General features: G+C 40.8%; 1 protein-coding gene across 3 annotated transcripts; it reads right to left on the bottom strand.

The window, feature by feature from the left end:
- Window positions 1-6,141: 6,141 nt before the first annotated feature.
- On the bottom strand, window positions 6,142-104,741 carry NR3C1 (nuclear receptor subfamily 3 group C member 1). 3 transcript variants are annotated; one of them, XM_061616978.1, is made up of 9 exons: window positions 104,575-104,741; window positions 100,925-102,112; window positions 59,085-59,248; window positions 41,978-42,094; window positions 31,179-31,457; window positions 26,122-26,266; window positions 12,149-12,279; window positions 11,016-11,173; window positions 6,142-8,939 (listed from the first exon to the last, which is right to left on the bottom strand). In XM_061616978.1, the coding sequence occupies exons 2-9, from the start codon at window positions 102,100-102,102 to the stop codon at window positions 8,787-8,789; spliced, it is 2,325 nt and encodes a 774-aa protein (XP_061472962.1). In that variant the 5' UTR covers window positions 102,103-102,112; window positions 104,575-104,741; the 3' UTR covers window positions 6,142-8,786. The 3 variants fall into 3 exon arrangements, with proteins under 3 accessions (XP_061472962.1, XP_061472961.1, XP_061472960.1); XM_061616977.1 differs by lacking the exon at window positions 104,575-104,741 and adding an exon at window positions 104,344-104,566; XM_061616976.1 differs by lacking the exon at window positions 104,575-104,741 and adding an exon at window positions 104,003-104,095.
- Window positions 104,742-121,896: the final 17,155 nt, after the last annotated feature.

Here is a 121,896-nt window from a genome sequence, read left to right as displayed (position 1 = left end):
ATACTAGGCAGGTGTTTGGAGGCCGTGATGGGCTGGATGAGGGCCAAGAAATTGAAACTGAATCCTGAAAAGTCAAACATGTTATCTGTTCCAAGTTCTCAAGTCTTTTTGGAGGGGTGGCCCAGGAGAGGGTATATTCTGTGGCAGCCCTGCATTTGTGGATCTACAGAGGTGCATCTGGCACCCTCACTATTAAGTTTTCAGCAACTGCTGAAGGCACACCTTTTCTCTGGCCTTTGACACCTGTGATGTGTTTTCAGAACCCACCCCATTCCCATGACTGTAATTTGTTTTAACTGTTTTAACACAACTTTAAATCATTGTAACCCATCCTGGGATCTGCTGGTGAAGGGTGGGCAAAAATAAATAAATAGATGAATGGCTAGTGGAGGCTTCAATGTAGGGCTTTGGCTCAGTGGCAGAGCATCTGCTTTGCGTGTTGAAGGACCCAGATTCAGTCCCTGGCATCTCCATACAGGACTGTTCAAAACCCTGCCTAACATTCTGGAGAGCCAGTGACACTCGGTATAGACAATTACTGAGCCAGATGGACTAATTGACTAGCTTTCTGACAGAGTTCTTACCTAAATAACATATTTTAATGTTATGAATAAAAATGATTAAAGGGTGGCTATGTTACTCAAAGAATGTATGACTAGACTCCTGAATAATTCTTACAGACATTTCCACAAATGTTTTAATGTCTGAGGTGCCAATCAAAATATTCTAAATACAAGACAATGCTCACAACCTGTATTCTAGTAAAGCTGCTGTTTTCAAAGCTAGCCCCAACAAAGTGCCCAAATTCAGTATATGAAATTTGTTTCAAACGGGGAGGACTGACACTACCTTTTTGCATTTGATATGTTTTTAGAGCACACATACAATCACTCCTTTAGGTGAGTGGATAGATCATCCTTCACAAATTTGCATTGAAGATGAATTGAAATCTTACATGCTGTCCAACTGCCTCTGAAAAATGCATTCAGCATTTTTCTTTTGATCATGGTGAATGGATTTTCAACAGCTTTATTTGTAAGTCTAAAATTTTGTTTTTTCCCCATTGACTATGTAGGTTAGATTCAGCACTGTGTCATAATCAACTGGTATAATTACCTTACCAAGCATTTGGAAAAATCACTTCACCAGAGGTGGAAGAATAAAACTCTGCATAAAATTTTACTTGAGCCTAGCTTGGAGCATATAAGAAGCTCAATTTGACTATACTAGCTTATAGATGCTTTGGCAATAGCCTGGCTTATATTGCATTCAAGTGGCGCCACTTTTATTTTATTTGGAATTCATCTCAATCTGATGCACATAGACCTGTGCTATACATCTCATTTGGGCTGACTGAAGCCTAAGTTTAGCTTTCACAGCAATCCTTCAAGCAAAGAACATACTATTCTCTCTCAAGCAGCTTTCAAATTCCTTCAATTTAATATAAATTTTGTCATTTCTAATTACACTTTTAATGGCACGTGCTGATCTAATTTAAGTACAGCACTAGCAACATTTAAGTCAACCATTTTAGAGATTTCATCAAGCTATTTTGTTAGAAGTTTAACTGTATTGGTCTGCTCAGTTTCATTTCTTTCTCAAACAAATTAAGTTGTGCCAACTCACTTAGGTCATTAGCACTGTCTTTCAGCAGCTGTGGTTGCCGTGGTGCCAATCCATTAAAACAGTGGCTTCAGTGAAATTCTCATTTGTGACTTAATGCTTTTATTTTATCCAAGAAAGTCCTTTGTCTCATTCTGCGGTGAACCCTGATGCTTTTACCCTGACTGGAGATTTCAGTTCAGTTAGCTGGCGATGGAGCCGTTAGTCATTCCCACACACATCTTTTAAAACCTTTGCATGTTCTGCATTTGGTGAATTACTATATACTCAAGAGGCTATTTCAGGAGCAATAAACCCTGTATTTGTGTTCAGTTTGAGGAACAAGCAGGATGATTTGCTTTTAGTTTTTGGTTTCTTCATTTGCACCCACTGGGAGAAGGTGTGTGTCAGATCACTACAGTCATGTAAAAAAAGGTTTCAACTACTGTGGGGACATATAAAGCTGCTCTGTTCATACTCTTTCCCACAACCCTGTTGGAAACTGCAAGATTCTGTTCCTACATTTGTAAGTCAAAGCTGATAGTGGAGAAGATGGTGGAAGGGTTGTGCATGTGTGTAAGGTAAAAATATCTTTTCAGTGAAGTTTTTGCATGTTTACGCTTGCAGTAGTTACACTGACTGGCAGTACTTACAATGTAATTATATACACATCTTACTCAATGGGACTTACTCTCTGAAAAGTGTGTATAGGAATGCAACCTTTTCTGTATGTTAATGAAGTGTAAGTAAATAAATGATTGAAATTCATCTTTAGCATTTTGTACAAGAGACAAAAAACCTACTTCGAAAGGTATTTGAACATGTAATGAAAAAGCAGATTTTTATTATGTCATTCTGTCCATTATTCAGCATTGCTGTAAATGGATTACATTTACTGCAACTTCTGTACAGACGTGTGGCTTTGAATTGAATAGAACAGTAAAATTTAAAATGAAAAATAAATGCTCAACAGTTCCACACAAGGTTTTACAGTCCAACATTTCACTGAGTAGGTGAAAAGACACTGTTACTACAGAGTTATTCGGCATGAATAAAAAACTACAACTTTTATTTTTTAACAGGAGTCACTTGTTTTAATTTTTTTTACAGTTTAAAATTACTGTGATAAAAATAATGAAAAAGCTTTTTAATAATGCCATACACCAGCATAATATAGGATTTGTCCCCATTATATATCATTTGTATAATATACAAAATAGAACGTTGACACACTATTGAATCCGTGCTATTAAGCCTGGGTTTGTATGGTTTTGGGGGGCAGGGGAGAAAGGAGGCTATTTTCACACATACAGCCTTTTACCAGCAAAGAAAAGCCTAAAAAAGAGTCTTTCAGTGTTTACTAATAATATGAGGCTGTTTCTTGCGTGAAAGTATTGTTCCTATATTAACAGCAGTAGCATAAAATATGTGTATATTTACGGTAATCCAGTTCTTTTCATTATGGATGAGGAAGTGGTAGATGAGGCTTAATTCTGGAAGAGGCTGAAGACTCTGGTCCCTTTCCACAAAGTACTTAAGCACATATTGTATCTTGCAGTTGTTCAAAACACCAGGGCCTTGCCACCCATTTCTCAGTTTTCTTAACCCTCCTACACTTGAGAGGTCAGAACTGGCCCCATTGGGCCATTCAAAATGCATAGAAGTTTATCTCCTGACTGTCTCTACTTCAACCTCCATGCATTCTCTCAAAATAATGGGAGCCTGTTGTTCTGTGATGTTTCAGCCCCACCCACATGTCCTTGCATGTGTTTTAAAAGGATTTCATTAAAGCAGCATGGAGAGCATACATTCATTCATTCAATTAGTATCCCGCCTTCTTCATGAAGGAGCCCAGAGCAGCAAATAACGCCATCATGATAAAAACTTATGTAAACCTATGCTGATGCAGCAGTAAAAATAAGGTGGTATTAACTACTCAAATGTTATTTTTACCCTATCTCAAAATTTTGGCTTGGATTTTAAGAACTGGGAGTAGCATGAAAATAGCCACTAATAAGAGTTCTGCAGAAGTTTCCACAAGCATGGGGGAAAGCATTTGTGCAACAGTAGGTCAAGTAGACCTTATACTAGTTATCAGGATTCTGCTTGACCAAGCGAAAGAACATCTTTGGATTTATTTTCACTTTATTTTGGCACAAAGTATGTAACATGGCCCACCTGTGTACAGAAGATACCTTCAGCAAACAAAATTAGAGCTTTGGACCCAACTTTTACGTTGGTGGGAAAAAATGCATCTTCCCTTCCAACTGCTAGTCTCAAGAGATATGTGAGATCTGTAGAAATTACAGTCCCCCAGCTACCATCATAATTCCTTTGTATAATAATCTTTGATACAATTTTGTATTTTTGTAAATACACTTATTTAGACTAATTAAAAGTGAGTCTATTTGACAACATTTAAGGGTTGGGAGTTTTTTTGCAAGTGTAGAAGGGTTAAGTTCTTGGCATGATCAGTATCAGAGTACACACCATGATGTAGAATTAAGGTCCCATCACCTTTCTGCATGCTGAACAAAATTATGTGATGGTCTCTCCTGTGATCCTGGTGCTTACTCCAAATTATGTCTGTATGTGAGTATGGTAAACAAGGCTAGCCTCAGTCCTCCACCATCTGCTTTGTTCCCTCTGTTCCTAAAATGTAGTTATTTTGTAAAGTGGTTATGTTTTTTAAGGTAGGCTGGCACTTGTTCCCACAGCCGTGTGCGCTTTCTATGTCTCTGTTGTTTTCAAGGTAATTCAATGTTATGTTTTTGGTTTAATCTGGCTGGCAAGATTGGCAAACCAATCCTAAGCACATTTACTTGGAAGCTAGTCCCTCAGATTTTAATAGGGTTTACTTCAAAATAAGTATGCTCAGGCTTAAGGCCTAAGGCTCTCTGTTACTTTAGTGGTGCAAGAGCGATAAAACTTCCTCTCCCCACTTGCATTCCCTAGCGTATCCTATGAAAAACCATTCCTATTAGTTTCCAAGTGCAATTCTAACATACAGCATGCATATCTGGGGCTACCCAAGTTACTTCCATGTCTGCATGTTGTGGCAAGGCACTGAAGAGACAGAAATTTTTTCCCCTGCTTTATTTGAAGTGCTGATTTTCTCCAGCATAAAAAACTAGCCAGACAAGAAACAACACATGTTTTGCTGATGCTTATGTACTTTAAATGGCTTATGTTCATATTCTTAACAGCACATTTAAATTGAAAGTTCTTTTCCAGAATCAGCATTTTAAAAAAGTTAAATCATAGTCCATAAATTGAACAAATACATGAAATCAAAAGAATTAGAGCCTCTTTCCCACCACTGGAGTACTTGTTTGCATGTAGTCATAGTACGGATTTCTGTATACCTCACTTGTATTGGTAAACCATCACACATACATTTGTCCATGAGTACACTGCTAGCTTTCTTAAACTTGGACTAAAGTGTTTAATATACATCAATTCTCAAGTTCAACTTTCTACAGTTTTCCTTTGAAATAAAGAGAGGATGTCCTATCTTTTCAGGAACCTTTTTGAAACCAAATACTCAAGTCTCTTAGCAATAACTACAATCAGGCAGAATACACATTTTCATACCAATGATGTGCAAACTACTGTTAAAATATTCTCTGAAGCTTAGATTAACTGTTGAACATAATACTTTAAAGAGCTTATTCAAGGAGAGAGACAGGTTTCTTACCTGATTCTGGTATCTTTTGAGTGGTCATCTGTGCATAACACAACTGTATTCTATGCTGAACATATTTAGAACCTTCTAGAACTCTAGTCAGGGAGTGGAAAAGCTGTGGAAAAGCTCACAGAAACACAGGCAGCACATTCTCAGTGATGTTGCTTGTCTAGCAAACAACAAGAGAACTGTGTGATCTGGTGCTTGTCCTATCCCTCATTCTCACCCCAAGCAAGATATATGGAAAAAGGCTTGCAGTGCAGGAGAATCTATTATTTGACAAAAGCTCTAGAAGGTTCTCAAGATCCTCTGCATAGGTGCAGCACCCAATTGTGGGACTGCACAGAGAACAAAAAGAATGTTATTAAATATAATATTTTACTTGCAAGTGCTGACTATGATAGTGGGGGATTTCCATTTATAAGCCTAACATTTAAAAAGAGGATTAATAAAAGATAGCTCAGGTAAAATTCCTATTCTACCTGGAACATTTTTGTTGAATAATTAGAAATGTATTTAGTAGACTATGAACAACCTATCTCTATTATTTACATATTGCTGGTACCTGTATGCATTTTATTGCCAAATTTGTCTCACTGTTTTGCGGTGCTCTGTGTGGCTATATGTGAAAGTAACCCCGGATATAGAGATGTGTGAACATATGAACACACTACTTGATTGTATTCTATTTTTTCGGGGGTGGGGAGGTCAAAGAAACCTGCACAGATGGTACAGGTTCAGTCCTGGAATGTGAGGGGACCAAGTGCATGGGCTGGATTATTACCTTCAACTTCCAACCCATGTTTTTCTTACAGCGGTCTAATGGATTTAGGTTTCAGCCCCAGGAACCCCCATGGGTAAGTAAGTGCCTTTAAAACAAAAAGGAAAGAAAAACAACAACAAAAACACACAAAATAAAACTAGAGTACCTGCTTAGATACTTCAGAACAATGCTGCCCCAGTTAATACTTCCAGACAAACCTCAATTTGTATGGGTTCCCATTTAACACATTTGTGACCCCTAGAAAAAATATATCACATGTCATGATAAAGCAATTTGTCATCTAAAAATCATTCTTATGATACACTATACAAGCTATTTTACAATAATTTGATAAATTGCTTTTCAAGCTGTAGTAGCCCTTCCTTTCTTTTCTTCAAATACTGCCAAACGCTTTGAAATAACTAAAAAAATTAGTATAGTAATATCAACCTCTTCATTGTTAGGTAATAAAACCCCATCAATTAATTTTTACAGAAATATTTAGGCCACTTAGAAGAAATTTTCTTCTTCCTCCTCCTTTAGAGTGGCAAAGCATTTAAAATTTTCTGAAAATTCCTAAGGTGCTCAGAGGATGGGCTACTACAGCTTACAAATTGTTTAAAATATAAAACAATGATGACAAGGAAATCACAAGACTTATATGGTTGTAAATTCACAAGACTTATATGGTTGTTTTTATGGCACACTAGTAGTTTGATGCAGAAGGTTTGGAAATGTAGAGACTAAGCCCTAGTCTAAACCACTAAAATCAGTAGCAGAATCTTTGTGTTCTCCAGGAAACAAAATAGAAAATGGGTGTGTAATAATATACAGGTTTAGGATTTTTATTTGTACAAGAGGTTTTCTCTTCTGTAGTTTGGTCTATTTTATTTTCTGCATAAAGGTAAAAATCTTATTTGAAGTAAAATCTTTTAAGAATCATTATAATAAATGTAATATAATGGGCATAATTATACCTATTTTTTTGTAAGCCAATGCTATTTATATATATATGTATGTATTTATGTAAAGTATATATACATGTGCATATACACACACACACATATAGTTCCAGACTACTAAAGTCAAGAGAAATTTAGCCATCAACTTAAAATGGAGTCAAGATTGTACAAGTTTTCCCCAATCCAGGGAGTGATTCACAAGCAGAAACTGATTTTTCTGCTTGTTGTTCTACTTTAATGAGAATACAAAAAGCTGAGGTGAGGTCAGGCTCTTATGTGTTCAGGATTCATGGTAGTACTGCACTGGTGATGCACGGCCCAATCAATGAACAGTACTATCATCTCTTAAGTCAGCCCTACCATCTCCCACCCTTCCCAATAATGATCAGAAGTGGCAGTGTCAATCACATCTTAGGTGGGAGGAAGCAGACTTCTCTGGAATGGGACAACTAGCTATAATCCAACAATAATGAGAAACAGAGGCAATTGCACAGTTTTGCACTTTGTTATGGAAAACAATTAACTGATAATCAATGTTGTTCTCCAAATTAAAAAAACACAGGTTTTGCTACTTCTCAGTTATGTTCAAGGAGAACAGCAGACATGCCAATTTCTGTGCACATCAATTTTGTTCTGCGTATTACAGCTGCTCTGGATTGTGCCCACTGTATATATAATATATACTGATATACACAGATGTATACACTCATATGGCAATAAAAGGAGTATGGAAAAAGTTAAATTTTCCATGTAGAAGTAAACTTTTAAACAATTATGCATATTTTCCTGAAGGTTTCCTGATGGGCAGTCAAGACTGATCTTTTTACTGTCAATCCAGCCCAAGATTTTTTATAATTATGGCTATCGCATTAAATGCAAGTATCGAGTTAAGTTTTTTTTAAAAAAGTTTGTGTTCACATACCTGTTTAAGACAGAGCTAGTTTTCTAGTTGCTCACAGAAGGTTTGACCGTTATCAAGAGTATTTCCAGTGTTCAGGTTAGATTTGGAATACATTTCAATCCTTCCCTGCCCATCTCCCCTGAAGAGGGCTGATTTCATAGGCCAAATTTAAAAGGTTTACTATGACAGTCTTGATCAGGTTAGAAAAGTCAACCTATATTCACATGAGTATACTAAAGATTAATATCTAGAGGTCATTAAGCTATGAGCTGCCCCATTTTTTAAAAAAACAGCTGTACAATAGGCATCTTGACGTTTTACAAAAATTATGTAAGGAAAAATGAGCAAGCTTAGTTCACTGTATATAAAGTTAAAGGAAATTGCTAAAACCAGACAGTAATAGCTATAAAAGGCACAACTTCCCTTTTCTGATATACAGTTGTAAACTTTCTTTATGTTACATGCATAAATCAAAATGCTACTGTAACTATACAAAAAACCTAAACCAAAACAAAAACCTAGAAAATTTTATCCAGCCAAAGGCAGAAACTCCTACCAGAATGTTGACAATGTAGATTGTGAACTTGACACTGCTGCTTTTGGTGTATCCTATCCTGTCAATATGATGGTGTATGTGGAGGAAAAACCCTACATTTCCTTCCTTTCCTTCTTCCTGTAATCATTCAGTTTGAGGCATTTGCTTCTGAAACCTAGGTCTTGGCCCTCTGTAAACCACATGTAGTGCATAATTACAAAACAAAAACAAGAACACCCAATATAGTTGCAAGGACAAAATTAAAAAGTCTTTTAGTTTATAAAAAAGAAGCTATAATTGACTTTTTTTCTTAAGGCATTCTTTCTGTATTAAGGCAGTCACTTCTGATGAAATAAGAGTTTCTTGATATTTCCATTTGAATATTTTGGTAACTGATTGCTGATGATTTCTGCCAACATTTCTGGAAATTCAATACTCATAGATTTATCCAAAAACGTTTGGAAGCAAAAGTTTAGAAGATTCTCAACCACCTGCAAATGACAAGAAAAGGGTGAAGCCAACTTTCCAATAAAAAACACACAGGTTATTGTATTGTGAAATATTTAGACCAAATTATCATTATCAATACTTATGTATCTACAACGTGGCATATAGTAAATGCTGAAAGGTAATATATTGCAGCACAAGTTACACTGACAAAAGAACACTAGCTCAATTCAGATTTCACATCAAATCATAGTATGCACTAACCATGATTTGAGCTTCCAAATGTATAGACAAACCATGGTTTATATTTGCTTGTCCACTTTCATTTTCTATCTGTTCAGCAGCCCATTCTCTCTAGGTACAGTAGCCTCTGGAGGCAAAACAATGGCTGCAACCATGACTGGTTAAATCAGCCATCATGCCAAAATAATAGTCAGCATACAACATGTTCAACTATAGTTCATGATTACTGTTTGCTGGCCAGTTGCATTGTTTGTCAGTTCAATCACCACACTAAGTCATAAGTTTCCTCAGTCATGGATATTATGTCTGAATTCAGCCAATGGGTTAATCCACTGGAGTATTCACACTGACGGAAGACTTTTTGATCCAGTAGAGCCTTCCACTACTGGAACAGGGAGAACAGAAGGAAAATCTTGATGATTGTTCCCCTTCCCCTTGTGCCCCCAAAATCAACTCCAGAGGATCAGCTGACCCTTTAGAACAGCGTGGGAGGTGGGATGGGGCATTGCAGGGTGGAAGAGAAAAATGGCAAAACTTGCCAGTCTATCCATTCAACTGACAGAAGGCTCTGGTAGACCAAAGAGCCTTCCATTTGCATGAGTAACACAAGTGGATACAGCCCATTGTTTCTTAGGCAGTGGAACTACTTCATACCAATCTTCAAGAGAAAATATGAGCAGGAACGAGCTTCTCTTTTAGAACAGTCATTTTACCTTTATATGTTTAATATTTCAGATAAAAGTAGCAATACTTTAGTTTTAACAAATAACTGTAGGCCTTGTTTTGAATTTCCGATGTTTTGGTGTTTAACAGGGGAAAGTACTGTTGCCAGACTGTAGCAAATACTGACTTGAAGTTACCGCTGCTAACACAAGAATGGGTTGTAATCCACTGTTGGATCATTATGTTCTGTCCTGTCCTCTGCCAAACTAGGTTACATTGTTTTAAAAACCAACCCATAAAGATAGCCCTAGACACAAAATGGGCACACCCAATAACACATAATGGAAGTCTCAATATTAAACAAATATGAAACCTTTCTGGTGAGGTGGTTTGCCCTGGACCAGTAAGTGAGAATGCGACTTGTCCCAGCGCCTATATATATCCCCAACTTAATTGAGGCTACCGAAAACAACCCAAAACTGTAAGATTTCCAATACTTCCAGGGGAAAAAACACAAGTATTGACTTGGGTGGACTGCCAAGGAGAGATCTTCATAACTGTGAGGCAGCCCCCTTGAGCTTAATATACCTTGCTTCATGCAATTATCTTGATTATATCACACAAACTGATATAATCAAGAAAGCACTTTTATTTCAAGTTAAAGATCATAACAAATAGGGATATAGATGGTCTTTCAGATATGCCAGACCCAACTAATTTAGGGGCATACAGATGAAGTCTACAGTCTTAGCAGAGGCCTCTAATTTGTACAAATATTTGAGCAATCCAAGCCTAGCCTCCAACCTCCCAGCAGGAAAATTGCTAGGCAACCCAGAAGAGATTTTTTTGACCTATCTACGCAAATGTATACAGAAGCAATTGTCTTGAAATAAAAGAAATAGCCATGCTACACTCATATACTCGAGTATTTTAACTTTTTGTTGTCTTTGCTGAGTTCACTTTTTAAAATACAAAAAAAATGTGGTCTTCCTGCTCTTCTTTCAAATGATTTTTAAAAAATCATTTCAGATACATTTTACCTGGCTTGGATTGTTCCAGTATTTGATTTAAATAAAAAACAAACTACAAAATTCTCCAGCTTCTTCCAGATTAAAGTATCACGGATCTTTTCATTGGCTAGGCTTCATCCACAGTGTTACCACCATCTGCACAGAATCAATGTATGAAAGCATATATCTTAAAAAAAAACTTACATCATGCATGGAGTCCAAAAGTTTTGTCAGTTGATAAAATCGCTGCCAGTTCTGGCTTGAGTTTCCTTCTCTTTTCACTATGGCTTTCCCCAGCTCTTTGATGTAAGTCATACGAATTTCATCAAACAGGGCCTGACTCCTCAAGCCCTCCTTAGGAACTGAAATATTGAGATTTAGTATTTGGAACACCTGAGTCTGTATACATCCTACAACAAAAGTTGCCTTTTCTGTTCATAGCAAACCAAGAAAAGTTAGAATCATGGTTTTAAACTGTGGAAACATATACAGACAACGCAGAGAGTGTGCAGAGTTTTTGTATAAAATAAGTACTAGAAACATCATTCAAAGCCCATATGGTTTTGTACTCCAAGACACTGCATAGCAAAAGAGAAACCAATTTCCAAGCAACCTTGTCCACAGATGTGATATGGTTGAAATATTTTGCAATATGGAGGTTAATTTCTCATTTTTGTTTATAGGATTCATTCATCTACCATGTCTCCAAATGGATGTATTTCCAGGAAGATATAAATTACTTTTTATTCTCTATTTTTATTATTCTGTCTTGTGCACCTAGACAAGTCAACTTTCCTTCTACTGCATTATAAAAAACCCCTGAAAATATATCCTTCATAGGGCACTACTGGGCATCAGTAACATCACAGACTAATACATATTAGCAGATTCACCTAAATCAGAATAGGACTTCCTTGTCCAAGTGTTTATTTACAAAATGCCACTTTCACCAGGAGATCACAGACTATCACAAAGCTTGAACCCATTTATTGAACACTTAAGTTATCTGTGGTGGCAAAATTATTGTAGACCAATAGATACTGTGACATTATGAACTGTTAATCACTTAGTAATTTTAACACACTCATTGCACTATCAATTATGCTGTATGGGTATTATCTTTATATACAAAACACACTGTATTCAACAAAAAAACCTTATTAATAAGATGTACACAAGCATTGACTGACTGATGAGATGTGGTAGTAACAGAACTGTCTGGCAAAGTGGATTTGAGATCTTTAAACCAGTGTTTCCCAGTTCAGTGACAAAGGAGGACTTCCATATTACAAAGCATACAAAACAAAAACTATAGCAAACACACCACATTCACCTACCTGTGGAGAGAAGCAGCAAGGTTTTCATGCACAGGTATTCCTCATATGAAACTTGAAGCCGTGCGAACTCATTAGTGACCATCAGCAAACGTTTGCATTGTTCGTACATACAGGGCAAATTCATTCTCTGCCTGAGGAAAGAGCACATACACATCTACATCAGTACAAAAGGAACCAATCAATTTCTGTATGAAATCATATTCAGTTAATAAATATTCACAATAAAAGAAAGAGATGTCAGCTAACTTTTTAAGAACAGGATTTTGTTATCTGGAAGCTTATTAATAAAAGGCCTGGATATATGAAAGTCATGAAGAAAGCTTGGAAAATATTTTATTTTTCTTCCCCCATTTTGTCCAACAGCAATATTGACATTTCTCCCATATCTGAATAGTTTTCTTCTGGGCTTTGCATCTCTATTTTATTTATTTATTACATGTCTATTCCTCTTTTCTTTCTTAAAGAGGACAGGGTGGCAAACACACAAGTGACAAAACAATACAATTAAAAATAAAATAAAACATATTTAAAACATTTAAAAACAATTTTAAAACATCTAAAAACATGTTACAGTAACACATTCTCTCACAGCTTATCATGTCAAGGGTGCCTGGAACAATAATTTCAGGCATCAAATGCCTAAGTAAACAAAAATGTTTTTAAATTCCTCCTGAAAGTTAATAAAGAGGGAGATTGACACACCTCACCAGGGAAGGCATTCCACAAATGGGGAACAGTAACCTGGAAGCCCCTGCCACGGGTCAAAATCAACTGTGCAGCACCCAGCAGCAGCCCCACTGACAGGGCGCCCTGCTGATCACAGGGCCCGAGATGGTTGATAGTGGGAAGGCTCTCTCTTAGATACTTGAGTATTGAGGAATGGCTACAAGTGGTGAATCAACCTAAGTTGGAAATAAGTACTCTTGGTCACAAAAGCCACCTGAAACTCCAGTGTCAAGTTGGAATCCAGGAGTACTCCAAGACTACAAACCTGTTCTTTCAATAGGAGCACAATACCTCCCACAACAGGTCATTTAACTAATTCCCAGACACAGGTCCTGTACACAAAAAAATCACAAACAACCTCAAACAACAAAGAATAAACTAATAATAATAATATAATAATATTTAATTTGTTTGTCGCCTATCTGGCAATTAGCCACTCTAGGCGACGTACATTAAAATGAGATAAAATATAAAAATTACAAATGCAATCACATAATAACAATAAATAAAATATTGGACAGTCATCGATACATATAAAAACAGTTATATTAGCAGCATATGATAGATGACAAAATCATGGAGATTTACCCGTCCCAAGGACCTCATAGGCCTGTTGGAATAGCCACGTCTTCAGGGCCTTGCGGAATACGTCTAGGGAAGGGGCATGCCAAAGATCACATGGGAGGGAGTTCCAGAGAGTGGGGGCCACCACAGAAAAGGCTCTCTCCCTAGTACCCACCAACCTAACTGTTTTGGTTGGCGGGATTGAGAGAAGGCCTTGTGTGGCTGATCTAGCTGGGCGGCATAGTTGGTGGCGGTGGAGGCGCTCTTTCAGGTAAGCAGGGCCAAAACCGTTTAGGGTTTTAAAGGTTAATACCAACACCTTGAATCGGGCCCGGAAGACAACCGGCAGCCAGTGTAGATCAAGTAATACTGGCATGATGTGGTCCCGGCGGCGGCTGTTGGTAAGTAAGCGCGCCGCTGCATTCTGTATAAGTTGTAATTTCCGGGTCGTTTTCAAGGGTAACCCCACGTAAAGCGCATTACAGTAGTCTAATCGAGAGGTGACCAGGGCATGTACCACGAGCGGGAGCTGTTGAACAGGGAGGTAGGGTTGCAGCTTACATATAAGATGTAATTGATACCAAGCTGCCCGGCTCACAGCCGAAATCTGAGCCTCCATGGACAGCCTGGAATCAAGAACAACTCCGAGGCTCCAGACCTGGTCCTGTAGGGGCAACTTCATCCCATCAAACACCAGGTCAACATCTCCTAACCCTCCCTTGTCTCCCACAAGTAGTACCTCGGTCTTATCAGGGTTCAACTTCAACCTGTTCCTGCCCATCCATCCACTCACAGATTCCAGGCACTTGGACAAGGTCTCCACAGCCCTCTCCGGTGAAGATTTAAATGAGAGATAGAGCTGAGTGTCATCCGCATATTGGTGACACTGCAGCCCAAATCTCCTGATGATCTCTCCCAACGGCTTTACATAGATGTTAAATAGCATGGGAGAGAGGATAGAGCCCTGTAGCACACCACAACTGAGAGGCCAAGGGTCTGAAACCTCCTCACCCAATGCTACCTGTTGGCGCCTATCAGAGAGAAAGGAGTGGAACCACTTTAAGACCGTGCCTCCCAATCCCAAACTCTCCAGGCGATCTAAAAGGATACCGTGGTCTACGGTATCAAAAGCCGCTGAGAGATCCAGGAGGACAAGGAAGGTGAATTCTCCCCTATCCAATGCCCTCCTCATATCATCAACCAGAGCGACCAAGGCTGTTTCAGTTCCATGTCCAGTCCTGAAACCCGATTTGTATGGATCAAGATAATCCGTTTCATCCAAGTGTGTCTGCAACTGATTTGCCACCACTCTCTCAATGACCTTGCCCAAGAATGGTAACTAGCAGCATACTAGATTAAAAAGTGAAGAAAACTATTTAAGATATGAGAAAAAGCACACCTAAAAAAACCAATTTTCACTTGCCACCTAACATGTGAAGTAAGAGGGTCTGCCAGACTTCCTGGGGCAGTAGTTTGGGTACTGCTACAGAAAAGCTTCAGTTCCATGTCCCTATCCTCCATACTTATGAAAGCAGTGGTACCCACAGTAGGACCTATCCCAGTGATCTCAGAGTGCAGATAGGCTCATGCGGAAGGAGACTGTCCTTCACATAATCTGGTCTCAGTCCATTTAGGCTTTAAAGGTAATAACCAGCACCATGAATTCAGCAAATAGGGAGCCAGTGCAGTTGTTATAAATGTAGTGTAATATTGTCAGCAGCCTCACTACAGCATTCAGTGTTTCAATGGAAAACATCCAGACACTTTTTAGGGGCAGCCCCATATAGATTTAGAGTTCTAATCATGGTCAAGGCATGTGTAACTATGGCAAGATTAGCTTTCTACAGAAGAGACGGCAGTTGGAAAATCAGATGAAGCTGGGCAAAAGAACTCCCAGCCATAGCCATTATTTGTTCATCCAAGTGCAAAGCTGAAGTCAAAAGCATTTCCAACCAGCATACTTGAGAGAGTACCATTCCATCCAGAATACACTGAACACTTCTATTTAGAATGGCCTTCACTCCTACCAACAATACTTCTACCTTGTCTGGATAAAGTGTCAGTTTCATGCCATATCTAAACCAGGAATCAGTGAAACAAATCATGACCCCTAGTTTGGATGTAAAGCAACGGATCATGACCTGTTTCCTCTGCACATAAGAGGGAGGTGCAAAAAAGGCCCTCTTAGATGCACTCACGGCAAACCATGAACTATGGTTTATCATTAAGTGTGAACAGAACCACTATATATACAGCCATAAGAGTGGCTGTATACTGTAGTCAGCATGGATTTTTTGTATTCCACAATGTTAAATGCCATTCTGCTGCTTCCCATAAGCTCATTTCAAAACAAAACCTTTATAAAACTTATAGTCCTGAACTCAGAAACGCTTGCTTAGCAACTCCTTACATTTTCATGACATTACACAAGACACTCAGAGAGAATCAAGAGTTCAGAGTGTAAAACGAGGGGGAAAATCCAGACAACTATTGGACTTTTTTTCTGTCAGTGATCTCATAATACGTTGAAATTAATTAAAAATCAGCCATGTTCACAGAGTACCTGCAGTCCTATTTCTGACCTTGCCCCATACTCTGACCTTCATCTTTTGCAGTTTAAGTTAAAAAAAATGCCTGGCTGATTTTTAATTAATTTAAGAAATTTAACATTGAAGGCAATGATAAGCACAGGCATGCTCAGTAAGAATCAACTGTCAGTGTTCTAAAACCAGACTCATAGCTGTTTGGCTTGGCTAATCGAGGCCACACCCACACCAGACCTTTATTTCACTTTAGACAGCCATGGCTTCCCTCAAAGAATCCTGGGAAGTGTAGTTTGTAATGGGAGCTGAGAGCTGTCAGGAGACTCCTATTGCCTTGACAGAGCTCCAATGGCCAGAGTGGTTTAACAGTCAGCCCCTCGTCTGGGGACTGTAGTTCTGTGAGGGGAATAGGGCCTCTCCTAGCAACTCTCAGCACCCTTCACAAACTACACTTCCCAGGATTCTTTGGGGGAAGCCATGACAGTCTAAAGTGAAATAAAGGTCTGGTGTGGATGTGGCCAGGGATAGCTTTGGTTTAAATTTGGGTGGGAGAATACGTGCGCATGCTTTAGAATAAAAAGGTGGGGGAAACCCTGAAAAGCAATGATACTGTTCACATTTGTCTTTTGGAAAGGAAAGGGGCTTCCTCTCTGCCCAGTGTCTGCCCGCCCAATCTTCTCCCCTCCCCCTCTTCCCTCCCCTCCCCTCTCCCTTCCCCCTCCCCTCCCCTGCTCTCTTCCTTCTTCCTCCTCCCCTGCCCAATTCAGCCCTCCCCCTTCTCTTCCTTCTCCATGATCAGTTTCATCTATCCTAAGCATGATTGCATGGGAGTAAATCCCACTGAACTCAATATGCATGCAAATGATCAAACCTGCCCTCCTCCTCCCCTCCGTCCTGTTCCCATCCCCCTCCTCCCCTTCCCATCCCCCTGTGGTCAGTTTTATCTATCCTAAGCATGATTAAAGGGGAGTAACTCCCATTGAACTCAATAAGCATGCAAATGATTGATCCATTCTCAGCAAAAGTGCATAGGATCTTATTTCTTACTTCCCGGATTAAAAAGCAGAGAAATTCATTAATAGGCAAAAAACCCTCACGGTTTAAGAACGTACCTATAGCCAACAGATATTGCTATCAAACTTTAAAAAGCAGGGGAATTGGGCAACTATAGTTAATGTACAGGGGAGCAGGAGACCTGATCTCCTCTGAGATATTGTACTGCCTTACAAATCTGTAACAATGCAAACACAATTTGGGTTGGTCTTTCACAGTCCAATCCACTTCCTGTGGAGCATGGAAAAATTTGCTAACATGTGCCTCTGAGCATATGGTGAATGGTGACAACACCTGCAACCAACCCAAATAACAGAAACAAGACATGTGCTGTAGCTGAGAGGAAATAACATTATTAAGACAGTTGATATAATTCAGGTAGTCACTATGTTTGATTTACTTAGTAGTTTTAGTGAAGTTTCCTATAGTAAATTTCTTTTGCTTCTGTTTCTGTGAATATGTGAAGTATAGCAACACTTTGCAAAATACATTAAAAACTCCAAAAATAATTGTGGAATAATATCACTGACTATTCTGCAGAATAGTCTCCATTGGACCTCAGGAGTGTCCCAGTTTGCACAAGATAAAACAGTGAGAGGTGAAATATATTCTAGCAAAATTGTAGGTGTGCTCTATGTTTTTAATTGACCGTGCCCACCTTCCCTTGAATGAAGTGGTTTAAGCACAGCAGATTGAAAACATGCATCTTGGGCAGGCCAAGTTTTTTTTTTTTCAACAGCTAGATTCATTGCTTAAGTGGCAACATATTGTAAGTCTGACTTTACATCAAACTGCAGTTTCAGATTCAACTGTTAACGCACCCAAAATAAAAATAGAACATTACCTCCAATTTGAAACACAAAAGGCTGTCTTTACCATCATATGACATTGACCAATAAAAAGGATTTGAAATTAATAAAAATAAATTTGACACAGATTTCTAGGATGAATAATGAGAAATATATAATTTTCTAGTTTAGATTCTACGTAGAAACATTAGTAAGACAGGAAAGAAGCAAAGTAAGAAGAACACCAACATACAAAAATATAATTCTGTCTTTGAACATGGCAGGTGTTGCCACCACTCCCCATACGCTCACAGGCACGTTATCAAATTCTTCCAAACTACACAGGAAGTGGATTGGACTGTGAAAGACCAACCCAAATTGTGTTTGCATTTTACAAATTTGTAGGGTAGTACAATATCTCAGAGAGGAGGTCTGGTCTCCTGCTCCCCTGGTGCATTCACTTTAGCTGCCCAATTTCCCTGTTTTTTAAAGTTTGATAGAAATATCTGTGGGCTACAGGTACGTTCTTAAACTGCAAGGTTTTTTGCCTATTAGTGAATTGTATCTGATTTAATGTTAATGTTGCTTATACTTCTGAATATACTTTGCAAATATACCTCATTTATGTAAAATTGGGGCATCCTTTTTTATTACTGGTAAGTTACAGTAATTGCGGGATGGCAAGATATGCATATAATTCCAGCGTACAGCTGCTGAATAATGGTTAGATACATATTATTTGAGCTAGTAACTACTGCACTTATCTTCAGATTTTGACAAATGGAGAAATCAAGAAGCATGAACAATAGTACACTTCTCCCCCACAAACGTTGAAAGTTACATATAGAACAGGAAACATCAGCTCCATGATGTTTCCTATTTCCTAGTTACAGCCACTTTTCAAAACTGGGTTGCTCGTGTACAGTATGGCAAACCAGGGATCATTGTACCATACCTCTCCTGCTAATAAAAGAAGGGGACCAAGAACAGCAAAAATCTGGTTTGTCTTGTTCAAGCCCTTTGTTTCTGCAGCTGTTCCTTGCAGCCTATTCAGGCATAAACGTAGGATGTATGCCTCAGCTCTGATAGGCACCCATGCCTGCATGGGTGACAGCACTTGAATGGATAAACTGTTCACTCCCTCAGTTACCACTCCTGTGTATGCGTCTGGTTGGGACGTGCATTCTAGTGCAGTATTCTATACAGTTACAGACCTTTCCTAAAGCAAGAGCCCTGATCTTCAGGTCAGCAAGGACAAGACTACTGGAAAAGTATCACTACAATACTCTTAGAATAAGCAACTCTATCCTACGTAAGGAAATATATAAAGCACATGCTGCATTTTTCACAATAAATGTTCAAAATTATTATTTTGCTAAACTATTCTTTAGCACATAGAAAACAGAAAAGGAGATCTTTTAAATGAACCTTTCCTTCTTCCCAGTTTAGCCTTTGAAAGCAAGCTCAATGTAGCTTTCACACTTGTATTTTAGTCACTGATAGTAAAATAGCATTTTATTAGGAAAGGTAAAATAGATGTTTACAGAATACTATGGTTGTAAAATATTTACAGAATTCCCTTTGGAACTTTCAGGTATGAGTGTACATCTTCCTTTTTAAAAAGTATTGTACTTATAGACTCCCTTATATTCCATTCTTTATAAACCATGCTGACATACCTTATTAACGAGGCACAGACGGAAATGTTATTTTATTTATTTATTACCATTATATACTGCCCCATAGCCAAAGCTCTCTGGGCGGTTTACAGCAATTAAAAACATTAAAAACAAATATACAAATTTTAAAACACAAAAAAATAATTTAAAAACACAATTTAAAATTTTTTTAAAACAATTTAAAAACACATGCTAAAATGCCTGGGAGAAGAGGAAAGTCTTGATCTGGCGCCAAAAAGATAACAGTGTTGGCGCCAGGCGCACCTCGTCACGCAAATCATTCCATAATTTGGGGGCCACGACTGAGAAGGTCCTCTCCCTTGTTGCCATCCTCCGAGCTTCTTTCTCTTGTTCCCTTGTATTTAACAACTAGCCCAATAGCCATAGGTGACTAGGAATTCCATGCTGATGGCTGAGTGAGCAGGTAGAGGAGGGACAGATTTCTCTACTCATTTTCTGACAATCTGCTTAGTATTTGGGGTGGCTGTGGAGGAAGGAAGCCCATTTGTCAGCTCTGTCCCTTCTCTACCTGTTGTTTGGAAGACTTGTGGTTTTGTTGTTGATGTTTTTATACTAGCCTGCTTAAGAGGTCGGTGTCTTGAATTTTCATGCTGGTCATGGAGGGGAAGTATTTTCCCTCCTCTGTGACCAGCATGGAAACATGGGCTGCTAGCCTCTTAGGTTAAAAATAATAATAAAGTGTCGGCTAATCACTTTGGTGGGTTTATTTACAAGGCAGAATAAAGTTATTCCTTTATTCATAGTAGCAAATAAAGCTGGCTACTAATGTAAGTTTCTTCACTCTGTCTCTAGAGAAAAATGAAGAGATTTTGGGACTTTATTTCACCTTCTGAAGTGTTTTGGCTGGTTATTTTACATAAAGGGTATTTTTAATGGTTAAAAACCCACTGAAATAAGTTCAATTTTCAAATTGTATTTGTTGAATTAATATTGTCACATATCATAGAATGTTTTCTATTTTCAAATTTATCTTCCTTTTACCCCCTTTTATGGGTGGGTGTACCTAGCAGAAAAACCTACACCCTGTCATGTTTCTGTTTGAAGAGGATATGGGGCGTGGCTTCAAGATTCAAGATGTACAGTTCATATTTCAGATATTTTGGAAGTGTGCAATTTTAGAATGCTGTAACAATACTTGCCACAATTATCATGCAGTGCACACTTTATATGAGAGCTAGTATGACTGCTCCCAAATATAAATGAACAAGGTGGGGGACTAGTACCTCCAAAAGATAGGGGGAGTACAAATAATATGCTAAACCATTTCCACCACACTTTCCTATGGTTCCATCCACCCATGGCTGCTCTGACTATTGAAGATCTCCTATCACCCATGATAGCTAACTAGAACCTCTATGTTCAGAGGCAGGTTACCTCAGATTCCAGATGTCAGTGACATCAGGGTAATGTTGTTGTCCAGTTAGTTAACTGGATATCATTATTGCTTTATGCAGGCAATTGTAATGTTTTATGCTTAAGGTTTTAATGTTATTGTTTACTTTTATTTCATTTTATGTATTAATTGCATTTCTGTACCACCTTTCCTCCAAGGAGCTCGTGGTGGTGTACATAGGTGTCCCCTTCCTCATTTTATCATCACAACAACCCTGTGATCAAGGTTATATCATTCAGTGGGCATCATGGGTGAGTGGGGATTTGAAATCTCATCTCTCAAGTCCTAGTCCACTACACCACAATTGTTACTATGTGTTTTCAAATGTTTTATGAAATGGATTTTCACTTTAAAATATGTAAGCTGCTTTGTGGAGGATTTCCTCAAAATGGAGTATACATCTCTTTAAATACATACATACATACTAGATCCTAGGAACAAAAGGAAAGACCATCTCCCTTTATGCCCATTTTATGAGTTTGCAGAGACATTTTAGTTGAATTTGACAGTCCTTGAGAGCTTAATATAACTTAAGTCGCCTTTCCAAATCTGGTGGCCTCTAGATTTTTTGGACTCCAACTTCCATCAGTCTCAGCCAGCATGGCCAATGGTAATGCATAAAAGGATTTGAAGGCCAAAACATGTGGAGGGCACCAAATTGGGGTAGATTTGCTTAAGTTGGCAGCCATATAACAATAGGAATTTTTTTTCTTGATGAGTACTTTGATTTGGGGAAGTGTTTGATTATTGTTTAGTTTCATCAACTGATTTTTCCTAACCAGTTGACATTGACCATTAAGGAGCTGCACTGTGCAATTAAAATGCACTGGGAATATGATTTACTTGTAATTATGGCTGGAAGTGCACAAGTGAGAATAACTATATAAAATAAACATGAATAGTAAGTAACATTCCTACAGCTAACCTTCCCTTCTAGGAAAATGAATAATTAGTAATGATATGTACGACAGCAAATCTGCAGTGTAATTACATTATAACCCTGCAGTTACAGTTACAATTCCTCCCCATGGTATATGGTATGCAAATAAACTTGTTGCTATTCTGAGGTGTGCATATTTTATAGGTAGGACTATGGGTTCCTAAACAAGGCTATCTATTCTGACCATAAATATAAACTTGGTTGCCCAATTTTTTCATTCTATAATTTTACTTATTTCAAAAGTTTACCTGTCACTTCTACCATTTCATATAGTTTACAATTTAATTAGATCAATAAATAAACCCTTGAATAATAGAATCAGTTTACAGTTATTTATTTATTTATTTATTTATTTATTTATTTATTTATTTATTAATTAATTAATTATGCCTGAGCTTGGTAATAGACTGGAAAAGGTCAATAAAGTGAAGCTGGCTTCAGACTAGATTGAGGTTCTGTTGGTAGGTGCAGAGGAAAATAGGAAGCTGCTTTACCGCAAGTCAGACCATTGGTTCATCTAGCTCAGCATCGTCTGCACTGACTAACAGTGGCTCTTCAAGATTTGAAGCAGAGTCCTCCCCCAATCCTACCTGAAGATGCTGGGGATTGAACCTGGGATCTTCTGCATGCAAAACAGATGCTCTGCCACTAAGCTACAGCACTCCCCCCATAGTTCATCTGCCCAGTCAGAAGGTGTTCAATCTGCATTGGACGGGGTGGCCTCCTGTTAAAGAAGTATGCTTGTAGCTTCAAGATGGTTCTCTCCACCTCTGAGAGAATGGAATTCCACAATTTGGAGGCTGCCAGACAATGCCCTCTCCTGGGGAAACTCCCCAAAAGTCTGCGAGTGGTGGAGCTACACGAGGGCGCTGTGATGTTACTGTATTAATGTATATATGGTAAGTGCTGTTTGTATAGAAGATATGTGGTAAGTGGAATGAAAGAGGAGGGGGGAGTAAATGAGCAGTAGAATGCTGGATGATTGGCTGAGTGTTTGGATGGCTGAGAGTATAAATGGAAGGATGACAGTTGAATCTGGGTGGACGTTAGTGGGTTGTTTTGGTGGAGTTTGGAGGTGGGTGTGAGTTGGTGTATGTCAGGAGAGTGTGGAGAAAGAGGGAGGTGGAGTTCGAATTAGTAATAAGTCAAATATCACAGTAATAGATGAAACCATATGCTTGTAGATCATTATCAAAGTTATCTTGTTATTAATGTTATTTAATAAATACTATTTTGGTTTACCGACGGCCTGATCCTTGGCTGGGGTTTCACAGACCAGAAGGGAGGGTAAGGTAATAACCAAGGCTGAAGGGAAACAGTAACAAATGGTGGCAGCGGTGAAGAGGAGAAGATAACATTATAAGTATCCAGAGCAACCCCGAGTTATGAGTTATCTGCATTGATACAAAGGGGTTGGGAACAGCATAGGCACGCAGTCACGAATGTAACCGGATAGAGACTCAGGCAAGGTCTCTGGGAACATTGGTTGTAGAACGTGACTGGTGGTGCTGCCTAGCAGGGGGATCTATTGAGATCTGTGCTAGAGCGGAGAGAGAAACCATAAAAAAGGACAGTCCGGACTGGTGGAGTCCCTGGTGGTGCCTAGTGAAAGGCAGTAGCCACGAGCAGGTAGGAACCTGACAGGGAGAGCCAGGGAAGGGCGTCACAGGCGCCCTCTGATTATTTTTCAGATAATTGGGGCCAAAGTCATACAGGGTTTTAAATACTAGTGTGAGTACATTCAATTGGGCCCAGAAACGAACTGGCAACCAATGGAGCTGTTTTTTTCTTTTTTTAAGGGCTATGCAACCCAGACAGCAATCTGGCTGCTGCAGTTTGGATCAGTTGAAGTTTCCAAGTTGTCTTGAAGGGCAGCCCCCTGTGGAGCGCATTGCAATAATCCAATAATGTGTAATGTCCAGGGGCTATTACACTCTGGCCCCAGGGACATGGTAGAACCATCTGAGGCCCGCTGTAATGAATTTGCTAGGCACTTCCAGGATAAAATCTTTAGCATCCGCCAGGACTTAGACTCCAGTGTTATAGCAGGTGAATCGAGCAAGGTATCCAGAGCACAGCCTTGTCCCGATTTCTTGGATGAGTTGCAGTTAGTGCAGCTTGAGGACGTTGACAAGGTGCTTGGACAGGTTCGTGCAACCACTTCTGTGCTGGATCCTTGCCCTTCTAGGCTAATAAAAGCTAGCAGGGATGGAACAGCCGGCTGGGCCAGGGAAGTGATTAATGCCTCTCTGCGAGAGGGGGTGGTCCCTGGCTGCCTGAAAGAGGCAGTAGTGAGACCACTCCTGAAGAGGCCCTCCCTGGACCCAGAAAATCTTAATAACTATAGGCTCGTACCAAATGTTCCATTCCTCAGCAAGGTCCTGGAACAAGTGGTTGCCAGCCAGCTCCAGACACTCTTGGATGAGACCGATTATCTGGATCCATTTCAGTCGGGTTTCAGGCCTGGTTTTGGCACAGAAACAGCCTTGGTTGCCCTGTATGATGACCTTTGTCGGGAGAGAGACAGGGGGAGTGTGACTCTGTTGATTCTCCTTGATCTCTCAGCGGCTTTCGATACCATCAACCATGGTATCCTTCTGGCGAGACTAGCTGAGTTGGGTGTGGGAGGTACTGCATGGCGGTGGTTCTGCTCCTACTTGGCAGGTCGCCTCCATAAGGTGGTGCTTGGGGAACATTGCTCGGCACCCTGGACTCTCCAGTATGGGGTTCCGCAGGGGTCAGTCCTGTCCCCCATGCTGTTCAACATCTACATGAAACCGTTGGGTGTGGTCATCCAGAGCTTAAATCGTTTTTATATTGTTTTGAATTTTAAAATTGTGTTTTTTTTTAAATTGTGTATTTGTTTTAATGTTTCTGATTGCTGTAAACCACCCAGAGAGCTTCGGCTATGGGGCAGTATACAAGTGCAATAAATAAATAATAATAAATAAAAATAATAAATAGTACGACTTAAGGTTTTAGGGGTTTGGTTATTTTACATTGCCTTTTGAAATCTTATTGACTGTAAAATACCCAGAGAATTCAGTTATATAGGCAGGGTACAAATTTAACAAACAACAGTAATGCGTCAATCTAAAATCTAGGTCTCCCTTGCCCAGTTCTGTTTCCTGCACCACACTGGCTTTTTGTGTAATTGTACAATTTATGTAGGGTTTGGTTATGCAGGTTACACAGTGTTTGGTATCGCTGGTGCAGATTTTCTGTTTCTTTGGCCAAAACGTTTGTAAAGAACAGACTATAGGTAGTACAGTAGGGCCCCACAAATGGCAGGTTAGGTTCCAGATTTTGTTAATATATCCAAAACACCAGAATATGGAGATATGTTTCACATATATTCTATTTTATCAGGAGCCATATTTAACAACTGCCCCACAAATCTATTTCACAAACTACTACCTTTCTGCTGTAGACATCATCATGATGCAAAACTAACCTAATGAATCCTCTCTCATTCCACATCTCACCTTTGCCTTTCTTCTGGTGAAACAAATGAGGTTGCTATTCAGCATATGCTAATTGGGACAGATGAAAGAAAGAAAAAGGTGAACAGCCGTCAAGGCAACAAGTGGGTGGCAGGATTTGCACCTTGCACACAAGTTATTTTATGAGAATTTACAAATTTACCAATATTAGCTTAGCTTAATGTTAACTGACACTACAACTGTATTATTATTTTCATATTGCAAAGCCATTAAAACTGTCAGGATTTATTTAGTATGTTTCATATCTGCTTTTTTCTTCCAAGAAGTTCAAGTTGGCATACAACTCCCATTTTATCTTCACAAAAACTGTGTGATGTAGTTTAGCCTCAGAAATTGTGAATGGCTGTCACCTAGTGAACTTCATGCAGTGTGGGGAATTGAACCTGCATCTCCCTGGGTCTGACACCACTGGATTATTACACCACAGTAGCACTCATCTTGCCAACCGCTTTGTTGCACAGGAGGAACTTTTAAGGGGAAACACACAACTGTGATGGTATCACTTTTGTCAGATTCAACAGCCATGTGCGACTCTAATTTGCTGAAGTAAAAGCAAAAACTTATTATTTCTTCAAAGAAAGGGTAGGCACTCCTCTTGTTATATGAAGTTCAGTACTGCTTACTGAAAAACTCAAAAATAAAGAGGAAACGGATTTTATAAGCTGTGTTAGTAGTATAATTGTGCACTTAGTTATAAGAACATAAGGTTTTTCTAGATGTTTAAGAAAGCTTTAGAAATACAGAGAACTCTCATACTACTTACTCATTAATGATCAAATCTGGTGCAAAGCACAGCAGACTTCCATTAGACTGCTTATATGATCTCCATCCTAGAGCAAAAGCCATCAGAAACATCCACGAGTACTGCAGAAGAGTCATTTGGTCGTCCAGATGCAAGTTTCTGAAGCCTGATTGGAAATAAAGGTACAGGTTCGAGCACATTTCCTGTTGTAATTTACTGCTTGTCTAAGTCTCATTTTGAATGTTACAGTTCAGAACAGCTTCTTAAGAAAATTCAATCAAGGAACATTAAATCCTAAATAGTTTTATGAAATAGCAATGCTAAACGGCAAAAACAAATGTTAATAAAAGTATATTAATATCAGCAAATATATACAGGCAAATTACAGATGATACTGCAATGAAATGTAACAATGCTCCAAAAGACTCATACAAAAGAGTGAGTCTGTTGGAACTTTGTTACATTTCACTGCAGTTTCACTCCCAACACCCTTGGAAGGAGAATGATTTAAACTAAAGAAGGAATGGACTGTAAGGAAAAGAGTGTTTAATCTTTTACCGAACTGTCACCCCTCTCCAATCTCTCCCACCCGCAGTGGATGATCAAAGGGTTGGATCAACTCCCCCATAAGGAGCTTACAATATTTGGGGTGTTTTAGTTCAGAAAAAAGGTGAGTGAGGAGGGACATGATACAGCGGCATAGAATTATACATTGTATTGGAGAAAGTGAATAGAGAGAAGACCTGCCCCTCATGTATTAGAACCCAGGGGTTATCCACTGAAGCTAAATGTTGGGATTCAAGACAGACATAAAGGAAGTACTTCAAAACTCGGACAGCTTTAAAAGTAGATTAAATAAATTAATGGAGGATAAGACTATCAATGACTACTAGACATGATGACTGTGTACTTCCCTCAGAGGTGGCATGCTTCTGAATATCAGCTGCTGGGGAACACGAGTTGGGAGAGTGCGACTATGCTCATGTCCTGCCTGCAGGCTTTCCCCATGTATCTGGTTGGCCACTGTGAGAACAAGATGCTGAACTAGATAGGCCTTTGGTCTGATCCAACAAGGCTCCACTTAAAATTTTATGGAGAGTTTTGGGAGAGATGTGACTGGCAAATGAAAGATTAAGCATTTCCTTCTCTGACGCAAATCACTTCCTTCTGACAGTACAAGCAAGAGGCGCTTCATTATACAGCGCTATTGTGTGATGCATATACTACCTCAAAAAATTCAACCTATTAGAAATCATAGTCACCAGCTTACTAACCACCACATTTCACATAAGCAGTACAACACAAGAGCACCCAAAGTACACCAAATGCTACTGATGATAAAGTCTCACTGTTGAGGCTGAAGGTTTATTCTGCACCACTCAAACTTTGCAATGGGCATGAATGTGATGTTGATTCCTTGTTTTTCCATTGACAACATTGTTGTGGCTTTCTCTAGACTGCTTCCAGGGTGAGAGGGTGGTCTGGAGTGGTGTGTGTTGATGGAAAGTGGTTTCATGCCCCTGGAGTAAGAGTCCAATCCATTATGAAACTGTGCCCTTCCTGGGTCAGAATCAGGGGGATGCGCATGAGTTTTTGTCCTAGGTGAGAGCTAGGGTGTGAGTCTCATCCAAGTTTTCTTTGTTTGACTATCATCTAACCTCTGCTGTATTCCTGTTTTCTAAAGGTGGATCAAGGAACAGGTCAGGAACAGGATGGGGGGATGGGAGTGGGACTGCCATTCCTGTGATGGTAGGTACAGGGAGATATGGTGGTGGGTGAAGGTATCCAGGAGGGAGGAGAAAGGATAGTTACATCAAAGCCCTTGCCCTCTCTGCTTTGCCTGCTGCAATTCAGAATTTGGGGGTGCTAGTCAGCTGACCTCCTGGCCTTGTGGTGGTGGTGTTAAATGCCAGGTCTGCTTAAAATAAAACATTTGGCATCCATGATTTGATCATACATGAGAGGGCAGACTTGGCATGTATAACTGAAACCTGGACAGATGAGCTGGGTGTCCCAGTGCTAATCCAGCTGTGTCTGCCTAGTACTCAATGCAGCACCATTCCAGGTCAAAGGGATGGGGATAGGGAGTTGCAATCATCCAGAAAGAGTCCATCTCCTTTAGCAGGAAACTAATTTGCACGATGTCTTGGTGTGAGGGACTGTTTGTGGTGGTGGGCCAGACAGACAGAACAGGGATGCTGTTAGGGTACCATCTACCCCACTGCGTTACAACCTCCCTAACTGAGCTGGTGGAGGCAATCTCAGATGTGGCAGTGTTGGGAGATTTCAATATTTATGCTGAGGCTGCCTCAAATGGGCCAGCTCAGGACTTCATGGCTTCCATGACAATCATGGTGCTGTTTCAATACATCAATGGCCAGACACATGTGGCTGGGCATACTGTTGACCTAATCTTTGCAACAGAGTGGGTTGGTAATAGCCCGCTGATAGGAGGACTCACTCTGTGTTCACTATCATGGACAGACCATTCCCTGGTCAGGTTTGGGCTGAATGTAGTTACTCCACTCTGCAAGGGTGGAGGACCCATTGAGATGGTCCACCCTCAAAGTGGAATCTGATGGATTCTTGAATGCTTCAGCTGACATGGCGGGTGATCCAAGGCTCTTAGTCTCACTGTGGAATGGTAAGACGTATACAACCATCAACACTATCGCTCCTAAGTGCCCTCACCACCACTGTGGACATCGCCACCTTAGTACTCCAGTGACCTGTGTTGTATGAAACAGGAGGGTCGGTGGCTGCAGTGCAGGTGGCATAAATCTTGGTCTGAACCTGACTGAACATGCGTAAGGTTGTACCATTGTGCCTACCACATGGCAGTGGTGGTGATGGTGAAGAAAGCCTCCTACTCTGCCACTATTGCATCTCATAAGTAGCCATTCGGCAAAGCTTTTCAGAGTGATGAATGAGCTTTTGTCATCTGGCCACGACAGCGTTGCTCTGAGACCCTCGGAGGTCTGCTGTAACAACTTTACGAGGTGCTTTAGGGACAAAATTGCTCAGATTCAGAATGAGTTGGATGGCACAGTTAGAGCAAATGGCCAATATCTCCTTTCTGGGAAAGGTGCTCAAGAAGGTGATGGCAATCCAGCTTCAAGCATGCTTGAGGAAAATGATTACTTGGATAATAATCTGGCTTCAGGCCTGGCCATGGCACTGAAAGTGCCTTGGCCACCCTGGTTGGCGACATTTGTCAGGAGAGAGATAGGGGAGTGCACCCTGCTTGCTCTCCTTCATTTCTCAGTGGCTTTTGATACTGCTGACCATGGTAGCCTTTTGGAATGTCCCAGGGAGGTGGGGGCACTGTGCTTCAGTGGTTCCTCTCACACCTACTGTTTGGCACCATGGGAGCTGTCCTGTGGTGTTCCTCAGGGTTCCATCTTGTCCCCCATGCTATTTAATATTTATATGAAGCCACAGAGAGCTGTCATCAAGACATTTGGAGTCAGGTGTCACCAATAAGCAGATGATGCTCTACTCTACCTCTCTGTTCCATCTGAATTGGGAGAGGCAGTTGAAGTACTGGACCAGTGCTTGTAAGCGGTGATGGGCTGGATGTGGGTTATTAAACTGGGGCTAAATCTTGAAAAGTTATGTGTCCAAAATTCTCATGTCCAGGAGGTGGGGAGAAGTCCTGTTTTGGATGGGGTTGCACTCTCCTTGAAGGAGCAGGCCTGCAGCTTGGGGGTACTCCTGAATCCAATGTTGTCAGTGGAGGTTCAGGTGGCCTCAGTGTCTAGGAGTGTCTTTTTCGAGCTCCTGTTGGTTCACCAGCTTTGGCCTCTTTTAGACAGAGATGACTTGGCCATAGTACTTCATGTTCTGGTAACTTCCTGGTTGGATTATTGCAACTGCTCTACGTGGGGCTGCCCTTGAAGACAATTCTGATACTTTTAACTGGTCCAAAATGCAGCAGCCAGATTACTGGCTGGGGTTCCTTTTAGATCTCATATAACCCCTGTTTTAGAACAGCTGGATTGGTTGCCAGTTCACTTCTGGGCTCAATTTAAGGGGCTCGTGCTAGCGTTTTAAAGCCCTAAAAAACTTAGGTCCTAAATATGTGAAAGACCACCTCCTTCCCTACATACCCTCTGGGGTATTGAGATTAGCAGGGCGGCCCTTTTGGTAGTTCTGCCACCCTCGGAAGCTTGGGGAGTGGTGACCTGAGAGAGGGCATTCTCCATGGTGGCCCTTAAGTTGTGGAAGTCCTGCCCACTGAGGTGCATCTGGTAACTTCACTGTACAGTTTTAGGCAAACAATGAAGATGCATCTCTTTACCCTGTCCTTTTAAACCTGAGACACATATTTTTAGGACGTATTTGTGATTTTAGGTTGTTTTTAATGATGTATTTTAAAACAATTTAAGACAGTTTTGAATTGTTGTAACCTACCCTGGACTTTCACTGGACTTTTGCTTCAAAGGAGCTGGTAATGGGAATATATTGCTATTATTACTATTACTCAGGAGGAAGAGGAGGATGTAGAAAGGTTCCTGTCCCACACTGCTTTCCCGAAGCTAGTGCAACAAGGACAGAAGGCAAGTGTAACTATCATTGGTCAAGATTCTAAGAGAACAGGGACAAGTTATTTTGAGCACAGCTAAACAGCAGATTTAAAACAGTTTTACTGTAACTTTTTTTCTTTCCTCTAAAACACTGCACATGGTAGCCTTTCTTAAACCTCACTGCCAATGTCACTGCTGTCTGCAGCTGGAGTACCTAAACCAAAGCAGCAGACTATAGGGAGGAAGTCTGTGGTGCTGTTCTCCTCCTGGTATTATTTTCTGTTCCATGTTTTCCTTTTGTGGCAAACTATACATGAGCCAAAATGATTACCAGTAAGGGGAAAACATGGATAATTTATCAAATTAATTTTGTAGATAGAAATGCAACCCATCATCTCTTTTCAACTGTGAATGAGGAAACTGTCAACTGGAACTTTTTCTACAATGTAAGATGAGAGTTCCATGGATATGAATGGGATATGGCATGGCAAAACACACGTTAAGAAAGAATGGTCTACATTCATGTAATACATTACACAAACACACCCCTACCTGGTATTGCCTTTGCCCATTTCACAGCAGCTACCACTTGTCTTCCTCCTAGCATATTGAGAGTTGACATAATGCGCCAAGTTGTGTCTGGTACTGTACTGTCATAGCCTGAAAACATCACTTCTGGCTCAATGACTTCCAGCAGGGAAACCAGAGTAGGAGTTAGCTGTGGCAGGGAGGCAGGAACAACAGCCTTGTTTGCAGAACTTTCTGTAGTCTCTCTCCCTGCAGTCATGCTAGATTGCTGAATTCCTTTTATTTTCTTCTTTGTCTTTCGAGCTAGAAAATTTTTAGAAAAGAAAGTCATCTTAAACAGAAGACTAGAAAATGCTGCTGACTATAATGAATGCCATCTTCCATTTCATTGGCATTGAAATGACTCTTCAGAGCAGGAATGGGGAACCTGTGCCTCTCCTGATCTTGTTGGACTACAACTCCCATCATACCTGACCACTGGCCAGACTGGCTGGGACTGATAGGGGTTGGAGCCCAACAACATCTGCAGGGCCACAGATTTCCCATCCCTGCCATATGCTTTTATTTGTATGAGCAGAAGATGAAATGAATTGTAAAATGGAAGAAAGCCAGTAGTGCATAGGCGGGATTAATGAAGAACCCAATCCATCTAAAGCTTTAACATTCAGTGGTTTCAATAAGGCCTTTGCATGGGATTTAAATCATGACAACAGAAATAAGAGAGAAAAATAACTTGGCAACGAATCAACAAAACAATATATGCACTGTGGAATTATGCATGCATGTACATGCATATCTAGACATGAATCGCCACAGCCAAGAAAGTTTTGTTTCTTCTACAGCTGGACAAAAAGAAAAAATTCTTTAGCAACTGCTTGCTGTTGTAATTAAACTATGAAATACATATACCAAACGAACTACTCAAATTATAATTCGCCAAATACTGTTTTTATTAATATTTCCACAGGAACTGTGTCACTTGTGTGCCTTTTTACTTCTATGAATCATGTCCTGAAATTTTCTCAGTATATAAAAGGTAAAGTGAAATCTATCTCATAGTGGAATTACCAAAGTGGGCAAAACGGACAAACCAAATAATGAACAGCATTTATAAAGTTAACAATAGCAAAGAGTTGTCAAGCGCTTTGCTGTCTTTTAAAACTCCTGATTGGCTAAGGGTCAGATCACCTTGACATAACATTTGCGTACAGCACTGCTTCCCATGTCGTGTTCTACAGTTGGCGGTCCCAAATGTAGCAGTGCTTTGGGCAGGGATTGCCATTACAGAAATCACAACAAATATAAAACATGGAGGCATTATAAGCTTAACAATGACACTGCCAACTCCAGAGCTGAACCAACACACACAATTAAGGTTGTGGAAACACACATACCCACCCACCACATACAAAATCATTATTAGATGCATTATTAGTTATTTTACTATTAGCTGCCTATTAGCTACAGAGTTCTAAGTTACATGGTTTGCATTTAAAGCCCTAAACAACTTGGGACCAGGATACCTAGCAGACCGCCTTCCCCAGTACTGACCAAGCTGATCTTTAAGATCTTCCAAGGAGACTGCTTGTCATTCCACAACCAGCAAATTGTCACTTGGTGATAAAGAGGGAGTGGGGCTTCTTAGTGATCACATCCACACTCTGGAATGCCCCCTACCGGTAACTCATGAGGCAGAGACAGTAATGACCTGCAAATGACTCTTAAAAACCTAAGCTTCATCTTAACTTTTTTTTATTTACCTAAGTTTCGATGTCACTCAATTTTCTTTGTACGCTGCTCAGTTTAATTTGTGATACATAGTTTTGTTTTGATTTTATTTTCAGGAAATTTTATTAATTCCGGTTGTATTTTCACTGTTTTTAGTGTAAACTGCTAAGATATTATATTAAGCAATATTAAACAATTAAAATAAATAAAATCATGATAATTTAGAGATCTTACTTGTGGGATCAAATTAATTAATAGTTTTTAATGAACAAGCATTTCTTTATTTAGCCTCAACTAAGTAGGGCAGTGGACAATCGCTTGCTGGCCAGAGCAAAATGTTCCATTTAAACTGGCCTTAACACTTTACACCATCTTCTCAGAGTGGCCTTCAATGAAGATATGTTTCAAAGATGTATTTATTAAGGTCAAACAATTAAACATACAGCATAAAAACCGTAATCTAGACAAAAGGAATTCAAAGCAAGGTCTGGGAAAACAAAAAAGACTTTGCCTGGTGCCAAAAGTGACATCAACACAGGCACCAGATGAGCCTCTATCTCTAGAGACAGAGATTCCATAGCCAGTATGCCACAACTGGTAACAGTCTTTTCTTTAGTAGTCACCTGCCACACTTTACCCAGAGGCAAAATGTGTAAAAAGGCCTGAAATTATGACTGAGGGTTCAGATAGGTGCATATGGAGACCAACAATCATTCAAGCACTCTGGCCTCAAGCCATAAAGAACCTTAAAGGACTGGGTGTGGGCCAACAACTTGAGCATGAATCTTAGAAATCCACCTTGTGAGTGGGAGGCTTCCATGTCCAGGAGATAGGTCAATTGCTTGTTCTGGATGGGGTTGCACTCCCTCTGAAAAAACAGGTTCACAACATGGTGGTACTCCTTGATTCATCTGTGTCATTAGAGGTCCAAATGACCTCCAAGACCAGAAGTGCCCACTACCAGCTTCAGCTGGCACACCAGCTGCAACAATTCCTGAAACATGATGGTCTGCCCACAGTGTTCCATGCATGGGTAACCTCAAAACTCAATTACTGTAACATGCTTTAAGTGGCACTGCCCTTATACCTGGTCTGAAAGTTGCAGCTAGTGCAGAATGCAATGGCCAGACTGCTTACAGGAGCAGGCTACTGGTAACATACTGCTCTGCTGCTGAGAGAGCTGCACTGGTTACCAATTGGCTACTGGTCCCAGTTCAAGGTTCTTGTGTTAATTCACAAAGCTCTAAACACCTTAGGCCCAAATTGCCTTAAGGACTGCCTGATTCTGCCTGATTCCTTGTTGCTCTGCCTTGACTGCTAAGATCTTCTGATGGGGCACTTCTATGGTTCCATATGATGATGATGATGTCGCTTTTTTCCAAAATGGAACTCAAAGAGACTTACAAAAAAGAAAAGTAATTGTGCTCAAAGTAGCTTACAACAAAAGCAAACAACAATTACAAAAACAATTTCATAATAAAATACAACAGCAGTAATAAAACAATAACAAATGTCACACAAACACAAAAACCTTTTCAATACTGTAAGTATAACATTACATTCTTTAGCAGGCCACATTACACCTCTTGGCAATATGGCAAAAATAAAAGGAAATTAAGACCGTTTCAGCTTTGCTCCTAGAAACACCCCACCCATGATGTTACTCGCAGTCTCGCTCCTGCAGCCACTTCTTGCAAGCCCTCCAAAGGCCGGAGGTAGTGGGGTAGCTGGAAACACCACATTCATGATTTTATGCACAGTAGCTCAGACAAGTCCCATCATCTTCCAGAGAACCTGCCATGTTGATAAAATTGCAACCTCAACCCCCTTTTTAATATCACTGTTAAAGGCCTTTCCCAGGGACGAAGCTTTTAAGTGTGGCAGGCCCCGCCCTGTACAACTCCTTGCCATTAGAGGTTTGGCAGGAATCATCCCTGCTTATTTTTGGATAACTTCTTAAAATTGAATTGTTCAAACAGGTCTTTCAAACCTGAGATTTCAAACCAGCCAGCTTTTACCAATGTCTGAGATGCTTGTGCACAACAGCCAGTGTGATATAGTGGTTAGAGTGTTGGACTAGGATCTGGGAAACCAGGGTTTGAATCCTCACTCAGCTATGAGGCTCATTGGGTGACCTTGGGCCAGTCACTGCCTCTCAGCCTAACCTACCGCACAGGGTTGTTGTGGGAATTAAATGGGGGGGGAGAACTCTGTATGCCGCTTTGAGCTCCTTGGAGAAAAGGTGGGATATAAATACAATAAATAAATAAAAATAAAATAAAGTTGTTGGATATGTAATAAGTACCACACTCTGTGCAGTGGCACAAATACTGTAGATGGAAATGCAAGCTACAGTAGTTGGAATTATGGACTCTCACTTATCCATGTGAGGTGGTTCTACAAATGGTATGCACACACAATTCTCTGGACAGATTACCCTATCTTCACTTATAACTCTGCTTGCACCAAGCAACAATTTACACATGCAAAGGAAACATCTCTGGACTTTCCCTATTTTGTCTCATGTTGCAGGGCCTAATGTAATTGTGGGTAAGATCAACTGTTCCATGCACAAAAGGCCCAACTAGCATTCACTAGTTCAGGGCAAGTAGCATACTGATCAGCACCTCTCTCCGCATTTTAAAACATTCCCTTAAATTTGAAAACTATCAACAAGCAAAACATGCACATCAACTTTGTAATTTAGAACATTCCTTTGAAGTTTGTTATGTCACTTTATGCTTTCACATAAAACAATTATCAGGACAGAGGGGCCAAATCTGGAAAAATTCTTAGAATTATTTTGAAACAAGTTCTACATTCCATTAGTCGCAGTTCTCAGACTCTCTTAAAGCAGCAGATCTGAAGCACCATCGCAGTCGTATTATAGTACATTTTAAAGTTTAAGAGCCCTGTAATAAGAATTACAGTACTGCAATTCTAAGGGGCAGAGCATGTCAGTCCATAATAACCCTTCAACACTTTTTATGAGTACCAGAGATCTTTACTACATACTATTTGTCAATTGTTCTGGGTATGGCACTTCCATTATAGTTTGGCTCTAGAGGAAAAATAGGACTTGAAAATTCCTAAGAGTTAGAACAACAGTAAATGCAAAACACATTGACGCTATTTTGCAAAAGCACAAGCAGCCAAGTATTTTAGTTGTTTGCCCAATTAGTTCCATTTAACTAAACTTTTATTTGCAAAGACCTATAACGTATTACTTCCAAATTAATAAGTTTCTGATAAAGACATTCTATCATTAGACATGAGAACTTAAAATAATCAAAACCCTTAATATTACAGAGGCCCTGTTGATATTAAATAGTCACAGCACAATTATGAAATTTCAATCATAATTAGTGATCCTGACAAAGTTAAAATGGGGGAGAGGATTAAAAAGTGTTTACTTCACTCCTAATTATAACAGAGGAGGGCTCAAATCTCCCTACCTTTGCAAATGTGGAGCAGCAGGGCCAGATCACAAGGCAGGCTTGCCTGCTTAGCTACTGAGCTTGATATTATCATTTCAACCTTAGTCAGACAGGCAGGCTTGCTTAGTAAGCCCTCTCTGCTACTAGTTCTCCTTCAATTTCACAAAACCAAGTGAAATTTTTGCTTGCAAAAGGTTGTACTGGAAACCTAATGCTTTTCTGACACTGAATTTTGATTATTTTAGCTCAAGGTGGCACTAAAACTTTCCTGTAAATTAGCATGTGTCACATAACAATCCCATCAGAGAAGTATTGTGAATTAGAACAGCTGAATAATTATTCTATTATGGTTGTACTGATGCAAATTGTACTGAATCATAACAGGGAAGATTGAATTGACATGCAGACCACTTATGGCAACTCTAAATATTCTTCTATTGTGGAATTTTATTCCTTGCATTGTATCTTTAGTTAAATTTCTATAATGTATTTGATGAGTGAATTGTATACAGCATTCACTAATAGGCAAAAAAAACCACACCCTGCACTTCAAGAATGTACCGATAGCTAATAGATGTATGTATGTATGTATTTTATTTTATTATACTTGTATACCGTCCCATAGCCGAAGCTCTCTGGGCGGTTTACAGTAACTAAAAACAAATACAATTTAAAATACACCTTTTTAAAAAACAATTTAAAACACAATTTAAAAATTTTAAACAATACAAAACACATGCTAAAATGTCTGGGAGAAGAGGAAAGTCTTGACCTGGCGCCGAAAAGATAACAGTGTTGGTGCCAGGGCCACCTCATCAACAAAATCATACAGGGAGATGTACAGTGTGAATGCAGCCTAAATCTTTCTCTTGCCCTCCAATCCTATTTTTTAAAGCATAAGTGGTTTGGGGTAGTGGTGGAGAGTTAATACCGCTAACTCCATATTTGAGAACTATTAATGGGACAGATGCTGAAATGTGACAATCAGATTTCTGTTTATACCATTAAAATGATATTAAGACTCCAGAGATGAAGGGTTCCCCCATTCCTATAGAGGCACAGGGAAGGAGGAAGCAACATGATAGATTCAGGCTGTTTTTCTCTCCAAAACTCAGCATGAAATCAGAGGACTGCTCCTCCCTTCACATATGCCAGATGACTCAGAGGAAGAGAGATGTCAATGGCTAGTACAAATGAATGATTGATCAGGGAAGAGCCATAGGTCAGTAGTATCACAAATGCTTTGCATGCACAAGGTCTCAAGGTCAATCCCTGCAACTGCAATTAAATAGTGAAGTAGTAGGTGATCTGAATGACCTCTTCCTGAGATCCTGTAGCGCTGCTGCCAGTCAGAGTAGACAATAATGGGCTGGAAAGATCAGTGGTCTGACTCAGTATAAGGCAGTTTCATAGGTCCACTCCAAGTATTAGTGTCTAAGCCAAACCAAATTTGTGGATCTCTATGCATATTTTTCAGCATTCTCTGTACATAAATATTTCAGTAGCTATACTTATGGGGAAGCATTAGCAGCTTGATTTATTAGCTTCCCTGCGTGCTACTGAAATACAATGAAAACAAAGGAAAGGCATGTTTCTTTGACTTAAAGAAAATGTAAGACATGACTAAATTGTGTTTTTTGATTAAAGAAATTAGTGAAGACCTCTGTGCACTGGGTATCAATAACCACAGTTGATTGACATTTCAAACATGGACAGACACAATATTGCACCAGTATCCAAAAAGGTGAATGATAAAAGTTTTGTTTCTGAACTGCCCAGGGAATACTAGATGATGGGAGGCCATATAAATAACTGTAGTTTATAAGTCAATTTATTAAACTGTTAAAGATGTAAAACTGCAAATTCTTTGTGTGTTTGAAGTTAATTTGTTAAAGATGGTCATCAGTACCACTCTGCTGGTCAGTAAAACCGCAAAAAGGGGGAAGAAAAAACCTGACATTTTTATTATTTCAGAAGTCAGTATTTTTATTGTCAACTGTTGGAAGTGGGCCAAGAGCAACTCCTGTTTGGATTCTTCTGTTCGTATTCCAGAAGGAAGGTTAGGGTCGTCCAGCTGGCTAGGCTTGCCTTCCTTTACCTGTGCTCTTCTCTACCTAATTTCCTTCTGTTGTAAACTGATATGCTCAGGGAAGTTGACCTGTCCCTCCTTCGTCTTTCTTCTTCAACTGTCTGAGGAGAAAGGAGACATATTTGTCTTTGCTCTCTCTCCTGAACCATGAGGGCAATGCCCAGACTTGGGTTAACTTACGTTAGAACTAGGTATGCCTTTCCTTTGTACTATGCATTGCTATAAATAAAGTAGCTTTTTCTTATTTTACTAAGTCTTAAGTCTCAGTGATTTAAAAATGTAAATTTACTGCCTTCAAGTCGATTCTGACTTATGGCAACCCTATGAATAGGATTTTCGTGGTAAGCGGTATTCAGAGGGGGTTTGCCATTGCCTTCCTCTGAGGCTGAGAGGCAGTGACTGTCCCAAGGTCACCCAGTGAGCATCATGGCTGTGTGGGGATTCGAACCCTGGTTTCCCAGGTCGTTGTCCAACACTCTAACCACTATGCCACACTGGCTCTCCTCAGTGATTTAAATGCAGACTAAAAGCCTGCTTCTTAGGTAAATACACACACTGGCACACACAGCTCAGAACGCTGAGTTACTCTACATATGCGTAACAAAGAACAGAGCTAGAAAGACAAAAACTGAAAATGCTCATGCTCCATTTGTTTTGTAATAGTCACTGGAAGTGTTTCACTAGGAATTTAGCTGCACCCAGCTGATTACAGTTTTAAAAATCATATTTCTATGAATACATAAAGTAACAGTGTGCAGAGCCAGGCCACGGCACTGCACTCTTTATGGTAGAGAGGAAAGTTTTGACATATGCAGAAGGAGCATTTCACTGCTTGGAAGTGAAGATCTGCCTACCTCCAGAGATCAAGAACTACAATTACTCCTGGAACTGACCTCTGCTGTCCTCCTAGCATCTCCCACTCTCAGCACCTTTTCCAATCCAATAGTCACCATGGACAGCTGGTACTTCTGCTGGAGAAGAGTAGCATTCCAGTGCATAGAGGGAAAAATCCACCTACCTTCCTGGGTAGAGGTCCAGAGAAACCAGCATTTGCAAGACCTCTTTAAACAACAGGCATTTAGCAGGTGGCTGCCCAGAAAAAGCTGTAAGCTCCACCCTCCTTCAGCATGCTTTGGTTCCTTCGCTTTGTGGCTTATTTGAATATCATTTACTATTACATATGAATGGGATGTTTGGGTTCTTACTGCTCTGTGATGACTGTAATTTTTAACAACTTCAAAAAATGGATATTTGTAGCTTTACTTTTTGAAGTAATTCTTGGAGGCACAATGGGGGCATTAATTAACAATACAAGTAAAACAAAAGAAAACAGTTGTACCCAAATCTACATATACAGGAGTCTGGTTGTACAGTAGGGCTTTCCCGCCTCCTCTTCCACTCCACATCAGCCCCTTGGTCCCTCCAAACTTGAGAGGGGGGCTTAGAAAACACCTAGGATTTTCATCTATTTCCCTTCACCTACTACAATCCCCACCCCACCACATCCCCTGCCTCCCCTGAGAGTACCACAATCCCCAGGACAGGCTTTTGGGAAGCACAGAGGATCGCAGTGAGGCTGAAAGGGAAAGAAAATACCACTGCTTGAAGAGACTTTACCATTATCTTTCCTTTACGTCATCAAATCTACAAACTATTATTTAAGTATTTTCAAAAATGCAATGTAACTAAACTTCACTGGAGAATAAATGTCTTCTCAAAATCTCAATTTAAAATATTTATATTACCTCCCAACATAATAGCACTATTTGTATGGCAATTATGTCTGTAAAAGAAACATCAACAACACCTCCACACCAGTAGTGTAGGTGGAATCGCTCCCTTTAAAATAATGAACATATTGAGGGAGGAGGGACATGGGAACCAGGTAAATCTCCATTGCTAATAATTCACAAGAACAAGAATAGCACAGTCAACATGCTTAGTAGTGAATATCAGATTTTAAAAAACCTAGGATAACAACAGAGGAAATTAGCCTCAAACCTCACACATCATGGTGCAGGGTCCAAAACCCTTTGGGATTCTCCACGTATAAGAATGTAGGAAGCATGAAACGTTGTCCAGAACTTGTCCAAGAAATTTTTCAGCCTAAGGCAGAACAATAAATACCCCCCCAAACAAGGTGCAACATATCCAAGGCCAGTCAAGTTAGTTTGGCATCTGAGGCAGAAAATCATACAAGTGCCAAACCTCTTCCCTAGCTGTGAAAATATAACAATAATAAATGCAATAATAATTTGCTGCCTTTTTATGACATGCAAATTTAGCTGCCTGAGGCAGCCCCTTATTTTGTCTAATGGTAGGGTCAGCCCTGAATTTGCCTACCACACATTTTGCCAAAATGTTACTGATATTGCAACTACAAGGACTTCCTGGGTTGCAATGATAAGCCTGCCATAGTCACTTCTCCTCAGCAAGGATCAAGCCTGCAAGTCTGTTCATTAAGAATTTACCAGAGAATAAGGTTTCACCAAATGTTATCACTTATCCATACTTTAAATGTTTCATATTGGTGACAGTGAGTCAATATTTTTGTTTCTTCCTTATTTGCATTCAAGCTGCTGAACTCCCAACACAGTATCTATTGAAAACAGGAGTGTACAAATAGTAGGTGATAATGGGAATGTGAAGACATAAAAAGATTAGCATGCATACAGATCAGACTACAATAAGACTTCAATGCAAAATATACTTTTTGTGGGAGTCTAGAAAAGATTTGGAAATACATGCTGAAAGAAATATCTAAGTTGTAGCTAGAAAAATATACTACACTGTAGATATACAGTGGGATTTTTATCCTGACAATGTGACAGCAACTTTAATGGTTCACAGGTGGAGGCCAATGGTAAGGTAATTGTGTCCTCGACAGGGCAATTTCTTTCATCTGTGTAAACTGGGAGCTTCCACAGCACGGGGGTTGAATACTTATGCAAGCAAGATGTTTCAGTTTTTTTTGTTTCTTACAAACATTTCCCAAAATAAAACAAATGTCACCTTACAATAATTGATTTTGAGTTTCAGTGTTTCAAAATAAAATATCATACAGAACAAAATTACAATGTACCATCTGTAATTCAGTAATATGAGAGCATTGGTCAGGGGTCTGATTACTTTTGCAAGACACTGTATGTTAAATACAGTAGCAAACACATATTCTGAAAACGTAAAGTAATAGTGTATACTGCCACTAACCCACTTCATGCATTATTCCCCTGAAGGGATCACTGTGTAGAAAGAGGCACTGTGGACATGTGCCACTGGCTCTGCCCTCAACATCATGCAGCTTCTCCCATCCCTGATGACCACAAGTTAGGTATGGATTTCTGAGCCAGGAAAGCCTAGGCATAAACATCTCTATTTGTATAGGCTGCCATGGCAGCTGGATATAACAAGAAAGGCCAAGGGAAGATGTGCAACTCTGGAGGAAGGGCTAGATCCCTTTCTATATGTGGGCCCTCTTCACATATGGAAAGTGTGACAAGGGCTTCTGTCTCTTAAATGTAAAAATGAAGTGTTTCTACGTTTTCTAAGGTTAAAACACTGCACATTACCTTCTAGATTCATCCCAGCTTGAAGACATTTCCGATAGCGACAAGCTGGGCAGTTTTTTCTCCGAATTTTGTCAATAATGCAGTCATTTCTTCCAGCACAGAGATAATTGTGCTGCCCTATATTTGTAAAAAAAACAAAAAAAATCTATTATTATGAATATTTACATTTCTAACATCTACTCCTGGGGAAGGGAAAGAACAAATGGACTTCTCTATCTTTTCCATCTAGATAGAAAATGCACACGTTTCTCATATCAGGCACTCTGAAATTCAATATACTTTTCTTAAATACTGAAATTATGTTGGTGAATGAAATTTAAGAACATCTATCAAAATAATGATAAAACTGGAAAACAAATTATCCCTTATTCAAAAATGAAAGTCAAACTAGAAGAAAAGCTACTAGGGTTATGATGGAAATTAGAGATATAATCAGGAACTAATACTGATGATTGATTGATTTATATCCCACCCTTCTTCCCAGCAGGAGCCAATAATAATAATAATAATAATAATAAAACAATAATAATAATAATGTCCCACCCTTCCTCCCAGTAGAAGCCCCAGGCAGCAAACAAAAACACTAAAAACACTCTAAAACATCTTAAAAATAGACATACACATATTAAAACAAAACATCTTTTAAAAAAGCTTTTTAACATAGATGGTGCCTGTCAAAATATTTAAGGGGAGAGAATTCCAAAGGGTAGGTACCACCACACTAAAGATCTGCTTCCTATGTTGTGTGGAACGGATCTCCTGATAAGATGGTATTTGCAGGAGGCCCTCACCTTCAAAGCACAGTGATCGTATATAAGGGATAAATTGATCTTTCAGGTATCCTAGTCCCAACCTGTATAGGGCTTTGTACATTAAAACCAGAACCTTGAACTTGGCCATTAGCTACATTGGTAGCTAATAGGCAGCCAGTGCAATTCTTTTAACAGTGGTGTGACATGTTGGTGATCCTGTCCCAGTGAACAGTTGCGCTGCCACATTTCCAACCAGTTGAAGCTTCCAAAATAACCTCATATAGAGCGCATTATAGTAATCCAGCCTGGAGGTTACCAGTGGACAACAGTGCTCCGGCTATCCCAGTCCAGAAATAGCCACAGGTTCTTACCAGCCGAAGCTAGTAAAAGGCACTGCTAGCCACTGAGATCACCTGGACCTCTAGTGACAAAGATGGATCCAGGAGCACCCCCAGACTACGAACCTGCCCTTTGAGAAGGAGCATGACCCCATCCAAAACAGGCAACTGACCAATCTTCCAAACTGAAGAACCACCAACCTACAACGCCTCTGTCTTGCTAGGATTCAGTTTATTAGCCGTCATCCAGCCCATCACCGAGTCCATGCAGGGCTTGCACAGCCCCTCCTGATTCAGATGTTGACTCCTCACCCCAAATTCCCTAATGACCATTCCTAAGGGCTTCATATAGACGTTAAACAGCATTAGGGACAAGATAACCCTGCAGCACCCCACAGCATAACTGTTAGAGGGCCAAAAGACAATCACCCAATGCTATTCTCTGAAAACAACTCTGAAGATAGTATCAGAACCACCGTAAAACAGTGCCTCTGGTACCCATCTCACCAAGTTGGCTCAGAAGGATACCATGATCAATGGTATCAAAACCCCTAAGAGATCAAGTAAGAGTAACAAGGTTGCACTCCCCCTGTCCGCTGTCCTTCTCCCAATAAAGGTCATCCATCAAGGCTGACTCAATCCCATAACCAGGTTTGAACCAGGTTTGAACCCAGATTGGAACAGGTCAAAATAATCTGTTTCATTCAGGAGTACTTGCAATTGCTGTGCCACAAGCCTCTCAGATTTGTTCTCTGCTGCCCCAGAGGGTAGGACTAGGTCTAATGGTTTTAAGTTGCAGGAGCGTAGATTCAGATTGGACATTAGAAGGAACTTCTTGACAGTAAGGGCAGTTCGGCAATGGAACCGACTGCCTAGGGAGGTGGTGGGATCCCCTTCGCTGGATGTCTTCAAGCAGAGGCTGGACAGCTATCTGCGGGAGATGCTCTAGCTGTGGATTTCCTGCTGTGAGCAGGGGGTTGGACTCGATGGCCTACAAGGCCCCTTCCTACTCTATGATTCTATGATTCAATCACCTTTCCTAAAAAGGGGTATTTGTGACCGGGCAGTAGTTGTCACAAATGAATGGGTCTAGAGTGGGCTTTTTCAGGAGCGGTAGGATCACCTCTTTCAGCGTGGCTGGGACCACTCCCTCCTGCAAGGACATGTTGACCACACCCTGGATCCACTTGGTCATACCCCCCCCGGTAAGCTTTAAGAAGGGCAAGGGTCAAGAGGACATGTTGCTGGCCGCATCATTACAAACATCTTGTCCATGTCATCAGGCCGCATCAACTGAAACCAATCCCAAGTAGTTGCAGCAGATGTTACACTGGACACCTCATTGGGGACTACAACCGATGCACTGGCTTAATGTGCCCCAGCCCACATTATGAGGCTGAACCAGAATCTTTCATATCCACCCCACTGCAAACCAGACAGAGCTGCTGCATTACTTCTTCTACTACTATCCCCTGGCTGTCCGGCTGGCCAAGATATCCCCTTTACCCAAATTCCTGCTCATAATAATTCAGAAGCTCATTACTACTTATGAGGTGTTTGTGCACCCCTTGCAATGGGTCTGCCTTTAAAGATTGTTCAGAAACTTCAGCTGGTCCAGAATATGGCTGCCCCAGTTTTTTTGGGAGCCAGACAGTTGCAGCATGTCACACCATTACTATACCAACTGCACTAGTTACCAGTGCATTTCTGAGCCCAATTTAAAGCACTGGTTATGACCTTTAAAGTGTTAAATGGTTTGGGCACAAGTTTTTTAAAGGACCTCTTACAAATCTACCAAACTACCCATACTCTGAGGTCAGGAACAAACACCAGGAGCAGTTAAACTGGCAGGTAGGATGCAGAGACATTTTCTGCTGCAGCCCCAGAACTTTGGAATTCGTTCTCTGTTAGTTGCAAGACAACAACACTAACAACTTTCTGGAAGATCTTAACACTCACCTTTTCGCATCATATTGTTCTGCGTTTGGTGTTTGGTTACATTTTAGTACTTTTGGGTGGGCTGTCTTATCAGTTATAGGTCTCCCAGTATTTTGAGTATTTTTATTGTACTGCTGTGTTTTACTGTAAGCTGCCTTGGAATATTTGAAGTAAATAAATAAAATATTGTAAATGAATATTTTATTAAGTAGCATCTGTTAATGCAGAAATTGTAAATCTTTTGTCTTATGTTATGGCCATCAAATTGTGTGCAGGCTTGGTAGGCTACCAAACTTAATTACGAATGTCCCTGAGCACATGAAGGCATAACCTGCCCCTCCCCCTACACACAGCAATGAGAAGGGCTTAAAGATCAGAGGAGAGGTGTATGAGTCTCCATACAGGTCTCTTTAGAAATCAAGCACCACTCCCCACCAAGTATTCCATATATTCAGAGCTTGGAAGATTATTTTTAGAAAGTAATAAATTACAGTTACAGTTACATGGCCCCCCAAAAGTAGTAATTACCGTTACAATTACAATTGCTCTGAAAGTAACTGGTTACTTTACTTTTACTCAAAAGTAATTGCTACAATTACATTTTGGTTACTTTTTTAAAAAAATGCCTACAAGGTGCTGGCCTTGGCTGCTGCACATCTTAGTAGCCTAAAACAACATTAAAAATAAACACACACAGAGGGTAGTAGAATATTTTTTTATCCATAAGATTAACAGAATGGCATAACAGAATCTTACATCCCCTCACCTAACCCTCAGCAATGATGATACCCCAACACACATATTTTTGTATATATATTGCCTCCAGCTCTTTTCTCCTTCCACTCCTGTCAACTTTTAAACAATTGTTTTCTCCACCCCGTCTCGCTTTCCACCTCCTCCCTCGTCGCCTCCTAAGCACTCACAGAGCATGAAGGAAGAACAAGGCTGCACAGAAGCCCAATTTGAAGCACATGATTTTTATTCACAAATCAGAGGAGCGGAAGACTTCCCCTGCTCCCCCCCCCCAAGTAATGCGTAAAAGTAATGCTGGAAACATTACAATTACTCCTCAAAAGTAATGAAGTTACTACTCGTTCTATTACCAGCAAAATGTAATGAAGTTACCCAGTCGTTACTCAAAAAAGTAATAAATTACAAGTAATTCGTTACTTGTAACTAGTTACTTCCAAGCTCTGCATATATTAGGAATGGGCAGAAAATCTACCCATTCCTAATATGTAACCTATCAACCAGAGCAAGACCCAAAATGGTAACACAGTGGTTCCCAACCTTTATGAGTATGGGACCCCCTTTGTAAGCTCAAAATATTTCATGACCCTCCCCCATGCTAATTGTAATTTTAGTCTCCATTAATGGGAAAAATGGTGTATGGCAAAATCATATCTCCAAATATCCTTTTCCATTTATTAATTAATTTATTTAATTAATTTGTATCCCGCCCTTCCTCCCTGCAGACAGGGAGGTGTTGCTTTCTTTTCTTAATGCAAGGTCCAATCAAATTGGGATCCCCCTCCCTGGCACACACATAGTCTGATGATGTACAGCCCTGTCTCCCAACACCAGTGGGTTACAGTGTTGGACTAAGAACCAGGTTCAAATCCCCACCCAGTCATGAAGCCCACTAGGTAACCTTAGACAAAACACAGTCTCTTAGCCTGATCTATCTCACAGGGTTGGTGTAAGGATAAAATGGAAGGGGGGGCATGTGCATTACCTTGAGCAACTTGGAGGAAAGGTGGGATAGAAATGCAATAATAAATAAATTTCTGCTGCAATATCAGGATCCCAGCCTCAGCCAACTTGCTGAACTGTTTTTTCTTTTTTAATAATAATCAAGAAGCAGCAATGTGTTGGTGATGGAGATGCTAGATTGTGCACTGCAGACAACAAGGTGCACAGATTGTGGAGGAGGGTTAGTGCTTTTAGGCCTTGGGATGATCATCAGAACTGATGACTTGATTAGAGTGCATTTGGGGAATGAAAGAGGAGCAGAAGACAGATCAGCACACACACATGCACAAACACACCTGCCCCTTCTGCAAGCATCTGCAGGCGTGCATGCATTTGGGCACGTGGGGGGGGGAAGCCCTCAACTGCTGCAGCATCTTGGAGAGATTGGGAGGGGTGGAGTGTAGGTAGAAGAAAGAAGGGATGCTGGCACACACACAGCCTCAGAAATAGAGGGTGAACAAGTCCTGTGCCTTCTCACTGCTTTTTAGCTCTGTCTGGGCTGAAGGAGACATCTGGGCGGTCTCACAAATAAGAATAATTTTAAACATTATTTTAAAAATTATTTTAAAAATTTAAAAGCACCTCCTTTTAAAGTGCTTCTGCAGCGAATCAGCAGCCAAGAAAGGCAGGCAGGCAGGCAGGCTGTCAGGAAGGAAGGAGGAAAACAGCCATGCTTCTTCACACCTCACAAAAAGCCCTCTCCTGTCATTCTGAATAAGGGCATCATCAACAGTGGCAGTGCGAGGAGACAGGAGTCAGCGATAGTAATCCCCTCTTCTTCCTGATAGCTCCAACCTCAGCCTCCTTTGGCGACTGCCGAGTGTTTTACAGGCAGACACCTGCCCTCGGCATGCCTGAAAGACATTCTGCTGCTTCAGCAAAAATTCTCCCCTCTTGTATGGAGCAAGGGAGAGGTGTCATCTGCAGCAGCAGTGGGGAGCAGACAGCATCTAGGGAGGGAAGACTTCTTTTTTAAATTCATTTCTTTACTGTTTGCGGCCCTCCCAGATTACTTCGCGGCCGTTCTGGGGTCACGGCCCCCAGGTTGGGAACCATTGTGGCAATACACAGGTTGGAGTCATCTATTACAACCCATGAGCCATATCTTGGGATGACTTGGATTAGTCAAGTACAAATCTGAGTTATACTGAGTAAGGAATTGTAACAGAAAACTCTCCCGTCTGGAAACGCAGCACCTGACACAGACCTTTTCAAAGTCAACCAATTAATACTCCTATTTTACAAGTGAGAAACATGGAGGCTGAGAGTTCAGCTCAAATCTAGCCATTGATTCCACGGCAAACAATTCTTATTTCAATTACAATTTTTAAGGGATTTCCTACAATCACAATTTCAGTCGTATTACTTCAGTAAGAAAAGCAGACTGTTTGATCCTATAAATTTTTACTCAGCTACTCAAGTAATAGCGCATGAAATTGGAGCCTTCAAAATTATTTTTCTGTCTTTTGGTAAGCAATAAAGATTGGTTGGAATAACTAATTTGAAAGGAAATTTTATCAATTTGAGGGGACTGATCAATTTGAAGGGGTAGGACAAGAAGTCCTGGATAGAGAATGGACATGACACCAGAAAGGCCTACATAGCCCCAACATTCCATAGGTTTGTTTCTGTGCATGAGAACCTGTGTGAAACATCTGCAGAAGGGAGATGGATGTGGAGAAAACAGGCTGAGCATTTGAAGCAGAGTGCCTTTTGCTAGGAAAATCAGTGTGGAACTGTGGGGGGTGGGGAAGCTATGGAGTACATTTAATGACCACTCACATTTTTAACACCACCACCACTTTATTTGCTTTTAGCCATAGGCCACTGCAGTGTAAAACAAATGATTAAATCCATACAGCTTAAAACACGCAGTCTTCGTAGAGAGGTGCATGTCAAGGTATCGAAGTACCGTGGTTTGGCGTGATTGGGTTTAAAGAGGGGGAACCAGGGTGAAAAAGGGGCCCCAACTATCGTCGGCCTGTCTTGGTTCGCATGATGGTTGAACACCCAATTTCGGAGCTCAGAAGGGTTGAGGCCTATAAATTTCCTTTGTGGGAGATCATAAGTTTCTAGTATTGCCTGACCCCCTTGAGCCCATCCCCCAATCCGATGTTGCTCCAGCCAGCAAAGCTTTGTGAGGGAGGTGTCCTCCATGGTAGAGACCTTCCTCCAGTACCTTAAGTGGGCCAGATCAATTTTGGCTGTCAATGAGGGGAGGCCTAATTCAGCTCTTAGATGGGCAGCCAGTGTGCCTTGAGGGAGCCCCAAAATCTGTCTCATAAATGTGTTTTGTAGGGGCTCAAGCCTGGATTTAAGTGAGCAACCCCAAAGCTCTGATCCAAATAAAATTTTCGGCAGGACTTTGGCCCTGAAGATTTTCAGCATCGGGTTGATCAGCTGGCCCCCACGGGTATAAAAAAACCTTTTTATTTGACCAGTCACTCTAGCGCCCAATACTTTGGTAGCCTCCAGATGGGATCTCCACGAGAGCTTATCACTAAAATTTATACCTAAGTATTTAAAGGTGTGGACATGGTCTACACTCACATTTTTATATCAACAAACAAGGCCCCTCAAATACTCCTTTACTGTAATTTATAATTTTGCCAATATGGAACTTTAAAAAAGAAAAATGCTTTTTAAAAAACAACTATGGAATAGTTCACTTTAAAATGTCTTATCAATATTTTTTTTTCCAGGAACAGAATTATATATTCACTAATAGGCAAAAAACCTTGCGGTTTAAGAATGTACCTATAGCCAACAGCTATTTCTATCAAACTTTAACAAGCAGGGAAATTAGGCAGCTATAGTGAATACACCAGGGGAGCAGGAGACCTGAACTCCTCTCTGAGATATTGTACTGCCCTACAAATTTGTCAAAATGCAAACACAATTTGTGTTGATCTTTCACAGTCCAATCCACTTCCTGTGTAGCTTGGAAGAATTTGGTAACATGTGCCTCTGAGCACATGGGGAGTGCTGGCAACACCTGCCATCTCCAAAGATGGAGAATTATATTTTTGTATGTTTGTTGGTGTTCTTACTTTGCTTCTTTCCTGTGTTACTAATGTTTCTACAGAGAATCTAAACTAGAAATTTTATTTCCCTCATTCATCCTAGTAATCTGTGTCAAATTTATTTTTATTAATTTCAAAGCCTTTTTATTGGTCAGTGTCATATGATGGTGAAGCCCGCATTTTTTGTGTTTCAAACTGGAGGTTATGTTCTATTTCTATTTTGGGTGCATTAACAGTTGAATCTGGAACTGCAGTTTAATGAAAAATCAGATTACAATATGTTGCTACTTCAGCAATGACTCTTGTTGGAAAAAAGAGGATGCATGTCTTCAGCCTGCTATGTTTCAACCACTTCATTTAAGGCAAGGAGGGTGCGGTCAATTAAAAATATAGAGCACACCTAGAATTTTGCTAGAATATATTTCACCTCCCACTGTTTTATCTTGTGCAAATTGAGACACTCCTGAGGTCCACTGGAGACTATTCTGCAGAAGTCTGTGCCATTATTCCACAATTATGTTTTGAGTTTTTTTAGTGTACATTTTGCAAAGTGTTGCTGTACTTCACATATTCACAGAAATAGAAAAAAAGAAAATGATTTCCTATAGGAAACTTCACTAAAATAGCAAAGGAAATCAGACATATTCAAAGTGACCATCTGAACTATATCAACTGTCTTAATAATGTTGCTTCCTCCCGGCTAAAACAAGATCAGCACAGTTCATGTCTTCTTTCTATTGTCTGGGCTGATTGCAGGTGTTGCCACCACTCCCCATATGCTCAGAGGCACATGTTACCAAATTCTTCCAAGCTACACAGGAAGGGGATTGGACTGTGAAAGACAAACCCAAATTGTGTTTGCATTTTTACCAATTTGTAGGGCAGTACAATATCTCATGTTTGAAAATGGAAACGGACTGCCTTCAAGTTGATCCCCACCTATGGCGACCCTTTGAATAGGGTTTTCATGGTAAGCGGTATTCAGAGGTGGTTTCACCATTGCCTTCCTTCCTCTGAGGCTGAGAGGCAGTGACTGGCCCAAGGTCACCCAGTCAGCTTCATGGCTGTGTGGGGATTCGAACCCTGGTCTCCCAGGTCATCGTCCAACACTGACCCAAGGAAGGGGCAGGGAGGGGAGGGGAAGGAGATTGGGTGGGTGAGCACTGGGCAGAAGGGAAGCCCCTTTCCTTTCCAAAAGGAAAACATTGTGAACAGTATCATTCTTTTTCAGGCTTTCCCCCACCTCTTTATTCCATAGAAAGCACATGTAGCCTCCCACACAAATTTAAACCAAAGCTTTCCCTGGCCACGTCCACACCAGGCCTTTATTTCACTTTGGACAGTCATGGCTTCTCTCAAAGAATCCTGGGAAGTGTAGTTAATGAAGGGTGCTGAGAGTTGCTAGGAGAGGCCCTGTTCCCCTCACAGACCTTCAATCAGAGTGGCTGACTGTTAAACCACTCTGGCCACTGGAGTTGTCAGGGGAATAGGAATCTCCTCTCAGCACCTTTCACAAACTACACTTCCCAGGATGCTTTGGGGGAAGACATGACTGTCTCACGTGAAATCAAAGTCTGGTGTGGGTGTGGCTCCCTGATTAGGCAAGCCCAGCAGCTGTGAGTCTGGCTTTTAGAATTCTGACAGTTGGTTCTTACTGAGCATGCCCCGCGTTATCTTAGCATGCCCAACACTATCATCCAGTTCAAGCCAAAATTTCTTAAATTAAATTAATGAAGGGTGCTGAGAGTTGCTAGGAGAGGCCCTGTTCCCCTCACAGACCTTCAATCAGAGTGGCTGACTGTTAAACCAGTGTGGCCGCTGGAGCTCTCTCAGTGGAACATGCATCTCCTCTCAACACCCTTCACAAACTACACTTCCCAGGATGCTTTGGGGGAAGCCATGACTGTCTCAAGTGAAATCAAAGTCTGGTGTGGGTGTGGCCCCCTGATTAGGCAAGCCCAGCAGCTGTGAGTCTGGCTTTTAGAATTCTGACAGTTGGTTCTTACTGAGCATGCCCCGCGTTATCTTAGACTGCCAGCCGAAATTTCTTAAATTAATTAAAAATCAGCCAGGCATTTTTTTAACTTTTAAACTGCAGAAGATGAAGGTCAGAGTATGGGGCAAGGTCAGCAATACGATTACAGGTACTCTGTGAATATGGCTGATTTTTAATGAATTTCAACAGATTATGAGAACTCTGAGAGAAAAAAGTCCAAAAGGGCTCTGGTTTTTCTCTCTCTTTTTAGACTTTGAACTCTCTATTCTCTCTGTTTTGTGTATCACCATGAAAACTGAGAGGGTTGTTAAGCAAGCGTTTCTGAGTTCAGAACGATAAGTTTTGTAAGGTTTTGTTTTGAAATGAGCTTATGGGAAGCATCAGAATGGCATGGGGGGTATTTTCAATTTAACACTGCGGAATGTGAAAAACCCACGCTGGCTATAGTATACAGCCACTCTCATGGCTGTATAATTCTCTGCATTTTTTAGGTTAGAAAAGCTGGTAACACCAAAGCAAGCTGCCAGCAAACTAGTCTGAGAATTTTTATTTTGAAATGCTGCTTTAGGATACATTGATTTTACCCCTTTAAAAGAACAGGGAGGAAACTATTTGATTTTTGGAGTCTGTGAAGCAGGCAAACGAAATCCTTTGGAATTTTTATGAAATCATAAATCCAAGTATAGGCAAACCTTGGAAACAAAGTAAATTCAACTATAACTTTAAAGAGCAGATTCTTTCAAGTTGAATTATATGGCAGCGTTAAACATAAAGAACAATGGGCAAAAGCAATGAACCCTGACAGATCTGTTTACCAGGATTCACACATTTTGGCTGCCTTTGGTGACCAACCAAAATTTTTTGTCCGTAGGATATTTCCCAGACTCCTTTAGAGACAAGATCAAGTTAGGACAATCACCAGCATGAAGCTGAGGATCAGGAGGAGGATTTTACATTGTGAAACTAAGTCCTTGCTCCCCTCACTCCAACTAGATACTGGAAGGAGGCAGGGGCTTGCTTTGGTATTGCATTTACTGGACCACCTGAATAGTGTAAAGGCAAGACTGAAGGGCAAAGAAAGTGTAGACATGTTACATTCTGCATCAACAAATCAATGTAAACACATAACAAATAAAACCCACAATAGAAATGGCAAAGGAACCATCACCAAGCTGGGATGTGTAGTATCAAAAAATGAGTTTAACATGTATCTTTCAACCTAACAACTTGATGCTAAAACGAACATAAAAATCTTTTGTAAGTAACACACACCAAACACATTTTGACTGTAAAATGGTCTAGTACTGCAATAATCAGGGCTGGTGCAAGGCATGACTGGGCCCTTGAAAACCAGCATGCCTCAGGCCCACGGCACCCACCCACACACCCTGCCTAGCTCTCCTATTGCCTTATATGAATGCTGTGTGTGCTGTGTGTGCATGCCTACCATCAACCAAGGTGGCAGCAGGGGCATCAGCCCCTTAGGGAAGCCTCCACCACCATCATGGTTGATGGCAGGCATGCACACAGCAACAGGAGAGGTAGGTGGCATGTGCATGCATGCTTATTGAAGACAACGTAGTCTATATGGGGGGAGTGTCTGGGAGCTCCCTCTCACAAAGATCTGCGACAGGGTCAGGAATCAACACTTCCATAAATCGCAGAATGGGAGTGACACCCTCTCACCTTAAGGAGGGGCCCTTCAGGGGACCTCGGTCAGAGCCCGACCTGGGTGCCCTCTGGCACCAGCCCTGACAATAATCATGATTTCTCATGTATACATACACACAAACAAATCCCAGGCATAATAAAACAATGGTATGACCGTGGGTTTGTCATTGCATGCCCACAGTCCCAATGTATAAGGTGACACCACAAAGAGCTTAACCGGTATCTGAGATCTAAGTGTTGTCACCATATAACTTGACAGGCTTTTAAGTAGGACACAACTTTCATAACCACTGTAGTTTTACTACTGAGTTATACAGTAGGGCCCCGCTTTACAGCGCTTCGCTAATACAGCGGTCTCAATTAGACACAATTAGACTAAAGCCCCACTCATACGGCACTTGTTCCGCTTTTATGGCGGTTTTCAGGCATCACGCAAGATTCTATTCAATGGGTTCCGCTTTACATCGGGGGTCCGGAACATAACCCGCCGTATGAGTGGGGCCCTACTGTATATAAAATATTTTATGGTATAAGCAGCCACTGCCATTTATCCTGGCAACCAAAAGATTATTTGAACAAGGTGGTTGGGACAGGGGTTGGATGTGGTCCCTCATTATGAGAGTAATTGCGAATTAGCACTCATTCTACAACTATTTTAAGTTTAGTTTTATATAACAGAGAGCCAGTGTGGTGTAGTGGTTAAGGTGTTGGACTACGACCTGGGAGACCAGGTTTGAATCCCCACATAGCCATGAAGCCCACTGGGTGACCTTGGGCCAGTCACTACCTCTCAGCCTCAGAGGAAGGCAATGGTAAACCATCTCTGAATACCGCTTACCATGAAAACCCTATTCATAGGGTTGCCATAAGTCGGGATCATGTTGAAGGCAGTCCATTTACATTTTTTATATAACAGGTAGCTATAATATAAATTATTCATTAAAAATAACAGTAAAATCAAGCGTTAAAAGCAAGTTAACCTGAAATTTATCAAAATATAAATATAATTAGCAGTTTCAAAGCAAATACACATCATAAAATAAAATCATATGTTAAAATTACATGTATGGGTAGGCTTGCTGAAAACAATATAATGAAAGGAACTGCCTGATATTAATGGGCAGGGAGTTCCAATGTCTAGTGTAGCGTGCAAGGACAGTAAACACATTATGGTGCATTACCTTAAACTTAAAAAGGTAAAGGTGTCCCTGCACTTGTAGTGTGAGTCGTTACCGACTCTTAGTGTGATGTCTTGCGACGTTTACTAGGCAGACCGTATATATGGGGTGGGATTGCCAGTTCCGTCCCCGGCCTTTCTTTACCCCCCAGCATATGCCGGGTACTCATTTTACCGACCACGGATGGATGGAAGGCTGAGTGGACCTCGACCCCTTTTACCGGAGATTTGACTTCCTCCTTCCGTTGGAATCGAACTCCGGCCGTGAGCAGAGCTTTGGCTGCGTTACCGCCGCTTACCACTCTGCGCAATGGAAACCAAGACCTGCTCTTCAGTTGAAAAAGGGCTCCTACAGTGGTTTATAAATATAGATGACTAGCAGAACAATCCAACCGGGAGGAGGCTGGCAGAAGTAGAGCCAGAGGAAGCGGAATCAGCAGAAGGGAAGGCAACGGAACATCCTGCCACATCCCACCTCCTATCAGGAGTCCCTGTGAGTGGAGCACGATGTCTGTACCAGCTGAGCTCAGTGGAAGAAAATGAAATGCATACTTCCTTTTGCCACCTTTTTTCCCAGCATAGCATCCACCAGCACTGGGGGCCGCAGGACTAAGCTGAATGGGGCCAAGATGCATCGTAAGTCTCCCTACCCTTGTTTCTGCCCCAACACACTTGGAACACCCCTTTTTTGTGCATTGAGCCAGACTGAGCTGCACTGGCCAAGCCTCGGCTGCACCAGGTAGCAACGATTTCCTTGACTGTGCCCAGATGGGGGGTTTGTGCCAGTGCAGCCCAGCTGTGCAAACACCCTCCCTCCTCCTCCGCAGCTACATTGCATCTTGAATCCCCTTGCCCTGACGCAACTACCAGGAGAATTGCCCCCTAAGCATCTGGACTCCAAATACAAAATTTCCAAAAATTTAGGAGTGGGGGGGGGATGGAAGTGTTGGGTGAAAAAAGGAAAATATGCAATACTTATTTTTTTAGTACCCTTTACATATGAAAAGTCACTTTGTTACTTTAGGAACATAAAATGTATAATATATATCTTGGTTTTCCATAAAATTGTCATTTGGTACATTAAAAGTACAGTTTATTCAGACATTAACTACAAATTGAATTTACTTTTTTGTTATAGATGGCAAAAAACAGTAACAGAAGAAACTACCAACATTTATTAAATTTATACCCTTCCTTTCCTCCTAAAGGAGCCCAAAGTAGCATACACCCAAGCAATAGAACATCTAAAAACAGTAAAACAAAGAAAATTATTATGTATTGTGAAAATTATTGTCTCCTCCACCAATCCTCCACAGTGTCAAGAAGACATAGTCAGTGGGTGATCTAATTTTTGTGTGGATTTTATTGTATTATAATTGTTGTAAACAACCTCAGTATTTTTTTATCGAACTGTGTACAAAATATACAAATATTTTTATAAATAAATCTTTCATTTCCATTGAAAGAGCTGAGAAAAAAAGGGGAATCAAGACTCAACAAATATGACATGAAATTTAATCAGTCTCATTTTCTTTATCGCTATCAGTTTCTGCTTCTTTGTGCTGCTCTAAACCAGGACTCACCAACCTTTTTGGACCAGAGAGCATGTTTCAAATTTTGAGTGAGTGTTGGGAGCACCAGTCACAAATTGGCTGTCATGGGAGACATGGCATAACACAAAATTAGAAAGCAGTCATGGTGAAGGTTTTCCCATAATTTCATTTCCATACTAGAAATGGCTTGACCTGTTGAATTTCTGTCCACTATTCAGCTGTTAAAGGCACAATAACCCTGTTTTTCCTCAGTGCCAACTCTAAACCAAAGCCTAGCCTGCCATCCTGTACCTACTTACCTGGAAGTAAGACCCATGTAACAAAGAGACATACTTCTGAGTAGACACATATATCATTGTACTGTAACTTAACTAAAGTGAATTCTTAATGAGTCCCTGGTCAAAGCAGAAAACATGCCTAAGCCTCTTTGCAAAGTTTTCACATTTTCCTTTTGGGGGTAGGGAATTCTTTAACATTCATCCACACTTATTGTGTAGAAGTACTTGCAGAAAATAATTCCTGGGCACTACCTGATCTCAGGTGAACCCAGCACAAGTAAGATTCATCCTGGTTGCTAAGGAAAAAAGGGCAAACTATGGAGATTCTAAGGCTAGAAAAAAAGAGTACAAGAAAAGTTCACTAAAAGGGAGGGCAAAACAGCAGTTCTTTAGGATCCCAGATATTCCTGTTGCCTGATGTCCAAACAACTCACTTATCAACCACAGTTCTGACTTCACTCATTGGCTAACAACACTGACAGGCAGGTGCAGCCAGGCTGGTTCATTTCACATAAATCGCTTAGAAGGGTACCTGCACAGTTTGATGCAAAACATTCTTTCTAGGAGGGCTTTCTTTTTAGAAAGCTCAGATTATAAGTGACTTTGCTGGGGGCACCACTGAAGATCTTCACTAGCACCATGGTGCCAAGGGGTAATGGACTGGCAACTCCTGCTCTATATCTTCTTCCAGTCATTTTGAGGCCTTGTCAAGAGGACAGAAACAGATCCACAAACTATGCCAACAAAAGGAAGCCCACAAGTAAAGACTCATAGAATCGTAGAATTGGAAGGGGGCTATAAGGTAATTGACTCCAAACCCCCACTCAATGCAGGAATCCAAATTACAGCATACTCGACAGGTGGCTGTCCAGCTGCCTCCTGAAGGCCTCCAGTGTTGGAGAGCCCACTACCTCCCTGGGTCATTGGTTCCATTGTCATACCACTGTAACAGTTAGGACGTTTTTCCTGATGTTAAGTTGAAATCTGGCTTCCTACAACTTGAGCCCATTATTCTGTGTCCTGCTCTATGGGATGATAGAGAAGAGATCCTGGTCCTCCTCTGTGTGGTAACCTTTCAAGTACTTGAAGAGTGATATTATATCTCCCCTCAGTCTTCTCTTCTCAAGGCTAACCATACCCAGTTCTTTCAAACTCTCCTCATAGGGCTCTACTCCCAGTCACCTGACCATCCTTGCTGCCCTCCTCTGAACCTGTTCTAGTTTGTCTGCATCCTCCTTAAAGTGTGGCATCCAGAACTGGACGCAGTACTCATGATGAGGCCTAACAAGTGCCAAAGAGGGAAACCAATACTTCACACGATTTGGAAACTATACTTCTCTTAATGCAGCCTAAAATAGCATTTGCCTGTTTTTGCAACTACATCACACTTTTCGCTCATATTCAGCTTGTGATGAATCCCAAGATTCTTCTCGCATGCAGTATTGCTGAGAAAAGTATCCTCCCATCTTATAACTCTGCATTTGGTTTCTTTTTCCTAGGTGTAGAACTTTGCACTTATCTCTGTTAAATTTCATTCCGTTGTCTTCAGCCTAATGTTCTAGCATATCAAGATCCCTTTGAATTTTGTTTCTGTCTTCCAGGATATTAGCTATACCTCCCAATTCTGTGTCATCTGCAAATTTGATAAGCATTCCCTATACCTCCTCATCCAAGTTGTTAATAAAAATATTGAAGAGCACAGGGACCAGGACTGAGCCCTGTGGTACCCCACTTGTTAACTCCCCCCAGTTTGAGAAGGAACCACTGATAAGCACTCTTTGAGTCTGATTCCATAGCCAACCTGATAGTTGTTCCATCCAGCCCGCATTTAGCTAGCCTGCTAATCAGAATATCATGGGGCACTTTGTCAAAAGCTTTGCTGAAGTTGAGATGTATTATGTCCACAGCATTCCCACAGGGAGGGTACTTCATCAAAAAATTAGATAAGGCACTGAATCCTTCTTCATTCTCTTTTCTCAATGGCAGTGCCTCAAAGAGGCAGAAATGCATCTTGCTCTTGCATTTGAGATTCCATTGTATAACTCAGGACTTGCCTGTCCTCAGTGTACAGAAATTGTAATAATCTTATACTATACATAGTTTTATAAAAAACTCTTCCCTTTACATAGTTTTTAGAAATAATTTGGAGGGGGGAAATAAAAGAAAATATTTCCTAACCCAAACTTTTTGGAAAAAAGCAAAGAAGTCTGGGAAAAACTGGTCCCCCCCCCCAAATTTCCCCCTTGGTCTCCACATATCTAATATGGCCAGTAACTGGTTGAGTAGCTAGTCCTCTTTGGGTGATCTTTTGAAAGGGAGAAGTGAGGACAAGCATGCTAATTCTGCCCTTATGTACATCACAATCCATGATTTGCAGAATCAAATTCTGAAGTTGGGAGCTCCCACAAGTATAGAAGGCTCCCACTTCAGATGTTTGCCTTCCAACTTGTGAAGAGCTACAGAATGGGAACAGGAGGCAGAGCTAGCATGCTTTTCTCCACTTTTCCAAGGATTTGGCAGTAGGCAGAAAAAGACAGCATGGAAGTGAACTTTAATTACCTATATAAAAATCCACAAACATTTGCAGTGGGATAGACTATTCATTTTAAATAATTAGAACATAGCCTACCTTCCACAGCTCTTTTGAAGAACACTTTGCAGCTGCCACAAGTTAGGACACCATAATGACACCCAGAAGCCTCATCTGAGCAAACAAGGCAGAGCTTGGGAGGTGGTCCCGTAGTTGTCGAAGAGGTAGATGGTGAAGTGCTTACATCAGATCTCATTCCAGGGCTAAGGAAATAATCAAAACATTGATTACTTTGTTTAGTTTGTTCTAAAACCTTGACTTTTTATGACAGGTTCTGTTCTGTTAATCAAAAACTAAGAACAGCAATATGGGGTTTTGCTATGTTCATTATACCCACAGAGCACTTCTCATTTTAAAGCCACAATAAACAGTGCATGTTATACAATAAAATTCAGAGGTGCCTATTGATATGGTTACACTGAAGGGAGAGAGCCTATGTGCATAATTATATTTAAAAGTCTTTTTTCATCTTATTTCTTCCTTAACGAGAAGGCAACACAAATAGGGAAATGCATTATGGATGCATGCTACCTAGCTGCATTTTTAAATCTAAATAAATAATGTTAGGAAGTCAGCTGGAAGTCAGCCTAGATGCTGTTTAAAAGTATTATCTTGAGGCCATTAGGATCAACATTTTTTAAAATATGTTCCTGTTTGCAAACATGGTACTTTCACTGGGACAAAACACACACACACCACTTTCTGGGGGACAAAAACATTACACAATGTGGCACAAGTGGAACTAAGCTGGTTGCTGCAGAAGTTAGACTCTATGGTGCTAATGAAACTTAACTTTGAGCTTACACAGCAATACAAAGTGTAGGTGCACATTTCTGAGATCTGCTTAGGGTACGTGAATGGTAAGGTCTAAACTATGAACTGTTGGGAGGGCTATTTTAAAACACAGTATTAAAAATGGTTTATTGCAAGCATCCTTAGAATAACAAGAAAATTTCAAACCGGAAATGCGTTCCCATTCTAACAAAATCATCTATCAGCGTTTTCTGGAATGGCAGATTTGGAATTCTTAACTGGAACAGCTCCCAATACAAGAAAGAAACAGGCTTCATTCTGTTTAGAGTCTGGTAAAGTTTATTCTTCTGCTACTGACATTCTCAAAGTTCCTAGATGGGGCTTAGGAGATAGAAATGAAGCAGGAGAAAGACTCATTGAATTCTGTGAAGCCAATAATTTGTTTCTTGCAAACACATTCTTTGAGCAACTGAAAAGACGATTGTACACGTTGACATTACCAAATGGTCAATATAGGAATCAAACTGATTATATATTGGTAGCAGAAGATGGAGAAGTTCCATACTTGCTGTGAAAACAAGACCAGGAGCACACTGCGGTACAGATGATGAACTGGTAATATCAAAAATCAAAGTAAAGCTAAAGAAGACCAACAAAGCAATCACAATGCCAAAATACAATTTAAATAACATCCCAGAAGAATATAAATATCAAATAAGGAACAGATTTGAGGCTTTAAACTTAGTTGACAGAGAACCAGAAGAACTATGGAGTGAAGTCAGAGACATTATCAGGGAAGAATGCAAAAAGACAATACCTCTAGTTAAAAAGAGAGAAAGATCTCAATGGATGACTGAAGAAACTCTTAAAATAGTTAAAGAGAGAAGGAAAGCAAAAGAAGATAGAAACACGGTTAGGAACCTAAGAGCCCTATTCCAAAAGATTAGAGAAATGAAAAGGAAATTTAAACTACGAGTAGGGATGTTGAATAATCAACAGGAGAACACACTGACTGGTCGAGATGAAATAAAAGGAAGATGGAAGCAATACATAGAAGAACTCTATAAAAGAGATGCCAGGATGACAGATTCATTCATGGAGAAACTGTATGATGAAGAACCAGAAATTTTAGCATGTGTGGGAAAGAAATTTTAGAATGTGAGGTGAAAGCTGCTCTTAAAAACTTTTGAAGAAAAAAAATCACCAGGAACAGATGGCATACCCACAAAGTTGCTACAAGCTTCATATCTGTCAACAAATAATGGAAAAAAAACAATGGCCCACAGACTAGAAGCATCCAATATACACCCCAATTCCAAAGAAAGGGGATCCCAGGAAATGCAGTATTAACAAACTATTGCCTTAATATCCCATGCAAGTAATGTAATGCTCAAGATCCTACAACAAAGGCTCTTACCACATATTGAGCAAGTAGTGCCAGATGTCCAAGCTGGATTTAGAGAGGGAAGAGGTACCAAAGATCACATCACAAACATACATTGGATAATGGAATGGAGCAAGGAATTTCAGAAGGAAATCACCCTGTGCGTTATAGATTACAGCAAAGCCTTTGACTGTGTAGATCATGAAAAACTATGGAATGCTTTAAAAGAAATGGGTGTGCCACAGCATCCGATTGTCCTAATGCGCAACCTATACTCTGGACAAGAGGCTACTGTAAGGACAGAGTATGGAGAAAACGATTGGTTCCCCATCGGAAAGGGTGTGAGACAGGGGTGTAATTTATCACCCTATTTGTTTAATCTATGTGCAGAACATATCATACGGAAAGCGGGACTGGACCAAGACGAAGGAAGTGTGAAAATTGGGAGGGAGAATTATCAATAATTTAAGATATGCAAACGATACCATACCACTAGCAGAAACCAGTAATGATCTGAAATGAATGCTGAAAGTTAAAGAGGAAAGCACAAAAGTAGGACTACAGCTGAACGTCAAGAAGACTAAAGTAATGACAACAGAAGATTTATGTAACTTTAAAGTTGACAGCAAGGACATTGAACTTGTGAAGGATTATCAATACCTTCGCACAGTCATTAACTAAAACGGAGACAATAGTCAAAAAGTTAGAAGGCTAGGACTGGGGAGGGCAGCTGTGACAGAACTAGAAAAGGTCCTCAAATGCAAAGGTGTATCACTGAACACTAAAGTCGGGATCATTCAGAGCATGGTATTCCCGATCTCTATGTATGGATGTGAAAGTTGGACATTGAAAAAAGCAGGTAAGAGAAAAATCAACTCATTTGAAATGTGGTGTTGGAGGAGAGCTTTGCACATACCATGGACTGCGAAAAAGACAAATAATTGGGTGTTAGAACAAATTAAACCAGAACTGTCACTAGAAGCTAAAATGATGAAACTGAGGTTATCATATTTTGGACACATCATGAGAAGAAAAGGCAATAATGCTGGGAAAAACAGAAGGGAGTAGAAAAAGTGGAAGACCAAACAAGAGATGGATTGGTTCCATATAGGAAACCACAGACCTGAACTTACAAGATCTGAACAGGGTGGTTTATAACAGATGCTGCTGGAGGTCACTGATTCATAGGGTTGCCATAAGTTGTAATCGACGTGAAGGCATATAAAAACAACAAACCCACAGATAGAAAAACTAGGCAGAAGAAAAATGTCATGGCTATAAAATACAGGTGTGCCAGGTTGTGTTGTTAAAAATCCATATTCATCATGCAGAAAGGTAACAGATTTTAAATGTTTTCTACCTTTTAGTCTTAAAAAGCAAATTTATACCAATCGGCCCATTATAAAATGAGTGTATTTAGTTTCAGAAGACAAAGGTAAGAGCTCCCTGAAAGTTCAGAGAACAATTTATGTAGGCAAACCAAGTTACCCAACATAATTTTGTTTATTAATGATTTGCCAAAATCTTTCAATCAAGCATAACATCCAAACATATCAAGGAAGGAAAGTTAACACGTGTTAGGAGCAAATTATCTAATACTACATCAGAAGAGAATTGTACTCTGTTTTTTTCTGGTGAGGGACACACACACGCACTGAACGGGACAACGTTCATTGACAGCAGCCAATATAACTGAGGGGAGGTCCATGAGGAACAACAAACAGCATTACGGCTAATGGTACTGTAATATTATAGCCAACGTGAGAACTCTGTAACTAACTTGGAAATTTTGCAGGAAGTTGCAACAGATGAAGTTTCTTCAGCTCCATTCTTTGCTGCTGACAATCATGTAATAAACTTTGTTCCTCCCATTTTCAGTTTTAGTTTACAAAACTGACACAAACTGAATCTGATAGGTACAATTTAGCTATATCACCTTGTCCCTTTAAGTCAGTTAGAAACAATCTTCTGCAAGGTCCATGCAAACTCAACTCTTCATATCCATTATTTCTATATTGAATATTTTCAAAAATATTTTACATCGTTTTGGGAAATTTATTCAAGTATATTTCCCTCATCCAAGAAGGAAAGCAGTTCTAGCATTTGTCTGAACAAACACCTCAGGATACCTGTGCATGAGATAAGTTGCAGGTTTGAAAGTTAAAGGTTAACAATCACAAACTTTCTGTTCCAGCTCAAAATTCTGCCAGACTCTGTCTGCATTACATTTCCAGGGCATGACAGAAAGGATTTAAAAATTTGTAAAAGAAAATATTCACATTATTTTCTTTCTCGGACAGCTGATAGAAACACTGTATGGGGGAGTTGGGCAGGGGGAGAGAACTGCTGTTATTTTGGCATTATGAACTCGTAATTGTTGGTTTAGCAGTTCTTCCTGTTTCATTAAATGAGATGGTAACACCTAATGTTTGGTTCTTAACTTCTCTATGTTGTAGCTCCACTTCAATGACAAGGAGAAACTGCCACTCCCTCTTTCTCCAAAAATATTTATCACTTTATTTTATGACTCTTATTCTTAGATTTGGAAATGCTCACTGGAAGATCACACTGCTTTTGGTACAGAAACTTCATTTGGAAAAGGACATGAAGAGTGTGACCTTCATACAGTAATTCTGGATCTCACAGCATCTATCTATGCCAGGTTGTTAGGCTGGGAATTGGGGACATGGCATTTCATGATGCCACCTGGAAGACCAATTCCAGAAAGTGGTGATGAGGACTACTGCTCATCTCCATGTCATTTATGCTAAAGGGTTTCATCTTCTCCCTCATGCTCTTAATATATACATGAAACTGATGAATGAGGTGTGCCACTAAGTGGGGCTGGAGGTCATATTCATTTACCACTGATAAATGGCAACCATATGGGGGATATCCTTCCTGACAGGCATCAAAAGGGTGAGGCTGCATGGGGTCATGCAGGTGCACAGGCTTCACTAAGTGGGGAGATGTCATCAACATCTCTTAATCTGCATGCCACTTTTGCGCAAAACTGCGCCCAAGGTGGCTCACAACATATGAAATGAATAATAAATATAACAGTTCAAAAACATACTAACAATTTGAAATTATCATGTACATACATACAAAAAATATTTACAAAAAATAAATCCATACAACATTATATAAAACAATACAAATAAATTTTGTAGAAAAGCAGAATATAGTGATACAATGTTCAGACACCAGTATGAGAAGCAGCTGGCATTGAAGGGCTTTGAATAGGGAAGGTAATATCAGACATTCATACCCTGCTGTTCTTTATAAGACAGCTTACAAGTTAGCTTACAAAAGAATTAAAACACAATAGTCCAAATTACTGAAAACCAATTTCATACATAAAACCACAACAGGATAAAACAATTCAGCATAATACGAAAAGACAAAAAATGGACTCACACTAAAAATGCAACATCATCAAAAGGTCTTAGCACTTCATGTTAATAGAACACTTAGCACTTAAAAGAGAGAGCCAACCAAAACTCTCAGGGGAGAGGAGGTTTCACAAACAGGTGCCACAGGAGAAAAAGTCCTACACTGTGTCCCAACCAACTATGCTTAGGTAAAAGGTGGGATGCACAGCTGGGCTTCAAATAATGAACACAAGTTTATATGGGAGGATGTCCTTTAAACAAACATGCTTAGGACTTTGTAGGTAAGAACCAGCATTTGAATTGCACCAGGTAAAAAGATGGAAGCCAGTGCAGATGACACTGGGAGTGAGCATCAGTTTGGTATAGAAAACAATATGTTTTAAAGTATATAAAGGGGGGAAGGGGAACACTTCAGCAACCTGTTTGGGCGGAAGGGGGAGCACAACTGCAGTGGTACAATCAACAAAGTGGCCTCCTGAAATCAGTCTGGATGCTTCATTTTGCACCAGCTGAAGTTTCCAAACACTTTAAGAAACTACATTTAAGATAATAACTTATGAAGCAATTAAAAGTTTCAAGTTTTTTTTTTTTAACAGATCAAGACCAGCTCCTTGCATTGTATCTGACTACAGGGAACACAAAGCTCGTGTCTGTGTAACTTGGGGTAGCTAACATTGTGTCCTTCAGAAGTTGTGGACTACAATTCCTATTAGCCCCAGCCAGCATGGTCAATAGTCAGGGTTGAAGGGAGTTGTACTCCAACAGCAAAAAGTGGCTAGCATCCAAAAACCAGGAGAAGAAAAGAAAGGGGGAAACCCCAAGATGCCAGAAAAAACACATTCAATTTTTAACAAAAGCCCAACGCGTTTCGGCCAATATATGTTTAGGCCTTCGTCAGGGGCTGTAAATAAAATATATACCTTCCCAGGGGTCATGATACCGGTGTACCCACTAGAAGATTAGATGATTACAAACAACTGAGGAAAAAGAATGTGGAAGGGATCCAGGATATTTTTTAACATTCACAAGAGAGGAAGAAGAATATATGGGCACGCCTAGTGAATTATTCTTTGTGGTGGTTGTACTAGTGCAAGCAATTCTGCTCACAGAAGGATATGTCACACCAGCTGTTGTAAGTGAAAAGATTTTTTAAACCCAGCTTTATAATGTTATGTATGATTTTATTTTATATGCATATTAATGTAGTGTGTCCTTGTTATTTTATTCACAGCCCCTGACGAAGGCCTAAACATATATCAGCTGAAACGTGTTGGGTTTTGTTAAAAATTAAATATATTTTTTCTAACATCTTGGGGTTTCTCCCTTTCTTTTCTTCGCCTGGGAGTTGTAGTCCAATAACATCTAGAGGCACCATACTGGCCAGCCCTGGCAAAACTAGCAAGTCTTCTATAATTTCCTGTGTGGCCCTTATGCACCTCAGGAAGCCAATCCAGCTACAGACCTGCCTAGTCAAGTGGAACAAGAGTCCTTTTGAACATTTATATTGACCATCACTTCAGCTTTATGCAAGCAAAGCTTCTGACTGCTAAGTCAGATGGTCCAGAGCAGTACAGCTTGGTGCCCATTTTTTACCATGTAGAGAAGTACTAGGACAGCTTACCAATGGAGTTCTAATCATAGGAAAGCTACAAACAATTTGGAATAAATTATGTGAATCTCTTTTTGGAACTACCTAAACTGTCCCCTGATACAATGTATTTGGATTTTTTAAAAAAATTACAAAAATCCAATAATTCTTTATAAGAAATAGTGGCATTCTTCCCCTATCCCCATCAACAGATTTATTTATTTGATTTATATACAGCATTCCTACTACACCACCCAAGGTGGTTTACAATGTTAAAACACTAAATCAAATAAATTATATAATGAGGGGAGAGAGAGTTTGTCATCAGGGGAGGCTATTTCCACCTGCCTTGCCCCACCCTCCAGCCCCGGAAGCCTTCAAAAGGGAGCTGCCTTTAGGAGAACGACTAGGAGGGAACAGAGACTCGGTTTGTCATCAGGGATGCTATTTCCACCTGCCTTGCCCTACCCTCCAGCCCTGGAAGCCTTCAAACGCAGCTTCTTTCAGAAGACTTTCTGGTCCTTTCGGTTGAGCTATGGGAGTTCGGGGGATGGAAGAGATTTTTGTATCAGCTTGGGGGTTGGTTTTTAAATAATTTGGCTTTGGCTTTGTTGTTGAGCTTTATGCTCATTTATGCTTTGATGTATATATATTTTTCATAATGTAGTGGTTATACTTTTTATTATGTGCTGTGCTATTGCATTTGGACTATTTGTGTGAACCACTTTGAGCACATGTGTATTTGTGGAAAATGCGATATATAAATCATCATCATCATCATCATCATCATAATGTAGAGTAACAGAGTCTTCTCAAGCCAACTAGGAGCTGATGGGAAAAGCTCCCTGGCGTGGGCTCCCTTGCTCTCCCCTCAGGCCACACAGAACTCCAGGGAAGGTAGATAAGGGACCCCAACAGTTCTCTCCAGCTGTTTGATAGCTGTCTCCCTGGCCTGCATTCCCTCACTTCTCCCTTCCCTCAAGGCACACTGGCCTTTCTTAAGCAAGATGGGGGAGGGGCTACTGTAACAGTTCTCTCAGACCATTGATGGTTTCACATTATGATATTGGAGACCCACATTTCTGCTCGACACAACAAGGATTTCATCATCCTCTGACAACAGTTGTAAGAGATGCCACAGCCTTTCTCCCTGAGCTTGGAGCTAGGGAGAGGATAGGGATTGTCCCCAGAGCTTCAGAGAGCTCAGGGCAATAATGGGAGAGAATCCTAACCCCCTCTCTAGCCACAAGCTAAGGAGGAAGGTTGTAACTGGTAGTTTGGGCAGCACGCAACTGAGATGCTCAGAGTGACCCAACCAGATAGCATCAAAATGAACCTAGCCTTTTCCTTTGGCTTCAGGAAGAAGGTTGACACTTGCTGTGCTGCCTGGCCTCAGCTCCCTCTGGGGCAGGAAAGTGAAATAGAGGGTTGCTTTGACCTACTGCGAAAGTGAGGTTGCAATCATATTCACACTGACCTGTAAGTAAATCCCACTGATCATAGTGGGAGTTACTTCTAAGTTAACATGTACTGATTGTGAGGGAGGGACAGAGTTCTGGTAACCACAAGTTTTGGTTTGGCTATGAAAGCCAGCCAAAATCTGTGCCCCCTCCCAGCAATAATATTGGATCATCCCCTTAAAGCCTCAAATCCTCAAGCTCATACACTGCAATTCCCTCCCTAGCTCCCCAATGGGCAACTATATTCTTCTATTCCAGTTTGTATTGCAAATATCAACAGTAATTTTTTTTGTTCATTAAATATAAACAACAGAAAATATATAGCAAAGCGGGTGGACAAACCACCATCCACTATAACAAAAATCTTTTAACATCCATGCTACATAGATGCAGTGTATCCATGAGTGAAATAAGAATGGTTGTGCACTGTCCAGTCCAAACTTATTGTTTTCAGGATTGGAGAGCATCTGTTTCCCTGAGAAGTTTTCAGTTCCCCCATTCCTCAAGACAATTGCCCCCCCGTGTACATTTTAATTCTCAAAGTTGTACAGCATGCAAACACAAGCAATCATACAATGAGAAAACAAAGCAAACAGTAATTTATTATGCTTGCTGGTTCTGCTCCCTCCCTCCCTCCCTCCCTCCTGCTTGACTCGTACCTCTTCCACAGACCCAGGCAATGGGTCCACCCAGCAGATGGACTCAACAAAAATTCAGGTTACCTCACCCCCTCTGACAGGACTTACTCTACAGTCAGTGCACAGAAGGTAGCAATTGTGTGTGCTACTGTCATGAGCAGAGACTCTGGTTTTCCAGGAGCTGGTACAATTTTTAAAATATGTATTCTTACTACTCCCAACATCAGAAGCAGTAAATAAAATAGGTTGTCTTGCAGTAAGAAGTGGATGGGGGGGTAGAGGGAACCACTTATATTACCTCTATTCAGCTGGCCCTGATCAATGTGAAGTCAAAGACACAACCAATTTCTCCAGCTTTCTTAAGGGGAAGGAGGTGAAGAATTTGGGGGAAGGAGGTGAAGAAGCAATCAGTGAGGGTGGGGAGCTGTCACCGCTAGTGAACTGGCAATTTGAGATTTGTGAAGCTCTGAAAATTGACACTTTTTCAAAAGAAATTTTTTGAACCAACAAATTCCCAAAACAGGTATCTGGTTATCTCTGGATCTCTGTGGTTAATATTAAGTCAACCAATTCCAAACACTCTTGGATGAGACAGACTTCTAGATCTATTTCAATCAAGATTCAGGTCCAGTTCTGGCACTTGGACATCACACATGATGACGTATGTCTGTGGAGGGACAGGGGGAGTGTTTTCCTATTGATTCTCCTTGACTTCAGCATCATTCAATACCATCAACCATGGTATCCTTCAGGGGAAACTGCGACTTGGAAGTGGGGGCACCACTCTGCAGTGGTTCTGCTCCTACTTGCATATTTATTTCCAGATGATGGTACTTGGGAGATGTTGTTCAACCTTATGGAACCTCCAATGTGGGCTGCAAGATTTGATTTTATCCCCCATGGTGTTTATCATTTACATAAAACCACTGAATTTTGGAGTACATTATCATCAATATGTTGATAACACACAACTATTTCTCTTTTATAGATCAAACAGGTGTGGCAATGGATGTGCTGGACCAATGCCTCGCTTATGGACTGGATGAGAGCCAACAAACTGAAGTTTAGTCTAGATAAGACTGAGACATTGTTAGTAGGCAATTCCTCTGTCCACATCTTGTTCTGGAGTTACACTCCTTTTGAAGGAGCAGGTGCATAGCTCAGGGCTATTCTTTGATCCAACACTATCACTGGAAGCACAAGTGCCCTAAGTGGCATTGAGTGACTTATTCCAGCGTTGCTTGGTAACCAACTGTGACCCTATCCAAATGGGGATAGCCTGGCTTTAGTTGTCTATGCTCTGGTAAACTGCAAGTTAGACTACTGCAATGCACTGTAAGTGAGGCTGCTTCTGAAGGTGGTTTGGAAACTATAACTGGTGCAGAACAAGGTTGCTAGATTGTTAACAGGTAGACCATCTACCTGTGTGAGTTTCTGCAAGACCTGCTCCCTGCATTTCTGGCTGATTTCCACCTGGCCTGGAAGGGCGGGGTCCTGTCTCTCTCCAGCTACAAAAGCAGCAACTGCTGAAGGGGCCAGAGACCGTGTGTGTGTATGTGTGCGTGAACCTGCTGCTCGGGATGTCTATAGACTACTGGGGTTAGTTGTTTTTTAGTTGTTTTGGGGGTCAAGATTTAATTTTGGAGATTCATTTTTGCTGTTATTTGGACTATAGCATATTTTTGTTAAACACTGTTGTGAAGTGTGTGGGGATTGTTTAATTGTATATTGAGATGTTCTCATTAGTTTGTTGTTTATTATTATTGTTTGGCTACTTATATACTGTGTATATTTATATGTTAAAAATAAAAATGCTACTTATTTGCTGGGAAATTGAAGATTTTTATCTAGGCCTTTTTATAAAGTGTTTGGTTCTCTTATTGTGACACATTTAAATGTTTTTTCTTTTCTTTTAATAATGTTATTTGTTATTTAATTTTGAGAATTGCATTATTGTATTTATGCTTTATGATGTGTTATATTCATGTTTTTGTAAGCCGCCTTGAGGGCCTTTTGGCCATAAGGCGGGATATAAATTAAATAAATAAATAAATAAAATAAACTGGAACAAGAAGGCACAAATGTTTAACACCAGTTCTTGCTCAACTGCATTGGCTCCCAATCTGTTTCTGAGCCCTATTCAAAGTGGTTTTTTGTCTTTAAATCCTTATACAGCTTGGGACCACTATACCTAAATGAATCACCTTTCTCTAGATCAGCCTTTCCCAACCGGTGTGCCTCTAGATGTTGTTGGACCATAACTCCCATCAGCCTCAGCCATTGGAAATGGTGGCTGACGCTGATGGGAGTTGTGGTCCAACAACATCTGGAGGCACACTGGTTGGGAAAGGCTGCTCTAAATGAACCTGCCTGGACCTTGAAGGTCATCATTTTAGGCCTCTCTGTATGCCACTGCCAACAGAGGTCTTGAGGATGGCAATGAAAGAAAAGGCCTTGTCTGAAGAAGCCCCCTATTTATATGCCATGCTCTCCCCAGGGAGGCCCACCTGGCACCAACTTTGTCATTGTTTTAGTGCCAGACAAAGAGGTTTTCACTTTCCCAGGCATTTGGACAGCACAAATAATAAGACATTAAATTTTTGTTTATAATAAAGTGTATGTGGTTTTATTATTGCATTTTTTATTTTGGTTGTAAATTGCTTTGAGACTTAATGTATAAATTTAATAAATCTAAACTAACTTAAATACATCTCAACACCCACATATATTTTGTAAACCCAACTGTTAAGCAACCATAAAGTGTTAATACTATAGCTTGGATCCTATTTTAATGGTGCTACACACTAGGCAGAGCAAGCTTTCAGGAGATCAGGGGTCTGAGCCACATTCCATTCTGACAAATGTCCAGAATGATTAAGTTGTCAATTGAGTCATATGTTGTTCAACTAACATGCTGCCAATTACTACTGAAAAACAAGCAATACAGACATTAAGATATATATAGCTTAAAATTATTCACATAGATGGGCATAACAATATAACTCTGGAGAAGCCAGCATAAGTGGTCCCAGCACAAGAGAAGCTGGCGTGAAGTTCTGCTGCACCCAATTGCCGTTCAGAAGCCTCTGGGTTGGCTGAACGCCAGCTCAGCCGGGAGCTGTGTGCAGGGATCAGAAAGCAAAAGCCTGCTCTCCCAAATACCCTACTGGGCAATAAGCCCTCTCCGTTGACTATTGTATATATATTCTTAGACAAACCTTTTTCCCCGGTGTAACTTTTGCCTGAATTGGGACTTGCAGGAGTGCTCCAAACATTTGTTGGATGCAGTCTAAGTCCCCTCCCCTCGACCCCTCCCCTGACATGCCGCCAGAGCACCCCTTTTTAGGGCTTAAACTGCCTTCACATGTTGGTTTTGGCCAAGCTGGCTGAGCTGGGCTGAGGGATTTATGCCGGCACAGTCCAGCTGAGCCAGGACCCAGCTTGTGGAGATCTGCCACATTCAACTCCCCTCAGCCTAGTGTAAATGTGAGTTGGATTGCACCCCAAGGCATTAATAGGGGAAATCATGACTTAAATGACATCACAAGAATCTATTACTATTAACTTTAAAAACCTAAAACAAACAGCATCATTTTTAAAAACAGAAAGTTAAAATTCTAAACTGCCTGTAAGCTTCCACAGAAATCTTTTTTTCTTTAAGTCTCCAAAACCAGAGGCGTAATAAATTCTTGTCTACATATTACTGACAAATTCTTCTCTAAATATTTTTGGTCACTGGATGTACTATTCTACATAGCAGCATGCTCCATATACAGGAAAATATATTACAGATACATATATTTTCACTGTTTTGTACAACAAATGTCTGAAATATATGAAGTTGGGCTGCTAAGAACATCACATTCCAAAGTAACCTTTAATGTTAAACAGGAAAAAGTAAAAGCAGTCACAGTTCATTTACGATGCATTTCTTTTCTTCTTCCTTTTATCAAGGGAAATGTTTTACCCTGAACAAATTTAGCTGACTGTACAACTATCTGCCTGCTGGACAGAAGCCATGGGTGTGTCCGCCATGTAATGAGCTCCAGGTTTTCAGGGAATGAGCTTGTTCCCTTGAGGTCAAGGTGGCTAACCTAGAGAAGTGGAGAGACGATGGTGGATGAAGCCTTCAGGAACATGATAGCTGTGCCCTGCTCCCAGGATGAGAGCTCCCCTGCTATCATGGAAAAGGAGAATCTCACAGTATCAATTTAAGAGGGAAACAATTGTGCTGAAGACACTACTCCCATTCATTGGGGGATGAGCTGTTATCTTCTTGTGCTGAAGACGCTACTCCAGGGGCAAATCAGTACCCAGCAGGATTGAACATTCTGCTCACCAGCTGATGAACAGAGGATTCAATCCTGCTCTCTAAAGGGGCCTGCTTCACCAGTGTGGTCCCCTAAAGGACTGGCGAAGCTGCACTCAGCAGGAATGAACCCCATCCCCACACATAAGCTGATGTCACCCAGTGACATACACTGATTAACAGGGCATCGGTTGGAGAAAATGGCTTCACGGGCCACAATGGGCCCACAGGCTGGAGGTTCTCTCTTCTCCTCTCCCTCAGCTCTGTGTCCTAGAACAGTTTGTCATGGAACTGACCAGAGGGGCGATAACTCTCAAGGTAATCTTAACTGACACTCAGGACCGGTTGTGAGATGTAAGTGATATAAGTAGTGTTGAACCAATTGGGAATAGTGACCATGGGATTATCAAATTCAATTATCTGTGAATGGATAATTGTCAAGTAAATCTAAGACAGTCACATCTGACTTCAACAGAAGAAACTTCACAAAAATGAGGGAACTTGTAAAAAGGATGTTGAAAGGCAATGTCATGGGGGCAAAATCCCTCCAAAATGCTTCAAAATGTTTTAAAAACACAATATTAGAAACTCATTTTGGATTATTTTGGAAGATTGTTTATTCTAACAAAATTGTAAAGAGAACCTGCAAGTGGTTTATATCATCTAACCTCCATTTGAAAATGGACTACAAAAAAAAATCTAACATGCCAGCCTGCAAAGCAGGTATGCTTTTGACCTACTTCTAATCAGAATCTGGATCAGTCCAATAAGTTTTGTCAACTATAATCCCTTGCAATGTTTCAGACGAAACTGGCATGAATTTCTCAAATACTGTATAATTTTCTTGGATTTAAAGGTACTAGTACAAATCCAAGGATTCAAAGAGCCCCAAGTATGCTTGAAAGGGCTTCTCTGTATGCACCAGGGCTTGCACAAATGTGAAGTTTGAATTTCAATTTCTCATACTGAAAGCAGATTTTCAAGGGGTGTCTTTTTGGAGGGTGCTGGGAAAGAGGGAAGATGAATTTTTGCCTGGAGAACAAAGGATGGTTTCAGAAACCCCAAGCACTGTAGATAGCTCTATACCCAGCCCTTTGGATCCCCTGCACTGGCTGTCTATATCCCCTGCACTCACACTAGTTTTTCCCTGTGACTTTTCAAACAAGGAAGCCAAGAACAAGTCTTTCTTCATTGAAATTGTTTCTACAAAAAAGGTTTAGGAGATCACTAACTTATTATTACAGACAGCCAACAGGAATCTAAGATACTGTACATTCTTTGTGCAAACATGTGGAATGTATTTACATATAAAATACTGTCTATCTCACAGGCACCACAAATATTTAACAATTGTAAATGGGTATAATTATTGTACTTTAGCTTTATTAAAGCATCACCTGGGTAGGATGTTTTTAAATGTATTTCACAAATCTTCACAATGCCCTTCTTTGCAATATGCCAGGAGGAATGCTTTTAAAAGTATAGAAATTCATTGCCACAGCAGAGCATCTGACTCAAGAGTATGGCTTTTAAGAAAATACAAGGGGAAAATGGCTGCAATTTTCTTAGAGGAATATTTTTTTCTATTCACCTTTTTACTTATCTAGAAAAATCAGAACATACGACTCACGCAAATCTTTTCACACAACAGTTTTGCATTGCCCTGAACTGAACCACTAGTTGAATGTCTTTCATTTTTTTGTCAGAGTGGTGCTATAATACAATTTGTGATCTGTACTGACTCAGGGATCCTTGCATCTCACCCTATCTATATTTATTTATTTATTTGATTTATATCCCGCCCTTCCTCCCAGTAAGAGCCCAGGATGGCAAACAAAAGCATTACCTGATATATATTTTACCTGATAAAGACTAGTAAGGCCATATTATTCCCAGACTATAACATCTCAAAACTTTCCATACTGGAAGTTTTCAGTCAGTAGTCTAAATGAAATTGATTAGGATATGGAAGGGGGTAAAGAATGAAATCAGGAGTAGTGTCAGCTGGAGCCAAGTGTGAAAAAATATAATGCAGGGTTATACTATTCTATAAATTCAATAAAATTTGAATGAGGTGAAGATACATCCTTTTTCCATTGAGGTCTTTCAAATGCAAAAGCATTTTGGAACCGCTGTTTTATTAACCCACTAAACTCTCCTTGGGGGAGTGAGCAAACAGTGAAGTACCCTGGGGAAAGATATAGGATTGTATTCAATTATGTCTCGCCATCGACAGAAGGCTATTCCATGAGCAGAAAGGGCAAGGATATTTTTTGCTAATTTCCCCTTCCCTCTGCCCCCAAATTTGTCCTTGTGGACTAGCGCGGAAGATGGTGTTGGGAGACTGCATCAGAAAGGAGGTGAAAGAACCTCCCTGTCAGCAGAGGGTCATACTGTAATTGGATACAAAGCCTTAAATAAAGTTGAAACAATACAAGTTTTGTACTTAAGTCATTCTGGACTTCCTAAAAGCAGGCTGTTAGTTTCAGACCTTATACAATCCCTTTACCGCTAGTCTAGTTTTAAGAACACACAAGCACGTACAATTATGCCTGGTTTCTGTCAAATTTTGCTAAAAGGCACAGTCTTTGAAGTAACGACTTAGAAGCAAAGGTATGACGATTCTGCTGTACCATGAATTTCGTGTTTCATCTCAGAAACATCTAAAAAATGTCAAATTGATAAACGATAAAGTCTGTGGGCAAAGAACAAAGCAAACCATGCCACTAGACTTTGCTCCTTGTTTCAGTAAGCTCTTATTAAGACCTGTGGTTAAATGCATGTTTTTAGAAGGATTAACATAGGAACAAAATCTATGGCTGTGCAGCATTCAGTGCAATGGAAAGTCATGTGATTATGTGCTTCTTGTAAAACTCCTGTCCTGCTAGTATCCACAAGCAGCCTTTTATTATGAAGAGTTTCACACTAAAATACACCAAATGTTACATAAGTATTTAATTTATCTAGACATTTATATGCCTCCTCCCCTCCGTCATAGGTTCTCTGGGTGGCTTACAATGTAAAAAACACAAAAACCATAATAATAATTAAAATACAAATAAGTGATAATGTAAAATAGTATAAAACAGCAGAGCTGTAAAACATAAGATAAAACCAAATAAAGTAAAACTAACAGGAAAAATGACAGAAGCAGCAGGCTAAATATTTTTAAGTACTGGAAGTTACTGGAAGTTTTTGGAAGGGGAAGGATTAGATCAAGGAATACCTAATTACTTTGAATGAGTTCAAATCAGCAGGGCACGATAAACTGCATCCTGGAGTATTGAAGGAACTGGCTGAAGAACTCTCAGAACTGCTATCTATTATCTTTGTGAAATCATGGAGGACTGGTGAAGGGCCAGATGACTGGAGGAGAGCTAATGTTATCCCTATCTTCAAAATGGGCAAAAAGGAGGAACCGGGGATCGACAGACCAGTCAGTCTAACATCAATCCCTGGAAAAACTCTGGAGCAGATTACAAAGCAGTCAATCTGTAAGCACCTTGAAAACAATGCAGTGATTACTAGGAGCCAACATGGGTTTATGAAGAACAAATCCTGCCAAATTAATCTTATCTTGTTTTTTGACCGGTAACCTCCCTTGTAGACTGTGGGAATGCTGTGGACATAATATATCTGGACTTCAGCAAAGCTTTTGACAAAGTGCCCCATGATATTCTGATTAGCAAGCTAGCTAAATGTGGGCTGGATGGAACAACTATCAGGTGGATCCACAGTTGGCTCCAGAATCGTACTCAAAGAGTGCTTAACAATGGTTCCTTCTCAAACTGGGCGGAAGTAACGAGTGGGGTACCACAGGGCTCGGTCCTGGGCCCAGTGTTTTTCAACATTTTTATTAACGAGTTGGGTGAGGAGGTACAGAGTATGCTTATCAAATTTGCAGATGATACAAAATTGAGGGGCACAGCTAATACTGTGGAAGATAGAAACAAAATTCAAAGGATCTTGATAGGCTGGAGCATTGGGCTGAAAACAACAGAATGCAGTTCAACAGGGATAAATGCAAAGTTCTACACTTAGGAAAAAGAAACCAAATGCAGAGTTATAAGATGAGGGATACTTCGCTCAGCAATATGACACGCGAGAAGGATCTTGGGATTGTCATTGATCACAAGCTGAATATGAGCCAACAGTGCAATGTGGCTGTAAAAAAGGCAAATGCTCTATTAGAGGCTGCATTAACAGAAATATAGTTTCCAAATCGCGTGAATTATTAGTTCCTCTCTATTCAGCACTGGTTAGGCCTCATCTTGAGTACTGCGTCCAGTTCTGGTCTCTGCACTTCAAGAAGAATGCAGACAAACTGGAACAGGTTCAGAGGAGGACAACAAGGATGATCAGGGGACTGGAAACAAAGCCCTGTGAGGAGAGACTGAAAGAACTAGGCATGTTTAGCCTGGAGAAGAGAAGACTGAGGGGAGATAGGATAGCACTCTTCAAGTACATGAAAGGTTTCTACACAGAGGAGGGCCGGGATCTCTTCTCGATCATCCCAGAGTGCAGGACACGGAATAATGGGCTCAAGTTGCAGGAAGCCAGATTTCGACTGAACATCAGGAAAAACTTCCTGTTAGAGCCATACGACAATGGAACCAATTACCTAGAGAGGTAGTGGGCTCTCCGACACTGGAGGCATTCAAGAGGCAGCTTGACAGCCATCTGTCGGGAATGCTTTGATTTGGATTCCTGCATTGAGCAGGGGGCTCGACTTGGTGGCCTTATGCCCCCTTCCAACAATATTATTCTATGATTCTAAGTTCTGAGCATATCAAAAGGTCTTTTTTTGGTGCTGAAAAGTAAAATCTAGCAGTAGGCAAGCCTCCCTGGGGAGAACAATTGACATATGGAGTGCTGCAGAATGACATAATTCTGACCACACCCAACATTTGAAGGTGGGGGACATGGAGAAGGAGATAATGAATGTAAAACTCAGGCACATCCTTCCCAAAGGCAGTCCTTCAGGTACTCGGGTACCAAGCCTTAGTTGGGTCAAATTAACTGCCAAACTATTTACAAGTTTCCTGTGGACCAACTGTACATTATTCTTCCCTGAAGTCATATTTTGAGAATAGAAACATAGTACATGTACCTCAACCATGTGGCCCTGGTATTGTAGCTTATTTTTCAAAGTCTGTTATGCCATCATCCAGACAAATTATGTAACTAATGAAGTTCAAAAATTGTTGTAAACTGCCCAGAGAGCTTCAGCTATGAGGCGGTCGTGTGTGTGTGTGTGTGTGTGTGTGTGTGTGTGTGTGTGTGTGTGTGTGTGTGTGTGCGTGCGCAAATAAATGAAAAGACAAAATCCTATTATTTATTAGAATTGTCTTGCTGGATTAGTTCATGGACTAGACTACCTCATCTAGCATTCTGTTTCCAACAACAGTCAGATACCACCGCATAAATTCATAAACAGGACACAAAAAAATGAAAGCCATCCCCATTGTTTGTCTCTAGCATCTAAAGCTAGTGTTCTTGAACCCTTGAGGACAACTCTTCAGAGTCATGAGGTGGACGGTGGGGTGGACTGTGGCTAGAAGGATGTGTGTGAAAACCTACTGTACACATCCCTATTGCATTCCAGCTTTAGTCTGATCAATAAAGACATTTCTTATATCATAACCAGGAGTCCACAATTTGTGACTCATGTTAGTAACAAGTCAAAATTGTTACTAGGTTCCTGCACTTGCCAGTTAGGCTGATGCTCAAAGGAGGTGTTCATAGTTAGTTAGTTATTCTTTATTTATATCCCACCATCCTTCCAATACTGGAACTAGCAGCGGCTTCCAGATAAAAGCACATATAATTAAAACATACAGAATCTACATTAAAATGAAATTAACCTACATCCAATATTAAAACCAATCATACTGCTAGATAAAATGGAATCAAAACCAATTTAAAAATAGTAAAATTCGGCATTAGTAGTGCAGTTCCCAGCAGTCCGAACTTTAGCAACCGTCAGTACCAAAAGCTTGTTGGAATAGGAAAGTCTTTGCTTGATGCCAGAAGGACTGCAGGGAGGGATTCATTCTTATATCCCTAGGAAGAGCATTCCACAGCCTAGGGGCCACCACCGATAAGGCCCTATCCCGCACCTCTGGTAAATAGCAGCTGAAGACGCCTCCTACCATTAGGCGTTCAGAGCACCTCTGACAAGTAGCAGCTGAAGATGCCTTCTATCATTTGTTGCTAAATAGACAAGGCTCCCCAGGAACCTTGGTCATGGTTATCTAAGCACCTCAGTCTTCCTCCAAGCTCAAGGCTGGGGAGGGCACACACTGCTGTGTAACTGCCAGGATGATCTCCATGCTGCTCTGTAGTGTCAAGGTTGAAAGGAAGGTCGGTTGCTCAACATACTCATCAGGGTTGCACTCCCCCTGAAGGAACAGGTTTGTAGCTTAGTGGTTCTCCTAGAACCATCTCTGTCACTTGAGGCTCAGGTAGCCTTGGTGGCATGGAGTGCCTTCTACTAACTTCGGTTGGTGGCCCAGCTATGCTCCTATCTGGACAGGGATAACCTGGTTTCAGTTGTCCATGCTCTGGTAACCTCCAAGTTAGATTACTGCAATGCACTCTATGTGGGGCTGCCCTTGAAGACAGTTCAGAAACTGCAGCTTATGCAAAATGCAGCGGCCAGATTGGTAACAGGGACCAGACGGTCCAAACATATAGAACCAATTCTGGCCCGCTTGCATTGGCTGCCTGTATGTTTCTGAGCTCGATTCAAGGTGCTGGTTTTAACCTATAAAGCCTTACATGGCTTGGAACGCCTCTCCCGACACGAACCCACCCATACACTACGCTCAACATCGAAGGCCCTCCTCCAGGTGCCTACTCTGAGAGAAGCTGGGAGGATGGCAACAAGGGAGAGGGCTTTCTCAGGGCCCCCAAATTATGGAATGATCTATCTGACGAGGTGCACTTAGCGCCAACACTTATCTTTTCGGCACCAGGTCAAGACTTTCCTCTTCTCCCAGGCATTTTAACATGTATTTTTAATTTTTTTTTTTTAAGCGTTTTTAAATTTGTATATTTGTTTTTAAATGTTGTAAACTGCCCAGAGAGCTTCGGCTATGGGGCGGCATACAAATGTAATAATTAATATTAATAACAGCAACAACAGAAAATTTAAGAAACATTTCTTATATTTAACTGTCTAAACTGTCAAAATAAATAGAATGGATGCTCACATAGCTTGTGCACATACACACACTTATATTATCAAGAAATCTTAAATTATATCCAGATTTAGCCACAGTATTTTCCAATTTTAAACGTTTTGTATGTCAATTGTTTTTAAATGTTTTGAATGTTTATTGTTTTTAAATATTTTGAACGTGTTGGTTTTTTTACTTTTGTTTTCCTTTTACTACTTTGTTGGTTGCTGGCTTTTAATGTAGTTGTTTGTGTTTAAGTCAATTTAAGAACTGTTTTAGTTTAAAAATGATTCAATAAATTTATGAAATAAAAATAATTCTTTATGTCAGAACTGGAACTATAGAACAAGGCTGATTAGGCTTCATTGTAAGTAATCATGATCCAGAGGAAGGGCAGGGGAGAGAGAGGCATTTATTTGTAACAACCTCAGGTTAAATTATATTGGTAGGCTTTTAAAAGCGTGCCAGACCAATTTAAAAGTTTTGACAATAAGTAGCCAATTATCATAGTGGTAACATACTCTATATAATTGATACATTTAACTGTACTTGAGAGTTTTGCATGCATTGCAAAGAAACTAAAACTAAAGGGGAAAAAACCTGCTTCTTGGAACTGTCTTAAAGATTAGGTTTAAAAAAAAGCCATTTTCCTAACTAAAAGTACAAGTCACAAGTTTCAAGGAAGCTGCATGCCAGCTGGCACAAATCCTATTTACAATAAACTGTTTACTTGCTGTCCAGCAATGAATCTACAAACATGTCCAAGATTGTACACTGTGTAATAAAAGCCACTCATAAAAATGAGTCAGAAAATTATTTTCATATTCTAAAAATTAAATGTTGAAGCACAATGCTGCAGATTGCTAGAAACTGAACATATGTAGACCCTTTAAGATAGAGAAAAAATACTGTCAAATTCTGAACAGAAAATTACTGGAACACAAGAACTTTAATAACATTATCCATATGCAAAAGTTACTTGTTTGAAGAAAATTAAATGGATGAGGGGTTAGCTCAAATCTTTAAAAGATAGTTTCCAATTTCCACATGCTTGCATCTTACACTAACTTAATGGTAGGTGCTATTTGATAGGCATGTTGTTTGCTCTTGACTAGAAAAAAAGACAGCCAAGATGGACAGAACTGGGATACACCACCTTTCTTTTATAATCTCATCAATCTGATGTTCACATGAGTGTCCAAAAATGTGCTACCTAAAGAAATATAATGTTGTTCAGAGAACAAACATGTAGGTACTGCTTTTGCTGCTGAAATCATGAATTCTCTTACCTGATATTATAGCAGCACTGGGTGAAAGGTGAAGAAAAAAAAGGTTGTGATTTTTAACTGTAGCAGAAAGTTGTCACTTGGTCAGGCATTTCAGATCATTGTTAATAAAACCAAGCATTCAATGAGATAAAAATGTATATGGCATAACAAACTGCAATTAAGATGTTAAACGCAAGCATTGCAAGATCAAAAATCTGAAAAAACACATACTACAAAAAGTGTATGCTTTAGTATACCGCAGACTCTCTGAAGAAATACCCCCATCCAAAGTGAAGAAGCAAAATTAGAGGTGTTTATGCTTATGAAACAGCACAAGTATATAAAAAAGCTTTTCTATATAAATGCTTTGCATCTGTTTAGACTGCAGATGTAGGGCAGATTCCTGTGCCTGAACTAACTTTCTCAGGAAGGAAGTCTGAGGAACTGAGACAAACTGTAATGGCAAGAGCTGATGTTCTAGATCTTACTGACAAATTTAAAGACAAATCACCAGATCCAGATTATATCTATCCAAGAGTTCTCAAAGAACTCTAATGTGAAAGTGCTGATCTTCTTTAAAAAAAATGTAACATGACCTAAGATTGGCCTTTGTACCAAGGACTACAAAGTGAGCAACGTAACACCAATTTTTAAAAAGGGATACAGAGAGCTTCAAGGAAATTACAGGGAATTAGCTTAATGTCTGTTGTAGGTAAATGCTGAAAAGCATTGATTAAAGATAGTAACTTCACTAGAGAATAATCAACACTGCTTCTGCAAAGGTAAATCCTGTCTCTCTAACCTTTTAGAGTTCTTTGAGTTGCTAACAAGCATGGGGATAGGGGAGATCCAGTAGATTTTTATATAACAAGATAGAAAACAGGCTGGTTAGTCTATCTATACAGTAGCTACCAGTGCCCCCACCCTACTGTTTTAAACAGCATAATGTTGCCAGAGAGCATTATTCCCCCATTGTGTCTCCTCATGAACACCTTGGATTGAAACACTACATTTTATTTGGAAAAGTGAACTAGTAAGGATGTAGCAAACTGGCACAAAACTACTTGAATGTTTCCCACCAAAACCCATCAAAATAGATGAGTATCAACATCCTCCATACCAGGACTGAATCCCAAATTTTTCTACCCCAACTTTTATAGGTGGGTGAGACCACCCTCCTGTCAAGCACCTAATATCATAATGGCATCTACTGATTGATGCTGGGAGCAGACCCTCAAAGGTACTTGTGATAACCATCAATCAGCTGACTGGTGAAATCTGTTTGGATTCAAATCGCTTTCTTCAAACGGAAAAAGTGAGCCTCCTCAGCTGCACTAGGAAGGTTCCAACAGGGATCTCCATTGTGCAGCCAATCCCAGAGAGCTCCCTGTCAGCACTGATCAGCTCACTTTAAGCTCCTGGCTGTTCCTTTGTATTTGTGACCATATCTATTCCACACTTAATGTCAAATATGTCATGTCAGGTGTTTGGCAGGTGGGCGTGATCTATGTGGGCAGACTGCCCCACTACTCCTACATACAATAAACATGGGACCTTTCAAAATTATTAATGTCCAACCTTCTTGCAGTTTCTAATCAAATCAAAGCACACTGTATCACCTTTCATTGGCTATGGGGGGCCTTGAGATTTTGAGTGTCCTTTACAAGAAGTACTTGTTAAGCAGCAACAATACAGTTCTCTTGTGTACCTGGAAATCTCCATTCCACAACCATTCTATTCTTTTGTGAATCTTTGCCACTGCCCCAGAAATGAGTAGAACTCCAGAATCTGCAAGTCTGACATGAGTCCTCCATGGCTGTCCTTCCCCAAGTTTCCCCTGTGCATTTTCGTTAGCCACAAAGTCTGTTGGCAATCCTAACTTTTTGGAGGCCCTGGATTAAACCTCCAAATCCCTGAACTCCAGGTGGTTCTAGATGAATTATTGCTGAAATAAACTCAGCAAGACTAACGATGCACGCCCATCTGAATGCACTTTTTCCACATCCCCACTCAGGACTGTCCAATAAAGGCTAGCTGTAGCTGAGGAAAATGTATTATTTTTACTTTCTTTCTGAATATTACCCCAAAGCTAAGGAGCTTGACTCCTCCACCCACCCAATGTTTCACACAGTGTAAGAAAGAAAATGTATACCCATCTTACCCACTTTTCCAGACTGCTTCAAATGCCAAGCAGGTCACCACACAGTCTCTGTGGCTGGCAGCCTTCTTACTAATCCTCCTCCTCTGTTTCTTGCATCTCTGGACAGCCTTCACGGTTAACTATTAAATTGCCAGTCTGTTATACTTTCATCATACTACTAATTTTCTGAAAAAGCTCTGATTGCATCTCTCTTGCTCCCCAATATATCTTACAAAGGCATTTGCTACCTACATTAAATAATCGAAAGTTGCTCATGCTGTTCCTCCTTTGTATATGGAAAACATGGTTTCTTGGTCACATCTAGTGGACAGAAGGTAATCTGTCCTCTGCCATTCATGTTCTGGAATGGCTTATTTCCTGAACACAGAGAAATCTATAGATATGTACACCATGTCTCACACAAGTGTGGTAACAGTGAGTAACGAGTGTAAAACTTCTGGAGCAACCTTACACATATGAAGCAGGAAATCAAAGAACAAACTATGTCTAGTTCAAATATATTTGGAGGATCCTTACCACTTACATTTTATGCAGATTGGTTAATTCAAATCAACACCACTTACAATAGTCCAAAGGATCAAGATCTAAGTAGTGAAACAGGAAATGAAATGGGGTGGAGGTGAAGGTGTTAAGGATTAGCTGACACATTCTCATCACTCGATGATGCAGTCATCAAATAACAACTTCCGTATGTGAATGTGCCACCAAACAACATAGACTTGCACCACATACAGACATTTCACATCCCCTCAAACACAGTACTTTATGCTGAACAGCTCCTTGCTGGCTGATGAGAAAGTGGTGAATGTGCATGTCTGAACTAGGCCTTAGATATAAAAAGGGACAAAACTCACAAGAACATTTATTTTTACACACACACACCTGCCTAGCTGTTTAATCATTCCTTCTTTGACAATTGTGATATATGTTCTTGCTACTACATGAAGAATGCAAGCTTGAAACCAGTAACATCTCAAATTTTAATAAGTTACTAACTTTGAACAATTGCCTATAATTAGGTATGAAAGATGGAGGCTTACTGCATGCATTCTCCCTAAGAAATTGCCTATCTGTTTAATTGGAGCATTTGCTAGCAGGCTGGGTTTAACATTCTGAGAATTAAAAGAGTGTGCATAATCCAGCAAAATGTTACTCACTAATTTACTTTGAAACAAATGGCTTAGTTGGGGGCAAGTCAGTCAAAATTTAGTTGGCTTGTACCAATGTTGCTATTTTTCTCCTTCTTGCAGAAAAGTTGCATGTGGTATTTTACATCTTGTATTTTTCAATGTTTAAACCTATCTATGCAATGGAATAGAGAAGAACATACACACATGTACATGCATGTTCACATTTTTCCTATTTCAACCTAGATGTTTTCCTACTTCAACCTTGCAGGGGACTTTCTTCGAAGGTCAATTGCCCAATCATACTATTTCTGTAGACCACTGAAGTCACTTCCTATGCTAGTGGATCATGCCCCACACAGCAAGCATAACTCAATGGTAAAAATGTAAAAATCAGTAAATAAGAAATTTGTTCTCAGTGAACAATAATTATGTTTAAAGACCAAGAAATCAAAGGTTTGTGTTATAAAAGAAGTGCAACTTCTCACACCACTGTAAAAAAAAAAAAATAACAGAAGGGAATTAACTCCTTATCTGATTTATACCTAAGTCTGGGTGAAGGAACACTCCACTTTAATTTTATTGATGCAGTTTTGCTATTGCTCAAATATCTGTGCTTCAGAGAAACAGAGATTAGTAGATTGCTGTTAAAAAGAAGCAGTGTTTTCTTTCTGGTAATTGTCATCAGAACAAACAAAAACAATAATCTAAGGTTATAGCTACACGCTGCTCACTTATTTCAAAGGTATTCCCATGGTAGAGCCTTCAGGGCTGAATATGAATGCTTGATTTAATGGAGATGGAAAAGCCAGTCACAATCTCCAAATGAAAAGTAGTAAGCTGGCTTTGACAGGCAAAATAAGTATTCCTACTTATCTCCAGATGGCAGAATGTTTTAGTTTGTCTTTAAACAGGAACCTGGTATCTACTGCAAACCTTCAAACAGATTTAAGCCATTTCCAGGCACCTGACAAATAGAATACAAAGTTAGAACCTAACTTCATACCCTTTTATTTATTCATTCATTAAATTTATATCCAGCCCTTCCTCCAAGAAGGAGCCCAGGGTGGCAAACAAAAACACTAAAAACACTCTAAAACATCTTAAAAACAGGGTTTAAAATATATTAAAACAAAACATCCTTAAAAACATCTTTTTAAAAAATCATAACAAGCAATTCCAACACAGGCACAAACTGGCATAAGGTCTCCACTTAAAAGGCTTGTTGAAAGAGAAAAGTCTTCAGTTGGCAACGAAAACATAACATAGATGGTGCCTGTCAAATATTTAATGGGAGGGAATTCCAAAGGGTAGGTGCCACTACACTAAAGATCTGCTTCCTATGTTGCGTGGAACAGACCTCCTGATGGTATCTGCAGGAGGCCCTCACCTACAGAGCGTGGTGATCGACTGGGCACATAAGGGGTAAGATGACCTTTCAGGTATCCTGGTCCCAAGTTGAATAGGTTTTTATACACCAAAACTAGAACTTTGAACTCGGCCCGTTAACTAATCGGCAGCCAGTGCAATTTTTCAGTAGGGTGGGTGACATGTTGGTGATACCCTAGTGAGCAGTCATGCTTCCGCTGTTTGCACCAGCTGCAGCTTCTGGACCAACCTCAAGGGCAGCTCCACATAGTGTGCATTACACTAATCCAGCCTGAAAGTTATCCGTGCATAGACAACAGTGGTCAGGCTATCCCAGTCCAGAAATGGCCACAGCTGTCCTAACAGCCAAAGCTGGTAAAAGGCACTCCTAGCCACTGAGGTCACCTGGGCAACCCCAGACTACAAACCTGCTCTTTCAGGGGGAGTACAACCCCATTCAAAGCACACAACTGACCAATTATCTGAAATAGGGAACCACCAACCCACAGCGTCTCCGTCTTGCTAGGATTCAGACTCTCATCCAGCCCATTACCGAGTCCAGGCAGCGGTCCAGGGCTTGCACAGCCTCTCCCGATTCAGATGTTACAGAGAAATAGAGCTGGGTATCATCAGCGTACTGCTAACACCTCACCCCAAATCTCCTGATGACCACTCCCAAGGGCTTCATATAGATGTGGCACTGTGTGGCACCTCATAGCCCAACTGCCAGGGGGCCGAAAGACAATCACCCAATGCTATTCTCTTAAAACAACCCTGGAAATAGGGTCAGAACCACTGTAAAATAGTGCCTCCGATGTCTATCTCACCAAGTCAGCCCAGAAGGTTACCATGATCAATAGTATCAAAAGCTGCTGAGAGATCAAGTAAGAATAACAGGGCCGCACTCCTCCTGTTCTTCTCCCAATAAAGGTCATCTATCAGGGTGACTAAAGCAGATTCAGTCCCATAACCAGCCCTGAACCCAGATTGGAATAGAACAAGATAACCTGTTTCATGCAACAGTACTTGCAATGCCTGTACTAAAATCCTGTCAATCACCTTCCCTAAAAAGGGGGATATTTGTGACCGGGCAGTAGTTGTCACAAACCAATGGGTCGAGGGTGGGCTTTTTCAGAAACAGTTGGATCATTGCCTCTTTCAGGGTGGCTGGGACCACTCCCTCCAGCAAAGATGAGTTGACCACACCCTGGATCCACTCAGTCCTACCCCCTTGGCAAGCTTTAATAAGTCAAGAGGGACAAGAGGTACGTTGCTGGTCACATTGTCACAAGCACCGTGTTCACATCATTAGGCCACATAACTGAAACTGATCCCAAGAAGTTGTAGCAGACGTTGCACTGGACACCTCACTGGGGACTACAGTAGATGTGCATGGGGCATCAAGACTGCTATGGTGCCAGCAACTTTACTCTCAAGGTACCTTGCAAACTTTGGGCTCCTACTGGGAAGAAGCGCGGGATAGAAATCTAGTAATAAATAAAAAATGAACAATTCACAGAGGGCCTCCAAAGGATCTAAAGCTGCATTTCCTGGAATTGATGTCAACAGACCGCTGACAATATGAAAAAGCTCCACTGGACAGCTGCTTGAGGCGGCAGTGGAGGCAGAGAAATGGGCCTTCTTTGCTGCTCTCACTGCCACACAGTAGGCACAGTTATGATGTTTTACTCGTGCCCAATCAGCCTCACATCACATCTTTCGCCACTTGCACTCTAGCCATCATCCAGCCTGTTTCACTGCCCTTAGTTCAAGGTGCAAACCAGGCTCCACAGTGCTGGAGAGGGTGCTCAGGAGCAAACAAGTTAAGAGCCCGACACATCTTGCTGTTCCACAGCATGACAAGGGCTTCAACAGGGCCACCTGCTCTATCTACTTGGAATTCCCCAGGGCACTGAGGGATCCAGTGGATTCCATTAGTCTCTGGGGTGGACCATCTTAACCTGTCCACATAATTCATGTAATAATAATTTCACATAATGCACATTCCATCTGTTTTCCCTCTAGCCCCTTATTCTTCTGTGAACTGCTGGCAAACTAAACACAGTCTATGCATCTGAGGACTTGCTCTACAAAATTACTTCCAATTGTTAAAACTAGGTATTACCAATCTTACATAAGCTTCAGGTATTCAATTGATGTTGATGGCACTGTTTTTTTCAGTATATATTTGGTCATACTTCCCAATTCTAAGTGGCTTTGTACAGACTTCTCCAACCTGGTGCTCTCCAGTTGTTTGGCTACTGGGGCTGATGGGAGTTGTAGTTCAGCAACTGGAAGACACCAGCATGGGGAATGCATCTTCAACATGACTGTTGTATATATTCCTCTTCAGGCTTTATTACGCTAAGAGACAACATGGGTATATACAGTAGGGCGCTTATACGGCAGGTTAGGGACCAGACCCCTGCCGTAAAGCAAAAATCGTCGTAAACTGGAACATTGATCAGCTGTAGTGCGGGGAACTCCGGTTGATAGCGCTTGGCCCCTGAAGCTCCCCCCACAACAGTTAATTGATGTTCCGCTTTTCCATGCATCACCCTCTCCCCCCCTCCGCTCGCTCACCCTCCTTATGGTGGGGAAGTAGTACCAAGCAGCTGGAAAAAGCAGCCACCAAACCAAATCCAGCGGGGGGGGGAGTGGCAACAGACAACCACCCCCACAGACACTGCTGCCAGGAGTGAAAGAAAGGGAGCCTCTGCTGCAAGCTCTGGAGAGAGAGCCGCCACCGCTGCAGCAAGCTCTGCCTCAGTAGCCTGCGAGCTCCAACAGCAGCAGTAGCGAGCCACAGAGGAAGGAGCCACCGCTGAGTGCCCAGTGGGGGGAGATCAGAAGCAGTGCAGTGTAAAGCGGGAGTGAGACAGTAGCAGCCCCCACTGTCCCCAAAAATGAGGACAGGCAGGGAAACAGCCGGGTAGAAGGAAAAAAGGGGGGGGAACACCAACTGAAAAGAACCATCCCCAAAACAACCCAACCAAAAGCCAGAAAACACTAAAGGTGAAAGAGGAGGGAGGGGAAGACAAAGAAGCTGGGTACAAAGGAACAACAGCAACAGCCCCAGTTTCCTCTGCTTCTTTGCTCACGTGTTCGCCGCCGCCTCCCTCACTCATCCCCCCCTGCCCGCTCGCCTTCCCCTCTGCCTGTTTGCTCGCTCTCTGCCGCCTCCCTCATTGTATAATGGCACCCGACATTCCGATGACATGCTCAGGGCGTCGGGCGCTATGAATTGCATCATACTGCAAAAACGGAAAATCGCCACAAAAACAGAACAAGCGCCGCACATATGGGACAGGGATACAATTCAAAACCGCCACATTAGCGAAGCACCGAGAAGCGAAGCCCCGTAATGCGGGGCCCTACTGTATAGCAAGTCTGCTCAATGGGCATTGTAGTTCAAAACATCTGGATGGCACCAAGTTGAGAAAGGCTGCTTTTATCTCTGCTGGCCTCTTCTTCCACTCCCCCACTAACACACGACTGCTGCACCTTTTTGCTAGGATGGCAGCAAGGAAACTTTGTTATCCATAAATTGCATGGCAAAAGTGCACACGATTACTATGTAACTTCTCCAGCCTGCAGCTTTTTCTACTTGTGTAGGCTCCAATCTGTAAGAAACCACTGGGAGCTGTTATCCAGGGATTTGAAGGACGGTGTCATCAGTATGATGATGACATGCAACTCTCTCTCCAATTCTTCTGAATAGGGCAGTGAAGGTGTTGGACTGGTGTCTGGAAGCAATGATGGGCTGGATAGGCACAAATAAACTGAGGCTCAATCCTGATAAGCCAGAGATACTGAGGCTGGGTGGGTCCCAGAGCTGGTTAAAACTATTTAAAAAAATTCTTAAAACCAATTTAAAGCAACTTGCAATCGCAAAAATAGGGTGGTCCTAAAAATATAAATCTCAAGTGTCAAAGGCCAGTGTAAACAAGTGTGTCTTCAGCATTTGCCTAAAAAATTTATGGTGAAATTGCCACATGCACTTTTGTAGAGAGGGAGTTCCACAACTTACGGGCTGCCAGAGAGAATGTTTTTCTCGGGCCATTGCCTCCCAAGCTTCCGAGGGTGGTGGAACTACCAAGAGAGCCTCCTCTTCTAAATCTTAACACCGAAGAGGTTATCTGTAGGGAAGGGGCCTAAGTCGCTTGGGATTTTAGACACTAACTTGAACTGGGCCCATAAATGAACTGTCAAACAATTACATGGACAACCTAATAGTGGGAGGAGCTGCACCCCCTCTGAAAGAATAGGTCTGTAGTCTGAAAGTGCTCCTGGATTCCAAATTGTCATTGGGGTCCAAAGCGGTTTCTGTGACTAGGAGTGCTTATATCCAGCACTTAGGCTGGTTTCCCAGCTGCAGCCATTCATGTACCAAGATAGCCTGTGGGGAATCTCGAGTCCATGTGTCACACTTGGCCTGCCAGGCTGTTTTGGGGACATCCCATCTATCCTAACCCTGACACCATACAAGTTTGTTGTTATGCTGCCCTAATTCTTTTGGAAGGAATGGTGGAATAGTTAGACATTTGAACACTTTCAAGAGTTTTGGGTGTTGACAATTTATACAAACTATGTTCAAGGTGACTTGTTAAATATTATTAAACCCTAGAAACATCAAATAAGGCACACAGCTATAACAAGAGGCAATACAATAAATTAGAATGTAAAGCAAGGGAAACTAGTGTCTGATCCAAACTTATGCTTGTCAAAAAGTTAAATGAGGTAAAGAGGACATCCATGGATTATCAGGGAGATTAAATCATACAATGAGGAAAGAAAAGACCACACCAACCTGAGAGGAGTGGAGTAAGCAACAGAAAAGAGTGATATTTCACAAATTTGAAGGAAAAATAAGGAACTTGTCCATGGCCTTCTCTGTCTTGTCCACACAGGTACTTAAACAGGTTTTACAAGTGTGGAGAACTGGATGTCACAGGTGGACGGAGCCTCCCTTCCATCAATCACCTGATATCACAATAATGTCAGGTGACCTTTTTGCCTGCAAGGGTTTTCAGTAGCTCATTTCAAAGTGACTTGTGCAGCACTTGGAAAGGGCCTTCTAAAGATTCAACCATCAGCGGATAGTCAAAGCCCAGCGTATTGCAGGCACTGCCAATCACCTGATCACCACTACCTTTAAATCTGAGTTTGGCTGAGCCAGGTTTTGTCTACCCCACACCTGACTGCCCAGTGGCAGCAGAACTATAAAGAAAGGCAGTAGCAACAGTGAAAGCCCAGCTCAAGAGTTGCAGGAGTCTCATGACATGTACGTGAGGGAACTGACCAGCAATAATATAATCATGTCAGGCAACAAGGGGAGTTTCTTGTCAAATTTTAGAGTATACTTTCTTGAAACCTAGTAAAGGTGTTATTCTTGTTCCCTTACCTGTTAATTTCTAGAAGAGCAGCCATGTCTGTTGTGACAAAACCAACAGTCTTGTGACACCTTAAAGACTACCAGATTTATTATGGCATAAACACAGTCCATGAAGCTTATACCATAATAAATTTGTTAGTCTTTACAGTGCCACTATTTTCTTTGTTATATTGACAACATAGCTCATGCAAGAATACATCTCTGAAAATAAATGCAAAGATTTAGGAACAATCCCTACTGCATCATTCCCAGTGCAGGGTTTAGGAACAAGCCAAGGAAGCCATGGCTTATGGCCTCACATTATGAAGGACTTCTAAACATGTTGGCAATAACAATAAGTTTTATTTTAATTGAATTCACTTTGGCTTAAATAATTTTTCATATAAAATACACCACCAAAATTTGGAACGCTGACCTCCTTATCCTAACCCACACCCAATCCCATCAACTTCTCTTCCAGGGCTGCTGGACTAGTTACATTATCCACAGACTGCTGATCTCAGGAGACGATGGGAGCTAGCCTGCCTACACATTCTAACGTTCTGTTCCACACCAGGCATGATCTCCACTAATCCCCTCCTTGCCACTTCCCCATCCCTACCCCTCCACATATCACATAGGTCTGTAGCCAACCTCAACATACTGGGGGCCCACAAAAATATAAAGTGTGCGTGTTATGTTGTCGAGGTTACAAACTACCAGAGATAAGGTCTTGAAGCTTCTTTATTTAGGAGCTTAGCCAAACTGCAAACTAATCAGGCCACACTCCAACACTTTTGGCTCCACCCTCTCACTTCCTCTTCTTCCCCCCACCTCTCTTCTACGCCTCTAACTACAACTTCCAGCATGCAACTCACCCACTCCAAAACCACAGGGGGCCAGAGGCCTATTTGTCTAATCCAACAACTATTTTAAAGACTACTTTTATAGTCACATTCGCCAAGCAAGAAATTTAACAAGAGAAATTTTGAAAGTGGATGTCAGAAGAGAACAAAGCAGCTTGTAGAGCAGTTTTAAAAAATATATCAAAACTTGATAGTTACTTCATTACAGTTATAAAGAAGGAACTTCATACTCAAGATGACTTTGCTGCTTCTATTTACTAAGTGTAAATTTGTGTCATGTTCTTGTGTTCCTTTACATTAGAAATCTTCAATGCACACCTTAACGTGGTGAGGGGGGTTGAGAGTGCTGAAGAAGCTGACAGCAACGCTGTCAGGAGTCTAGACGAAGAGGCTAGACTCTGAGCAGGGGCACCCAAGGCGGAATAGTCAAACTGAGACACCAGACTAAGATGCATCCAAACTCAGAGAAAGGCAATGGTAAACCACCTCTGAATATCTCTTACCACAAAAACCCTATGAACAGAGTATCCAAAATGCAACACGAGATAGTGCTGGAAGATGAGACCCCCAGGCCAGAAGGCACTCACCAAGCTACTGGAGAAGAACAAAGGACAAGTACGAGTAGCGCTGTGACTAATGATGCAGCTGGGGCAAAGCTGAAAGGAAGCCCAGAGGCTGATGTGCACAGATGCGAAAGGAGAGTCCGGAGTTGTACGACACACACAATAGGAACATGGAATGTGAGAAGCATGAACCAGGGAAAGGTAGAAATTGTCAAGCAAGAAATGGAGCGTCTCAACATTGCAATACTTGGCATAAGTGAATTAAAATGGACTGGAATGGGGCATTTTCAATCAGGGAACTACAAAATATTTCATGCAGGAAATGAGAAATCAAGAAGAAACGGAGTTGTTTAATAGTGAGAAGTGATGTAGCAAAAGCAATTAGGAGCTACAACGCAAGGTCTGAGTGAGTGATATCAACGAGATTAAATGGGAAACCTATTAATATAACCATCATCCAAGTCTACGCTCCAACGTCAAACGCAGAAGAATTGGAGAGATTTTACGCAGAAGTACAGGAGGAAATTGATCACACACCAAAACAAGATATGATGATAATCATGGGGGACTGGAATGCAAAAGTAGGGAACAGAGAAGAACTAGGAATTGTGGGGAAATGGGGCTTAGGAGACAGAAATGAAGCAAGAGAAAGAGTTATTGAATTCTATGAAGCCAGTGATTTGTTTCTTGCCAACACATTTTTTGAGCAACCAAAAAGATGACTGTACACGCAGACATCACCAGATGGTCAACATAGGAATCAAATTGATTGTATAATTGGAAACAGAAGATGGAGAAGTTCCATACTTTCTGCAAAAACAAGACCAGGAGCAGACGGCGGTACAGATCATGAACTGATCATATCGAAAATCAGAGTAAAGCTAAAGAAGACCAACAAAGCAATCATAATGCCAAAATACAATTTAAATAACATCCCAGAAGAATATAAAGGTCAAATAAGGAACAGATTTGAGGCTTTAAACTTAGTTGACAGAGAACCAGAAGAACTATGCAATGAAGTCAGGGACATTATCAGGGAAGAATGCAAAAAGACAATACCTCTAGTTAAAAAGAGAGAAAGGCCTCAATGGATGACTGAAGAAACTCTTAAAATGGTTAAAGAGAGAAGGAAAGCAAAAGCAAAAGGAGATAGAAACACGGTTAGAACCCTAAATGCAACCATACAACGACTAGTACATAGGGACAAACTATTACAATATTTATTGTATAGAAATAGAGAAGGACAACAAAATGGGAAGAACAAGAGCCCTATTCCAAAAGATTAGAGAAATGAAAAGGAAATTTAAACTACGAGTAGGGATGTTGAATAATCAACAGGGGAACACACTGACTGACTGAGATGAAATAAAAGGAAGATGGAAGCAATACACTGAAGAACCCTATAAAAGAGATGCAAGGATGACAGATTCATTTACGGAGGAGCCATATGATGAAGAACCAGAAATTTTAGAATGTGAGGTGAAAGCTGCTCTTAAAATTCTTGGAATAAACAAAGCACCAGGAACAGATGGCATACCAATAGAGTTGCTACAAGCGACTGAGACTGAATCTGTCCAAATTTTGACACAATTTTGTCAAGAAATATGGAAAACTAAATAATGGCTCACAGACTGGAAGTGTTCAATATATATCCCAATTCCAAAGAAAAGGGATCCCAGAGAATGCAGTAATTATTGAACTATTGCCTTAATATCCCAAGTAAAGTAATGCTCAAGATTCTACAACAAAGGCTCTTACCATTTATGGAGCAAGAAATGCCAGACGTCCAAGCTGGATTTAGAAAGGGAAGAGGCACCAGAGATCATACCGCAAACATATGTTGGATAATGGAACGGACCAAGGAATTTCAGAAGGAAATCACCCTGTGCTTTATAGACTACAGCAAAGCCTTTGACTGTGTAGATCATGAAAAACTATGGAATGCTTTAAAAGAAATGGGGTGCCACAGCATCCAATTGTCCTAATGCGCAACCTATACTCTGGACAAGAGACTACTGTAAGGACAGAATATGGAGAAACCGATTGGTTCTCAATAGAAAAGAGTGTGAGACAGAGGTGTATTTTATCACCCTATTTGTTTAATCTGTACGCAGAAGATATCACATGGAAAGCGGGAGACCAAGATGAAGGTGGTGTGAAATTGGAGGGAGAAATATCAATAATTTAAGATATGCAGACGATACCATACTCTTAGCAGAAACCAGTAATAATTTGATAATGAATGCTGATGAAAGTTAAAGAAGAAGCACAAAAGCAGGACTACAGCCGAACGTCAAAAAGACTAAAGTAATGACAACAGAAGATTTATGTAACTTTACAGTTGACAATGAGGACACTGAACTTCTCAAGGATTATCAATACCTCGGCACACTCATTAACCAAAATGGAGACAATAGTCAAGAAATCAGAAGAAGGCTAGGACTGGGGAGGGCAGCTGTGACAGAACTAGCAAAGGTGCTCAAATACAATGATGTATCACTGAACACCAAAGTCAGGATCATTCAGACCATGATATTCCCGATCTCTACATATGGATGTGAAAGTTGGACAGTGAAAAAGGCGGATAAGAGAAAAATCAACTCATTTGAAATGTGGTGCTGGAGGAGAGCTTTGCGCATACCATGGACTGCAAAAAAGACAAATAATTGGGTGTTAGAACAAATTAAACCAGAACATTCACTAGAAGCTAAAATGATGAAACTGAGGTTTTCATATTTTGGACACATCATGAGAAGACCTGATTCATTAGAAAAGACAATAATGCTGGGGAAAACAGAGGAAGGCCAAACAAGAGATGGATTGATTCCATAAAGGAAGCCACAGACCTGAACTTACAAGATCTGAACAGGGTGGTTCATGACAGATGCTGTTGGAGGTCACTGATTCATACGGTCGCCATAAGTCGTAATCGACTTGAAGGCTCATAACAAGAAATCATAAGATATTTTCATTTAAAGGTATACAATTATGCATGTAAATTACTGCAAGTTTGCATGTTTTGTTTAGAATACTACTATTAATTTTTCATTACAAGATACATTGTACTTCCACGAATTTCTAATCTCTGTAGCTGCTCTTATGTTTCTATAAAAATCTTGTTTCATAAATGCTAATCAAGAAATCAGATGGTATTTGATAATGCAAATGAAGCTTTTTGCAAGAACTTGTTTAGTTTTTAATTGCATCTTTCCCTATGTATATATGCAAATATAATGGTTTACTATTTATTTTTTCATTACCCTTTCTATTACAATGTAATACACTTTTGTTTTTATTTTTTATTGTATGGGGCCTCTGAATACTGACACAAGGGTGGCGAACCTTTGGCACTCCAGATGTTGCTGAACCACAACTCCCATCATCCCTGCCCATGGGCCATGCTTGCTGGAAATGATGGAAACTGTAGTTCAGCAACATCTGGAGTGCCAAAGGTTCGCCAACCTGATGGGCCTCAGCATGTCTTAATCCAGTCCTGATCATTCCCCTAGTGTGGCTTGAACTTGCCTCATATGTTTTGCATCCAATTAGCTACCAGTATTTGCTTCCATAACAGCACTGTTGTAGCTTTCCTTGTCACTTGTCTTAGTTCCTCTATTTCTTTCGCTGCCCCCCCCCCAACAAGTATCTACTCAGGTTGATGTTACTCACTCAGCAGAATTTAAACCCTTGTTCCAGGATGCCCGAATGCTTGCTATACATGCTTCCTCTCAAGCAAACTACCTAGTTATTATAGTAATCATCCTTCCCTGTCAGTGTGTTAGGTCAGTAAAAACTGTAGTTACATGTAGCCTGTGTGCGCTGTAGCAGAGATTCCTGGAGCATTTCAGTTTTTGGGTTATTGCTATTTGATTATGTGGGCAGGGAACTCTTTCCCCATGCATGAAGTCTTAGAGGTGGACTAGGCTGCTCCACCTGTCAGTCACTTGACATTAATGATATAAGATGACCAATTTTTGCCCACAAGGTTTGAAATTAACTCTGTATTGGATCAAGAACTTTTGATTTTACTACCAACATAAAATAGGTAGTTAACTTTTACTGTCCCTACCAAATTTTTCAGTTCTTAAGGTAGACAAACTAAAAGCGTGCCACTCCTAAAAACCAATCTCAACTGTTACCTCCCATACCTCAAAGTGTTTTTCTTCACACCTGTAATTCAAACTGCAGTTAAGTGAAATTGAATATGCATGATTTTAATATTTATAAAGGATGATGCATTGAGAGCAACTCCTTAGATTTAGTTAAGGCTGCACTCTTGCTTGGGAGCAAGTCCTCTTGAATTTAGTGAGCTTGACTTATCAAAGTAGGAACAAGCTGAAGGAAACCTCAGACTCACACATCCCCCCTCCCTGTAGAGCTGCATTGTTAAGGTTTTGCTTCCATTTTGGATTAATCACTATTTGTTTTGAGCAAATCCAACAAGATGTAACTGTGGTTTGTAGGAAAAAAGTCAATGTCAGACCATACGTTAAGAGTAACCATAGTTAATAAGATTTGAACAGAACACTAAACTACCGTTAACAAAAAAACAGAAGCAATTGTATGAGAGCCTAAGGCTTACAGTAGGTTGTTACTGTCCGAAGTAACCTAGTCTTACTTCTGAGTAACCATGCATAGGATTGGGCTTCACATACAAAATGAATCTGACCAAAGTGACTTTTGCAAGAGGAAAAAAAATGTGCTTGGATAGTGAGAAACATATCGCTTGACTATATTGACTATAACCACTATACAGATATGTTTGTATACCAAAGACCAAAGACCCTCCGTGGCGCAGAGTGGTAAGTGGCGGTAACACAGCCAAAGCTCTGCTCATGGCTGGAGTTCGATTCCAACAGAAGGAGGAAGTCGAATCTCCAGTAAAAGGGGTCGAGGTCCACTCAGCCTTCCATCCATCCGTGGTCGGTAAAATGAGTACCTGGCATATGCTGGGGGGTAAAGAAAGGCCGGGGAAGGAACTGGCAATCCCACCCCATATATACGATCTGCCTAGTAAACATCGCAATACTTCACCCTAAGAGTCAGAAACGACTCGCACTGTAAGTGCAGGGACACCTTTACCTTTTTAGTGGAAACCAATAATGATAACTTCTTTCAGAAGAACCATGCTCACAAATGGAGTAAGGCCCTTCTTATATTACTTCTGTGTTCACACCAAAATGTTTTTTTTTAAGACAGTGGCTAAGTTCAGACATACACAGTAAACCAGTTTTCACCAACTGTTGTTTAAAATGCAGACCACAGCTTAGTGTAGAGCAGGGGTAACCAAAGTAAGGCCCTCTAGACATTGTTGACATCCAACTCCCACCAGCCCCAACCAGCATGGTGAATGGTCAGACATGAGTCAAGTTGTGGTCCAGCAACATCTGGAGGAGACCACACTGGCTATCCGTGGTCTAGAGGTAGTGCCTGTTCTCTCTTACCATCTGCTTAGTACCCCTTTTCTATGGTGCAGCTGTTTCTGAAGGCTGGTCTACCTTCAATACTGTTGTTTATTGTGAATTCAGACATTGCACCAAACCATAGCTACAACTTACTTAACCAGGGCTTGGCATGATGTAGAAACTGAGGTATTCATATTTAAATTTTAACAAACAAGATGTACCATATTCTGCTAGGAAGGAAAACCATCTTTAATATTTTCTTATTTATTTCCCATTAGAATAAAATATCACAACCACCAAAAATAATCAAATCAAATGGTGCCCATAACTTGCAGCCTTCACCAATGAAAATTTGCTCTTGATCATTTAAAGTTTGCAGCTTCATTAAGAACATATTCCTAACTATGTCATCCTAGACATGTCGACTCAAAAGAAAGTTCTGTTTAGTTTAATGGGACTTATTCCCAGGTAAGCAAGTATAGCATTGCAACCTTCAACTTGATGAAAGACCTGAAGCAGAAGTTACTAGCTTAGTAAGTATATTCCATTTGGAAAGAGAGCTATTCATCAAAACCCTGCTTTTGATTTTGTACATCCTTATATTCATTCTACCAATCACATCTAATTAGAAAAACTTCAGACAGACAAGTAATGCTACCTAATTTCAACAACATCCTGCAAGATACAAACATATTCATAGTTTTACACAATTAATCTTCACTTTTGTTCTAAAGGTGGTATTACTCAAGAGTTTCCTGTTCAGTATTAAAGAGTATAAAAATTGATATCCATGTCAATTTTATCTGAGCTACATGGTCATGTTATCTTGGGGAAAATCCTACTCAACGTTTCTGGATGAGGAAGTGGATTCCAGCCTACAAACACACATGCATCATAAATGTGTCATAGAACACTATGGCATGGTTTGCATGTCACTTTAAATCATTAGGTTTAAAGAGAATGTGTGACGTGTCTGTGCACGCTGCTCAAAAGGGGCTCCTCTCCCACTGAGAGGAGGATTTAACAAACCAGAGACAGGGTTGCCATTACATGAGAACCAGAGGTCACTGTGTATTTTTCTCCAAACAAACCATGACAGTGACCAAGATTTGTTATTGGCTCACCATCATGGTTTGTTAGGAGAAAAACAAACCGCGAATGCCGGTCACACATAACAAGCCAGCCTCTGGTTTTCTCCTCTGTGCAGAAAAGAAAGGCATGAAGGAGGAGCACCATGGAGACTTGAGCAGCATACCCTAGCAGTTTAGTATTCTATGTGAACCAGTTCTTTGTTGGTACTGTACGATTATTAGTGCTGCTTTCCTATAAACATATAAACTGAGGGACAATTCAACACAAAAGCTACTTCTAAATACAATGCTTAAATTAAACATCAAAAATAGATCACAATGGCATAAAAAGTCAGCAATGATTAGCGTTCAAAAGGAAATATTTCCGACATGTCAGGCAATGTCATCAGTTGAAGTAGTATTAACATTAAAAAACACTACCTGAACTTCTAGTATAACTTTACCATTAAATGCATATTTCATAGATTCTTGCAGTGAATTAAAGTTAGAATATATTGGGGAAAATTATAATCCCCCAATATTCTTATTAAAAGTAATTATTCGAATAACAATATCCAAAGTATTTCAATTCCATGAGTTTTCCCACTAAGTACCATGAATGGTATTTACTGTAATAAGTATACAAGGAGACTTAATGATGATAAAAAACAGCCTGGCAACAGGTACACTCTGTTGAACATTTACATCACTAAAAAGAAACGCTTCAAAAACATTCCCAAAACATACACTGCTAACAAAATATACTCATTGCAATCATTCCATGTGTAGGGGCATACTGTTCACAATGGGATTCCCATGGGCTTAATAAAACCCTATCCATCACCACAGCATGGATGCACAGGCATGAATGAAAACACAACGTTGTGATGAATGGGACTTTGGTGCATGCACTCCATTTCCTATAACATTTTGTTGCTTCATGCATGCAAACGTCTGCACATCAAGGTGGGTAGAGGGAAGAAACAGGGCTCTGTGAAGAACCATTCATAATTTAATCTATTACTGAAGTTCATGATGAAATGCAAAATAAAAACCTGTATCCCATCAAGTTTTTTTCAGATAACCCATGGTGTGTTAGTTTTTTTAAAAGGTAATTCCAATAAAAGCAAGGTAAAACAGAAGGCGAGGCTGCAATACTATGCAGGCTTGCATACGAATAGGCATTAAATCACTTAAAACAATAAAAGCCTAAAATGAAAATTTATAAAATGAAAATTTAAGTCAAAAGAATAAGAAAAGTGGGGGGACAACAATGAAAAATTGTGACTTGATGGCACCACATTTTACATATCTAGATTTTGGAGAAATACACTGATCATACACACATGAGAGAATGAAAGCTTACTTTTAAAAAAATCTGATCCAAATATTTTCACAGCATTAAGAAGACCACTCCACAATTTTTCATCTACATAATAAAAAGTATTTCTGCTATTCACTTCTCAATAATAACCAAAATATAAATTGAAACATACACATTATCTTTTGTCTTTTAAATACTGTTAAGGGGGAAAGGGGGAGGAGAATCCTACTTTGAACACCAGAGTTGAAAGTTTATTTGCTGCAGTTAATACACCAAAAGGCATAACTGTTAAAACCTGACATCATGGGAACTCACCAAGCTGTGCCCGTTGAACGTATTGTTTTCAGAAATGCTATTTGTACAGTAATTCACCTGTTCTGCTAGTTCTCTAAAGAGTCTTCGCCTGAACTATTTACATACAAGACCTACTAATATTCTTGTTTTAATTTTTCTCAGATAAATGTTTACATCATGACTTATTCTTTACTACCTATAGTCCTTTTCTCTAATAAATCTCTCTATTGCAATATATCAACACATGCACAGAACCATTAGAAATCAGCAATCTGTTTCTAACTAAAAGAGTCAATATGAATGTAACTGTATTAACTGTAAGTGTAAGAGGGTTCAAACAAAAACACTTACCTTGAAAACCCATTAGAGAAGACAGGTCTGCCAGAATAATTCAAAGCCCCCACAGATGTAAGAGCATCATCCCCAGATCCCTGGCACCTATTCCAATTTTCTGCACTAGCAGGATGAGATGGAATGGCATTGAAAACTGGTTTTTGATCCTGCTGCTGAGTGACAGATGCTGTGTTCAAGTCATAGTGGTAGATTTGTCCTCCAGACGTGCTGACACCATGAACAGAAATAGCAGATGTTTTATTTCCAAGTATATTTGACCCAGAGAAGTTAGCCTGACAATAAACTGTGCCTATTTTCTCTTGCTTTATTACCCCAGGGGTGCACAGTTCAATAAAATCTTCCTTTTCAGTCTTTACTTGTGGCAACTGCACTGTGGAGCTCTGCACAAGATCCCCATGCTCATTAATTTTAGGCTTCGCATCTGGTAAAATAGGAGGCTTGCAGTCCTCCATTTCAGTTCCTTCCAAGAGAAAATTCTCATCTCCACCAAGAGGTGAAAGCAAACTGCTTTCATCCAGCACGGGGTCCATTCTCCAGGGGCTCCCATTTGTTTCTTTTCCTGGAGACACTGGTGGCAAATCAAAATCCTGCAAAATATCAAAGGTGCTTTGGTCGTCAGGAAACAGCTTCAAGTTGCCACCATTTGTGCCAACCTGGCCTTGCGCTAAAGCCCCTTGCTCTAAAGTAAGATCACGACTAGCCATGCTTGGGAACTCTGGTTCTAGAGGCACATTGACAGACGCAGTACCCTTTGAGCTTTCTGCCAGACTAGACGATTTATTCAAACTTGCAATGCTTTCTTCAAGAAGCCTAAAATCCGTTTCTGCAGAAGAGAGACTGATCTGGCCCTGCTGAGGAAATCCAAGTTCGTTTCCCATCACTTTTGCATCTGTCTCACCCATATACAGTCCCATTGAGAGCGACACTGCTTTAGAGAGGTCTGGCTGCGGCACATTGCTTCCTAATCCCTTTGACAAGTCACACAGAACAGGCTGTTGCTTGGAGTCAGACTGAGAAGAGGAAGGCAGGGGAGATGTAGATGCAGGAGTCTTGACAGTAGCTCCTCCCCTAAAGGACGGATGAAACTCCATCACAATTTCTCCTTTGTCACGGAAGTGAACACTTTTCCCTGCTTCCTCCCCTCCAGGGGACTTTAGCGATTCTTTGGGTTCCATTATTTTAATACTGATTATAAAGAAAGAGAAATGTTCACCATTAGAATGAAACTTGAGTGGGGCAAACCAAAAGCCCTACAAGCTCCAACACTGACAGAGCAGACACATCTTAATGAGAAAGGTAGGCATTAGGTTAAAACTTTCCAATGTTGGGATGGATTTCTAACCCAATCCATCCCAATGGCTGGAAAAAATTTAAATAAAAGCAAATTTAATATAATAATAATGATGATGAAGAAAACTCCTCAAAACCAGAACATCCCAGTAATGTTTGTCACTGAAACAATAAATATTTATGACAAATCAAAATGCTTATATAGTAATAAATAAAGCAGCCTTCAGTTGTGTTTTCCCCCCCTAAACCATTACATTTTACTTGTAGAATTTTCTCTGGAGATGTTAAGGGCCAACAACTACTCCTGCATACATATCTGCAAGAATTCTGTATCACAATGTCCATTTCCATTCACTTAACACACCACACAAGTTTTTCAGTATTGCCCCAATGAGCCAACTTCCCTAAATCCCAGATAATACCATATTATTTGGTATGCCTGCTAACTTTCTAAATGGCTCTCTCTCTCTCTCTCTCTCTTACTGTCTCCCACTACCACTTTTTCTATTTTTAAAAAATGCAATAAAATTTCGGTTTGTTCAGCTTAGCCTACTTTGGGGCAAGACTGAGGTCAGTTTCAAATAGTAGACAGTGAAGTGTGGACACATTTTTCTTGAAAAATAAGTGGGGAGGAGGGAGAACCACACACAGGTAATCCTCTACATTTCTTACCATTACTGGAATTATTATTATTTGGTATTTAAAGAACATGAAATTAAAACAAAAAACATTTGTACTGAAAGCATTACTAGAAATGACAGAGATACCGACTTGCATGCAGAAAAATCTAGGTAAAGTCCATATGTTGATGTCTCCAAAACCTGCTGATGCTTGTGTGGAAATAGCCCATAAACAATTGATCAGAAGGTTAAATAAGGACAAACACAGCCAGGTGTCAAAAGGACATTGCTTACTCTCAACAAGACAACAGGGAAAGTTTACTCTTAAAAGTAATTAAAAAAAATTAATGTTTTAGGTTTTTTAAAACTCTTCTTTTTCAAGACACTGTAACGCTGTAAAAGAGTTTCAGTGAATGGACAGGAAGCTTTCTTGAAGCTCCTCTCCAAATCCGAAACAAAAAGAAATAATACAAAAGCAAAACAGCCAATTCTGCAACATCCTCTCATCAAAAGTTGCATGAGATGCTTAAAATATTTTTGTGCCATGGCGCCATCATGTAATTAAAAAAAGCAAACAGTAACACAGTTTTGAAGAAAAAGAGGGAAGGACAAGGGGAAAAACTAGAGTTTCCACATTTTCACAAGTTTCTCTCTCACACACAAAAGCCATTAAATGATAGACAAAGCCAAAGGGGGAAATTATCACATGATGCAACTGAGGAAGGGGGACGGTATGAAAATATACCAGCACCGTCTTTTTGAATTGAAATTCTGCTTTTCGCAAAGTAGATTTCGAAAAGAAAAATGTGTCGGGACCTGTTGAGCATTTTGCCTGGCACGCCCACTTCTGCAAAATAACACCAGCCCTTTGCTTCAAAAACTCCAACTTGGAGTTTTCAACTCCTCCTCAGTTTCCAAACCCTCCAGCCCGCCAACTTAAAAAAAAAATAATGAGGGGAGCGCCTTCTAGAAATTGCTTCATCTAAAAAAAAATTGATTACCAACTACTTAAAAAAACTCCACTGAAATGAGAGGAGGGCAATAAATTACATAAGATTTATAACATTTAAAAATTATTTCTGAGAAGAAATACTATTTTGGACATTATCTTTTGGGATTGAAATTAGCCAAAGATGGTTGTGAAACAGGATACCAAATTACTCGCCTTTTATGCCCCTGTCCCGTGCGGACGCGCGCGCACGCATACACACCCCTTCTCCCACCTCCAAATTTAATGTGGACTACTTCAAAGTTGAGCGGAGCGACAAAACGAGAGAAGCGACTCCCCCTTTCTCCCCCCCTCCTTAATCTAGCCTCACGACTCAGCAACAAATCACTTGGACGTAACAGCGGCGGGAGGGGGGAGCGGGCAGGCATTAGTGGAGGGAGGGTCACCTCTACGGGTGGGGAGCACACCACCACCTCCTCCTCCTCCTCAAATCCTAAAAGTGGAAACCATTATTTCCCTCTCTCGACAGACAGACTGGCATTAAAGGACACCCTTACCTTATCCAGTGGGGGCGCTGGGACTCCTTTAACCACCAACTTCCATGGCTCCAGCACGAAGCAAAGCGAATAAACAACTTGACTGGAAGGAAGGAGAGTTACGGGGGAACGGGATTGGGTGTGGGGTGGTGGTTAAAGCAGCCGCCCCTTTGCAGATGAGAATGCAAGCAACAGCAGCAGCCACCCCCTCCCTTCTCCCCACGCACGCAGCCACCGCCAGCAGCCCCTCACCTCCTCCTCTTCTTCTGCCCCCTTAATTAATTAACGACACACTTTGCGCTCCCTCCTTTAACCCCCTTCCTCGTTCCGTCTGCTCTTCACACCCACTAAGCGTCCCGCCCTCCCCCTTCTTCCTCCTTCTCCTCCTCCAACCACACCAGCCACACAGTCTGCGCTCAGCTCTACGGCTTGCCCCAGCCACAAAATGGAGGACGACGACGGCGCTAGCAGCAAAGGCTGCCTCCTCCCCCTTCTCCTCCTCCTCCCCCCCCCCGACGTGGAAAGAGAGCAGAGACGCAAGTACGAGGGAAAGCAGCGCTACGCTCGCCCAGCCGCACGCAGCACAGCAAGACTCGGCATAGCAGAGAGCGCGCCCAGGGACTGAGCTTGCGTGCGAGAGCGCGCATTGCGGGGCTGCTGAGGGGGAACGATGCAACCTGTTGACTGAGAACGGCAACTGCAGCCTCAAACAAGGGCCTCCTTTCCATCTTCTCTTTTTTTCTACATTCTTGTCGCCACGATTTCTTTCTTTTTCCCTTTACCTACCATACTTTATTTTGGGACGTTTGCTTTTCCTTTCCTCTCCCCATCCTATGAGTACTCTCCCACGGTTGGCGGAGGAAAAATGAACTAGTGCTTGCACGCGCTTGTAAGCGTCTTTACTGAGAAGACTGAGTTCAGTGGAGTTTACTCCCGTGTAACTGCATTAGACGGTAGCTAGACAGCAGGTTTCGCTTGGATTAGATCTCATTCGACACAATGGAATATATTTCTGATCAAACCTGTGTCTGCCATTAGGAGTAAGGGGAAGCGAAGAAGGACTGCAAAGTGTTGTGGGGAGCAAGCCAGATCCACTTTCCATGAAGTTCCAGTGGGAAATGATGGCTAAAGATAATTTGAAATAGTTTAAATTATGTTTCCTTGCAGCCTAGAAAACACACGCTCACATTTTGGAGCGGTAGAGACTGCAGCCCTAGGCACATTTTAATAGAGGAAAGGTCACGTTAAAAGGAAATGGGATTTACTTTGTGTAAATAGGCCTAGGATTGCACCGAAGGAGTAGCACTGTTATTGTTACATCACATCCCAGAAGTAGGAGCATTTTCAGAACGTCAAAGTTCAGAGCAGATTGGCTAGATTTCTTATCAAGCTCCTCATAACATAGTAACAACATTAAAGGTTTAGTTGAAGGAAACCTCCCAAATCAAGAGGAACTTTGTTGAATGAAGATAAATTGGAAGGAAAACCCATGTGCCTACCTGAGTTCCAGGGATCTTAATAAATCCACTATCTAGGGTTATTTAGTGTCCTGTAGAGTCTCACATAACTTGACTTTTCCTGCCTGCTTACTGTATATGTGTACATGTGTGTGGGAGGGGTCAATAAAACTTTTGGTCCTACAGAAATGATACTAAGCACTCCAGGGGAGCACAACTCAAAATAATTCTGAGGGTTGGTTTTGATTTTATAAACTCGACAGGGCCACATCACATAAATGCATTTGTTAAAATTTTAACTATGAATAGTCCCTTTATGCATTACTCGCATGAAGGAGCTGCATACAACTGAAGGAGAGTGGGATCCCAAAGCTGCACAGTTTTCCCCACCCATCCACCCACGCCAGCCATATATTCAACATGGACATCAGTAGTAGGGACAGTCTACACACATAAGGTACACACAACCCTTCACGATTGGGATTCCAGCTCCAATGGGAGCCTATGCACATAGGCTTCCCAGCTGTAGATGTCCATGCTTAACATATGGACATTGGGGCTGAGGAAGCCATATGACATCAGAGCAGGTCCACCAGTGCAGCCTCACTGTTCCTTATATGTGCAAAGCTCCTTAATGTGTGTAACGTGTAGTGAAGGCTATAGTTTTAACCAGTGTGTGTGTGTGTTTGTAAAAAATGAGGTGCTGGTCCTCATATGTGGATAAAAATGCCATGGGTGCCAGCACAAAATTTCTATATTTCTCTGTAACATCTGAATCAGGAGAGGTCATGCAAGTCCTGGACTGGTGCCTGGAGTCGGTGGTGGGCTGGATGAGGGCCAACAAACTGAGTCTGAATCCTAGCAAGACAGAGGTGCATTGGGCTGGTGGTTCCCGACTTCAGATCATTGTTCAATTGCCTGTTTTGGATGGGGCCGTACTCCCTCTGAAAGAGCAGATTTGTAGTCTGGGAGTGCTCCTGGATCCATCTTTGTTGCTAGAGGCCCAGATGATTCTTAGACGAAAGGGCCAGACAAACAGCAGATACTTGGAATTTACCCAGGCCATTAAAAAAATCCTTCTTGACATGCTTTACCACATGTGCATGCTTGAACTGTAGTGTTTTCCTCACTGCCTCAGTTCTAGAATCTAATTCTATGAAGAGGTCTAAAGTTCCCTGATGAAGCTACAATTATTAGTATTCCTAGACAAAATCATTAGAGGTCCTCTGCTGGTTGGCACATCTCTGCCACCCCATAAAGTTCTGGTCAAATACTATTTTCTTGTTTTACACCATATTATTCAATTGGGCTACTACACCCAGTGGGAAAATTTGGTACAAATTCAATGTTTTTTGAATGGCCAAAGCATTATAAAAGGAGAGCATGGCTTGTATTGAAACTAGCACTAAGTCTCTTGTTCCGTTAGCACAAGGAATGAGAACACTCAGGCTTGCACAGTGGAACTTCCCTCTTCCCCCTCCCCCACCTCTAAATCTGTCCTGGGATTTCCCCCAACCCTCTGCAGCAGATTTTGGGAGGGTGGGGCACACATGGGGAAAGAGAAGAAGGACAGTTCCATTATGTAAGTGTAAATCCTTACACTAATGGAACAAGAGCATTGGATACCGCCCTATAAATTCTATAGCAGTGGTTCTTTTTACCACTCCTCAATCTTTTAAGGTGGCTGTTGTTTTCCTGTTTAGTATTTCCACTGATGTTAGATTTTAGAGCAGTGACTACACATTTATTTGTATCCCACCTTTTCATCAAATGATACTCAAGGCAACTAACAGGAAAACATAAAAACGGATAGGTAAAACATCAATAAAGCCAATAAGAACAAACAGCTGAACAAATTGCAACATTTACAGTTATCGTAATTATCAGTTTATGAGGCCAAAAGCCGAACTGAATAAAAATGTAAAGTATTTGCTGGCTGGTAGAAGGTTATCAGACATAGGGCTAGCTTGGCCTCGGCAAAGTGCTCCAAAGCTTGAGAACAACCACTGAGAAGGCCCTCTCAGGGTTCTGCCAAACACACTTCAGGAGTTGGGACTGAAAAGAAGGGCCTTTCCAAAAGATGCTCAAATGGAAGAGCATGGTCTTTCAGATAACCTGATCTGACATCATGTAGGGCTTTCTGAGGAGGTGTTCTGTACTCAGATACAAGTTGTTTGTACCTATTCTCAGCTGCTCTTGAGAAAGAAGGTACATATGGTTATTTGTTCCTGGAATGTCTTAGCCTGCACTTTGAATTGTGCCCAGAAACAAACCAGCAGGCAGTGATGCTGTTGAAGAATGGAAATTACAATGCAGTTGCCTATAAGCAAAATAGTACCGATATTTTTCAGGTGCAATATTTACTTTCACATTTTGGATATCTAAAAGGCAATAAAAATAAAGAGTTGTGAAAATTATCACGGCAGAGTAGTTGTGAAACATTTCTTGAGTGTTAGATTTTCTTGGAGTTACACATTTTCTTATGCGAGCAAATATTCTGCATGATCTAAGCCTGAATAACGGGTAACTGTAGAATGGAGTAGAACACCCTCCCACAGATCCCACACAACTGTGCTTTGTTTCAGTGGATTTTGTGAAGGAGCTCTGCTTGGTATATTGCATCCAAAATTATTTCCATTGATGATGCCGACAAATTATTATAAGGTCTGATTGACCATATTTATTTACTTCACAGTCAACAACTTAGAACAAAAATCCACAATGACTGCCAGTAATTTTTGTTTATTGTTTGGCAATCTTACCGAGGACATGTGGAAAAAAATACTCCCCCAAACAACAAAACATAAAAACCACCCCAACCCACCCTCCTTTTATTATTACAGTTTCTCTGATGTAAACCTCCTACTGTTTATACTGATATGAGAACGTGAAACCTTCTAAGGGTTCCCCCCACCCTTTTTTCTGTCAAGATAGCCGTCAGCCAAGCATGCTTTCTGCACAATAAGAAAGTAATTTTGATGGCAGTCAGCTTCTGCCTATGCAGTATGATCCTTCACTGCCACCTCTCCTACCTGGCATTTATATTTTGGGATATCATTACAGTCTCTTACCTGCAGTGACCAGGAAGGGAGAGTTTGTGAGAGGCCTGGAAGAAGGAAAAGAGGTTACAGAGCAAGCCCACGTCATACTTGGCAAACTAGTAAAGGTAAAAATCAGACAACATATTTGCCCAAGTTTGCAGAGTGCTGAGGTGAGGAGATATTTATAGTTGGTCCTCCTCTCTCCACTGTATTGCACTGATATGCTGCTGCTTCTAGTATGATTTTTATTCTGATTTTAGATTGTCCATTTGTGTGTGTGTGTGTGTGTTGTAACTGCCTTGGGACCTTTGGGTGAACAGGTTATAAATTTAATAACTTATTAATTAAATACACAAATTAGCCTGCAGCATGTTTTAGGTCAGATATGGGGAACCTGTGGCTGTCCAGATGTTGTTGTACTCCAAATCTGATAAACCCTGACCATTGGCCATGCTGGCTGGGGTTGATAGGAGTCCAACAATGTCTGAAGGGCCACCATTTTGGCATCCCTGTTTTAAGTATGTAGGCTGGAGACAAAGGTTTACAGCTTTGTTAGAGAGGCACAGGTATTCTGCTGATTAGGTGATGTTTCATGGACTCCAATTCTAATTATTTTGGCTGAGATATTTCCACAGTTGCCATGGAGGCGGGGCAGACAACAGACAAATAAAAAGAGTTTTTTCTATCAGGCCTGGGCCACCAGAGCCCCAGATTCTTAGCTTTCTTTTTTAAAAAAAGTAAGTTTCTAAGTGCTCTGTATCAAAAGATATACACCAAAACATCAGCTGCCACCCCCACAATGTCTCTTAAATGAGCTAGCTGGCTGCTCCAATCCTCACCCTTTGAGGATTTTAGCCAATATGTGTAGTCAGAGTTGTGATTGATGAGGAATTTGTTGAACTCCAGGCAATAGGTAGAACCCCGTGCAAGTCCTGAAAATAGCTGTTTTTTCCTGCTTGTCTGCTTATTGGTTAATGATGTGTATCTGCACATCACATTAATTAAGTAAGCTTTCAGCTTTCAGCAGCAGCACATGTGCTTGCCCACCCACTTTTGTATCTGTGTGTGCATCCAGCACAAGGTCCAGAACAGAAGATCACAGCAGAATTTTGGTAGGCATGCACAGTAAAGAATTTCAGTGATCATGATAATAAAAGTGTACATGCCAGTTTTTTTAATTACTTGCAAAATATAGCATATTATACATTTTATCTATCAAATAACTTTTGAACAGAAATAAAAAAGTATACGAGCAGCTTATCAGGCCACTGCAATATGTTATAGTTTTCTAAATATAAGGAGTCATACAAGTTTAATTTTTTCTGAGCTGTTGAAGAGAGCAGTTTGTCTCATTCATAGCCTGTTTTGAAAACCTTTCCAATATGGAGCTTTAATCCTGTACTCACTTTTCTGGAAGTAAAACTGCAATGCTGGTCCCACATATCTGGGAGTAAAGCACATTTAATTCAATAAGACTTGCTTTTGAGTAGATATGGTTAGGATTGTGCTATAAATCAATGGGACTTTTTAGTCAACCTGGTAAAGGATTGTGTTGTAAATCTTTCTCTCTCCAATCCTATTTTTTAAGCAATTAGGGAAGGCTTACCTAGGTGTCACTGCTGTTATTTGGCAGGAAACTAATACTGATTTTTTTTAAAAAAAATGTTCTGCTATGACCAACTGGTTTTGACAATAATCTGTTATAAAGGGTATATGTATTTTTTACATTAGTGTGTATGTGTGTGTATGGAGTCTTTCCAACAACCCTGTGAGGCAGGCTAGGCTGAGAGTTGGTTTGGTCAAACTACGCATGTTCAGTGTGTGTGTGTGTTGGCAACCTTGTTGTTGGCATTTTGCTGTAAAATTTCAGAACTGTGGGATGTTGTAGTGAAATGGGGGCTGCTTTTGTGTGTGTTTTTCTCCTTCAGTGCATTTATTGATTGATTGATTGATCCCGCCCTTCTTCCCAGCAGGAGCCTGGGGCAGCAAATAAAAGCACCAGAAACACTTTAAAACATCATAAAAACAGACATTAAAATACATTAAAACAAAACAACGTTAAAAACTTTTTAAAAAAGCTTTGAGGACATTAAAAAAAAAGGTTAAAAAAGATATTGTTTTAAAAAAAAGTTTTAAAGCATATTATAAAGCAATTCCAACACAGAAGCAGACTGGGATAAGGTCTCAACTTAAAAGGCTTGTTGAAAGAGGAAGTTCTTCAATAGGCACTGAAAAGATAACAGATGACGCCCGTCTAATATTTAAGGTTAGGGAGTTCCACAGGGTAGGTGCCGCATGATTTGTGACTATAACTTGATATATTTGCACCTTGCTTTTCTTCTTTGGTGCTTTCCCCTCTTTATCTTTGCAAGAAGCCTGTGAGGTAGGTTAAGTTGAGAGTAGCTTCAATCAAGCTGCACATACTTAGAGTGTATGTGTGTTGGGAAGTGTGGGGTTTTTTTGTAATTTGCTGTAAAATATCAGGACTGTGGAATTTTGCAGTTAAAGCCTTTTCCATGCTTTCCCCCTATCCGCATTGTTTGTGACTATGACATGATATATTGCACCTTGATTTTCTTCCTGGGTCCTTCCTATCCCTTTTATCTTTGCAACAACCCTGTAAGGTAGGCTAGGCTGAGAGTTGGTTGAGTCAAGCCGTATACATTTTTTAGCTGCTCCTATCTTTTGAATGTTGTTTTAATGTTTAAATGTTATTTAATAATTATTTGATTATAGTTTTTGAGCTACAGGCGGGCCCCGCTTATACAGCAGGTTCTGTTCTGGACTGCCACTGAAAAGCGGAAACCGCCGAAAAGTGGAACCCATTGATGATAATGGTGCACATTGCGCGAAAATGGCGCATGATGAGCAAAAACCGCCGTAAAAACAGAACAAGCGCCTTAAAGCGGGGACTTTCCCTAATTGAAAGTCGCCGCATTAGCGGAACGCCGAAAGGCGAAGCACCGTAAAGCGGGGCCTGCCTGTATGCATTACTGTTGTAAAATGCCTTGTGAGGACAGGCAAATTAAAATCTATTAAATAAATGCATCTTAAATCAAGACTGTGGATTCAAAATAACTGTTCATATTGGTAATATATGTATATAAGCAGCAGTTCTTGCCAAAACATTGCAACGAGGTGGGGTGGGTGGGAATGTAAGGAGCCCAAATTGCATGCAGTGTACTGAGTCCAGGAAACCCTGTTGGCATTACTGTATGGATGCCATATACAGAATTAATTCTGGAGTAGCCCAGGTGGGAAACTGCATGATTAATGGCTTGGGGACTACAGTCAATATGCAGTAAAATGTGTTAATAACTATGAAACTTTAAGGACAGTAGACAAATGAAGACAATCTGAAGAACCTCATTATGTGTGTGAAAGTCTCTGCCTGCTGGCTACTATGTTTCAGTAGATTGTCAGACCTAATCCTGAGCCCTCTTCATTGAAATCCCATTTGCGACATCTCTTAACCTCAGTTTGCCAATTGATGGTGGAAATTGTTTTGTAGCAGTATACAGGTAAGATGAAAATGAGCACTAAAAGAACTAACTAAAGCAAAGATTTAATACTATACCAAATTGTAGTTATGAAAGTGCAATTGAGACTATTTCTTTAATGTTAGTCATATTTAAAAGCAAGAGAGGTGTTGAAAAACAGTAAGTTGTACTCATCACTGTAATGTATACAAGACAACTGGATATATATATATATATATATATATATATATATATATATATATATATTAGAATGAAACCATGTAATGCAAAATTAATGAAAGCCAATTATTGTTCCAAATTTTAGAAGTTAAACCTGGTATTATGTTTATTCACTCTTGAAGGTACCTGTTGTTTTTGATGATATACTAGGGTTGCATTCAACTGTTATACTCAGAGTAGACTCACTGACATTAATAGACCTGAGTCATGCTCATTCATTTCAATGGATCTGCTCTAAGGGCTTTCACCCCTCAAATCTAGCAAGCTGTCAGAATTGTTTCAGTGCATAGCCATCTGTCTCCCACATCCCACTGGCCCAATTTGCAGCCAGAACATCAGAGTAAAAACTGGTCCTTATGTTAATTAGATTGTCTATGTTTTTTTTACCAGTGGGCATAATTTAGATTTTGAGAGAGTGCTGTGGGCACCAGTCACAAAATGGCTGCTATGGGGACATGGCAAAATACAACATTAAAGAGATAGCCATACCCGACAACCTTATGCTTGCCATGAGAAATTAGCCATTTATTTATTTATTCAATTTATATACTGCCTTCCTCCTGAAGGAGTCCAGGGCAGCAAATGCATTAATAATAAAACATTTTTTTAAAGCATTCTAAAAACAGTTTAAAAATATTCTCTTAACCAGTGATCTTGGGGTTGCCAGGCATTTCAGCCATCAAATGCCTGGGTAAACAGGAATGTTTTAAATTCCTTCTGAAAGTTAATAATGAGAGAGGCAGATGCACTTCATCAGGGAGGACATTCCACAAACAGAGAACTGCCATTGAAAAGGGCCTGTCAGTGATCAATGCCAGCTGGGCAGCTCCCAGTGATGCCATCACCAAGGCTTCACCTGACAGTCATAGGGTCTGAGATCTTGATATTGGGGAAGACATTATTTTAAGTACTTGGGTTCCAAGCCCCTTAGTGCTTTGTATGCTAGTACTAACACCTTCACTTGGGCCCAGTAGCTAACTGGCAGCCAGTGGAGTGCTTCAGGACCATGACACGTAGTTCCATTTGGTGCCCTACTTACCACTATGAAAGCCAAATTCTGCACTGCTACAACCTCTGGACCCTCTCTGGACCAACTATGTCCTGACTGTGGAGCTCACACAATATTGCGCGCATACACATGCGCGCACGCAGGCACACACACACACACAGTGCAGTACTGTTGCTGTCAAATAACATCAGAGACTATTTCTCAGTACAAGGAAAAATACACAAAGTGGCCATACCATGCTCACTCTCATTTCATAGAAATCACTTAGAAGGCATCTGGGCATTTTTCTTTATAAGGTTTTCTCTGGGAGGGTAGAGACTTTTTTCTTAATGAAAGCTCAGAGTCTGGGACACCTGCCGAGGGGCACCAATGAAAAACTGTGCAGGAGCCATGGTACTCATGGGCACCGTGTTGGTGATCCCTGAAATAGAGACTATGATAACCTGTTTACCCTGAAGAGTCAGTCTGCCTATGATATCTCCCACTCTTTATCTAATTTAGTGTCCACAGAAACCCTTGGAACTGTTTCCTTTGGCGACACCAGTCCCAAGTTGCTAGATCTGTCAAAATGCTGCAGGTTTTCTGTCCTTCTTCTGTAGAAAATGCAAGTCATTTCCAGTGGGTCAGAATTAAATAACATTCAAAAGTGTTAAGCTCCATTGCAGAAAACCTTTCCAAACACAGCAGCGTGTAAGAATTAGGAATGGTTGAAATACTGTGATGAGCAAGACAAAAGAAGCGCTTTACAAAGAACACAGCAGAGAACTAATTGGTTTAATTAAGGAGGAGGAGCCTCTTGAAATAGTCTTTAGAGATTAAATCATGTGTGCCAAGGCACACAAATAATGTTAATGTTTTGAAGGGTTGTTGAAACATCTGGCTGCAACATGCAGCCATGGAGAAACTTTTGTTTAGCACCTCAAGTTCTGCTTGAATAGAAAAGAAAATTCTTTGATTAAGAACTGCATTGTCAGGAATGAGTGTAAGAGCACATTGAGGGATGTGTGCATGTTGAATATACATCTCTTGCTGTAAAAACGTAGGCCTAGTGATTCTTCAGTTCACGTTGGTGCTGGTCGAAAGTCCTCCTTTCTGTGCCAGAGCCATATACATACATGCAAGGGACACAATGTATGGCACAAGGGGACAGATGGAACATAAGTAAAGAGCTAGAAATGTGCCAGATCCTATGGCTATCTCCCCAGCCCTACCCCCAGAAAGCAGCATAAGGGGTTTTGAGGGATGCAGAAATTTATTACAGATTAGGTCGTCCTACACCATCATTTTTTCATAAGATCATTTCTCATTGTTCTTCAGGAGGAGGGGGAAAAATAACATGAAGATCCAAGCATAATTCCTCTCCCCATTGCAAAGATAGCATAGCAAATAATACATAAAAACCAGTCAGTGGAAAATAATATGTAGAAAGCAATTTGTTCTGTGGAAAGCAAATGATCCCCTCCAAATCACTGTAGATTATACCCTCTGCCATTTCTGTTCTTCTGGTTAGCAAGGGGGATAATGTATAGTACAGTGTGTAGTGCTGGATTTGTTCTGTTCTTTAAAAGAGGGGGCAGATTGAATGAGGAAATTTCAGGGGTCATATACTCTGATCTGGTGCCTCACATAGGTGTTCATATTGGAGAGGGAGGTAACAGTCTCAAGCTTGTTTTAGGAGTGGTGCAGAATACATAGGTGAATACTTCCAACCTTTTCCCCCACGGACCACATGAGGATTGCTGGGGGTCCTGGCAGACCACTTAATGATTTTTCTGCCGGTTGTGATGCACTGTGCACTGGTTTTTGATTTTAATTGTATTTTTGTTGCTTCTTTTATTTCTTATGTATTGGATTTTATTGTGTTACAGTTTGAATTGTATTTTTCTTGCTTTTAATTCTTATATAGCATTTTATGGTATTACAATTCAATAGAATTCAAACCTCTAATACAATAAAATACAATATATATGAAACAAAAGATGCAATAAAAATACAATTAAAAGCAATATGAATATTTAATGCGATGGATGTGCTGTCTCCTGTCTTCAACCACAAATCCACAGACGTGATGCAGACTACATGGATGAAGTGGACCACAATGTGGGAACCCCTGAACTAGAGAAAGCAGAAACACAGTTGCCAATGAAAATGTCTCAGTGACTTCTTGTTTGCTCTTGTGCTTTTTGCAGTTTTATTTTTCCCTTGGAATAGTCTTTGCGTCTTTCTGGACCTTTAAGCTTAGGCTAGGTAAAGTGTGATGAATCCCATTTGGGCAGGCAGCATTAATCAATGGTTCAACCTTTTATTTTGTCTACTGTTGTCTTAGCTAAGTGTAGGTCATCTTTCCGTCTCCCTCTATCCCTTCCCTCCTCTTTGGGTGTCATCTAAGATGCTCATCTCCTGAGGTTCAGACTCAGACCCAGGTAGAGGATCCTGGTGGGATAGGCAGAGCCTATGGTAGGGGCCATTTCCTGCTGGAGAGAGACAGGCAGCAGCAAGCATAGCTGCCACTATCCCTGTGCCTAAAATTTTAAAAACCAACAACTAGAGATTTTAAGGGTTCAAGCCACAAATATTTTCAGCTCTGCACAAACCTTTAGGGGAGTCAACAACAACAACAAACTTTATTGCGTATAGCCAAAGGCCTTTGCAAAGTATAGAAAGTATAAAACAGATAAATACAGGTAAAAGTCGGGGAGGCTAAAAGTAGTTACAATCTGAGTAATCATAAAACATTAAAAATCTTAATATGGCTCGCCCGTAGCTTCCTAGCGGCCAAGGCGAAGTTGACCACTGCAACTGTTGTTTGTTTACAGGTGTCAGCTGAAAGTTCGACTACCAGGTCCTGGGGATTTTTCCCAGCATAGAAATACATACAGATGTAATGGGCTAGGAATTTCCTTCTTGGGTCCTCATACAGGGGGCAGTGTAAGAAATAATGGGTGATGTCCTCAATCCAGTTACACCCATAGACACATCTCCGGTCCTTGGTTGGGATTCCCAGGTCCCATCCAAGTAGGCCGAAGGCATCATTTGGAACCTGAGTTCCGTACATGCCCGGCGCAGGGGAGTGTGCGTTAGTACTCCAAAGTAGTGTGGTCTGACATGGTTTAACTTGTCTCTCTTTAGGGGAGTCAATCTGTATCCCATCCCAACTACGGGCCATGATGAGGCCTAGACATCTATATTTAGAGATGAACAGATTTTCAACTTCCTTTATTGTTTTGTAAATTCACACTGCTCTGCAATCAACTCCTCTTGAATTCCAGTATGTCAATTTATAAAATTAAACTCTGAGATTGGAACATGCACACTTTGCTGCAGTATTCAGTTCATTCAGTTCATTTGCATCTTTTCCGTCATGTATGTTACCAATTTACAAATGCAAGCTGATCAAACACTGTAAAAAGAAATCTTGTGTTTCTTTCTATGGGATGTTTTACTGATGCACAGAAGCACATGGGATGCAATGATAAAACACTATACCAAAAGGATCTTATTAAGATTGCATTTTATCAACCTGCATGTTACATGTGATGTCCATCCATGAAACATAGCACCAACAGAATCTTGATACAATCATATGCATGACCATATAAATATTGCTGTTTCAATATGTGTGTGTGCACTATTCACGTAAAGTGAGGGAAGGGTGGAAATGAACAGAAATATGTGGCTAATTGTATATACATGCAGTATTTTTTATAAAATTCAGACATTAAAGAAAGTACCATGATGGTTTCCTAATGCATAAGTTCCCTTCCAGTAAGAAATTGGGATGGGGAGAAATTTGGATGCATCCTTATATTTTAGTGAATATAATCCAGTCCAGTTTTAAACTATTTAAATTAAACTAATGAATTATCCAGTCCAGTTTTAAACTATTTAAAACACTCTCTGTGGTGCCAATGAAATTTTCCCCCCTGTTGCTAATTGCAGCACTGGGGGTGGGGGGTGGGGAGAGATTTCTATCAGGACCATGGGTGGGGCAAAGGGTTAACCCCCACCCCATAACCTTAGTCTTGATGGAAATCACGTCCCTGCACTTAAATTTAAATTCAGTTTCAGTCTGATGTGACTACAATCCACACATTTAATTTAATGTGTAGTTAGGTTCAAAGTTAAATCAGCACAAAGGATGACTGTGGAGTCAGTCAACTGTTCTTCACAAGTGTAGCACCATTGTCCGTGGTCTGTAGTGACTGGGATGGTGAGGCAGAGCTGCCCTTGTGAGACAGACTGCAACAGCAGCAACAAGGTCAGGGTTATGGCACATACCCATTTCTCTTGTCCCATCATCACCTCTTGTTAAACAGACACTGCAGGTTTGTGAAGCACTGCAACATTTGTTTTATCCAAACATTTTACTATTCTGCAAAGCAGAAGAAACAAGGATACACGCCACAGGCAGCTATTAGCTCGGTCATACCACTTTCAGCTTTGTTAAAAAGCTACTGTCTGCCTCTAGCCTCTGTGTCCTGTCCATGCAGAACCTCAGCAACTGTCATGTTGAAAGCATGGTCAGAAAGATCTGGCTACATGTTGAACGATGTCATTTCTCATTCACTGGATTATTACTCTGGCAATTTATCCAGTAAAACCTCAGGCATTCTTGAAATCTTTGGCTGCTGTGTTTCAAGAACAGGAGAACCTTGGTGGTGTTTATCTCTTTACAATGTCTTTTAGGAAGAAAAAAGCATACATTACCATCTGCTTTGCTTCGGCTATTCGTTATGCAGATACCTGGATGCACAACAAGCCTTATCTGAATGATGTTCACAGTGCAATGCTGAAGCAGCCTTCTGTTATCATTCTCTGTCCCCACCCTGCATTCCTTGAATCTCTCCTTTAACCTCTGATCCACTTAAACGTCCTAAGTCCTGCCTTAGTTCTTATTTATACCGTTGTTGTTGTTATATGCCTTCAAGTCAATTACAACTTATGGCGACCCTATGAATTTTTTGGATGTATTCATAGGGTTTTCATGGTAAGACGTATTTGGAGGTGGTTTACCATTGCCTTCCTCTAAGCCTACGGCACCTGGTATTCCAAGGCACCCCCCCACACACACACACAGAATCGAGAAAGAGCTATAAATCTGTCAATCCTTTCCCTGTCCGGGCCCGGTGAGGTTTCCCATGTTGAGTCAAATTAAGCCCCAGGCTCTACTCCTGGTGGTGCCCTTCCATCAATTCCTTTAAGGTTCAGCTTTACAACCATACTCCCCCCGGAACCCAAAGACTTTGGTTTCCCGGAAGCTGCCCGGTGGGTCATGGGAATAACGCCGCCGGATCGCTAGTTGGCATCATTTATGGTCGGAACTATGACGGTATCTGATCGTATTTGAACCTCCAACTTTCATTCTTGATTAATGAAAACATTATTGGCAAATACTTTCACTTTGTCTTGTTTGTCTTGCGTCAGTCCAAGAATTTCACCTCTAGTGGCACAATGCAAATGCCCCCAGCCATCCCTCTTAATCATGGCCCCAGTTCTGAAAACCAACAAAATAGAACCGGAGTCCTATTCCATTATTCCTAGCTTGAGTATTCCGGTGACCTGCCTGCTTTGAACACTCTAATTTTTTCAAAGTAAACACTTCGGATCCCCGGGACGCTCAGTTAGGAACATCGAGGAAGCACCAAGAGGTAGGGGCTGGGACAGGCGGTAGCTTGCCTTGCGGCAGACTGTCAGCTCAACTACGAGCTTTTTAACTGCAGCAACTTTAATATACGCTATTGGAGCTGGAATTACCGCAGCTGCTGGCACCAGACGTGCCCTCCAATGGATCCTAGGCAAAAGCTTGCGGTATTTGAAGACAGCGCTGTTGTAAAAGTGAACATTTCAAAGCAACTGTACTCACATCACCATAGACCACTGGTTCCTAACCTTTATGAGTAGGGGACCCCCTCTGGAACCTGAAAAAATTGCATGACCCCTACATGTGAATTGTTGCTTCTTCTGCTGCTGCTGCTCTGGCCATCACCATGATTTGCATGCAGGCGGAGAAACAGAGGCAGGAGAGAGAAATCTGCCTGGCAGGAAATTAAAGCCCAATAAATATGTAATAAATTTAAACACATGCTTCATGCAAGCGTATAGGCAAAATCAAAGTAGGAGCAAACTTGGGTGCTGGGGGTGGGGGCAGCAAGTGTGAATGGCCAGAGAGAAAGAAGAAAAAGAGAGAGATGTAATGTAAAGGAAGGGGGCAGGTTTGGAGGGGGGAAGGGTGTCAAGTTGTGGGTGGGGGAAAGGTTCAGTGGGTCAAAAGAAGGCAGCAAGTAAGAGGTGGCAGAGGCTGGAAGTGGAGCAGCCACGTGGGAGAGAGAGCAATCAGGACATGAGGACAGGGAGGGGGAGGAGTAAAGTTGGAGTAAAGTGGGCTGTGTGTCCATGCTAGGTGCTTTCTTTTTTTGGAGTGATCTTTGGTGGCAGTGAGACCTGAAAACAAATGCACATGGTCCCACTCCTCTTTTCCTCACTCCCCCTCCTGTTCCCTTATACAAAAGGGAGGGTGTCCTGCAGGAGGGAGAAGAGGGAAGTAGATGATGAGCGTGAGGGTGGAATCCTCCTCAACCGCCACCTTCCTCTCCCCCTCTTTCTGAGGCAAAGGGATGAGGAGTGTCCTCCCCTTCTTTTCTCTTCCTCACCCCCCTCCATCACCACCACCTTCCCCTTAGCCTGGTAATGGCCTGTGTGGGACTACAGGAAAATGCATGGAGAGGGGACAGTGTGTTGCTGCTGCTGCGTGCCTCTTTCTGTTTCATTTGCATTGCAGGAGTCTGGTGGGTTGTGGGAAGGTGTTACGAGAAGGCCAGAGGACCTCCCTCCTCTACCCACACACCCCCTCCCACTCAGTATATGTTCACCATCATATCTGCGCTCTCCTTCCGCTATTGCTGCTGCAGGCACAGATCTGCATAGCATGCAGATGCTGGGGCTGCCCTTCTCCATAAGAAGTTAAGGAGCTGTGAGCTCAGAAAGAGCAGCCAGCAGTTGGTCTCCTTGAGGGGCAGGGTGAGGAGCCGGGAATGAAAGTTGCTCACACTTGCTCAGTTTGTTTCAGCCATTCTGAAGTCTTAAAAATAATAATAATAAATAATTCCACTTTTGGCTCTTTGAGGCTCCCCCAGGATGATTTCTCGGCCCCTCTGGGGGTCACAGAACCCAGGTTGGGAACCGCTGCTATAGACAATTAAGTTGGTCCATAGCTGTATATGACAAGGGAAGGGGTAAGAATCCTATAAAGGATTATGATGGTTGTTTTGGTGGTAGTCCTGCAAAATACTTGTATCTTTTCCAGTGGAGGTCAAAGCGGCTTGAAGCAGGCAATTTTCAGTGGAAAAACAGCATGAGGGGAAATGGTTAAGAAGCTCCTCTCCTCCTTCACTGGTCTTCTGCTTTAAATTGCAGCCTCAGCAATTGCAGTGTGTGTTTGTGTGTGTGTATGTGTAATGGCTCCCAAAGCAATTATGCTCTATACCTTCTGGGGGCTGACACACCACTTTCATTTCACCCCATTATGCTGCCCTGTTTGCTCACTTCTCACCTGCCCCCCATCCCAGAAGGGGAAGGGAACAAGTGAGTCCCTTTTTCTATTTTTTTTTAAAAAAACTGTTTTTATAGGGCATCGGCATCAGCACAGAGCCAATAAACTGAAGCTTAATCCAGACAAGACTGAGGCACTGTTAGTATGTGGTTCTCTAGATTGAATGGATGGATTGTGACCTGTTCTGGTTGAGGTTACACTCCCTCTGAAGGAGCAGGTACACAGCCTGGGGGGTACTCATGGATCCATTACTGTTGTTTGAGGCTCAAGTGGCCTCAGTGGCATGCAGTGCCTTCCACATCTTCAACTTATGGCCCAGCTGCACTCTTATCTGGACAGGTATAGCCTAATTTTTGTTGTCTATGATCTGGTAACCTCTAGGTTAGACTACTGCAATGCATTTAATGTGGGGCTTCCTCTGAAGATAGTTCAAAAACTCCAGCTAGGGCAGAATTTGATGGCCAGATTCTTGGTTGGGGTAAGTTGGTCTGCACATATAACACCAATTCTGGTATGGCTGCACGGGCTACCAATTAATTTCTGGACTCAGTTCAAGTTTTGGTTTTGACCTATAAAGCCTTATGTGGCTCAAGGCCTCAATATCTCAAGGACCGCCTCTCCTCGTATGAACTGCCCTGAATACTGCATTTGTCATGAGAGGCCCTTCCTCATGTGCCCTTTCCTCAGGAGGCTTGGAGGGTGGCCACACAAGGTCTTTTCAGTGGTGGCCCCCTGGCTGTGGAATGCTCTCCCCAGGGAGGCATGCCTGGCACCTTCTTTATCCATCTTTAAGCACCAG

Source organism: Rhineura floridana, chromosome 3, assembly GCF_030035675.1.
Source record: "Rhineura floridana isolate rRhiFlo1 chromosome 3, rRhiFlo1.hap2, whole genome shotgun sequence".
NCBI classification, from domain to species: Eukaryota; Metazoa; Chordata; class Lepidosauria; order Squamata; family Rhineuridae; genus Rhineura; species Rhineura floridana.
The sequence above is the reverse complement of the archived record's forward strand: the minus strand, read 5'-3'. Positions and strand labels throughout refer to the sequence as shown.

Coding starts and splice junctions, on each gene's coding strand:
- NR3C1 (XM_061616978.1), bottom strand. CDS start 102,102: ATGGAACCCAAAGAATCGCTAAAGTCCCCTGGAGGGGAGGAAGCAGGG. Junction 31,458..41,977: donor AGCTGGGATGAATCTAGAAG/GTAATGTGCAGT, acceptor AAAATTTTCTAG/CTCGAAAGACAAAGAAGAAA. Junction 12,280..26,121: donor CCAGATTTGATCATTAATGA/GTAAGTAGTATG, acceptor CTCTTTCCTCAG/GCAGAGAATGAATTTGCCCT.